At 42.7% G+C, this 144,179-nt stretch overlaps 3 protein-coding genes across 4 annotated transcripts in view; 1 reads left to right on the top strand and 2 right to left on the bottom strand.

Moving 5' to 3' along the window:
• Nucleotides 1–27,131: 27,131 nt before the first annotated feature.
• LOC133165344 (activated CDC42 kinase 1-like) lies at nucleotides 27,132–106,504 on the bottom strand. The gene is made up of 18 exons (XM_061294918.1): nucleotides 105,464–106,504; nucleotides 94,160–94,337; nucleotides 94,006–94,076; nucleotides 93,634–93,906; nucleotides 93,411–93,563; nucleotides 67,066–67,229; nucleotides 66,336–66,455; nucleotides 65,640–65,766; nucleotides 65,384–65,530; nucleotides 64,845–64,939; nucleotides 64,561–64,755; nucleotides 59,917–60,008; nucleotides 57,685–57,810; nucleotides 57,070–57,461; nucleotides 51,982–53,103; nucleotides 51,481–51,576; nucleotides 49,196–49,326; nucleotides 27,132–29,440 (listed from the first exon to the last, which is right to left on the bottom strand). The coding sequence occupies exons 1-18, from the start codon at nucleotides 105,542–105,544 to the stop codon at nucleotides 29,329–29,331; spliced, it is 3,675 nt and encodes a 1,224-aa protein (XP_061150902.1). The 5' UTR covers nucleotides 105,545–106,504; the 3' UTR covers nucleotides 27,132–29,328.
• A 23,510-nt stretch (nucleotides 106,505–130,014) lies between these two features.
• LOC133165345 (uncharacterized) lies at nucleotides 130,015–133,284 on the top strand. The gene is made up of 2 exons (XM_061294919.1): nucleotides 130,015–131,613; nucleotides 132,883–133,284. The coding sequence occupies exons 1-2, from the start codon at nucleotides 130,377–130,379 to the stop codon at nucleotides 133,197–133,199; spliced, it is 1,554 nt and encodes a 517-aa protein (XP_061150903.1). The 5' UTR covers nucleotides 130,015–130,376; the 3' UTR covers nucleotides 133,200–133,284.
• Nucleotides 133,285–143,768: 10,484 nt separating this feature from the next.
• Nucleotides 143,769–144,179, bottom strand: part of LOC133165696 (transferrin receptor protein 1-like) — a 12,271-nt gene continuing 11,860 nt past the window's right edge. For both annotated transcript variants that reach the window (XM_061295540.1, XM_061295539.1), the window contains one exon: nucleotides 143,769–144,179. This exon is cut by the window's right edge and continues 1,499 nt beyond it. The gene's annotated coding sequence lies outside the window, so the exon portion shown is untranslated.

Raw genomic sequence — 144,179 nt, 5'->3', positions numbered from 1 at the left:
TCAAATCATGCACATGGATTTTATTGAGCTCACACAAAGTGGACCTCACAAATACTGCTTTGTGATGATTGATGCATTTTCCAAATGGGTGGAAATAGTTCCATCTAAACGAGCAGATGCCTTAACAGTGGCAAAAGCCATCTGCAAAGCCATCATACCGACTCATGGCATCCCCCTTTTTTTTTTTTTTTTTTTTTCCGGTATGGCGCCGCAAGTGGCTGCCTCCCAGCAGTGTTCTCTCTTTTCCTCGTTATTTCTTTCTTTTCTCCTTTTTCTTTCTGTCTTTTTGTCCATTCGGCGATGCTGGTGCCTTCTACCGCACCTCGGTATCTCTTCGGATCGGATATTTTGTATTATTATTTTTTTCTTCCTGGAACCGGGATCATCGGCCGAGACCGGCGTAACTCTACGGCGGCTTCCTGCTTATCCGGCCAGTGATGACCGGGTCCCTCGCCTTGGCCTTGCAACCGCAACCCCTGTGGGGACTCCGCTCCCTCGTGCTCGTCGGAACCAACGACTTTCGCCATGCTAGCCCCGTGGTGACCATCTGCACGTGCACCCGACTGGGTGCCCAGGACGCTGCTCACACGTTTGCCTACTCTGTGATGTTTTCACCGATTCACGACCACGGTCCATTGGGCGCCGTTGAACTGGACTGCCGTTACACCTGTCTATGGACCCCGTGGAGGCTATTTTGTGTGTTTTGGGGTGTTCTCTTGTATTGAGGGGTGCTGGTTGGCCGCTGTTACTTTTTTTCCTTTGTCTTTTAGCTTTGTTTTGCTTTGATGGCTTTTATCTTGAGCACTTTCTGCCTTTCTTTGTGGCGCCGTTGTGTGGCAGCCTTATGAGAGCCTATTGAGTTGCGCTCATGCCATCTGTGTGTCTTTTGTATACCCACTCTGTGGTATGAATACGGCTGGGGCCTGAATTTCCCCACCCCTGGGGATCAATAAATATACAATCAATCAACAATCAATCAATCAATCAATTTACAGTGACAATGGTCCACACTTTGTGAACCAAGTTGTACAGAACATGGCTGTACACCTTGGGATAACATTAAAAAACCACTGCGCTTGGCATCCTGCGAGCGCTGGCCTGGTGGAACGAGCAAACTCCACTATCAAAAGCAGGTTGAAAAAATGCATGGAAACAACAGGCAGATCTTGGCCAGAGTGCCTAGACATAGTGAAGCTCTATATGAGAATTACTCCCACTTCAGAAGGGCTAACGCCTTTCGAAATCATCCATGGGAGACCATATAGACTACCTTTGTTCCCTGCAGATTTGCAAAAAGCAGATGAAGAGCAGTCCTTGGCAGATTATATGATGAGGACGCTCAAACTGAAAAATGTGTCAAATGCAAATTTACTGCCGCCTGATCTTTCCTCCTCACAGGTCGACAAACCCATCAATCCAGGAGACTGGGTCTACATCAAGGTCGTTAAAAGAAAGAACTGGCTCAGCCCACGGTGGGAGGGACCATTCCAAGTCTTGCTGACTACCCCCACCGCAGTGAAGATTGCTGAACGGCCCAGCTGGATTCACCTCAGCCACTGCAAGTTGCAGAGAGTGCTGGACCCCTAATTCGGAGTGGTGGGGAAGGCTAACTTCAAAGGGGTCCTATCGTTTAGGGTGGGACGTCTCAATGTTGGTGAAGAAAACAACGATCCCCACTCCGCTAGGCGAGGGGATGTCCCGGTGTCTCTGCCATCCTAGTAGCAACGGGGCTCCATGTGCCAGATGGATCCTCTGCTGCGTTGTGGTTGGAGCGTGCTATGGTCTATGGACTCATTTGAACAGACCAAGTGACAATGTTGACCGTGGAAAACGATGGTCACACGATGAGAACTTTGAGGACTGGTCATGGGACCCCAAAAACCCATACGAAACCAACACGTGGTACCGGTACGTTAAGTTCACTGTGAGAGCACACACACAGGAGGGATGTTATGTGTGTTCGAAACTCCCCCCTTCCTCCACGCAAGTTCACTTGGAGGCCAGAGCAATGAATGTCACTGAAGCAAAATGTATGGCATCCATGGGAGGAGTTGGATATCAACACCCTGCCGTCAAAGTGAGTGATGACGACCCTTTCCGCCCTGGACTTGTGGAAGGCACCTGTGATCAGCTTTTCTGGACAAATCTCAATGTGACTGTTAAAGGACGAACATTACCGCAGGTGGCCTACACAGAGCGGCGACCTGGAGTGAACTATACGTGTTACATCCAAGGAAGTAAGACCCACAAATGCATTGACAGTGACTGCTCTCCAGGAGGAAACTGGATGGGAGCTTTGGACATCGCCGCTGAGTGTCAAGATAGGAGAGCCATTTCAGTTGGGGAGGGCTCTCCGACTAACATGTCTGCACCATCGAACGGAACATACTTCATACAGAATGGCTGGTGGCTGTGTGGTCACAAGGTTTATCCAATGCTGCCCGCCAACTGGACAGGAGTGTGTGCACCAGTGTGGGTGACAGACCACACCTACAGGATACGACATCGACAGCTGACGACAGCACACAACTCTTCTGGACGTCAATGCAGAGCGGTTGCAACCTTTGACCCTCATGACCCCATCTGGGGTGCGAATGTTCCAGACGACCATAAAGTATGGTCCGTTCGAGACAAAGTTGTTCATGCGCTTTTTCCCTGGGTCGGAGTTGGAAAACATTCACTCTTTATTCGAGACACTGAACTATCATTTTCAATCCTTTGCGAATCTCTCACTACAAGTCAACGATGGACAAAATAGAGAGATTCAGGCTATTAGGCTGATGGTCTTGCAAAACAGGATGGTTCTGGACTTGTTGACAGCAGCACAAGGTGGTGTGTGCCACATCATTGGGACTTCCTGTTGCACATACATTCCTGGAGAAAATGACACACACATCTACGACGCCATGGCTTCACTGAAGAACTTACAGCAGGCCATGTCAAATGACAAAGTTCCACAACAGTGGGGTTTCTTTTCATGGCTATTCTCTGGCAACTGGTGGCAACTGCTGTTGAAACTAGTGTCTCCTGTGCTTGTTGTGCTGGTGTTGTTGTGCTTGTTTACGACCTGTGTTATCCCATGTTTGAAGTCTGCTGTGACGAGGGTCGTCTCTTCTACCGTAGCACACGTAAATATACAACTTCTTAGTCTGACGGATGTGATGACCATGATGAAACGCGGATTGCGTAGGTGCTATTATACTGAGCGTGTTTTACAGAAACTTGATGATTTGACCATCGAAAATGCTTCGCAAGTGATGGATACAATGATGTACTGTTTCTGTGTTTTTCTTTTTATTTTTTTTATTGATAGCATTCTGGTCGCCTAAGGCAGAGGGACCGTGTGAGACTTTTCCTGCATATTAACATCGGCCAGCAGGTTTTTAGATCACACAATAAGTTTGAATTGGAGTATTGAGGAAAAACCTCATCTTCACTGGAAGTTATTGCTATCATTGTTTGTTGTTTTTGTCATGTTTCGCCCTAAGCGTTCCCCAACCCGTCCGCTGTCATCTCAGTTTTTTTGTTGATCTTTTTTATTATTGTTTTTCTTATTTTTGATATTCTTCTTTATATTTTCTTGCTTATGTTTGATTGATCGGGTTCACATAATCATATGATAAAACAGGAGGGATATGTCAGGGTTTTCCAAACTATCTTGATCTATGATTATGTTGGAATGTATATAACCGGTAATAAATAACTTAGGTAGATTAGTTTTATGCTTACGTTGGTATGTAACCGGTAATAAACCACCTAGCTCTGTCCCATCCTAAACAATGTCGTAAAACATCCCCTGCTCTGTTTACCTAGAGGTCAAGAGCTTTAACTTGTTTATTCAGTCTACTGTCACCCCCACCCTTTTCCTCTTAATAAAGATGCTCTTGTGGGAAGGGAGAGTCAGACTTCATTCGACCATCGCTGTAAGCACAGCGACGAGTGAACTCTCCGCCTGCAGGTGCCCAAAACGACTAACTTGTCTCCGTGTGATTCTTGCAAAATAAGTTAGAGTGAGCACCACCCTAACACCACCCTCTTTTGAGAGTAGCATGTCAAGGGCCATTCGGTTCTGGAAAGCCATGAGGGAAGTCGCGGCCAGTTGGGTGTGGACCGCCCTGAAACCCGCCTCGGTCCAATTTCCAAGCCTCTGCACGTTGTAATAGATGTAGTTGATCCTGTCGACATTTCTGTTAAGAGTACACCACCAACACAGGGTGGATTCAAAACCAGCTGCTATCTGATTCACCAGCTTACACTTATCCGGTACTCCTCTGGGAACACCAATTGCATCAATTTCGGTCAGATCATCGTCGGCTCTCAAATTCAAAGATATTTAGTTTTTTTACCAGCCTTTTTTCTTTTTTCAGATCTTGGGATGTTGATACATATACAATTTAGCTTGACTACATTCTCTGAAAGCAATGGCTTCTTCTTTCTTTTTTTTCTTTCTTCAATGGATATTACTATATAGAATGCTCTGTCACACATTTCACAATCCAATAGACGTGATAGATTTCACACAATCTTTGATCAATGGTGACGGTACAACACAAAGCAATGGTCGCAAACCCACACATATGACATATTCAATTTTTGTTTGTCTTTACAGCTTGTTTTGCCATTAGCGATCAATTGTTTAGTTTTTCAGTTACTCTTATAGTTACCTGAAAGAAATTATCCACATTCATTTTAGATATGTTTATCCCATTCTTTAACATCTACAGCAGTTGTTGACAAAGTACACATATGAACATCATACTTTCATGGCAGTCCAGATCTGACACAGCAGACCATCTTGCAAAGGTCAAATTGATCTTTTAAATTGCTACAATGCAGCATAATTTTTTTTTGGAGTGATCAATTGTTCACTCATCTCTCCCCTACTCATTATGACTTAGTTCCCACAAATACCATATTGCTGAAGTTAACAAAGTGGCAACAAAGATAGCCACCTTACATGCAATAACGTCATTGTTCCATTTTCTTGTTCCCGGCATTTCTCTAAGAGGTAAGGCTCCCTTTGGGTCACTTTTTCCGATTGAACGTTACCTCAAAAAAAATTACCCTTTTGTAATTTGCTAGGACTACCTCAACTGACCTTTCTGCTATTTTAATGGCAGTTGACGTAATTATCAATATTCAATGTGGCCCTTCCCCCTTGGAAGAACACCAGTGTTTTGTTTTCAATGCTCTTAATGAGAACGTGCTTTGTTCTTTTTGCCTTTAAAATATTAATCATAAATATAAATTGTTAATGCCAAATTTAAATCTTCCTTAGTTTCCCACTTTATTTTAAAACATGGTAATCTATATTGTCGCCCAAACAATTTTTCATACAGGGTTAAACCCACAGTACTTGTCATACCGTAAATTCCGGACTATAAGCCGCGACTTTTTTCCAAAATTTTGAAGTCAGGTGCGGCTTATATAAGGATTTTTTTCTCGTGATTTTTGTGATGACCTGATCACTTTTATACACTGCGGTATCTTGAAGAAAAGAACAACAACAAAAATACTATTTTGAAACACTACTATGGCTGCTGCTTATTCTGGCTGTGTTGCTTGTGACGATTATGAGCTTTAGTAGGAATGCACGCTAGGTGACCTGCGTCAAAGGGCTCTAAACCCTTCGTCACAGGCAATGTTTAGAAAGACATGTTAAAGTACGTTATTAAAACTTTAAAAAGGCTTTCTGTGAACGGTCTTTCTTTGTAAAAAAGACGCGTGTGCACGTGCGGCTTATAGTCCGGTGCGGCTTATATATGAAAAAACTAAAATATCCCCCAATTTTAGCTGGTGCGGCTTATAGTCCGGTGCGGCTTATAGTCCGGAATTTACGGTATTTATGTACAGTTTGACCAGGTCTAAACATTTTGTCCATGATCTCCCATTTTTCCCATGCACATTTTCACACTTTATACCAGTTCTGTCACGAGAATTAATTTCCGAAATCCCATATCTCGGTATTATTTCTTCACATAACGTTTTTGCCACTGTTAAGGCATTCGGTGTTTTTGTTGAAGCCAATTCAAACCATTTTGAAAATGCATCTATTATGACCAGGCATTATAACCCTGTGGATTGTGTTTAGCACATGTTAAACAAGCTCTACAATTTTTTTTATTTATATTTCTTTTGTTTTGAAAATGTTTTGAATATGAATCAAATCCGTATGTTGTATAAAGCTGACTGACCTGCCCCACTATCCCTCCTCTTGAGCCATGTGACATACAACCATGGCTCAATAATGCCGCCCATTTGTATCGTTTTTTTGTAGGATAGGTCAGTCTTCTGGTCATTTATAGATACCATTCTTCACTCTTGCCCCTCTTTACGTCCATAATTGAATTTCAGTCTACGGACTTTGTCGCTGCACATCTTTAAAAAAGTTTCAGTAATTCAATCCGCTTCTTGTGTGTATAAAATTTGAAGCGTCTTTTGCACTGCAGCTATGCGGTTCCGTCTGCAAGTTTGTTACCTCTTGACACCTTATCAGTCTCGTGCGTGCCCTGCATACGTGCATATACCGTTTTTTTCCATGTATAATGCGCAAAATGTAACTAATTTATTGTCCTAAAATCTGGGGTGCGCATTATACATGGGTACACATTTTTTTTAATTTTTTAAGAAAATCATGGTACAACAAAACCAACAACAGGACTGACCGACAAAGTCGTGGAACAAAAAGACAGGGTGACATTACCAAAGAGGAACAGAAACCAAACAGACATCATGACAGTAACACATGCAATGATCCGACGGTGAGCGAGGGGCAGACAGGACTTAAATACAAAACACGTTACATTGATTGAGGTGACACAGGAAGGGAGGGGCGACGCGAACAGAAACTATGGCAACCTAGACACATAGCAAAACTGGGGACGAGACATGACAAATCTTCCTCGAAATAAAACTTGAAATCACCTTTCTTCTTGTTTGTTGTCAACCGCGCATCGCATTCAGCCATCCTGCCCAACACAGTCAGTAAAATTCATAATTGACGACACATCGTTTGATGCGATGGTGCAATCCTTGATGGTGTGTTATTGTCAAATATTGTTTGTTTTTTAATCTCCATCGCGGACCGGACGTCATACGGTGGCAGTATCACTGCGCATGCGCACTATGGATCCGATGCGCAGAACAGATGCGCAAGACACGTCAGCTATGTAAAGAGCGAGAGTTCAGTATGCTTCCTATTAGTTTCAATTCACAGTTTAATTAGCAGTTTCAATCAACAAATAACAAAATGCGTATTACAGGTAATATTTTATTTCACAACACTTTGCCTTCTACCTTTCGTCTCTGCTGTTCACTTCAAACACGCTCCATACGAACGCAATGCTCTCGTATCAGACGCTTGCTCGATCACCTGCTCGTTTGCTGTCACAATGTACCCGACACAAATCCGAAACATTTGTTGCGGCTCCGAGTCACGACGAGGGGCAAGTTTTGGTTTCCAAGGGTGTTTTTATTCCTCTTCAACGTCTCTCCCATACAGAGCCGCCTTTTTCACATGTCAGGGCTCGAAACTAACGATTGCCCGATTGCCCGGGGCAAGTAGCGATGGCAGACGGGCAAGTAGAATTTTTTCCTCACTTGCCCGAACTTGCCCTGCCATAATAACATGTTTTCAAGCTGTAAAAAGACGATTTTGTGCATAATTTCTCGCAACATCTGCCGCTTCTGGTCCGACATTTTGTTTTCTAGGGAGCGGTTAGTTTCTCGTGTAAGTCTGCAATACATTGATAACGGCAAAGCGCTTCGTAATTAAATGCATGCTCCCTTACCCGTCCCTGGCTCTCCTGCGCCTGCGCACCAGCAGAGCTTGTTTCCGGTTGGCGGATACGAAGGCATATGAAGGCAAAACTTATAGTGTTGTCTTTTTTATTGCAAAAATGTGTCGGGCAAGTAAAAATCCACTCCAAAAAAATTCGGGCAAGTAAAATTTTGTTTCGGGCAAGTAAAATTTTCTCTAACTTGCCCGAGGGCAACTTGGGCAAAAAATAAGCTTCGAGCCCTGCATGTCCGCACGCCTTTTTCACATGTCCGCACTGATCGCGGTGGTGCCTTTACGGGCAGTCGGAGAAATCAACGCCAACAAAGAAAAATACATGCAGCCTAGTGAAGACCATACCAAAGACTATAAAAATGGGACCCATTGCCTCCCTGCGTGTGTGACGATCATTGGGACTTAAAAAAAAATAAAATAAATAAATTGGGTGCGTATTTACATGGGTACAGGCTTTTTTCCAGCATCAACATGCTATTTTTAGGCTGCGTATTATACATGGGGGCGCATTATACACGGAAAAAAACGGTAGCTACCGTTTTTTTCCGTGTATAGTGCGCAAAATTTTACTAATTTATTGTCCTAAAATCCGGGGTGCGCATTATACATGGGTACAAAAAAAAAAAAAAAAAAAAAAATTTTTTTTTTTAATTTTTTTTTTTTTTTTTTTTTAAGTCCCAATGATCGTCACACACGCAGGGAGGCAATGGGTCCCATTTTTATAGTCTTTGGTATGGTCTTAACTAGGCTGGATGTAATTTTTTTTGTTGGCGTTGATTTCTCCGACTGCCCATAAACGCACCACCGCGCTTCGTGCGCGCACGGGACAGCAAACGAGCAGGTGATCGAGCAAGCGTCTGATACGAGAGCATTGCGGTCGCATGGAGCGTGTTTGAAGTGAACAGCAGAGAAGAAAGGCAAAGTGTTGTGAAATAAAATGCACAGAACGGATGCGCAAGACACGTCAGCTATATAAAGAGCGAGAGTTGTTTTCTTCCTATTAGTTTCAATTCACAGTTTAATTAGCAGTTTCAATCAGCAAATAACAAAATGCGTATTACAGGTAATATTTTATTTCACAACACTTTGCCTTGTTCCTTTGGTCTCTGCTGTTCATCCTAAAACACAAAGGCGCTCTTTAAGCAATGCGACAGTGAGCGCCCGGCGCGCTGCACCAAATTAAGCTCCCTGCGCAGTGCGCACTGAGGTCCACTTAAATTTTAGAAAGTACATCAGGACTTTAAAAATATCTTCTAAATTTCAGCGACGGCTCTGTCACAATAATCGACCAGCCCGGTGCAGTTGGGCGGTCGGCGGCGCGCTACGATTGAGCGTTCTCTCGCACGCTCTCTCTCTCGCTCTCTCTCGCTCTCGCACACACGCAAACCGGATATCATACGGAGGCCGCCATTACAGATGCGCAGAACGGATGAGCAAGACACGTCAGCTATATAAAGAGCGAGAGTTCAGTTCTCTACCTAAATCCGTATTACAGGTAATATTTTATTTCACAACACTTTGACTTGTTCCTTTCTTCTCTGCTGTTCACTTCAAACACGCTCCATGCGCACGGAGCGCGGTGGTGCGTTTATGGGCAGTCGGAGAAATCAACGCCAACAAAAAAAATTACATCCAGCCTAGTTAAGACCATACCAAAGACTATAAAAATGGGACCCATTGCCTCCCTGCGTGTGTGACGATCATTGGGACTTAAAAAAAAAAAAAAAAAAAAATTAAATTTTTTTTTAAAAAAAATTCATAAAAATTGGGTGCGTATTATACATGGGTACAAGCTTTTTTTCAGCATCAGCATGCCATTTTTAGGGGTGCGTACTATACATGGGGGCGCACTATACACGGAAAAAAACGGTATTTTTCGTGGCAATTGGACTGCTTCCACAACTAGCGTAGTTGTAGTTCTTTGTAGTTTCTTTTCAACCATTTTCTCATCGTTTACCACAAGAATCTTAGAAATTTGAATAAAACTTAAATTTAGGTCTTATTTTACTCAATTGTATGATTTAGAGAATCTATATGTAGTAAAGTGTTGCATTACTACATATGATTTCATCATCATTTAATTTGACACCCCTTTTAAAATGCTTTTCAGTGTCCCAGTGCACACACGTTTTGCGTGTGTAACTGGTTGTCTCAACCCGTGTTCCACATCCTAATCTTTCCTCCCACAAGGTGTCAAACCAATCAAGATCAAGATAAAAACCAACAAAGTAACCGGCAGTAAATTAATATAATAGTCAATTGTTGTTGTTTCTTAACTTTAACTAACTCAATCACTCTCTTATTCCCAAATGCAAAAACTTGTGTAGTCTTGACACAACCAATCGACTATTTCTTCTAAATTTAGCTTCGAAATGTTATTTAATAATTTTGCTTTATCCAATTCCAGAAAGCAAGTTCTTTCCATCTTTCAAATTCTGTTTCATCAGGGCTAGGCATTAATGCAGTGTGGACCAGTTTCTGCCCGCAAATCAAATAGACTACAGTCTAGCAAATTCTTTTGTGCACCTACATTAGCCAATTTTAACACATCGCACTGACAGCACACAGACAACATCTCAATTTCCCTATTATTACTCAACAGCCTCCAGAACATTCTCCATTACTGATTTCTTCCATAGGACACACATCTCACTCGCACTCATACACACACATGAGGATCCTCTGCGCGCACACGCACACACCAGCACAAAAGGATGACGCACAACATATAGAACACATTGAACGCAATAAGAACACCTTTTTGCTCGTATTACTTGTCAGATTTATTCTCTATTTTACTTTCAGAAGCTATTTGTAATTCCTTTCCATTTATTTTGCAAATTTTAACTTCAGTGTTTCTTTATATTACTTTATCCATTTAACACAAATATCTCCTGTATATTTAAGCTAATTTCTCCTTAATTTTGGCAGCCAGGTTCCCACTTCATTACATGGAAACCTGATTTGATTTCGGCCTAGTCATATCGAAATCTTTTTTTAAGTCGGTCGGGATCCTGCCTTTCAATTATTTTCCAATCTTTGCATTTTAGTTCATGTTGGGGTAGGGACTTTCGCTTACCATTTATGTTTCCCATGGTTTATTTTTCTAAATTTTGGAGTTGGTAGTTTGAATGGCACCTACAGTGTCCTAAAACCAACTTTATTCACAGGACAGTGGGTAAAAATTCGATGTGTGGTAAGTCTCCTTTCACCTCCCCGAAGGGAGCGGAGAGTTGTTTCCTCTGCACCCACACAAAGCCACTGTTTACAATCCTGTGTGTTTATATAGAGCGCTCAAATGAGATCACTCTCAGTCAAACCGTACACAAGCATACCACGCGCGTTTTTTAATAACAGAGGAGTCCGCTCCTCCTGCTGTGGAATTTAACTAGCTTGAAAGCTAGGGGGCTCCACACCGCCCCTGCGGAATTTAACTGTTTCTAATTGCACTTGATAGGGTCTAGAATTCTCAAGGTTTTAAGTGTTTAAGTGACCTCGTCACCGGTCATTCAATTTTTAAGTGACCCCTTGTCATTGCTTGTATTAAGTGACCTCTTGTCACAGCTCATTCATTCCTTTTTAGTAGAATTAATATTCCTACTCACGGTCTGCTGATTCTCTTCCTCGGAAGATCTCGTCAACCCTCCCGGTGTCCAGCCGGACTTATCGAGACAGTCCCGTCAAAGGGCTTTTGTTTACCTCGACTGAGGATTTTCGCCTGCGTCGAAGAGTCCGCTGGACCCGCCAGGTGTGTCGAGACCCCGGAACAAGCCCCCAATTTCTGTCAGGTTTAATTCAATGACTGAATAACTATTAAGAGAAGAGCAACAGCAAACAAACCACAAGTGAGACAGAATATTAAGTCTTTTCTCGCGAGGAGTGCAGTACAGATAGCTTACAACAATCTCTACACACGCACTAAATCTCTGTATGCACTCCCGCTCTTTTTATTTGGATTTGCCCTACCCACAATTTTTGAGACAAGCCCCTAAGGGAAGGAGGGAGAAAGCATGTGGGTTTTGCTTCGTAAGGAAAAATCACTAGGTGTTTACATTACACATTGTCAGCACTTAAGCTCCATACATTACCGTTAGTATCATTTTGGGGCCATATTGCCCACATCTAAACTGCTATCACGCTTGAGCCTTTTAATTCATCCTTTTTGAGTGGCACTTCAGACAAAATGAGACAAAATATCAATTCAACACAAAACCAAACTATAGTGGCGCTACTCTTTATTTGCCCTGCTACCAAAGGTTAAAGTTGTTTATCTATCCTTGGAAATATAACCACAAACATCTCACGCCTGCTTTTCACCTATAGGAGAAACTTGTAGAGTTGTTTCAGTAAGCTTAGCTTGCAGGCTTGAGGGCTTAGGGACCTTTTACAGCACATTACAAAATCCAAGGGTGAGTAAACAGCACTTCATAAAACATACTAAGGGACAAAGAAAATCTTTTCTCTTACACTTGTAGCATCATCCCCACTCTATTTGTGCATAGATGTGAGAAATTGTTTATAATCAAAACATTTGTGCTTCAGAGACAACCCGCCTCGTCCCCCCTGCCAGGTAAGGTCGGGGTGCAGCTCACAAATGCATCATTAATCAAGGATAACCATGACAAGCACATGGCCAAACGGCCCACATTACAGAAAGATTGATAAAGAAAGCGTACAGAGGCAAAAGGCAGATGATCACCTTCCTTTCACCTACTATATATGCTGCTGAGAGCCCAGCCAGGAGAGATTATTGCAATATTAATAATACAGGACATTCATCAGATAAATTTACAATGGCATGACTGTGTGCCAGCTGACAAGTGACACATCTGCGAGATTGGGTGGTGATGACATTCAGTGTGGGTGGGGGGAGCACTTCCTGTGTACACCTGCTGTCACTTTGAATGAGAGGCTGTTTTCTGCCACATCAACACTCTCCTCTCTCGTGCTATCGCCTCGGAAATGCAGCAACAAATATAGCTTGTGAAGTGCATTGACGTGTACGTGTTAGCGCAGTCGGCCGGCGATGCTCTGATGAACTTGACATGACTGCTTCTGATGAAACACACTTGTCTTTGATTGATTGCATGAATGCTTAATGCTTCCATCAAGTTGAAGTCTGTATTGGGCTTTATGAATAATTAAGTAGATTTTAGAGTGTGTTTTGAAATCTTGCCATCATTGTTGACATAAATCCAGCAATGGCTGAGATGGAAGAATTTCGAAAATCATCAAAAAAGCATCAAAGTTGAATTATAATGGAACCTAATCAAAATCATTGCCTTTCCAGTATTGTCTTGTTACATGACCTTATCACCTCAATTAGAGTTTATCTTGAGGGTCTTTTTGGCTCACAACAACCTCTATTGAACCAATGCCAAATTGACAACACTGAAACGTTTTGTTAAGGACTCTCAGAGCGTTAAATCAAGAGGCAGTTTCAAATATGAAAAGTCAGATTGGGTTCATATTTGAAGTGAATGTTAAGAATGAATAATTGTCTCAGAAAAGTAAATTAGGTTGATTCTTGTGATTTTGTGTTTATTGATTTCAGGTTATTAATTTATTATTTTAACTGCCTTTTTTTTTCTATATGTCAGATTTTTACTTTACGTACAGCACTTTGTATGCAGCTATGGCTGTTTTTAAAGTGCCCTATAAATAAAGTTGAGATGAGATTCATATAGTCAGTAAGCACCTACTGCCTTGGAAATATCTTAATTGTACGCAACTAAACTTTGACTGTGAATTTGGTCATTTTACTACTGCCCTAGGTATAAATAATGCAGCGTTTCTGTGGACGGGTGTATCAATGATTCCCTTATTTTATTGTACAAAATAAAATTTTGACTTGAACCGGTTTGCAAAATGAACTAGGCTCTGACCGGCAAATGCTATGCAGAAGTGAGTGGAGCTCATTACTCACTGTCACAGGGTGAATGACAGGGACATGAACTGTGAAAACACACACAGACGAATATTTATAAACAGTGTAAGGAGCAATCGGCTGACATCCCATTTCGTGTCTTTCCCACCTCCCGCAACAATTGAGCGCTTTTCCCTAAACAGCTGCTATGAATGCAGCCAAAAGATCCTAAGTGTGCACATAGATTACCTAATAGTTTTCTTGCATAAAAATAGAAGACACATTTATGGGACTAGGGTACTGTCAGGGCTGGCGAACGTGCTCCTCCCCGGGAGCTACCCATTTCAGATTTCTTTTAATTGGTTACAACTTCGTGAGTCGTCACCTTATCGTGGTGGAGGGGTTTGCGTGCCCCTATGATCGTAGGAGCCATGTTGTCTGGGGCTTCATGCCCCTGGTAGGGTCACCCATGGCAAACGGGTCCTAAGTGAGGGGCCAGACAAAGCACGGCTCAAAAAGCCCCTTATGATGAAAAAGATATATGGACACAGATTTCCCTCGTCCGGACGCGGGTCTCCGAGGCCCCCCTCTGGAGCCAGGCCTGGAGGCGGGGCTCGAAGGCGAGCGTCTGGTGGCCGGGCCTTCGCCCACGGGGCCCGGCCAGGCACATCCCGAAAAGGAAATGTGGGTCCCCCTTCCCATGGGCTCACCACCTGTGGGAGGGCCCAAAGGGGTCGGGTGCAGTGCAAGCTGGGCGGCGGCCAAAGGCAGGGACCTTGGCGGTCTGATCCCCGGCTGCAGAAGCTGGCTCTTGGGACATGGAATGTCACCTCTCTGGCTGGAAAGGAGCCCGAGCTGGTGTGCGAGGCAGAAAAGTTCCGACTAGATATAGTCGGACTTGCCTCCACGCACAGTTTGGGTTCCGGTTCAAGCCCTCTCGAGAGGGGCTGGACTCTCTTCCACTCTGGAGTTGCCCACGGTGAGAGGCGTCGAGCAGGTGTGGGTATACTTATTGCCCCCCGGCTGGGCCTGCACATTGGGGTTCACCTTCGGGTGGGGGGACGGGTCCTGACTGTTGTTTGTGTCTATGCACCAAACGGCAGCTCAGAGTACCCACCCTTCTTGGAGTCCCTGGAGGAAGTGCTGGAGAGCGCTCCTTCTGGGGACTCCATCGTTCTACTGGGTGACTTCAATGCTCACGTGGGCAATGACAGTGAGACCTGGAAGGGCGTGATTGGATCTGAACCCGAGCGGTGTTCTATTATTGGACTTCTGTGCTCGACACGGATTTTCTATTATGAACACCATGTTCAAACATAAGGGTGTCCATGTGTGCACTTGGCACCAGGACACCCTAGGCCGCAGTTCGATGATCGACTTTGTAGTTGTGTCATCGAAATTGCGGCCGCATGTTTTGGACACTCGGGCGAAGAGAGGGGCGGAGCTGTCAACTGATCACCACCTGGTGGTGTGTTGGCTCCGATGGTGGGGGAAGATGCCGGTCCGACCTGGCAGACCCAAACGCTCAGTGAGGGTCTGCTGGGAACGTCTGGCGGAATCCCCTGTCAGGAAGAGCCTACACAAAAGCTGTTTGGTCTCGCTTCAGTTCATTCAAATGTTGGAGTTAATTAATTCCCAACAAAGGTTATAATGATGCGGAGGACTAAAATACATAATTTATTTTTGACAAGGTTATAACTACGTTGTTTCATTGAAGCATCTGCGTCCTTGAATTTTCAAATCTGATTTGTTGGACCACATCTTGACAAACTAGTGATACATTTTGACTGTCGCTATACTCTATACCAGGGGTGGGCAATTCCGGTCCTCGAGGACTGGATGTTTTATAGGTCTCCCTGCAACACACCTGAATCAAATGATCAGCATTGTTATCCAGCTTCTGCAGACCTTGCTAATTATCTGACCATTTGAATCAGGTGTGTTGCAAAAGGGTGATATAGAAAACATGCAGGACACCGGCCCTCGAGGACCGGAATTGCCCACCCCTGCTCCACGCTATAATTTTATCAAATCAATTCCATCTTTTTTCTAACAATGTTGCAGCTTATGGTTCTATAATCAGTTAAATAAGTTCTAAACAATACGTGTTTGAAAAAGACATGCTTCGAAGAAGTGCGCAATATGTTGTACGTGTTTAAAATAAAAAATAATGATAAATAAATGTCAATAATTATATGTTGCACGTGTTTAAAATAAAAAAATAAAATAAAAAATAAAATATGTTGCACGTGTTTAAAATAAAAAGTAATAATAAATACCGTAATTTTCGGAATATAAGTCGCTCCGGAGTACAAGTCGCACCAGCCATAAAATGACCAAAAATGTGAAAAGAAAAACCATATATGAGTTGCTCCGGAGTATAAGTCGCATTTAGGGGGGCAATTTATTCGACAAAATCCAACACCAAGAACAGTCATGAACGAGCAACAACGGGCTAAACGATAGGTATGCTAACGTGACATAAACACAAACGAAGAGCTGAGAACGGCCCTGACGTAAAATTCCGAGTTATTCAAAAAACTATTACATAAATAACACGTTAATAAAACCATCTGTGTCACTCCAATTAATTAAATCCATCGATCGTCCTTTGTCAACAATGGGTGCGCGCCGCTGACGGCGCTTGCACTTCAAAATATTCCACAGGCCCATATAACGATCTATAAATTATATATCAAATAACTATTATAGAAGCAATAATGTTATCAAACCATCTGTGTCACTCCAAATCATTAATTCTATCGATCGTCCTTTGTCAAGAATGGGTGCGCGCAGCTGACGGCGCTTGCACTTCAAAATATTCCACAGGCCCATATAACGATATATAAATTAGATATCAAATAACTATTATATAAGCAATTGTATTAACAAACCATCTGTGCACTCTAAATCATTAAATCCATCGATCAAATTCTTCGTCCTTTGTCAACAACGCTGCGCGTGCGCCCTGACGTCAGCCTCGTCGTTATTCCACAGATCTACTATATAACTATATTGTAGTGTTAACAAAGTTCAAGGAAAGACGTGGGTTTGGTAAACTGCTCTTTACTTAACAAAACAAACTTCCAGGCGTGTGGCGGCGTGGACTTACATCCCCGGAGGTGGCACTTCCAGCCACGGAGGTGGAAGAGAGCTCCATAGAATAGGACCGGGCGTGCGTAAAAGCCATGAACGAGCCCCATCCACCGTCCCCGGACAGCCACCTGGCCGAGCGCCGGCCCTCGACTTCCATCCACGTAAGTGAAAGACAGCTCGGTAGAGTAGGACCGGGCGTGCGTAAAAGCATTGTCCGAGCCCCATCCACCGTCCCTGGACAGCCATCCTGCCGAGCGCCGGCCCTCGACTTCAATCCACAATCAATAGTTTTTCAAACCTTCTGTGTCACTCCAAATCCTTAAATCCTTCAAACTCTTCGTCCGCTGTGTCACTTAGAAACAAAGCCGCTAATGATGCCGGTAGTACGTGGGGCCCTTCGTCATCTTCGTCATCCCGTGGTCAATCTTTGTCCTTTATGTAAACAACCGCCGCGCCGCGTCGCGCTGCTGACGTCACTTGAAATTCAAATTACAGTAATCCCTTGCTACATCGCGGTTCCACTTTTTTTTTTGGAACATTTTTGAAAGTTTTTGAAAAGAAACACATATAAATTATTATAAGTCGCCCCCCCACCCAAACTATGAAAAAAAAACGCGATTTATAGTCCGAAAATTACGGTAAATGTAAATAATAATATGTTGCACGTGTTTAAAATAAAAATTAAAAGGCTTAAAAATAGATATGCGTATAAATGTAGTATATGCATAAATTACAAAGTGCCTTTTTTTTTTTCCAAACAATGGTGAATCATAAACTAAATGACACATTTGTTTCTGGCAGCAAAGCTAAGTAGGTCTGTAATCAATACTTGGAAATGTCACATATAAACCTGGGAATGTAACGTGGATAGAACTGCAAACAAATTCAAAAACTTGTCATCGTCATATTCCATTAACACCAAATATGAAGCACCTGGCAGAATCTATAGCCCAAGCCTTTTCTTTCCCACCCTTTTAAATAGAATAAATGTATCTGGTCTCATGTTGCTTTGGAGACAAACGAGTAAATAAATGATGGCTCGGCTGCTCTTCAAACTCGGTTTAATTATCCGGAGGCAGCTTAATGGGAGAGAGGGATGTTTTTCCTGAGAGGTGACAACTTGTGTGCCTTGAACCTTGCAGGCACACACACATCCAAATACACACACACACGCACACGTGCACACACACGCGCGCACACACCAACAAGCACAGCGGGAGTCATTCATCATGATGTCAGTGTGGTGCTGGCTAAGAGGGGAAGGAAAAAAAAAAAAACTAAAATCCCCAGGTTATTTGTTTGTGCAAGCAAGCGTGTGTGCTGGTGGGTAACATGTTTAGGATTTGTGCTGAAACAATTAAACCAGTGCTTGTGTTGGCACTACAATCTGAATCATTTTTAGTATTTAAAATCACACAATCATCTCAGGTCACTGGACATACCAATGGAACTAAATATATACTTTGAAGATGGAGGACATAAATGATGCAGATTGGTCAATCTAAAACAGTGAGTGCTAAAGGCACGACAGAAATGTCCCAAACTAGCAATGGGTCACTTTGACATTACGAGTCAACTGTTAAAGATTTTCATTTTGGAGCAACTGCTTGTTTGACTGCACCTTGCAAATAAAAATCTGTTCTCAACTGCCTTACCTGGATAATCAAATGTTATACAGGGAGATAAATAAATAAAATACTTTCATAGCACCGACCAGAGGGGAAGGAGCTGGAAGATGTGATGTCGGTAGCATAAACCCAAAATAATTTTGCCTGCCCTTGACTTAGTTTGTGTAGCTTTTAAGTGGGTCGTGGAGTGATTTTGTCTGTCTTTACAGCAGCGCCAAACCAAACTGTAAACACAGAACAAATTCAATGATGGCTGGCTTAAAAAAATAATCACATATTAAATTGCAATCACAATACTGAGGTGGAATAAAGATGCAATTAGATTATATTTCAAATTTCATTCTTCCTGAGCAGTTATTGATCTTTCCTTAAAGCTTGTCAAATGACCTATTGAAAATACGGTAAATCAATTAGGTCATAAATCACTGCAATGCAGCCATCCTGTCATAGACGTCCATATATGTTACACTTTAGACCAGTGGTCCTCAACCACCGGGCCGCGGACCGGTACCGGTCCGTGGGTCACTTGGTACCGGGCCGCGGAGTCGCACAGGAAAACAAAATAAAAAAACAAACAGACATGACAAGAGTGGCACTTTCGCTGCAGGGGGGCTGCTCATATCGTGCTCTATTAGGTCAGCCATGGAAAGGCTAATTGTTTGATCATATTTTTTAGAGGTTGAAGTGACCCTAGGTAGAGAGTTTAGTTGATTACCGTTATTTTAATATTATTAGCGCTGGATTTTGAATGGACAAATTCTGATCGATGCCTCCTCCAAGACGTGAAGGTGGGGGGCGTGGCTATATTCCTCATTAAAATTAGGCCTTTTTTAAAGGCATTACATTTATTTATTTCTCCAAATTAGATGGATAAAATAGAAAATAATTGTTTCCATTCTGATAAAGTTGACGATCAGTTCATTCATGTTAAGACGCTCGTCCCGGTCACGAGACATGTTTCCCCAGTCGAGCCCGCAAAGCTAGCAAACTAGCTAACTAACACTGCTTTAGACTAGGGGTGTAAATCGCGGGTTTTGTCACGATACGATATCATATCGATACAAAGAACTACGATACGATATTTGCCAATATCTTAAAGCCTGCTGCAATTCATTCACGATATATCGCGATATATTGCTCTACGATCGATTTTTTTTTTTTTTCAATAAAAAATATAGAACAATATCCTGATTTATAACAATTCATACGCAAAATCAACAAGGTACTGCAAACTCTTTATTTAGGAAATTACAAGAGTATTGTAGTATACAAAGGGCTTATTTTAACACTGAACTTTGATATCGTGTTTTTTCTTTAAATGTGCGGCGAGATTTGTGGTCCCTGAATATTTGATCACCGCATGGCAGGATTTACAAACTGCACGTGTCTTGTCCGTTGAGCCATCTTTTCTTTGCAATCCAAAGTGCTTCCAAACGAATGACTTGAAGCCTAAAAGGGAGCAAATTTCCTCGTCTTTTTGGACACTAGCCATAGCACCAGCCCAGGAGCCGCGTACTAGTTGTCGACTCCCCTTTCATGTGCCTGCTCTGCTCACAACACAACACGCCGCCGCGCCACTGCTCCCGGAAAGAGGAAGCGAGCAACAATGAACTGGATTTCAAAATAAAGTCGCGTCTAATGTCCGAGGTCAAACACAGCGATATAAATCGATGTTTACGTTTAACATCGATGCCAATAAATCGTAGAGCATTATATCGATTAATCGATGTGTATCGATGAATCGTTACACCCCTAATAAGTATGGAGAGAAGAATTTAATCATAACAATATCGTTTAACAGATTCCTGCCATTGCTGGAACAGCTCAAGCAGGATTTCTGAGAGTATTGGAGTTTCTAGTAGTGGTATTACTTTAGGTTAAAAATAAGTTTGTAGTATTATCTCAATACTCAAGTCCCTTTTACTGCAGCAAAGATGTACATTGAGTTCATCTTTGTAGAAGCTGTTGGCGACACGCCACGGATGAAACAAGGACCGCAATGGCTTTAAAATCAAAACGGGCTCCAGCGCTGAGTCGCAAAGGGGGCTATCAAAAGCCCACAAGAGAGTGATGTTTATATTGTTGTGTTTCGCCGAGCTGGTTGTTTTGTTTGATATGTCCTACATAAAATATGTATATATTTCTATTGTAACGTAGTAGTTTTGTTCTATTAAATAGACCCCATTTTTTAATACTGTATGTATAGTTTTACATTTCTAAACATATGATTTAAAAACATTGCACATTTATATTTGTGATGGTTGGATAATGTTTTAAAACTTTTATTTATTTAGGTTCAATTATCATTTTGGTTAATTTTAACATCAAAAGGTGTATTTATATCTGCAGGTAATATAAATATGACTGTTACTGAAACCTATTCCTGTATTACTAGAAATGCATTTATATAAATAAATAATACATTTATATAAATAAATAATACATTTTTAATAAATATACATATAAATACGCTGAAATAAAATGATACGACTGACATAAAAACAAGTACAAATGACAAAAATAAAACTCACCATTACGTTGAATTAGTGGGAGCACTGAGTTTGTTTCTCAGAAACGAGCCGGTCCCATCGAGACGTAATCGGAGACAATGACACCCGAAGTGATTAAGGTTTGTCTTTTATTGCAGGATGCTTGGTCTCCATGTGTTGAAGCAGTTTTGAATGCTTCATTGCCTGGTTAGTTAGCCTGTCGCCACATATTAGCTTTGCGGGCACGACTGGGGAAACATGTCACGTGACCGGGACGAGTGTCTTGACCTGAATTAATTGATCGTCGATAATTATTTTTTTTCTGTGCGGCTTGGCGGCCCGGTACCAATTGACCCACGGACCGGTACCGGTCCGCGGCCCGGTGGTTGGGGACCACTGTCTACAGTAATTCTATCAGGGATGACATGGTGTCATAATTGTTGCTGTTTGTCTCTGACTCACAATAGAATAAAAAAAACACTATTGGTCGAGTTAAAAAGTAGAACTAAAGCAAACGTTAAACACTTGCATCTCTGGGGAATATATCCACCAGGAGAAGATATTTGACTTCGCTTTTTTAACTTTACCTGCTCGCTCTGCGCTTGCTTTTTATAGTTTCCTGTCTTCCCCACAGACCCGATTGCTTCGGCATCATCCAACCTTTCTGTCACAAGGACAAATGCACTGGAAATCCCTGTGTGGTTTCGTACATGCATGGCTTCATAATGTGTCTCACGGGACACCACTCAAAACAAGCTCTATATGCACATATGGGAGGTATGTGATTAACTATTATTAACTAAGATCTATTGATTAATTTCTCCGCTGTACAGAAATGACCAAGTGAAATGACAGTAATTTGAAAATGTGTCTTAATACTGCTACGAAAGTGTGACTTGAACACTTACACGATGTGAACCAGTTTGGGTTATTTTCCACCGAAAAACTTGAGTGTGTATTCACACCCAAAGGTCAGTTTCCCTGAAAGAACGATTGCTACGGTGACATATCAAAGTTTCCCAATGGAGCAATCGGCGTTCATTAGGACCAGCCAAGCAAAGTCCAGAATAAAAAAGTTGTGTAGGGAGAACGGATTAGTGTATCTGTGGGCCAGGCAATAAGAGGACTATATCGGGCATTTTGGAGAGCTGTGGAAGTACAGTGGCACATCCAGAGAAGGTGATCAATATGATTGACCCATACCCACACCCAAGAATGGAAAAATTTACTGCACATTCTTAGCTAACAGTATTTAAACAGTAGGCCAGCTAATGAAGTCGTTGAGCCTTAACTTAGACCTGCTTTTAGCTGTTCTAAATTGTAGTGTACGTTCTGTCTTCAAGTTGTGAAGTATGCTCCGGTTATTTCCATAACCATTTAATTATGATTAAGTCATTAAATGAAAGATATAATATATCATTAGTCTTCCGTGTTCTGCAATGGATGAACAGTAAGTTTCGACTTTTTGGTTCGACATCAAAGCCTGTGCCTTCAGAGTTCAGGCTGCTCTTATGAGTCAACTCATTACTTCCTAGATTATTGTCAAAGGTGCTTCCTACACTCCCCTTTGATAGGAAAGGTTAGCTGCCTGCACTGCATATTGACAGTGGAATTGCATATGGAAAATAAGAAAGCTATCGCCATCAAATAGCTGATATTTCGTGGGTGAAATGAAAGTCTTTCATGTAGCAAAGATGCAAAACACCCAACAAGGACCTTAGACCTGTCAGACTTGATTCCCAGACAAGCTTTTTTTTTTTTTTTTTTTTTTAAATGATTTTCAATTTTCCCTCTCTTTATCCTAAATTAAATGTCAGTGAGACATAAAAGCGACATTTGCATTTAAATCAAAATCAGTTAACAACAAACAAAAAAATGTCAAAAGTGCAGAAATTGGACTCGGTAGTCCACACATCAAACATTAACATATGTACAAACAGGGAGGTATTAATAACATGCTGGGAGTTCTTTCTAACCACAGGAAAATTTCATCATGCATGGCAGCAAAAAAGTTTGCCTCACAGTCAAGAGGTCCTGAGTCTCATGCTCAGGTCACTTTTCTCTGTATTCCACCCACAGCAAATTTGTGCAGTTCAAAGCCAACCTGAACTGCACACTACCGGTGAAGTATTCTCCTCTTGACAACTTCAACTTGTATAATTGAACTTGTTTTGCTTTTAGGTCCCTTTTGGGACCTGTTTAGGCAAATCTGTACCTTCAATAGCCAAAACCTTTATCACAATATGTCAGGCATATACAAACAGTACAAGCAGCAGCAAATACATCTGTTCAAGCATGGTTACATCATGCGACTTACCAGACGGAACATTAGGTACACCCTCCTATGAGAGACCATGTTAGAGCGGAGTCAATTGTGCCTGGGAAGAGAATATGCACTATTGAAAGAAGTAGGAAGTTCACACTGTGAGTTTTCATACTTTGCTTATACAGGTCAAACACATTAAAAAAAAAAAAAAAAAAGTTATTACCTCTCATCAACTGAATTAGTGTACTTTGTTGATCTTAAATTTGTGTATTCGATTTCATTAAATGATCCATGTTTACTGGGAAAAAGTAGAGCCTGCAAATACACTGCATGTAAAAATTAAAAAAGCAGTATTGAACAATCACATTAAATTAGACAGATGCATTCATCCTGAGCACCACATGGAGTGGTGAAATCGCCACAAACAGCTGTTTGAATCACACATATCGGATAGGATTTAACTCATCTGTATTGACAGATTCAGTGGGGAAGCTCTATGATTGGCCTGGCTCCATTATAAACCATGTTCCAAAATAAATCTCATCAAAATGAGTTTGCCAAGTAATACTTGCATGCCGAGTGACGTTCTGCTTTGGGAAACATTGTATTCTTAAACTTTTTTTTTTTTTTTTTTAAACTAATTTAATTATTTTTGCTTTATGCAACCAAAATATTTCAAAGGTTACATGTCAACTTAATCCCAATCTGCCCCTGAGCACTTTGGTGCCTTCAACAGTGTAATCAAGTTAGCAAATAATTCCAGATGCAAAACCAAAAAAAAATAAAGATATTCCAGTTTGGAATTATGCATGTTTTTTTCTCCAGGCAATGTAATATAAGCAGAGTAGGCAATGCACTGAGAACTCTCAGTAAGACCATGAGACATTTTTTTATGTTATAAAATTTTTGTTTAAGCAGTAATTCAGCACACCTTCTACTTATTTTCTTTTTTAGAGGCACATTATCATTCCCAGGTTATTGTCAGAATTGGATCCTGTCAAGAGAACAATAATTGAATGAAGATCCAGGATGCTACAAATGTGTTGCTATGTGCACTGGCCCATAAATGCCTTGATTATGAGTGAGGTGAAGCACATGTTCAAATCATGCTGCATTTGTCACTCATGGCTCTCTCCATTGGTGAGTTAGTATTTATTCTTGTGTGTTTTGCTTCATACATTTTACATGAATTCATCTTAAGTGGGAGAGGTGTGAAGGGAGGAGAGCAATTCACAGTTTTGACATAATGCTGATGTGTATTGCAGTAAAGGACCTCTAAATAAAAACTACAAAAAGGGTATGTCCTTTGCACGAGCTTCTGTTGTGAAATGTGGAAAACTTGTCAAACAGCAAAATTTGCTTCAAACAGAGAAGGGCAGACTCGGGTTTTGAAGTTCTCAACCCGAGCTATGCTTTGTACTCTTTTTGTTTTTGTTTTAAACACACAGTCACCATCCCTCCTCTCTTACGCCTCAGAAGCCATGGAATTCAATTTCAACTGCCCATTCTGTTTTTGGCACTTTTCACGCAGGATGACATTTGGTCTGACTAAGTAAGATGGGATCGACTCCCAAATGTATAAAATAAATGGATGGGAAGAAACTGAAAAACAAAACAAATGAAAAACATTTTGTTTTCTCTAATGCAATTCTATAATGGTCAGCAAAAAAAATCATCCTACAATTCCTTACATTATATATTTTATCTGTTGGTTTGATTTCCCGCCAATATAACAAGATGACTGCTGCATAGCGTTACTTGTCATCACAAATAAAATAAAACATAAAATGATGTGGCGGACCGCATCTGGCCCCCGGGCCTTGAGTTTGGGCTTGCTTTTTTTTCCATGTATAATGCGCAAAATTTAACTACCGTTTTTTTTCGTGTATAGTGCGCCCCCATGTATAGTACGCCCCCATGTATAGTACGCAAGAATGGCATGCTGATGCTGGAAAAAAGCTTGTACCCATGTATAATACGCACCCAATTTTTATGAATTTTTAAAAAAAAAAATTAAATTTGTTTTTTTTTTTTTTAAGTCCCAATGATCGTCACACACGCAGGGAGGCAATGGGTCCCATTTTTATAGTCTTTGGTATGGTCTTAACTAGGCTGGATGTAATTTTTTTTGTTGGCGTTGATTTCTCCGACTGCCCGTAAACGCACCACCGCGCTCCATGCGCGCACGGGAAAGAGGCGGCTCTGTATGGGAGAGACGTTGAAGAGGAATAAAAACACCCTTGGAAACCAAAACTTGCCCCTCGTCGTGACTCGGAGCCGCAACAAATGTTTCGGATTTGTGTAGGGTACATTGTGACAGACAGCAAACTAGCAGGTGATCGAGCGAGCGTCTGATACAAGAGCATTGCGGTCGTATGGAGCGTGTTTGAAATGAACAGCAGAGACGAAAGGAACAAAGCAAAGTGTTGTGAAATAAAATATTACCTGTAATACGCATTTTGTTATTTGCTGATTGAAACTGCTAATTAAACTGTGAATTGAAACTAATAGGAAGAAAACATATCTCGCTCTTAATATAGCTGACGTGTCTTGCGCATACGTTCTGCGCATCTGTAATGGCGGCCTCCGTATGACGTCCGGTCCGCGATGGAGATTAAAAACAAACAATATTTGACAATAACACACCATCAAGGATTGCACCATCGCATCAAACGATGTGTCGTCAATTATGGATTTTTTTGACTAAGTGTGTTGGGCACGATGGCTGAATGCGATGCGCGATTGACAACAAACAAGAAGAAAGGTGAGTTTTATTTCGGGGGAGATTTGTCATGTCTCGTCCCCAGTTTTGCTATGTGTCTAGGTTGCCATAGTTTCTGTTCGCGTCGCCTCTCTCTTCCTGTGTCACCTCAATCGATGTAACGTGTTTTGTATTTAAGTCCTGTCTGCCCCTCGCTCACCGTTGGATCATTGCATGTGTTACTGTCATTCTGTTCCTGTCTTTGGTACTGTCACCATGTCTTTTTGTTCCACGACTTTGTCGGTCAGTCCTGTTGTTGGTTTTGTTGTACCATGACTTTCTTTAAAAAAAAAAAAAAAAAAAAATTAAAAAAAAAAAATTACAATTTTTTTTTTGTACCCATGTATAATACGCACCCCAGATTTTAGGACAATAAATTAGTTAAATTTTGCGCACTATACACGGAAAAAAACGGTAATTTATTGTCCTAAAATCTGGGGTGCGCATTATACATGGGTACAAAAATATAAATATATATTTTAATCCGGATATGATACGGAGGCCGCCATTACAGATGCGCTTTCTTCTCTGCTGTTCACTTCAAACATACGAACACAATGCTCTCGTATCAGACGCTTGCTCGATCACCTGCTCGTTTGCTGTCACAATGTACCCTACACAAATCCGAAGCATTTCTTCGCTATCGAGTTTGCTAGCGCATGCGCAGTGATACTGACCGGCAGAATAACATCCGGTTGTTCCCAAAGATGATCTTTTTTCTGAAATAATTTTACGTTTACGGACTTAAGTAGGAGTCAAAATTTGGGTGCGTATTATACATGGGTACAGGCTTTTTTCCAGCATCGACATGCCATTTTTAGGGTGCGTGTTATACATGGGGCCGCATTATACATGGAAAAAAATGGTATACATTTGACACCTACATATGTTCTGTTCAGTCCATCAAAACTGTGGACAGACAAGAAGTCATTCGCACCTATGGCCAGTTAGGAGTTGAATTAATCTAACGTGCATGTTTTAGATATGGAATAACAGAAAATAAAACACACAAGTACGTGAAAAACATGGGACCTTAACACATGCGTAAAGGTCAAGGTTCAACTCTATTGTAGAGTCGGTAAATTACAGTACCGTAGAATCCGGATTATTAGCCGCACCGGATTATAAAGCGCACCAGCTAAAATTGGGGGATATTTCAGTTTTTTTCTTATATAAACCGCACCGGACTATAAACCGCACGTGCACACGCGTTTTTTACAAAGAAAGACTGTTCACAGAAAGCCTTTTTAAAGTTTTAATAACATACTTTAACATGTCTTTCTAAACATTGCCTGTGACGCAGCAGTAGTACCGCAGCAACAAGGAAGTGTGCACGCGAGTTATTAACAAAGAAAGACTGGACACAGAAAGCTTTTTTAAAGTTTTAATAACACACCTTAACATTTCTTTCCAACGCGAGTTATTAACAAAGAAAGACTGGACACAGAAAGCTTTTTTAAAGTTTTAATAACATACCTTAACATTTCTTTCCAAACAGTAATACCGCAGCAACACGGAAGTAACACAAGACTACTGGGCTGGATTAAAAAAAACATACCCGGTAAAAGTCACTGAGACGCGGCGATAACACGGCAGCAACACGGTAGTACAACACCAACAGGGCTCGTTAAAAAACATACCAGTAAAAGTAAGAAAAGAGCTTCATCGTCTTCATCTTCCTCCTGTGCACTGAAACCATCGAAGTCTTCCTCCTCAGCGTCCGATTGGAATAGCGTTAAATATCCTTCGCCTCACACTTTCTCAGTCTCTCTTCATCGCTTTTATCCATTTCTTCGAGTGTGATGAGGGTCTGTTCATGCTAATTTTATTCATGCACGAAGCGCTAAATTACATTACAAAACTAGCGAGCGACACGTATAGATCCAGAGTAGACGGGCCACGAAATAAAGAAAAGAGTGATGCAACCGTCTTGACAAACTAGCACGTCTTCTTCGGCGCATTATCTCTTCTTCGTCTGTCTCGCTCTTGCTTCCTGCTAGAGCGCCCCGGAGGCCGTAAAAAACTCTTTTCCCTTTACGATCCTAACACACCCTACTCTAAACAGGAAAGTCCCACACGTGTAAACTGTCCCACCGGAACTCTGTAACGTGAACTTAGGTTCCGGGTGAATTATGTCAACCCACTACAACGGCGCCATTTAAGCCTCGGGTTCAAAGTAACCTTCTGAATAAAATGCATTAAAAGTTCACGTTCATTACAACTTGTTTTTGGTGAGCAAAATGTCAGAAGAATTGAATTTAAATGCTGATTGATTGGGTTTTAATACTATGCAGATGGTCCAAACAGCGCCACTGCTTTGTGTAATCTCTGAGTCACATGGCAGAGTAAGAGAAAGGGTTTAGAGGCCTAGCGTGCATTCCTACTAATAGTCACAAGCAACACAGCCAGAATAAGCAGCAGCCATAGTAGTGTTTCAAAATAGTATTTTTGTTGTCGTTTTTTTTTTCAAGATACCGCAGTGTATAAAAGTGAAAAGCTTTTTTTTTTTTTTGCCATTTTTCACATGTCCTGAGTGTTGTTAGTCACCTAAATGTTGAACAGAGGGTGTGTTTTATCGAAGTCAAATAACTTGTTTGGCACGCTCAAACATCCATCCATCCATTTTCTGAACCGCTTAGTCCCCACGGGGGTCGCGGGCGTGCTGTAGCCTATCACAGCCGTCATCGGGCAGTAGGCGGGGGACACCCTGAACCGGTTGCCAGCCAATCGCAGGGCACACAGAGACAAACAACCATTTGCACTCGCACTCATACCTAGGGACAATTTGGAGTCTTCAATCGGCCTACCAAGCATGTTTTTGGGATGTGGGAGGAAACCGGAGTGCCCGGAGAAAACCCACGCGGGCCCGGGGAGAACATACAAACTCCACACAGGGACGTGCTACCCAGTGCGCCACCGAGCCGCCACGCTCAAACATGGTGAATAAAAAACTCTTGAATCTTTAAGTGATCAAGTCATCACAAAAATCACGAAAAAATCCTTATATAAGCCGCACCTGAGTATAAGCCGCAGGGTTCAAAATTTTGGAAAAAAGTCGCGGCTTATAGTCCGGAATTTACGGTAAATTGAATCCTGAAGAAAAAAACACTCTTTTATGAACAGGGTATCAATTTCGCCCACCCGCCCATGTTCTTTTGTGGTCGCCCTCATTAGGGGAACAGATGGGTGGCTTGATGCCTATCCCAGCTGACGTTGGGCACAAAAGCGGGCAAACCCTGGATTGGCTCCAAGTCATCATATCAAATCACAGAGTAAATTGTCCGAGAACATTTAAAGGGCCAAGTTGACAGCTTCCCTGGAAACTGTTTACGTTACCAATGCAGCCTGCTTGTGTTTGTCCTGATTTATTCTTCCGAAGCTTCAAACGCTTCTCATGGAAAGAGTAGTGGCCCAGACTTCTCTCGTGCTGCTACATTTGTGCTCCTGCTCTCCACTGCCAGACCTGTTCAGCCCCAGGCATCCCTGACAACCAAACTGATGGGGCTGGATCGATAGCAGACGCCCATGGGTAATGCTGCATGCTAGGCACACAGGTGGTATGAGTTAAAACTTCTTCCTGAGAGCATGTCAAGCTCTTGATTGACCCGCTTGTTCCAGTAGCATTGGGAAAGATTGCATTCAAACATTTCATTTCACACATTGAGAGAGTCGGAAAGAAGATACCCGACTCAGGTGGTAGTGGTTTTTATATGTCTGTGCTTCCAATTACTGTTAAAACTCTTCATCAGTGTCTTATCATCACAATGTACTTACCTATAATCTGATTGTGTTGTTACTGGCCAAAAAATACGCTTAATAGGCCAACAAATTAGCCTCAGTTCCCTGCAATAAAAGCTCAACAAAGTGTGTTGCCATATACTAGAACAAACAGTATTTCCAAACTCTTCACATAAAGGCAAGACCTGAGGGGGTACTACAACGTATTAGACAAGGGTCACGTGTTCCCTGAATGTGTGAGATTCTTCAGCCAAATAGAGCCATTTGGGACAAACCAATGATCAGCATTCTGTGCCTGCATGGTTCACTTTGGCAGTCATTGGGAGAGCCTGGCCATAACGAACGGATCATTAAACTTATGTGAGTGTGGTCGGATGACAGTTGTGCTCAACCGACATGATTATTTTTTTTCTTACTCTTATCAATTTAGCCTTACATTGCCTTTGGCACAATGACAGCTTTCAGAGTGAAGCAGAATTACACTGTTGTCATAACAGCACATTCAATACTGTGATTTCCCATGCATAATGCGCAAAATATAACTAATTTATGCATGGGTACAACAATTTATGAAGAAAATCTGCCTCGAAATAAAACTTGAAATCACCTTTCTTCTTGTTTGTTGTCAATCGCGCATCGCATTCAGCCATCCTGCCCAACACACTTAGTCAGTAAAATTCATAATTTACGACATCGTTTGATGCGATGGTGCAATTGTTGAGGGTGTTATTGTCAAATATTGTTTGTTTTTTAATCTCCATCGCAGACCGGATATCATACGGAGGCCGCCATGACAGTATGCGCAGAACGGATGCGCAAGACACGTCAATCGCACATCGCATTCAGCCATCCTGCCCAATACACTTAGTCAGTAAAATTCATAATTTACGACATCGTTTGATGCGATGGTGCAATTGTTGATGGTGTTATTGTCAAATATTGTTTGTTTTTTAATCTCCATCGCAGACCGGATATCATACGGAGGCCGCCATGACAGTATGCGCAGAACGGATGCGCAAGACACGTCAATCGCACATCGCATTCAGCCATCCTGCCCAACACACTTAGTCAGTAAAATCCATAATTGACGACACATCGTTTGATGCGATGGTGCAATCCTTGATTGTGTGTTATTGTCAAATATTGTTGGTTTTTTAATCTCCATCGCAGACCGGATATCATACGGAGGCAGTGTCACTGCGCATGCGCACTATGGATCCGATGCGCAGAACGGATGCGCAAGACACGTTAGCTATTTAAAGAGTGAGAGTTCAGTTTAATTACCGTTTTTTTCCGTGTATAGTGCGCAATATTTTACTAATTTATTGTCCTAAAATCTGGGGTGCGTATTATACATGGGTACAAAGAAAAAAAATTTTAATTTTTTTTTTTTTTTTTTTTTAAAATAAAGTCATGGTACAACAAAACCAACAACAGGACTGACCGACAAAGTCGTGGAACAAAAAGACAGGGTGACATTACCAAAGACAGGAACAGAATGACAGTAACACATGCAATGATCCAACGGTGAGCGAGGGGCAGACAGGACTTAAATACAAAACACGTTACATCGATTGAGGTGACACAGGAAGAGCGGGGTGACACGAACAGAAACTATGGCAACCTAGACACATAGCAAAACTGGGGACGAGACATGACAAATCTCCCCCGAAATAAAACTCACCTTTCTTCTTGTTTGTTGTCAATCGCGCATCGCATTCAGCCATCCTGCCCAACACACTTAGTAAAATTCATAATTGACGATTGACGACCAAACGATGCGATGGTGCAATCGATGGTGTGTTATTGTCAAATATTGTTTGTTTTTTAATCTCCATCGCGGACCGGACGTCATACGGAGGCCGCCATTACAGATGCGCAGAACGGTTGCGCAAGACACGTCAGCTATATAAAGAGCGAGAGTTCAGTTCTCCACCTATTAGTTTCAATTCACAGTTTAATTAGCAGTTTCAATCAGCAAATAACAAAATGCGTATTACAGGTAGTATTTTATTTCACAACACTTTGCCTTGTTCCTTTCGTCTCTGCTGCTCATTTCAAACACGCTCCATACGACCGCAATGCTCTTGTATCAGACGCTCGCTCGATCACCTGCTAGTTTGCCGTCTGTCACAATGTACCCTACACAAATCCGAAACATTTGTTGCGGCTCCGAGTCACGACGAGGGGCAAGTTTTGGTTTCCAAGGGTGTTTTTATTCCTCTTCAACGTCTCTCCCATACAGAGCCGCCGTGTGCGCACGGAGCGCGGTGGTGCGTTTAGGGGCAGTCGGAGAAATCAACGCCAACAAAAAAATGACATCCAGCCTAGTTAAGACCATACCAAAGACTTTAAAAATGGGACCCATTGCCTCCCTGCGTGTGTGACGATCTTTGGGACTTAAAAAAAAAAAAAAAAAAATTAAAAAAGAAATTAAAAAAAATTCATAAAAATTGGGTGCGTATTATACATGGGTACAAGCTTTTTTCCAGCATCAGCATGCCATTGTTAGGGGTGCGTACTATACATGGGGGCGCACTATACATGGAAAAAAACGGTAGCAGTTTCATCAAAATGGTTAAAGAGAGCAAGTTATAGTAAGGCATTTCAAAAGAAAGTCATTGAAGTGGCAGAAGAATTAGGCAATAGGGCAGCTGCGCAAAAAGATGATATTTTTTCTGAAATAATTTTACGTTTACGGACTTAAGTAAGAGTCAAAATTTGGGTGCGTATTATACATGGGTACAAGCTTTTTTCCAGCATCGACATGCCATTTTTAGGGTGCGTATCATGCATGGGGGCGTATTATACATGAAAAGTTACGGTAATACTTTCATTCAATAAAATGCAAAAGAAACAATGCCCTGTAATTATACTATTTTTTCCCCTTACAATTCCAGATGGAACAACAGATCAGAGATGAAATGTCATTAATTAGCTTTGGGGTTGTGTTGGGGTTTTCAAAGGTCCCAAACTTTTGATACCTTGCAGTGAGAAATAGTTTAACCCACTTATCTTTGATATATTTTAGAGTCTGCTTTTTATTTTTATCATATTTTTATGATTAATGGTAAATGGTAGAACTTGATCTTTTTGCAAATTATTAAATGCAATACTGCACACACAAAAAACACTGCACACTTCAAGAAAATTATTCGACTCTTAATTTGTGTGCGACTCACCCACGACTTGTCAGCTAGCTTATTTTGTAGTTATTGTCAGCAGATTTTAAAATAGACTTTAAGCTAAACTTCGTCAATGAAACCTTTTATTAAAATGTTGCCCTTACAGAGCAAATGAGAGACGTGGAAGCGTTGAAGGTTGGCACTGTTGTAATTCCATTTTAGTGGAGTGAAGTAAAGTTGGTAGCAACAGATCTCAAAGTAACTTTTACCATTTTAGCATTGAATGCGGTTTAAAGTGGCAGCTCCAGCTGTTGTTCACAGGATGCACTTTCATTAGTGAAGGATCAGCTTTAATTACAGAACCTAGCGGTAGTTTGAGGGCTCTTAAACCTCCTGAAGCCATTCAAATGCAACGAGTAGGTGAGGAAATAAATAATTTCCTTCTCTACCATATCAATAAAACGGTAGGGTTTAAAGTAGGTTTTGCTTATTACCAAGTATAATTACGAAGCAGTGAGTTTAGCAGCACAGAGGCTGGAAATTGGAGGGGAGGGGGGCGGGGTTGTCTCTTGGCTGTGCTAGCACACTCTGGCTATCAGCAACTGTCCAGAACTCCTGGAAGTCACAGATCCCATCCAAGTCTACTTGCTGCACAGAACCTTCCTTTAAACCGCAACACGGCACCCTCATGGGTATAAAAAAAGGAATGTGTGTGTGTGTGTGTGTGTGCGTGAGTGCGCGTGTGTGCATGCATGCGTGCGTGTTTGTGTGCGCATGCGTGCGTGTGTGTGCGCGTGTTGTGGGAGTCACACACATACAATGGGTGTCGATGGCATGCAATTTATAGATCTCATTATACAGCCTAAAATGTTCAACAAAAACATTTTTTGTAATTTAGTTAACAAAAGTCTGCTTAAGGAAAACATAACGTGAAATGCAATAGCGGAAGCGCCAGCAGTGAACAAAGTCTGTTCTGTTGCACGGGTTGTTCTAATTTCCCAAAAATATTTCCAACAAAACCCATGCAAAATAGTTGTGCAACAACTCAGTCAAGCCAGAATATTAGATAGAAGGTAATTACGATATCTATAAATCAGTATTGATAATTGTTTTTAATCTGCTGAAGCCGATACATTAAATAAAGAGTTCCTTTAATTGCGTGTGTGTGTATATATATATATATACTGTAATTTTCCATGTATAATACGCCCCCATGTATAATACGTACCCTAAAAATGTCATGTCGATGCTGGAAAAAAGCCTGTACCCATGTATAATACAAAAAAAGAATTTGACTCTTACTTAAGTCCGTAAACGTAAAATTATTTCAGAAAAAAGATCATCTTTGGGAACAACCGGATGTTATTCTGCCGGTCAGTATCACTGCGCATGCGCTAGCAAACTCGATAGCAAAGAAATGTTTCGGATTTGTGTAGGGTACAATGTGACAGCAAACGAGCAGGTGATCGAGCAAGCGTCTGATACGAGAGCATTGTGTTCGTATGGAGCGTGTTTGAAGTGAACAGCAGAGAAGAAAGGAACAAGGCAAAGTGTTGTGAAATAAAATATTACCTGTAATACGCATTTAGGTAGAGAACTGAACTCTCGCTCTTTATATAGCTGACGTGTCTTGCGCATCCGTTCTGCGCATCTGTAATGGCGGCCTCCGTATAATATCCGGTTTGCGATGGAGATTAAAAAACAAACAATATTTGACAATAACACACCCTCAAGGATTGCACCATCGCATCAAACGATGTGTCGTCAATTACGGGTTTTACTGACTGTGTTGGGCAGGATGGCTGAATGCGATGCGCGATTGACAACAAACATAGGTAGAGAACTGAACTCCCGCTCTTTATATAGCTGACGTATCTTTCGCATCCGTTCTGCGCATACTGTCATGGCGGCCTCCGTATAATATCTGGTCTGCGATGGAGATTAAAAAACAAACAATATTTGACAATAACACACCATCAAGGATTGCACCATCGCGTAAAACGATGTGTCGTCAATTATGAATTTTACTGACTGTGTTGGGCAGGATGGCTGAATGCGTCAATTATGAATTTTACTGACTAAGTATTTTGTGCATTATACATGGAAAATCACAATATTTGTCGTTTTTCTTCAAATTGCTGTCAAGCAATTACCTCTATTTCTTTCTGTGGCTGCTTTATACTGTGCTGAAGATGTAGCTCCGAAATGTGCTATAAAAAATATTTGTTATGGATTAACATGCTGACATCTGACAGCGGGATGAAAATGTTTTTTCTTACCCCAGGTTGTAATTCTCTGTTTACAAAGGGAAAAAAACAGATAGAGACTCATATTTAGTAAATTTGCATTTGTTTACATTAATTGCAGAAGCCTAATCTGTTCTGTTCTAATGGGTAAGCCTTTAAAACCTTAGTAATTGAAAAAGCCAAAAGCAATCTTATTGCTATGTTTGGAAGGCTTAAAAGTTGAAGGTGGTGAAATCAACACAAGTTAAGTTTGTCATCATATCATGAGCAAAATAAATCAATTAAGAAAATTAACGATCAAATTAAATAAAAAAATGTAATTCAAATCCTAACATAAGCCTCCTGTTGTTTTGAATGAAGCCTTCTGTGTGTGTCTTGCATATTCTCAGTAAAGAAAACTTTATTGCTTTAGATTTGAATATCATGCAAAGTATTAATTTTTCATATTATTACATAAATGTTAGCGTTGTGGTTTTAAATGTAATTCTGAACTCACTATAGAGCTGTGAGCCAAATGTCATGTATTTTTTAAGGCTTCCCAATTCTTTAGATTTTACTTGTGACTTAGATGTCAGACTGACTGATGGAGTGTTCTTTTATTTCGTAAATGTAGCCTTTAAAATTGCCTGACACCATCACACATTTCATTTATCTTTCTATACCCCCCCCCCTTTCTCCAGCTGGCTGGTCCAAATGGAACTCAGTGTGTGTAATCATATATAATAGTGTCTTGTGGAGGAGCTATTTTCACAGTGGCGGAATTTGTGAAGTGGGAGCAACATGAATATCCAAATGTGACTCAAAATGTGCACGCATTCATTCCAAGTCTGCACAATTAGATAAAAAAAATGCAGCCCTGAGAAGACTTGGTAACAACAAAAAGTCTGTAGCTCACTGTATGTGGCTGCACTTTGCATCCATGAAAGTTAGGATAGTGGTTTCACAAGACAAATACGAGCTTATAGCAGGAGATTTAGTTGTGTGTAGCCACAGCGCAATGGTTAATTGATCTTTTCAGCTTGGAGGGTTAATTTGTGTTTCAGCCTTCTTAATAGCAAAATTCACACGGGCACACTCCTGTCTCACTCAGCAACGCAAGTGGTCTTGCCCTAATGGCGATACATCCTTCTCTTACTCATCATTGATCTATTGATCGCTAGTGCTGATGCGGAAGCACAACGCTGTAATGGCCTCAAGTGTTTGAACGTTTCCAATATTTCATGGAAGTGAGTAGAAATATTTGTCCTAATTAGGGTCACTTGGGTCCCATTCCATATAGACAAGCATTCACACTCACACATTATTTATAATATATATACCGTAAATTTCGGACTATAAGCCGCAACTTTTTTCTCAAATTTTGAACCCTGCGGCTTATAGTCCGGTGCGGCTTATATATGATTTTTTCCGTGACTTTTGTGACGACTTGATCACTTTTATACACTCGTAAAAAGGCTGTGGACTGTTGTTGTGCGGCACCGCTTTGCTGGGCGGAGGGATGTATGGACACGGTCACTGGGGAGAAAAGTGGTGTGTTGATCGCATGTCCATCCGCCAGGCAAATAATGCCGTAAAATTTACACAAAGATGAGACAGAACGAGATCAAGACCGACATTACTGAAAGGAAGCTTTTATACACAAACCGTCATTATGGGGGACAAAAGAAATGCATGTGATGCCGCTTTTAAGCTAAAGGCAGTCGATGTTGATGACATTGTGTTGCGTCACCCTTTTCTTTATTTCGTGGTCCCGTCTACTCTGGAGCTATACGTGTCGCAACCGACGACGAAAGAGATACTGAGAAAGTGTATGGCAAAGGATAACTAACGCTATTCCAATCGGAAGACTTCGATGGTTTCAATGCACAGGAGGAAGACGAAGACGATGAAGCTCTTTTTTTTACTTTTACTTGTATGCTTTTTTTAATCAGCGCTGTGCGTTACCTTAGTGTATGCTGGCGAGACATCAATGACTTGTTTTCTGTACTTTCTGGGGGTACCGAGATGGTCAGTCTTCCTTTCGCCATCCATCGTGATGATTAATAACGGGGGCACGATTTTTGGTGTGATGCTGATGACAACCGCAATTAAGAATGGATGAATATTAGGGCAGAATCAATTTGGAACGAATTTAGGCGACTCTCTTTATTGTTTTGCTGCATATTTATGCACATAAAATCTAGTCTTTTATAGCACGCTTGTTTTACTACCTTCATTGTCTCTTTGTTTTTATGTATTTTTCCACTCGTGTTTTGTTCCCCCTCCGTGAGTCGTCACCTTATCGTGGTGGAGGGGTTTGCGTGCCCCTATGATCCTAGGAGCCATGTTGTCTGGGGCTTCATGCCCCTGGTAGGGTCACCCATGGCAAACGGGTCCTAGGTGAGGGGCCAGACAAAGCACGGCTCACACAAGCCTCTTATGAAGAAAAACATCAATGGATTTCTTTTTCCCTCGCCCGGACACGGGTCACCCGGGCCCCCCTCTGGAGCCAGGCCTGGAGGCGGGGCTCGAAGGTGAGCGTCTGGTGGCCGAGCCTTCGCCCATGGGGCCCGGCCGAGCACAGCCCCAAAAGGAAACGTGGGTCCCCCTTCCCATGGGCTCACCACCTGTGGGAGGGGCCAAAGGGGTCGGGTGCAGTGTAGGCTGGGCGGCGGCCAAAGGCAGGGAACTTGGCGGTCTGATTCCCGCCTGCAGAAGCTGGCTCTTGGCACATGGAATGTCACCTTTCTGGCTGTAAAGGAGTCCGAGCTGGTGTGCGAGGCAGAAAAGTTCCGACTAGGCATAGTCAGACTTGCCTCCACACACAGTTTGGGTTCCGGTACAAGCCCTCTCGAAAGGGGCTGGACTCTCTTCCACTCTGGAGTTGCCCACGGTGAGAGGCCTCGAGCAGGTGTAGGTAAACTTGTGGGCGCCTGCACATTGGGGTTCACCCCGGTGAACGAGAGAGTAGCCTCCCTCCACCTTCGGGTGGGGGGACGGGTCCTGACTGTTTGTGTCTATGCACCAAACGGCAGCTCAGAGCACCCACCCTTTTTGGAGTCCCTGGAGGAAGTGCTGGAGAGCGCTCCTTCCGGGGACTCCATCGTTCTACTGGGTGACTTCAATGCTCACGTGGGCGATGACAGTGAGACCTGGAAGGGCGTGATTGGGAGGAACGGCCTCCCGATCTGAACCCGAGGGGTGTTCTATTATTGGACTTCTGTGCTTGACACGGATTTTCTATAATGAACGCCATGTGTGCACTTGGCACCAGGACACCCGAGGCCACAGTTCGATGATCGACTTTGTAGTCGTGTCATCGGATTTGCGGCCGCATGTTTTGGACACTCGGGCGAAGAAAGGGGCGGAGCTGTAAACTGATCACCACCTGGTGGTGGGTTGGCTCCGATGGTGGGGGAAGATGCCGGTCCGACCTGGCAGACCCAAACGCTATGTGAGGGTCTGCTGGGAACGTCTGCCAGAATCCCCTGTCAGGAAGAGCTTCAACTCCCACCTCCGGCAGAGCTTTTCCCACGTCACGGGGGAGGCGGGGGACATCGAGTCCGAGTGGACCATGTTCCGCGCCTCCATTGTTGAGGCGGCCGACCAGAGCTGTGGCCGTAAGGTCGTTGGTGCCTGTCGTGGCGGCAATCCCTAAACCCGCTGGTGGACACCGGCGGTAATGGATGCCGTCAAGCTGAAGAAGGAGTCCTATCGGGCCGTTTTGGCCGGAGGCAGCTGACAGGTACCGGATGGCCAAGCGGAACGCGGCTTCGGCGGTTGCTGAGGCAAAAACCTGGGCGTGGGAGGAGTTTGGCGAGGCCATGGAGAATGACTTCCGGACGGCTTCGAGGAAATTCTGGTCCACCATCCGGCGTCTCAGGAGGGGGAAGCAGTGCAACGTCAACACTGTTTACAGTGGAGATGGCGTGCTGCTGACCTCGACTCGGGGACGTCGTGGGTCGGTGGGGAGAATAGTTCGAAGACCTCCTCAATTCCACCTACACACCTTCCATTGTGGAAGCAGGGCCTGGAGACTCAGAGGTGGACTTTCCAATCTCTGGGGTTGAAGTCACTGAGGTAGTTAAAAAACTCCTCGGTGGCAAGGAAAAAAACTGGGAAGCAAATACATAGAGGTACAAATGAGGCAGAAATGTCAAGTGTAAAAGAAGAGGAGGGGGGAAAAAAACAGCACAACAATATAAAAGACATTAAAAATCTGCATAAGATTTACATAACAAATTTGTTAAACATACATAAGTATGACTTGATGGTCACACCACAAGGTTCAGTCCTTCAAACACGTCTACAGCAGCTCCGTTTCAAGACAAACACCCCAAACGTCAGGAAGGTGAGAAAGCTGTGTGCAAAAAGGACAACTTCCTCCTTTTCAAAAAAGCGAAACTTGTCATTCCAAACGCTTGACACCAAACACGGTTCAACAATTTTGGTTTTTCTTCCTCCAAAAGCTACGTACGTCATGATAAGCACACTCTATTCAAAATATTTGGAACGCTTCTTGACATTGCAAAGTCTTTGTGACTCCAGTTTGAAGACGGTCAGCATTCAGACACGTTTGTCAGAAGCAATCATGACCTGAATATGGTATATGTGAACATACATATTTTTGAATGATTATTTTGAGGCGCTCCGATCGCGATGGGTCAATTTCCATGGGCAAGTATGTGATCGGCAAATCGGCAAACGTCCATTGTCTATCACAAAAACGATCGTACTTTGAAGCCAACGAGAAACTCACTCTTTGTGTTTTTTTTTTTTATCTGATTCATCCATTAATTAAAAAAAGACAGATTAAAAAATTATTAAAATAATCAATAGCAAGCCGCTCTAAAATTTAAAAATAATCTCGTATAAGAATCAGTATCAGTGGCATGAAACACTGATCGTAACACCCCTACCAAAAGGCGGATGCAGGCATATTGTTTGTGTTTTTTGTTGACCGCATGAAAGTGAATTTTATAAGCACCAAGTATTCTACAATCTCTTTTATTTCCCTTTCTCTTTGAATAAAAGACCCACATGTTTACTATATGCATTGAGTTAATATATTAATAACTGGTTGTTGAGGGATTTGATTGAAAAATGAATCTGAGGTTTCACTATGTAAATTGAAGCCCCTCACCCGCCCAAGAGTGGCTATGCAGGAAAAACTAAAAATAAAAAATATCGACACTACCCTATTCAAATTCCATGAGGCCAAGATAAATCCTTTCAAAAAGAAAATTTGGGGGGGGGACCAGAGACAAAACAGTCTCTCTACTAATTGCAGCATTAATAGCAGAATTTGACAATTCTATTCTAATAAGTGGAGCAATTTCTGACCAGTCCAAATATGACAGACTTTTTTTTCAGGAGCTAGAATTTTGCAATACAATAAAATCCACTGAAGTTAAGACGTGTAAAAATGTAAACAAAACAGAATACAATGATTTGCAAATCCTTTTCAACTTCTATTTAAAATGTTACAAGATCATCATCATCATCGGCGGTGTAAGGAAAGGATGGCTTCCTATGATAAATTATACTGGATCGTTGAGTAGAGCTCGCATTGGGTGACCGGTCAGAATCACACAGATGTCTTCCCTCAATTCCTTTATTGCTTCACAGCTGATTTATTGCAACATAGGTTTGCAGGTATGTAGGGGTTTGTGTACGTGTGGTTCTTAGAGAAACAGAAATAAACACCATAATGAGTACAACTATGATTCCAATACAATATACATTAATAACATGAACGAGTTTGCATTCTACTTTACTATCTAATCATTTCCAACGTGGAATAAACATGTCCAAATAGGCCTGCTGAAATGACTATTTGGCTGTTCAACTGACTCCATACATGAAACAGGGAAAGTGTATGCCATCTGCAGAGCAATAGCTCTCTCTATTGGTCACAAGAACGCATTACAGTATGTGGCACCCAAAAGTTTGGGTCACGTGACCGCTACTGCAAGTGAACGGGAGTATGGCCCGAACCAATTAACCATAATAAACCATGTGTAGAACAGTACTTTAGCCTTTATGCTACGCATAGGAGACGAACTAATGCTACAAGTAATGGCAACTGAAAGACTGTTTATATAATCGCGGAAACATGCACTTCGTAAACATAGCAAATCGAGGCGTACAAGGCAAGGCAAAGCCTAAGCTACACGTTAGCATAGCCGCACACAGGAATCTACACTAAACAGTATACACGTTCACAATGATTATTGTTGAACATAATACAGTCTCTTACTTGCCAAAGACGCACATAAAACGGACAGCTGTGAGTACAAGGTTAGATTACTAAATCGGGGCTGTTAGAGCGGGGTCTTCAGTAGAATTACTACAGCGTAATATCGCAAACCCGAACTGTACGCTGATTGGCTGAACGTTAGTTGAAGCGATGCGTCATCAGCAGGGAGCGAGAAAGTCACAGTGACAGGTGTCATACTTGGCGTCCACAAGGGGGCCTTTTTTACAGGCGGTCACTCGTAGTCGAGTATGACAGTCCTCCTTCTTGGTCTTTGTGGGTCTTCAGGTGGTTGAAGAGGCCGATCCTGGACCCGATAACTCTGGTGCAGTGTGGACAGGGGAATGTAATGGTGGTGGGTTTGGGTTGGGCCTGCTTGGTGGGGGCTCTCTCCTTTCTGCGTCTGCGTTTGTCTTGAGCGGCATGGTGGAGGTCAACGTTATATTGCGCGGCGCCGTCACGGACAAGGATTCTCCACGTCGTCCTGTCTGCGGCCTTGTCTTCCCAAGTTTTAAGGTTTATGTGACACTTCTTCAGGTTTGCTTTTATGTTGTCCTTGAACCTCTTCTTCTGACCTCCCGGGGCCCGCTTTCCTTCAGCGAGCTGGGAATAAAGAACTTGTTTTGGGAGGCGAGAGTCAGGCATGCGGATTACATGGCCAATCCATCTCAGTTGGTTTTGGGCAATGGTGGCAGTGATGGTAGGCAAGCCAGCCTCCTTCAGGACGCTGGTGTTGGTGCGTCGGTCCTTCCAGCTGATCCTGAGGATTTTCCGTAGGCATCTCTGATGGTAGGTCTCCAGTGCCCTTAAGTGCCTGCTGTATGTGGTCCAGGCTTCTGACCCATACAGAAGGGTGGGGAGGACCACAGCTTTGTAGACCAGGATTTTGGTCTTTGCTTGGAGGTCACGATTCTCGAAGACTCGCTTCCGTAGCCTTGAGAAAGCCCCACTGGCACAGCTGAGGCGATGGTCAATTTCATCATCAATGGTGGCTTTAGATGACAGGAGGCTGCCAAGATAGGGGAAGTGGTCAACCTTTTCCAGTCGGATGTTATCAATAGAGATGTTTGGGGGGCGGACAAGCAAACTGCAGTTTGGTAGTGGTTGGTGGAGGATTTGGGTCTTTTTTATATTAATGGCCAGACCAAGCTGTTTGTATGCCTTCGCGAAGGCAGACAGAATACTCTGTAGGTCTACTTCTGACAGGGCCACAAGGGCATTGTCGTCCGCATACTGCAGCTCCATGATGGATATGGTGGTGGTTTGACCTTTAGCCCTGAGTCGGTTGATGTTGAGGAGTTGGCCGTCAGTTCTGTACATGATTTTGACTCCGTGGGGCAGATGCTTGCTTGTATGGCGGAGGATAGCAGCAATAAAAATGGAAAATAGTGTTGGAGCAATGACGCATCCCTGTTTGACACCTGTGTCAACCCTGAAGCGTTCCGTCTCGTCTCCACTGCCGCTGAGCACTGTGGCTGACATGACCTGCGTGAACTTGGCCCCCCACCAGCCGCAAAACTTAAGCAAAATAGTCTGTTTCGTTTGTGCTTCGTTTGTGCTGGTTTGTGCAGCAAAAATGTTCGTTTGTGCTGCTATGGTTTTTTAGTTATGAACGATTCTTTTATAGGTCATCCAGAGTTCACCCAGCCCCCCATCTGCTCAGAATGGACCCAAAATGGTACCGTTCGTTTGTGCTTCGTTAGTGCTGGTTTGTGCAGCAAAAATTTTCGTTTGTGCTACTTCCGTTTCGGAGATATTAGACATTTATTTTATAGCGATGACGTCACCCAGCCCCCCACCTGTCTCCAAATGGACCCAAAATGGTACCGTTCGTTTGTGCTTCGTTTGTGCAGGTTTGTGCAGCAAAAATTTTCGTTTGTGCTACTTCCGTTTCGGAGATATTAGACATTTATTTTATAGCGATGACGTCACCCAGCCCCCCACCTGTCTCCAAATGGACCCAAAATGGTACCGTTCGTTTGTGCTTCGTTTGTGCAGGTTTGTGCAGCAAAAATTTTCGTTTGTGCTGCGATGGTTTTTTAGTTATGAACGATTCTTTTATAGGTCATCCAGAGTTCACCCAGCCCCCCATCTGCTCAGAATGGACCCAAAATGGTACCGTTCGTTTGTGCTTCGTTAGTGCTGGTTTGTGCAGCAAAAATTTTCGTTTGTGCTGCTTCCGTTTCGGAGATATTAGACATTTATTTTATAGCGATGACGTCACCCAGCCCCCCACCTGTCTCCAAATGGACCCAAAATGGTACCGTTCGTTTGTGCTTCGTTTGTGCAGGTTTGTGCAGCAAAATTTTTCGTTTGTGCTGCTTCCGTTTCGGAGATATTACACATTTATTTTATAGCGATGACGTCTGGTAGCCCCGCCCCCTTGTTTACTTCCAAACGACCCAAAATAGTGCCGTTCGTTCGTTTGTGTTTCGTTTGTGCTGGTTTGTGGTGCAAAAATTGTACCGATTGTGCCGGCTGCTACGGTTTTGCAGATATTACATATTTAATTCATAGCGAAGACGTCACCCAGCCCCACATCACTGTATTTTGTCGCGAATTTCAAGCTCCTGGAATGCTCCTGATGCAGGACGAATACAAGGTAAATATGTTCTTAGCCTTTTTTTCTTTTCTTTTTATCTTACAGAAAACTTTCACTGCGGGGAATGGCTTTTAGTACGAGGATATTTCTGTCATTATGTTTGTATCGTGCTCATTGATTAATTTCCTTGTTTTCAATAAGCCTATGTGATCATTTTTTTTCAATTACATCTGACGTGCAAAAGGTTCACCGCAACCTAAATACCCTGATGAGTCTGTCTGCTCCCTCCAAAACATCAATTAATGCAACAATTAATACATGTATGTGAAGTTGATGACAGCCATAAAAAGAAACTTGAAAACGTGAAAAAATAACTTTCTTTGTCAAAGGGAACATTATCAACATTTTTTCCCAACAATTCAAACAATGCATCACTGCACTGTGTAGAACACAGCATGTGGGAAGATCTTAGTATTTACTGATGCTGCTTTCACTCCACTTCCCAGGTCATTATAGATCTCCCAGGCATATGCAGTCCTCCTGCAGTATGCCACACAATGCCCGAGAGAATCCTGGGTCAGTCCTGGTTCAAAGCCAATGACTGCTCTCAAAGTAAAGGTCTTCTCTTTTAGCTCCAGACTGGAGGGAAATTCAAGCAAGGCAACTTCCTTGCAACTGCTACCAAGGTCAGTGTCAATCCACACAAACTCTCCCAGATTGTAGCTGTGAGTAACATTACCTGAACACAGAGCCTTGCCTGTATTGTTGTCCAGAGTTTTGAATGAAGACGGACACCGGGAAGGATTTTTGGCGTTCAGTGAATCATTCAATTTGTCATTTATTTAATACTAATTTATTTTTTAGAGATGTCATATCCTTACTCCATGGATCGTTAATTAACCATTTGTTTGTGCCATTGCAATTTTTCATTATTAAAATCATGCATCTTCATTAACCCCCTGTCATGTATTTTATTCTTTTTCACTTGACATCATGATAACTCCTTAATTCTTACACATGTATTATCCAACTAATTACCATGCCAAGTGACCTCTGCAGGTCGGTAAGACATATCGCAACAGGGTGGCAAAAAACAAAGACGTGCAACTTTTTCAAGCGACAAATGCACAACTATCTCCGAAGATTTAACAGAAAGCGTCTTTTTCTGGGAAGTGACCATCGACAGCCACATGTATGGCGAACATCACAGGAAAATAAATCGAATGACTTCGGAGACCCTGAGCCAAGCCACCTGCCAAATTTGGCCACCCTGCGCAAGGCAAAGCAAGAGAAAAATGATTTGGCATTAGGTGACAAAAATCCAATTTTATCATTGTAGATGTTGAAAAATACAGTGCACCTCACAGTGACAGCATCAAAGACATTGGACTTGACAAGTTCTTCTGTCACTATTGGAGTCAAACACAAATGCACGTGTACAAGAGCTTAAAGAAATCCCACCCAATATTATGTGTTGATGCAACTGGCTCAATAGTTAAAAAACTGATGAGGCCGAATGGCATGTCTGGCCATATCTTCCTGTATCAGGGCGTTATGACAGGGCATACCAGCTCCAGTGTCCCAGTCGTGCAGATGCTGTCAGAGAAGCATGATGCTATCACACAGTGGCTGAAGGAATGGATCCATGCAGGTGCATCTGTTCCTAAAGAAGCAGTGAGTGACTTTTCTCTGGCGATTCTTGGAGCTCTAGTCAAAGCTTTTACCCCTCATCCTGATCTGAAGAGCTACATCAATGAGTGCTTTATGGGTGACAGAAATATGTGAGGAGAGCAGGTCACTTGCCATGGCTGATGGGGATAGAGACAACATCCACTTCCTCCCTGAGATTATTCCCCAAATAACAAGACTTGGAAGTTACTTGCCACTCTGGACAGCAATAATAGTCCCTCTCTTCAAAAGCGCCAGCATCACTGCAAGTTCCGCAGCTGTTGAAGCAGAATTCAAAAACATAAAAAAAGGCCTTTTCAAGCACGAAAGCCTACCCATTCGTGTGGACCGGTTTGTTGCTCGTCATCTTTCCTTCATTGAGGGAAACATGCGGATTTGCTCTGCAAAACAAAAAAGTGATGTGTGTGATGCCACGACCGTCAGAGAGCCTGACAATGTCTGCAGTACTTCTCAAACTGAAGTAGTAAACAAAAGGGGAGAAAAATCTCATCCTGGAGCGGAGCCAGATGCATCTACTGACAGTGTAGTTGAAAACTGGAGAGGTTTAGCGGTCCCACCGAAAAAAAGAAAGATAACTTCATATCTCTCTCCTTGTCCTGAATGGCTGCATATTGACACACAAGTGGGCTGGAAAAAAGTCAAGGTACCATTGTTGAAAAACGGGAACCATCAACAGCCTGTTAAACTTCGCACATCAAAAGTGTTTGTGCTCAATACTTGTGCATTTGATTCTGTCTTGCAATGCTTATGCTGTTCTTTCTGTGAAAGTTTCTCATTTGAAAAGACTGTTCTGAACTATGAATGTGGGAACCAATTCCTCCACCTGGTGAAAACCATCACAACACAGAGTGTGAACCCACAGGTATACTCACAGAGGGCAGAACTGCTGGGGGAAATATTCTAACCTGTCCTCCTGACCTCTGGTGCTCTCCAAATTGATGCACAATGCCACATCTCCACTGTAATTGAGAGCGCAATGAGGAATATCCCAAGTGTTTATTTGATAAAACAATGCTCCTCACAGTACTGCAGTTTAAGCCAACAAGTAACAAGGCAAGTTTCACTTGTTTGTCCAAACGTTGCTGTCCTGCAGACCTGTGGCATGGCTTCTCTTCAGACTGCTGCTGAAGAGGGACTCAGCCTTCCTGACTCTCTCTGCCTCAGGCCAATTGAAAATCCTTCCCAGTGTCCGTCTTCATTCAAAACTCTGGACAACAATACAGGCAAGGCTCTGTGTTCAGGTAATGTTACTCACAGCTACAATCTGGGAGAGTTTGTGTGGATTGACACTGACCTTGGTAGCAGTTGCAAGGAAGTTGCCTTGCTTGAATTTCCCTCCAGTCTGGAGCTAAAAGAGAAGACCTTTACTTTGAGAGCAGTCATTGGCTTTGAACCAGGACTGACCCAGGATTCTCTCGGGCATTATGTGGCATACTGCAGGAGGACTGCATATGCCTGGGAGATCTACAATGACCTGGGAAGTGGAGTGAAAGCAGCATCAGTAAATACTAAGATCTTCCCACATGCTGTGTTCTACACAGTGCAGTGATGCATTGTTTGAATTGTTGGAAAAAAATGTTGATAATGTTCCCTTTGACAAAGAAAGTTATTTTTTCACGTTTTCAAGTTTCTTTTTCTGGCTGTCATCAACTTCACATACATGTATTAATTGTTGCATTAATTAATTAATGTTTTGGAGCAGACATAGACTCATCAGGGTATTTAGGTTGCGGTGAACCTTTTGCATGTCAGATGTAATTGAAAAAAATGATCACATGGGCTTATTGAAAACAAGGAAATTAGTCAATGAGCACGATACAAACATAATTACAGAAATATCCTCGTACTAAAAGCCATTCCCCGCAGTGAAAGTTTTCTGTAAGATAAAAAGAAAAGAAAAAAAGGCTAAGAACATATTTACCTTGTATTCGTCCTGCATCAGGAGCATTCCAGGAGCTTGAAATTCGCGACAAAATACAGTGACGTGGGGCTGGGTGACGTCTTCGCTATGAATTAAATGTGTAATATCTGCAAAACCGTAGCAGCCGGCACAATCGGTACAATTTTTGCAGCACAAACCAGCACAAACGAAACACAAACGAACGAACGGCACTATTTTGGGTCGTTTGGAAGTAAACAAGGGGGCGGGGCTACCTGACGTCATCGCTATAAAATAAATGTTTAATATCTCCGAAACGGAAGCAGCACAAACGAAAAATTTTGCTGCACAAACCTGCACAAACGAAGCACAAACGAACGGTACCATTTTGGGTCCATTTGGAGACAGGTGGGGGGCTGGGTGACGTCATCGCTATAAAATAAATGTCTAATATCTCCGAAACGGAAGCAGCACAAACGAAAATTTTTGCTGCACAAACCAGCACTAACGAAGCACAAACGAACGGTACCATTTTGGGTCCATTCTGAGCAGATGGGGGGCTGGGTGAACTCTGGATGACCTATAAAAGAATCGTTCATGACTAAAAAACCATCGCAGCACAAACGAAAATTTTTGCTGCACAAACCTGCACAAACGAAGCACAAACGAACGGTACCATTTTGGGTCCATTTGGAGACAGGTGGGGGGCTGGGTGACGTCATCGCTATAAAATAAATGTGTAATATCTCCGAAACGGAAGTAGCACAAACGAAAATTTTTGCTGCACAAACCTGCACAAACGAACGGTACCATTTTGGGTCCATTTGGAGACAGGTGGGGGGCTGGGTGACGTCATCGCTATAAAATAAATGTCTAATATCTCCGAAACGGAAGTAGCACAAACGAGAATTTTTGCTGCACAAACCAGCACTAACGAAGCACAAACGAACGGTACCATTTTGGGTCCATTTTGAGCAGATGGGGGGCTGGGTGAACTCTGGATGACCTATAAAAGAATCGTTCATAACTAAAAAACCATAGCAGCACAAACGAACATTTTTGCTGCACAAACCAGCACAAACGAAGCACAAACGAAACAGACTATTTTGCTTAAATTTTGCGGGGGGTGGGGGGCAGTCTGAAGGGTCAGAAGATGGTCCAGAGACGTTTTATTGAGGAGGAAGTTCCAATCAGAGCTCTGAAGCCTGAGATGTTCCCTCACAGCCTAGAAACCTGAGGAAGCTTTGAATTAGATTGGTGGAGGGGGTATATTTGTGTTTGTAAATAAATGGAGAATACCGTTTTTTTCCATGTATAATGCGCCCCCATGTATAATACGCACCCTAAAAATGGCATGTTGATGCTGGAAAAAAGCCTGTACCCATGTATAATACGCACCCAAATTTTGACTCCTACCTAAGTCCGTGAACGTAAAATTATTTCAGAAAAAAGATCATCTTTGGGAACAACCGGATGTTATTCTGCCGGTCAGTATCATTACGCATGCGCTAACATACTCAATAGCGAAGGATTTGTGTAGGGTACATTGTGACAGCAAAGGAGCAGGTGATCTAGTAAGCGTCTGATACGAGAGCATTGTGTTCGTATGGAGCGTGTTTGAAGTGAACAGCAGAGAAGAAAGCGCATCTGTAATGGCGGCCTCTGTATGATATCCGGATTTAAAAAAAATATATATATATTTTTTTTTTTGTACCTATGTATAATGCGCACCCCAGATTTTAGGACAATAAATTAGTTAAATTTTGCGCATTATACATGGGAAAAAACAGTATACTGTTTTTTCATAGTTAGCTAAAGTTCCTATGAGCAAAGTGAATGGTACCTTTGTTGTGTTGTAGATTCATAGTTATCCAACATTTGGGTGCTGGCAACCTCCAGGTTCCAGTCACACATCTCCAGCAACTTCAAACACTCAGACCTGCTCCTTAGTCCCAAACAAAACAACTGCTCCACCTACGAGCAAACAAACCAGCCATTGAAAATCTGAGCAGAATTTTTTAATAGTAGCATAGGACAATGGAAGCCTGCAAGCACGTTCTCAAATTGCTTAGTCCAAATACACAACCATTGTTTAGATTGAAACCAGAACATCTTGATGGCCATTTTCTTTATCTTCTAAACTTCTTGATGGTTGTTATCAAACATTTCATTGCTCCCTTGCCAGCCACTCGTGGCTTTTATTTACAGAAAGTACGCTGCACAGCGGTCGCAGACACAACAAAAGAGGAGGGAGCAGATGAAATAGTGCATTTACAACTTGTTCATCACAGTCGCAATGGTGTAATTTTCCCAGAAGGCTCAACAAAGCCCCGAAGCGGATCCACTTTTAAAAAAAATGGCCAACATCAGCTTTCAATGACGACCTGATTGGAAGTTACAGTTACTGTACATAAAAATGTTATTACTGGAAATGCCAAAGGTTGACCTGGATGCACCAAAGGGGGAGCTGCAAAGCACTTGACCAGCGAGGGCTGCAATTCCCTTACTGCACCAAAAATATTACCTCCATTACAAAAGGTCGATATTTTAATGGATTGTAATCGCTGGACAATACACTCGTGGATGAGGCTGTTAAAAAGTTTTGCTTTTTATGTGGGAACTTTGACTCCATAGTTCTGAGCAATAATTTATGTCTGAAATGTAATTGCTATTTCCTTATTAAAAAGTTTAGCTTTTTATGTGGGAACTTTGACTCCATAGTTTTGAGCAATAATTTATGTCTGAAATGGTAATGATATTTCCCTAGGTTTTCTGGAACAGTCAATCTGGAAAATATTAAATAGACTGAATGATGGTAGTTTTAAGAAACAGATATATTGAAGCATGAATCATTCACTGTCAAGGCCATATTGGCAGGATCCACCCCTCACGTTATCACCCCAAATTATGACGGTGATTGCTGATGAATGTAGAAGGCAGGTAGTGATTGGAAAAGAGCAATTTAGTTTAAAAAAAAAGTGATAGCCGTTTTTCTATTATCTTGTATACCTTTCTGATATAGCATAAGGAAACTTCAGCAAAAAAAAATATATATATATATATATATATATACAGTATATATATACCGTAATTTTCGGACTATAAGTCGCGTTGTTTTTCATAGTTTGGGTGGGTGGGCGACTTATACTCAGGAGCGACTTATAGATGTTTTTTTCACAAATCTTTACTTGATCATTAACACATCACTTACTTACAAGTATAGTTGACCACTTCACATGTTATTTTTAGTATAGTTGATCACTTCACATGCTTTGATATCTTTATCTTGAACATATTCAAAACATGAAAAATAGAGAGAAAAAATCAAATAAAGTAATTAACACTTTAAAGCGCCATATCCTCTGGACATGTCCTCTGTCACCAGGATGACATAAAGGACGAGAAATTTGATCGATGGATTTAATGATTTGATAATATTGTTGTTTTGATTGTGATAGTTATTTAAAATATAGTTTATATATCGTTGTATGGACCTGTGAAATAATTTGAACTGCGGCGCGGCACACGGCATTGTTGACAAAGGACGATCGATAAAAGACGAGAAATTTTATCGATGGATTTAATGATTTGGAGTGACACAAATGGTTTGATAATATTGTTGTTTATGTGATAGTTATTTAATATATAGTTTATATATCGTTGTATGGGCCTGTGGAATAATTTGAACAGCGGCGCGGCACACGGCATTGTTGACAAAGGACGATCGATGGATTTAATGAATTGCAGTGACACAGATGGGTTTATAAACGTGTTATTTATGTAATAGTTTTTTTAAAATAACTGAATGTTACGTCAGGCCCGTTCTCAGCTCCTCGTTTGTGTTTGTCACGTTAGCATACCGTATCGTTTACCCTGTTGTTGCTCGTTCATGTCTGTTCTTAAGACAGTGGGTGCTTAAATTGCCCCCCAAAATGCGACTTATACTCCGGAGCGACTTATATATGTTTTTTTTTTCACATTTCTGAGCATTTTATGGCTGGTGCGACTTATACTCCAAAGCGACTTATAGTCCGAATATTACGGTATATATATATATATATATTTTTTTTTTCCATGTATAAATATTAAATGAAAATTCTGTATTGCATTAGTAAAACATGTTCTTACCTTCAGGTAATGCACAGCTTTCTCAATGTTCCCATTGTGGTTCTGGAGGGCAGTTTGACACTCTTCGATCGTCACACCATGAACTGCCTCTTGCACCTGCAATCAAGAATGATAATATACAATTGATCAATAACAACAATTATCTGATTGCAATATCTTTAGTGTTATTGTGATTAGTGTTGCGGCAAGAACCAGTACCGTATTGTGCAATTTAGTGAGCAATTAATGACAATACCATAATTCCACATAGCGGCAGCCAAAACACACACAAATTACCTGAAGTGTTAAATATTATGTTTTTTTATTTATTAGTTCTGTAGTATAATGCATTGAACATTAACAACATGACTACTATGACAGTAGCAACACGGTATCATATTGTATGATTTACTTTTCCAAAGATAACAAGCAGGTTTGATAGTCAGACAGTTATTCAATACAAATAAGTTTGTTATTGACTTTGACATTTCATAAAGTCAAGCAAATAAAAGTTAGGATTACCGCTTTGACTCTGTCAGCTGAATTTTCCAATCCGTCTGTCCTGGGACAGTAAGCGATGCCCGCTGGTGTTGTCAAAGCCTCAGTACAAATACCAGAGAGGGTAACTGATGTCTTCATTCCTGTCCGTGCTCCAAGATGGCTGGAGAAATTAGTCTTCAGCTCACCCAGCGGGGCAATCCCCTGTCCCTGACCCTGCGCCTGCAAAGTGCTGAGCAGCATCGGTCGCACCATAGCGGTGTTAGCTTGCCGTACGCGTCTGTCCTCGGCGGTGCTGCCGGTCAGGCTCTCGGCCTCCCTGAAGAAGCGGTCGTATTTGTCAAGGTAGGGCGGCCTCTCCGGCAGAAGGTAATAGTGAGTGTTACTAACTTTCCGTCCATCACGGACAATGGGGAGGATGCAGGGGGCCTTGTTTACAAAGTCCTTCCCCTGTGCCTGGATCACTTTGGGTGCAGTGTATTTGGGATCCGAAGCAAAGCTATGCGTAGTAGGCATGAATTTACCTGGAGAGGTGGAGAGGTAGGAGCTGTAGGTGTGTGTGGGGGGGCAGGCGGTTAGGGCAACTGGTATGCTGATGGGGCTGACAGAGTAGACTCTCTGCTGCGGTGAGCCCACCTCCAGGCTTTTGGGGCTGGGAGTCCTGGAGCCAGGCTGCGACAAAGGTTCCCTGGGAGGAATTTGCGGTGGCCGATCCTGCTCTGAGCTTGAAATGTCATTGGTGAGGTCGGCCGGGGTCGGGGACAGAGAGAGGTCCCAGGACCAACGAGCAGAGGAGTAGTCACCCTTTTTAATTGGCCGAGGGAGAATAGGGACACGAGGGGGAATCTGGGATTTATTCTCAGCGTGTGCCTGCAGGCTTGAGGCTGAACTCGGGACGTTGAGCCTCCTCATGCACTCTTGCATGGGTTCCTGGAATATTTCTTCAGACTGGGAGAATGAGGTAGTTGGGCCCTGGCTGTGCTTGCTGAGGGGAAAGAGGTTATCCTCCAGGCATGGTTTCTTCGTAACTCTGAAGACACGGGCCACGCCCCCCGCTTCCTGTCCACAGGGAAGCTCCTCCTCTGGGATGCGAACATTCTTCTGCTCCTTACTGTGCTGTTGCTCCATGCCGTTGATGGAACTCACCTAACATGAAAACGAAATATAATGAAAACTGCATGAATATAGTTACTATTATTATTCCACGAGTAAAAATCCAAATGATGTGATGTTCATAACTTTTTTTATTTTATTCTTTAACAAGAAGCCCAACAGCAACATTTTCAACAGCTGTTTGCTCCGTAAATCGATAAATATAGTATATCCGAGAATGTCAACTTCTATACTTCTGTGACCCTTCTGATCTCTCTGAGAACATCCTGCAATTAAAGTCTTGTTGAAGAGTAATTAGAAGTCATCTTGGTCACAAAAGTGTCAACAACATGATGAATTTCTAGTTTTCATTTCGAGTTGAAGCAGCAAATTTTATTTACCTATTTTCTCCATGTATAATACGCAAAATGTAACTAATTTATTGTCCTAAAATCTGGGGTGCGCATTATACATGGGTACAATTATTTTTTCTTTTTCTTTTTTTTTTTTTATCCGGATATCATACGGAGGCCGCCATTACGGATGCGCTTTCTTCTCTGCTGTTCACTTCAAACACGCTCCATACGAACACAATGCTCTCGTATCAGACGCTTGCTCGATCACCTGCTCGTTTGCTGTCACAATGTACCCTACACAAATCTGAAACATTTCTTCGCTATTGAGTTTGCTAGCGCATGCGCAGTGATACTGACCGGCAGAATAACATCCGGTTGTTCCCAAAGATGATCTTTTTTCTGTAATAATTTTACGTTTACGGACTTAAGTAGGAGTAAATATTTGGGTGCGTATTATACACGGGTACAGGCTTTTTTCTAGCATCAACATGCCATTTTTAGGGTGCGCATGATACATGGGGGCGCATTCCCTGCAGCAGGCCATCGTCCCGTCATGTTTCAAAGCTGCCACCATCGTACCTGTGCCAAAGAAACCCGCTCCGCCCTGCTTCAATGACTACCGCCCCGTGGCACTTACGCCCATCATCATGAAGTGCTTTGAGCGGCTTGTCATGGAGCACATCCGATCCGTTCTCCCCCCCACCATTGACCCCTTCCAGTTTGCGTACCGAGCCAAACGGTCCTCTGAGGATGCCATCTGCTCTGCCCTCCACTCGGCCCTCACCCACCTGGAGAGAAGGGACTCGTATGTGAGATTGCTGTTTGTGGACTTCAGTTCTGCCTTCAACACCATTGTGCCACAACGCCTCATCAGCAAACTTGACACGCTGGGCCTCAGTACCTACCTCTGCAACTGGCTACTGGACTTCCTCTGTCAGAGGCCACAGGTAGTACGTGTTGGCGACAAAATCTCCGCCAGCATCACGCTGAGCACGGGGGCCCCCCAAGGCTGTGTGCTCAGTCCGCTGCTCTTCACCCTCCTGACGCATGATTGCACTGCAACCTACAGCGACAACCGTATAGTGAAGTTTGCTGACGACACGACTCTGGTGGGTCTCATCACCAAGGGAGACGAGACTCAATAAAGGCTGGAGCTTGACCTTCTGACCACGTGGTGCAGGGACAACGACCTCCTGCTGAACGTCGACAAGACCAAGGAGATTGTTGTGGACTTCCGGAAGGGTCACACCCAACACCTGCCGCTGACCATCGACGGTGCTGTGGTGGAGAGAGTGAGCAGCGCCAAGTTCCTGGGGGTGCACATCAGTGAGGATCTCCCCTGGTCCACCAACACCGCATCACTGACAAAGAAAGCCCAGCGCCGCCTGTACTTCCTGCGGAAACTCAGGCGAGCGAGCGCCCCTCCGGCCGTCATGACTACATTTTACCGCGGCACCATTGAGAGCGTCCTCTCCAGCTGTATTGCTGTTTGGGGTGGCGGCTGCACTGACTACAACTTGAAGGCCCTGCAGCGCATAGTGAACACGGCTGGTAAGATTATTGGTGCTTCGCTCCCCTCCTTGAAGGACATTTACGCCTCCCATCTCACCTGCAAGGCGACCACGATTGTGAGTGATGTGAGTCACCCCGCTCACTCTTTGTTTGAGCTTCTGCTCTCTGGGAAGAGGTACAGAAGCCTGCGCTCCCGCACCACCAGACTCTCAAACAGCTTCATACTCCAGGCTGTCAGGATCCTGAACTCGCTTCCCCGTTCTGCGTAGCGTCCTGTACTTTTACTGTCTGTATGCACACTGGCTTTTATTCGTTGTGTTATCTATTTATTTATTATTTATTGTTACTCTTATTATTTATTGTTTGTGCCTACTTGTTTTTTATATTGCGTCGTTTACTTGTATGTCTATCGTGTAGTATGTCTTGTCACCGTGGGATAGGGAAAACGTAATTTCGATCTCTTTGTGTGTCTCGGCATGTGAAGATGTTGACAATAAAGCAGACTTTGACTTTGATTATACATGAAAAAAAACGGTACATATCAGAAACGTTTTTTTTAGGGGGTTGTTTTTGGCCATTCAGCTCCTTTGCAGAGGACCGGAAGTTGTGCAAAAATGTAAAGAAAATACCGTAATTTTCGGACTATAAGTCGCGTTTTCTTTCATAGTTTGGGTGGGGGGGGGGGCGACTTATAATAACGATAAGAGACTTGTGTTTTTTTTCAAAAATTTCCCCCCCCCAAAAAAAAGGTGAAACCGCGATGTAGCAAGGCATTACTGTAATTTGAATTTCAAGTGACGCCAGCAGCGCGGCGTGGCGCGGCGGTTGTTTACATAAAGGACAAATATTGATCACGGGATGACGAAGATGACAAAGGACCCCACGTACTACCGGCATCATTAGCGGCTTTGTTTCTAAGTGACACGGTGGACGAAGAGTTTGAAGGATTTAAGGAGTTGGAGTGACACAGAAGGTTTGAAAAACTATTATGGCTTTTACGCACGCCCGGTCCTATTCTATGGAGCTCTCTTTCACCTCCGTGGATGGAAGTCTGGGGCCGGCGCTCGGCCGGGCGGCTGTCCGGGGACGGTGGATAGGGCTCGGTCATGGCTTTTACGCACGCCCGGTCCTATTCTACGTATGGAGCTCTCTTCCACTTCCGTGGCTGGAAGTCCACGCCGCCACACGCCTGGAAGTTTGTTTCGTTAAGTAAAGAGCCGTTTACCAAACCCACGTCTTTCCTTGAACTTTGTTAACGCTACAATATAGTTATATAGTAGATCTGTGGAATAACGACGAGGCTGACGTCAGGGCGCGCGCGCGGCGTTGTTGACAAAGGACGAGGAATTTGATCGATGGATTTAATGATTTAGAATGCACAGATGGTTTGATAATACTATTGCTTATATAATAGTTATTTGATACTTAATTTATATATCGTTATGTGGGCCTGTGGAATATTTTGAAGTCCAAGCGCCGTCAGCTGCGCGCACCCATTGTTGACAAAGGACGATCGATGGATTGAATGATTTGGAGTGACACAGATGGTTTGATAACATTTTTGCTTATATAATAGTTATTTGATATATAATTTATAGATCGTTATATGGGCCTGTGGAATATTTTGAAGTGCAAGCGCTGTCAGCGGCGCGCACGCATTGTTGACAAAGGACGATCGATGGATTTAATGAATTGGAGTGACACAGATGGTTTTATTAACGTGTTATTTATGTACGTAATAGTTTTTTGAATACCTCTGAATGTTACGTCAGGGCCGTTCTCAGCTCTTCGTTTGTGTTTGTCACGTTAGCATACCTATCGTTTAGCTTGTTGTTGCTCGTTCATGACTGTTCTTGGTGTTGGATTTTGTCGAATAAATTGACCCCCAAAATGCGACTTATACTCCGGAGCGACTTATATGGGTTTTTTTCACTTTTTTGGGCATTTTATGGCTGATGCGACTTGTACTCCGGAGCGACTTATAGTCCGAAAATTACAGTATCCAAAAATTGTTCAAAATATTAATGAGGGGTAAAAGTAAGGCTTTGATGGGTAAAAAGACAAGGCGTCTTAATTTTGGATTACGACTGAATTTAAAGAGGCCGTTATTATTTACATCCGACATGGATTGTAGTAACAGGTCCTACTGCACCTCCATATCATCTTCATCTTGGGCTACGTCGTCATACGCCGGGGGCGGGGGTAAAGGCCGTGCATCCCAGTGTACTATCGGCGTGGAGTGAAGTAGGCGGGGCAACGACTTGGAGGGACTCTGAGAAGGTGTTCTGTCCAAGAGATTCTCAGCTTTCAAAAACAGCTTTACAACACTTTCAACCGCAGGTGTCGGGGAGGGTGCGGGCGAGGGAAAGTCTTCCCCAAAGTCAATGAGGGACGCTTCTCTCCCAGTCTTGTCAGTGCCCCGTTTGGAAGACGAGACCCGGGCCGTCGGTCGAAGTTTGACAGAGCTAATTTTCCCAAGTGACAGTCTCTTCAATTCGGCAGATGTCAAGTCCTCATCCTGATACACTGCATCATAACAAGGCTCTGAGGAGGAACGTGAAAAATAATTCATTACTTTTGTGGGACTGAAAGATGAGTTCACACCACCATAAAAAAAAAAGCATGGTACATAGCTGGGGGACTTGAAGGCGAGGTTCGGTGAAGGGAAGGAGACAAACAATGAATGACGTTATGGAATTGGAAATAAAAGTAATGGGAGAGTCACTGCGCAAGAAGAAAACAAGAGAAAAAATACATGAGCTGTTACCTTTGAAGAGTGGAGCTAGAAGGGAACAGAGAGGGCAGGAGCAATGGGTGAAGAAGAGCTGCTGAGAGAAAGCAGACTTACTCTTGATTACCACGCTTGGTTGAGGAGGGCGAGGAGGAGGCTCCTCTGGTAACAAAATACAGCCACCGCAGTGCAAGGAACAAGGGGGGGCACAGCAAGTACGTCAGAAAAGAAGTCACGAAATAAAAGGATTTTTCAGAATTTCAAACACAAAGTATATACAGTGCCTCGCGAAAGTATTCGTCAACTTGAACCTGTCAACATTTCACCACATTTCAGGCTTCAAACAAAGATATAAATTTTTTATTTTTTTCAAGAATCAACAACAAGTGGGACTTAATCGTAAAGTGGAACGAAATTTATTGGATAATCTAAACTTTTTTAACAAATAAAAAACTGAAAAGTGGGGCGTGCAATATTATTCGGCCCCTTTACTTTCAGTGCAGCAAACTCACTCCAGAAGTTCAGTGAGGATCTTTGAATGACCCAATGTTGTCCTACATGACTGATGATGATAAATAGAATGCACCTGTGTGTAATCAAGTCTCCGTATAAATGAACCTGCTCTTTGATAGTCTCAGGGTTCTGTTTAAAGCGCAGAGGGAACCATGAAGACAAATGAACCCACCAGGCAGGTCCGAGATACTGTTGTGGAGAAATTTAAAGCGGGATTTGGATACAAAAAGATTTCCCAAGCTTTAAAAATCTCAAGGAGCACTGTGCAAGCAATTATATTGAAATAAGGAGTATCAGACCACTGCAAATCTACCAAGACCCGGCCGTCCCTCCAAACCTTCATCTCAAACAAGGAGAAGACTGATCAGAGATGCAGCCAAGAGGCCCATGATCACTCTGGATGAACTGCAGATAACATACAGCTGAGGTGGGAGAGTCTTTCCATAGGACAACAATCAGTCGTGCACTGCACACATCTGGCCTTTATGGAAGAGTGGCAAGAAGAAAGCCATTTCTCAAAGATATCCATAAAAAGTCTTGTTTAAAGTTTGCCACAAGCCATCTGGGAGACACACCAAACATGTGGAAGAAGGTGCTCTGGTCAGATAAAACCAAAATCGAACTTTTTGGCCACAATGCAAAACGATATGTTTGGCGTAAAAGCAACACAGCTCATCACCCTGAACACACCATCCCCACTGTCAAATATGGTGGTGGCAGCATCATGGTTTGGGCCTGCTTTTCTTCAGCAGGGACAGGGAAGATGGCTAAAATTGATGGGAAGATGGATGGAGCCAAATACAGGACCATTCTGGAAGAAAACCTGTTGGAGTCTGCAAAAGACCTGAGACTGGGACGGAGATTTATCTTCCAACAGGACAATGAGCCAAAACATAAAGCCAAATCTACAATGGAATGGTTCACAAATAGACGTATCCAGGTGTTAGAATGGCCAAGTCAAAGTCCAGACCTGAATCCAATCGAGAATCTGTGGAACGAGCTGAAGACTGCTGTTCACAAACGCTCTCCATCCAACCTCACTGAGCTCGAGCTGTTTTGCAAGTAAGAATGAGTGGCAATGTGCAAAACTGATAGAGACATACCCCAAGCGACTTGCAGCTCTAATTGCACCAAAAGGTGGCGCTACAAAGTATTAGCGCAAGGGGGCCGAATAATATTGCACGCCCCACTTTTCAGTTTTTTATTTGTTAAAAAAGTTTAAATTATCCAATAAATTTTGTTCCACTTCACAATTGTGTCCCACTTGGTGATTCTTGAAAAAAATTAAAATTTTATATCTTTGTTTGAAGCCTGAAATGTGGCGAAATGTTGAAAGGTTCAAGGGGGCCGAATACTTTTGCAAGGCACTGTATACTAAGATAGTCACAAAATCAAATTAAATGTGATAATTTTACAGGACGTCTGGACAGGAACATCAACTTATGAATATGATGGTAGTAACAGACCAAAAACTAAATAAAATTAAAGAATAAACGTTGCAGTTTTCTTTGGGATCCCATTCACACCTTCAGACAATTTAATATGTCCAATTAATCTACCATGCATGTTTTTGTAACGTGTCAGATTAAAGCCAGCGGTAAAGCCACACATGACTCAACTGCTAAAATAAAACATTCTGAGTATTAAAATTATTGCTATATACTGTAGAAGTAGCAACAAAGTAAAAAAAACATTGATAAAGAGACCAAAATGATCATCAGAAAATAAGTGATGGTCATGTTATCATTGACTCACTTTTTGCTCGCCCGTGTAGCTGAGTGGGCCGAGCTGCACTGAGGTCCAAACCGAGAACATCGGGAGGATCCATCGGATTCCCAAGATACAAACTGTGAGGAAGGGGGGGGCATAATTAGTTGAGCTAGGCAGTCATGGTCAGAAACTATAATGAAATACTACCATCAACTGGTAAAAGCCTCACAGTGGATCTTTTGTGGTCAATTTCCTGCTAATAAAAAGTGCACCTACCGTAATTTTCGGACTATAAGTCGCTCCGGAGTATAAGTCGCATTTTGGGGGGATATTTATCATAAAATCCAACACCAAGAACAGTCATGAACGAGCAACAACAGGCTAAACGATTGGTATGCTAACGTGACATAAACACAAACTAAGAGCTGAGAACGGCCCTGACGTAAAATTCAGTTATTCAAAAAACTATTACCGTTTTTTTCCATGTATAGTGCGCCCCCATGTATAGTACGCACCCCTAACAATGGCATGCTGATGCTGGAAAAAAGCTTGTACTCATGTATAATACGCACCCAATTTTTATGAATTTTTTTTAATTTTTTTTTTTTTTTTTTTTTTTTTTTTTAAGTCCCAAAGATCGTCACACACGCAGGGAGGCAATGGGTCCCATTTTTAAAGTCTTTGGTATGGTCTTAACTAGGCTGGATGTCATTTTTTTTGTTGGCGTTGATTTCTCCGACTGCCCCTAAACGCACCACCGCGCTCCGTGCGCACACGGCGGCTCTGTATGGGAGAGACGTTGAAGAGGAATAAAAACACCCTTGGAAACCAAAACTTGCCCCTCGTCGTGACTCGGAGCCGCAACAAATGTTTCGGATTTGTGTAGGGTACATTGTGACAGACGGCAAACTAGCAGGTGATCGAGCGAGCGTCTGATACAAGAGCATTGCGGTCGTATGGAGCGTGTTTGAAATGAACAGCAGAGACGAAAGGAACAAGGCAAAGTGTTGTGAAATAAAATATTACCTGTAATACGCATTTTGTTATTTGCTGATTGAAACTGCTAATTAAACTGTGAATTGAAACTAATAGGTGGAGAACTGAACTCTCGCTCTTTATATAGCTGACGTGTCTTGCGCAACCGTTCTGCGCATCTGTAATGGCGGCCTCCGTATGACGTCCGGTCCGCGATGGAGATTAAAAAACAAACAATATTTGACAATAACACACCATCGAGGATTGCACCATCGCATCAAACGATGTGTCGTCAATTATGAATTTTACTAAGTGTGTTGGGCAGGATGGCTGAATGCGATGCGCGATTGACAACAAACAAGAAGAAAGGTGAGTTTTATTTCGGGGGAGATTTGTCATGTCTCGTCCCCAGTTTTGCTATGTGTCTAGGTTGCCATAGTTTCTGTTCGTGTCACCCCGCTCTTCCTGTGTCACCTCAATCGATGTAACGTGTTTTGTATTTAAGTCCTGTCTGCCCCTCGCTCACCGTTGGATCATTGCATGTGTTACTGTCATTCTGTTCCTGTCTTTGGTAATGTCACCCTGTCTTTTTGTTCCACGACTTTGTCGGTCAGTCCTGCTGTTGGTTTTGTTGTACCATGACTTTATTTAAAAAAAAAAAAAAAAAAAAAAATTAAAAAAAAAAAAAAAAATTTTTTTTCTTTGTACCCATGTATAATACGCACCCCAGATTTTAGGACAATAAATTAGTAAAATAATGCGCACTATACACGGAAAAAAACGGTACATAAATAACACGTTAATAAAACCATCTGTGTCACTCCAATTCATTAAATCCATCAATCGTCCTTTGTCAACAATGCGTGCGCGCCGCTGACGGCTCTTGCACTTCAAAATATTCCACAGGCCCATATAATGATATATAAATTATATATCAAATAACTATAGGGTGTTTCATAAAGTACGCAGTTTTTAAAAATGCAATAAATCAGCCAAAATCGATGCAAAATTCAAAATTTTTATTTAATTTCATTCAACATATACTTCAATTTAATAATGAAAAATGATATCGAGCATATGTCCACCTCCACTTTCTCTGCAGGCAGTCATCCGATCGTTGAAATTAACGATAACTCTTTTGCAGACGTCCCTGTCGATTTCGCCGATTACCCATTGAATTTCCATCTTCAGTTCGGTAATCGTTTGAGGTTTGTGCACGTAAACTTGTGACTTCAAATATCCCCATAAAAAGAAGTCACAAGGTGTGAGGTCACATGACTTTACTGTTTTGTTGCGTTCGAACATTGCGGTTTCAACCGGGCGATTTTCTGGTTGCAACTGACCCAGATTCTTCAAATTTCTGTACCAACCTTGAAACTGTTGTTGCGGTCGGGGCATTGTCACGTTCAAAGATCGCGCGAAGTTTACGGACAGTCTCTGCGTAGCACTCCCCGTTTTTGTAATGAGTTTTCACAATAAGAATGCGTTGCTCGATACTGAACCGCTCCATGGCTACAAAATGGAAAAACGACAAATGGTCTTCTAATCGGAGTGATAATAGATAACGAAAATGATAGGAACAGTGCTGACAATCTTCAAACAAAAAAATCCCACGCAATTAAAAAACTGCGTACTTTATGAAACACCCTATATTATATAAGCAATAATATTATCAAACCATCTGTGCACTCTAAATCATTAAATCCATCAATCAGATTCCTCGTCCTTTGTCAACAACGCCGCGCGTGCGCCTTGACATCAGCCTCGTCATTATTCCACAGATCTACTATATAACTACCGTTTTTTCCATGTATAATGCGCAAAATTTAACTAATTTATTGTCCTAAAATCTGGGGTGCGCATTATACATGGGTATAATTTTTTTTTTATTATTTATTTATTTATTTATTTTTTGAAGAAAATCATGGTACAACAATTTTTGAAGAAAATCTTGGCACGGATGGAGTGTGGAAAGGAGCAGGGCGACCAAGTGCAGCTTGGACCAGGGTTCATTGGAGGAACTCAAAACACAGACTTGGTAAACTAACATAACTCTCTAACAAAACCAACAACAGGACTGACCGACAAAGACGTGGAACAAAAAGACAGGGTGACATTACCAAAGACAGGAACAGAAACCTGTGTTATTGTCAAATACTGTTTGTTTTTTAATCTCCATCGCGGACTGGACGTCATACGGAGGCAGTATCACTGCGCATGCGCACTATGGATCCGATGCGAATAGTCCTCTTCTCTTCTTGACTGACAATGAATGTGATCGTTTAATACAATCAGCAAATAACAAAATGCGTATTACAGGTAATATTTTATTTCACAACACTTTGCCTTGTTCCTTTCGTCTCTGCTGTTCACTTCAAACACGCTCCATACGAACACAATGCTCTCGTATCAGACGCTTGCTCGATCACCTGCTCGTTTGCTGTCACAATGTACCCTACACAAATCTGAAACATTTGTTGCGGCTCCGAGTCACAACGAGGGGAAAGTTTTGGTTTCCAAGGGTGTTTTTATTCCTCTTCAACGTCTCTCCCATACAGAGCCGCCTTTTTCACATGTCCGCACGCCTTTTTCACATGTCCGCACTTTTCATTTTAACCTAACTGATCGCAGTGGTGCCTTTACGGGCAGTCGGAGAAATCAACGGCAACAAAAAAAAATACATCCAGCCTAGTTAAGACCATACCAAAGACTATAAAAATGGGACCCATTGCCTCCCTACTTGGCACTCAGCATTTAGGGTTGGAATTGGGGGGTTAGATCACCAAATGATTCCCGAGCGCTGCTTACTGCTGCTTACTGCTCCCCTCTCCCCCAGGGGATGGATCAAAATCACACGGGGATGGGTCAAAAGCAGAGGACAAATTTCACCACACCCATATGCGTGTGTGACGATCATTGGGACTTAAAAAAATAAAAATAAAAAAGATTTGGGTGCGTATTATACATGGGTACAGGCTTTTTTCCAGCATTGACATGCCATATTTAGGGTTCGTATTATACATGGGGGCGCATTATACATAGGAAAAAAACGGTATATTGCAGCGTTAACAAAGTTCAAGGAAAGACGTGGGTTTGGTAAACGGCTCTTTATTTAACAAAACAAACTTCCAGGCGTGTGGCGACATGGACTTCCAGCCACGGAAGTGGAAGAGAGCTCCATAGAATAGGACCGGGCGTGCGTAAAAGCCATGACCGAGCCCCATCCACCGTCCCCGGACAGCCACCCGGCCGAGCGCCGGCCCTCGACTTCCATCCACAAAGGTGAAAGACAGCTCGGTAGAGTAGGACCGGGCGTGCGTAAAAGCATTGTCCGAGCCCTATCCACCGTCCCTGGACAGCCACCCGGCCGAGCGCCGGCCCCCGACTTCAATCCACGGAAGTGAAAGAGAATGTCCGTCGAGTCAATCTTTGTCCTTTATGTAAACAACCCCCGCGCCACGCCGCGACATCGGACTGCTGACGTCACTTGAAATTCAAATTACAGTAATCCCTTGCTACATTGCGGTTCCACTTTTTTTGGGGGGGAAAAGTTTTGAAAAAAAACCACATATAAGTCGCTCCTTATTATAAGTCCACCCCCCACCCACCCAAACTATGAAAAGAAACGCGACTTATAGTCCGAAAATTACGATAATAAAAAGTATCTAGACCTAATTCAAGTGACTTGTTAGCCATAAAACAATAAGTCTTTACTCATCGATCTTGTCAGGGAAGCCCCAGCAGTGATGAGGGTTGGCATCCCCGTGGCCGGTGTGGATGAAGCTGTTCTTGAGTGGTCGGCTGATGTCATGAGTTGACAAACCTGCCACTGAAGTCACCACGTGCCGGGGAAACTGTCCCACTTTGAGGGTGCGTTGGTTTTGACCTCGCCACCAATAGTTTTCGGCTCTGAAATATTTAACAAGGAAATTATCAGGGAATTGAAAAGACAAATGATTTTTTGTATTCAACACCTGAAACAAAAAAAAGGCTCCCACCTCCCCTCAATGATTGTGATGACATCATCGGTCTGAATCTGGAGCTTATCTTGCTCATCAAAGTCGTGCAGGGCACACATTTCCGTAGGCATGGTCTGAAACACATCCGTGCACTTCAGACACAAATGCAAACAAGCACCACGGCATATTGTGGCGTCACCTAATGAGAGCATCAAAATGTTATCAAAAATAATTGCCACTAAAGAGAAGTTTTATTTGTGTGGGTTTATCTGTTCATTATATTGCATATTTATAATCTTCAGAAAGAAAAAAACGTCATTTATTGCTTTAGTTGTGTCTATTTAACTTGGTGACTAAATGGAAATTCATATTTTATTTTATTTCCTGCAAAAATCTTGCTGGCACAGGTGAATGTTTTTTATGCAAACATTTTAACAGGTATTGCAGGGATTGTCCGCTAGGTGTCGTTAGAGATAAATTTCAGTAAAGAGAATCCTCAAGCTTGACATTCACGTTACTTTTCTCTGGTATTGTTGAGCGTATCAAAAGCAGTCGGTTCCGAAAAGCTGCCAATTTACCTCAAGTAGGAACTCCCGTAGGGATACAAAAGTAGGTCTGTCATCTGATTTCTGTGCCCAGCACTGCAACATGACGTTGTAAATATCCTGCGGACAGTCCTCTGGCTTAGGAAGGCGTTCATTTTCTTTATCAATTTTATGCAGAATCTGGAAGAGAAAAAAAACTTTATAAATATGCAAATATATTGCAGCATTTAGGATTTTTTTTTCTTTTATATTAGAAAAGAAATGTTCCTAAATACACGTATCTATCTACCTGGCTCCCATTGAGGCCTAACCAAGGCTCCTGGCCTTGTGTGAGCATTTCCCATAGAGTCACACCAAACATCCAAGTGTCAGTAGCATGAGAAAAGGTTCTGGTCTTCAGACTCTCAGGGGCGCACCTGTGTTACAGAAAACATATATTTCTTAATTTTAATATAATATCATATCATATTGTTTATTTGCAAGAACCACACGGGAAACAGTATGCCCTTTGAGCACTTGCAAGTGGAGAAAACGTTAGTCACTGTGCATATAGCGATGTTCGAACGAAGTCTGACTTGATTCTTGCAAGAGAGTATTTATTGAGAGAAAACAGGGTGGGGGTGAGAGTGGACAGGTTTGGTGAACCCCTGGTCTCTGGTCAAATCAGAGCAGGGAGTGTTTTATGACGTTAGGGGAAACCGAACAACTTTGATTGCTTCCTCTGCAGCTGGTCAATCAAGCAGAGGATGCAACCACTTTATTTTACTGCTTTGTGAGAGCAGGACAAGTTTGGTTAATCATCATAGTCTACCTTCCAACATAATCATACGATCAGAATAATCTATCAACCCTAACAAATATAACAATACGATATGATATGTGATATATTATAATATATAATAAAAATAAAATAATATTTGAGTTTATTAAATCTGATCCTTTGCAATCTGAAAGCTCATGAGCTCTGATTATTGCTTTCACTCACCATGCAAAGGGAACCTTGTGGTGTTCCTGCATGATATAATGCTCATGATTGTTGGGTAGTGCCCTCATCAGGCCAAAATCGCCAATCTTCACTCTGTGAGCTGATGCCAGTAAGATGTTTCTAAACAGACGAGTCACATATTAACTCCATAGCTCTGCATCTTGAATGACAACAACGTTCTACAGTGCTGAGAACATTTCTCTACTCATTAGTATGCAATTATACTAATTATGTATTCTGAAAGTTGTATGCTGCATTAAGTAACAATATTTCAGTAGCTACTAGTAGTGTTTTTTTTTTCTTTATTGTAATTTAGAATGTATTGTCCATCGAAAGAAAATGAAAAGTTTTAACCATGGCATGCCTGTCTGCGATGAGATATACAACTAACTCTGACATGATACTAAAGTATGCAAAAACAAAAAATAACTTTGAAAATTAGTGGTGCCTATAGAGGTTTTTCAATTGATCCAATCTGGCCAAGAGCACCCAATATACCAGCCAGCAAGTGACTCAGTCTGTGGGCCAAGTCGCCCTGTAATAGTCTACAAATATCTGGGTGGAGAATTGAGAAGCAAAGTCTATAGCCATAAAATAACATCAGATGCCATAAAAACAATATGGAAGGGAATATACGAGCAATTAAGTCCAGAGTAGATGAATACCAGCTAAAAAAGATTTTAAGCCGCACAGCTCGCCCTGCCTGTTAGAATCAAAATGTTGACTGTACCTGGCTGCCAGATCCCTGTGTATAAAACGCCTCTGCTCCAGATAGGCCATGCCGCAGGCCACCTGCACCGCATACTGACACAGAGTGTGGATCAACACGGGGCCTTGCGGATGGACGGAGCGCAAGCAATCCAGCAGAGAACCGAGCGGCGCCAGCTCAGTCACCTGGCACATGGAGACAGAGAAGAAGAGAAACTCAGTTGAAAAATTAAAGAACTACTAAAGCACACATGCCTCTCAAAATCCAACCTTAACGTTCCCGTCGTGAGAGGTGGGAACTAGGGTTGCAACGATTCATCGATACACATCGATTAATCGATATAATGCTCTACGATCTATTGGCATCTATGCTAAACGTAAACATCGATTTATATCGCCGTGTTTGACCTCGGGCATTAGACGCGACTTTATTTTGAAATCCAGTTCATTGTTGCTTGCTTCCTCTTTCCGGGAGCAGTGAGCGGCGTGTTATGTTGTGAGCAGAGCAGGCACATGAAAGGGGAGTCGACAACTAGTGTGCGGCTCATGGGCTGGTGCTATGGCTAGTGTCCAAAAAGACGAGGAAATCTGCTCCCCTTTAGGCTTCAAGTCATTCGTTTGGAAGCACTTTGGATTCCAAAGAAAAGATGGCTCAACGGGCAAGACACGTGTAGATTGTAAATCCTGCCATGCGGTGATCAAATATTCAGGGACCACAAATCTCTATATTTATATTTAAAGAAAAAACACAACATCAAAGTTCAGTGTTAAAATAAGCACTTTGTATACTACAATACTCTTGTAATTTCCTAAATAAAGAGTTTGCAGTACCTTGTTGATTTTGCGTATGAATTGTTATAAATCAGGATATTGTTCTATATTTTTTATTTTTAAAAAAATATTGATCGTAGAGCACTATATCGCGATGAATCGTGAATGAATCACAGCAGGCTTTAAGATATCGGCAAATATCGTATCGCGGTTCTTTGTATCGATATGATATCGTATCGTGACAAAACCCGCGATTTACACCCCTAGTGGTAACAGGTCAAGCTGGCAAATAGGGCAATGCTTAAGCTCATGGGCCAATCACCCGTGTAGTGGATTTAAAAACGATTACAGAAACATTGATGAAGAAAAAGAAACCCCGCAACCTAGGAGATGTAGACTCTTCAAGCATACAAGCTGAAGAGGAAATAAAGCCGCATGCTGAAAACCATTTGGAGACGGTGCGGTGGAATCTGCTATCCCCTAGGAAACCGACCAACATAGCAACCTGGAACATCAGGACCATGTTCGCAGCAGGGAAAACAACAGACATTGCGGGAGAGATGAGAAGATACAAGGTTTCCATTCTTGGCCTGTGCGAAACCAGATGGACCCAGACAGGTGAAGTCAAACTAGCCAGTGGCGAGTACATTCTCTACTCTGGACATGCAGAGGAAGCAGCACCACACACAGAAGGAGTGGCACTCATGTTCTCCAAAGAAGCACAACAGGCCCTCATCAGTTGGGAGCCCATCAGCTCAAGAATTATCACTGCAAGATTCCAAACCACCCATAAAAGAATTGTCAAGTCAAGTCAAGTTTATTTGTATAGCCCTAAATCACAAGCAGTCTCAAAGGTCTTCACATAGACAGAAATTGACAATTATTCTCAAAGCATCCCCTGATATTAAGCTCCCAAAAGGGCAAGGAAAAACTTAAAAACCCCTACCGGGGGAAAATGAGAAACCTTGAGAAGGGACCACAGATGGAAGGATCCCCCTTTCAGGATCACCAGGTTGAAATGGATGCAGAGAGGGCACAAATGATACAACATGAAAATCAATGAAATAAAAAGTGGATGTCCATGTCAGAGCAGAGGGCTGCCGAAGGAGCCCTCAATTGTCCTGGCAGTGTCTTCGAGGAGGTTGAGCTGCAGTTCCCCCATCCTGAATTGGCCCACGAGAATCCAGATAGCCGCTGTCAGCATGGGTGCCACCTAACCACCTCCCCGGCCGGGGAGGGGGGTGGGAGGGGGCGGAGAGGGAGAGAAAACAAACTCCAGCCGAATCGGCCACTACAGGTTAGTTAAAGGCCATGTCATAGAAATGTGTCTTTAAACGTGTCTTAAATGTTTCTACTGAGGTAGCAGTCCTAATATCCATTGGTAGGGCATTCCAAAGCTCTGGAGTCCGAATAGAAAATGCTCTAGAGCCTGCAGACATTTTCTTGGCCCTCGGTGTCGCTAAAAGGGTAGCGTTTTGCGAACGAAGGTTACGAGACAGAACATAAGGAACAACTAGGTCGACGAGATATGAAGGCGCTAAGCCATGCAGTGATTTATAGGTTAATAGAAGAACCTTGAAGTCACATCTTAAATGGACCGGGAGCCAATGTAAGTTGGCAAGTATTGGGGTAATGTGATCAAATTCTCTTTTCCCGAGAGAGCAGCCTTGCAGCAGCATTTTGTACTAACTGTAGACTTTTGATGCGGGACTTAGGAAGACCCGAAAATAGTACATTACAGTAGTCCAGGCGCGACGTGACGAACGCATGTATAATAGTTTCCGCATCACCGGTCGAGAGGATCGGACGAATCTTTGCAATATTACGAAGGTGAAAAAACGCAATTCTGTTTATATTCTTAATGTGCTTTTGAAAGGAGAGAGTTTGGTCAAATATTACCACGAGATTAGTTACAGTATCGCTCTGAGTGATAGTACGGTTATCTATAGTTATAGCGGTTTCCTTGAATAAGTGTTGATAACGAGTTGGACCAATTATCAACATCTCAGTTTTATCTGGGTTAAGACGAAGGAAGTTGAGAGACATCCATTGCTTGATCTCCGCAAGGCACGCCTCAAGATTACAACAATCCCGCGGATCTGTCATCGATAACGGCATATATAATTGGGTGTCATCCGCATAGCATTGAAAACTAATATTATATTTACTAGGGGTGTAACGATACATCGATACACATCAATTAATCGATATAATGCTCTACGATTTATTGGCATCGATGCTAAAGGTAAACATCGATTTATATCGCCGTGTTTGACCTCGGACATTAGACGCGACTTTATTTTGAAATCCAGTTCATTGTTGCTTGCTTCCTCTTTCCGGGAGCTGTGCGCCCGGCGTTGTTGTGTTGTGAGCAGAGCACGCACGTGAAAGTGGAGGCGACAACTAGTACGCGGCTCCTGGGCTGGTGCTATGGCTAGTGTCCAAAAAGACGAGGAAATTTGCTCCCCTTTAGGCTTCAAGTCATTCGTTTGGAAGCACTTTGGATTCCAAAGAAAAGATGGCTCAACGGACAAGACACGTGCAGTTTGTAAATCCTGCCATGCGGTGATCAAATATTCAGGGAGCACAAATCTCGCCGCACATTTAAAGAAAAAACACGACATCAAAGTTCAGTGTTAAAGTAAGCAATTTGTATACTACAATACTCTTGTAATTTCCTAAATAAAGAGTTTGCAGTACCTTGTTGACTTTGCGTATGAATTGTTATAAATCAGGATATTGTTCTATATTTTTTATTAAAAAAAAAATAAATAAAAATCGATCGTAGAGCACTATATCGCGATTAGAGATGCACCGATCCGATATCTGGATCGGATATCGGCCCCGATATCAACAAAATAGATGGATCGGGTAACGGAAAATGCAGCCGATCTGTGAGCCGATACTTTCCTTAATCTATTAGGACGCGGGCTACGTCATACGTCAGCAGCACGTGTGCCGCATGCCACGAGAGTTTTCTAAACAAACGCAAACATGGAGCGAACGTTCGCTTCTCTTCCCCGGGTTGCTAAGCGGACGTCAAACCCTGCGCGTTCGCTTCTTTTCGGGTTGCTAATGGGACGTCAAAGGCTGTGCGTTCGCTTCTCTCCCGAATGGGGGGGGGGGGGGAGGCTAATCGGATGTTAAACGCTGCGTGTTCGCTTCTCTTCCGGGGGGGTGTTAATGGGACGTTAAACGCTTTGTGTGGCGGGCTCCATCTAGTGTGGAAACTGAGAAGCTGAGCTCAAGCTTCTTGTGCAGGCCATATTCAATTATGTTTTCAGAATTTGCTGCGGGCCAATAAAAACTGGACCGTTAGTTTGGACACCCCTAATTTAGAGCAAAGAACTGTGTAGTCTGCCTGATGCCATTGCCTTTGGTCTTTTCTGTTCCACATGTAGAGTTATGTAGCTTGTTAAGTCAACCATAATATCGGATCGGTATCGGGTATCGACCGATACGCAAAGTCACGGCATCGGTATCGGTATCGAAACTGAAAAAGTCGGATCGGTGCATCTCTAATCGCGATATATCGTGAATGAATCGCAGCAGGCTTTAAGATATCGGCAAATATCGTATCGTAGTTCTTTATATCGATATTATATCGTATCGTAACAAAACCCACGATTTACACCCCTAATATTTACGTATTATGTCCCCAAGCGGAATCATATAAATGTTAAAAAGAATTGGTCCGAGAACCGATTCCTGTGGGACACCACACGTAACATTATAGCGCTCCGAGGACGCGTTGCCATGGACCACTCGGTGCGTCCTGTTTGATAGATAGGAATGGAACCAGCCTAGTGCTGACCCTGAAATACCAACACAACTTTTAAGACGCCCTAATAATATATCGAAGTCTACAGTGTCGAAGGCAGCACTAAGATCGAGTAGTAACAGTACAGACAAAGTGTTTGAATCCATAGCTATGAGGAGATCGTTAGTCACTTTAGCAAGTGCTGTCTCAGTGGAATGATTAGCTCTAAAACCAGAGTGAAAAGTGTCATATCGATTATTGGCGACCATGTAATCAATAAGCTGCTGCGCTACTACTTTTTCAAGAAGTTTTGCTATGAATGGGAGGTTTGAAACTGGCCTATAATTACTGAGACAGTCCGGGTCAAGATTTGGTCGCTTAAGTAACGGTTTAATGATAGCGGTTTTAAAGGCTGTTGGCACTATCCCAGAGGAGACAGACAGATTGATTATATTTAAGACGGACGGTCTTAAAATTTGAAATAATTCTTTAAGTAGTTTGGCTGGAAGAGGGTCGAGTAAACATGTTGTTTGTTTAGCCGCACTAACCAATTGTGTAAGCCTTTCAAGAGACACGTTTTTAAAAGTTGAGAGGGTTGTTGCATGATCATCAGCGTTGGTAAACGGCGGGCTCGACCGAGCAGTTGGAATGGTTGCCACTGTATCAAATAGGTGTTTCGGATTGTTGTGTGAAGGCGAAGGCCTTCACACATATGTTATTCTACACCATTCTCTATTATTATTGTGTGAAGGCGAAGGCCTTCACACATATGTTATTCTACTCCTTTCACTTTATTGTGTGAAGGCGAAGGCCTTCACACATATGTTATTCTACTCCATTCACTTTATTATTATTATTGTGTGAAGGCGAAGGCCTTCACACATATGTTATTCTACACCATTCTCTATTATTGTGTGAAGGCGAAGGCCTTCACACATATGTTATTCTACTCCATTAACTTTATTGTGTGAAGGCGAAGGCCTTCACACATATGTTATTCTACACCATTCTCTATTATTATTATTGTGTGAAGGCGAAGGCCTTCACACATATGTTATTCTACTCCTTTCACTTTATTATTATTGTGTGAAGGCGAAGGCCTTCACACATATGTTATTCTACACCATTCTCTATTATTATTATTAGTGTGAAGGTGAAGACCTTCACACTATTGTTATTCCTGTCCTTTATTATTAGTGTGAAGGTGAAGACCTTCACACTATTGTTATTCCTGTCCTTTATTATTATTAGTGTGAAGGTGAAGACCTTCACACTATTGTTATTCCTATACTTTATTAGTGTGAAGGTGAAGACCTTCACACTATTGTTATTCCTGTCCTTTATTATTGTGTGAAGGCAAAGGCCTTCACACATTGTTATTCTACTTTATTGTGTGAAGGCGAAGGCCTTCACACATTGTTATTGTGTGAAGGCGAAGGCCTTCACACATTGTTATTCTACTTTATTATTGTGTGAAGGCGAAGGCCTTCACACATTGATATTCTACTTTATTGTGTGAAGGCGAAGGCCTTCACTCATTGTTATTGTGTGAAGGCGAAGGCCTTCACACATTGTTATTCTACTTTATTGTGTGAAGGCGAAGGCCTTCACACATTGATATTCTACTTTATTGTGTGAAGGCGAAGGCCTTCACACATTGATATTCTACTTTATTGTGTGAAGGCGAAGGCCTTCACACATTGATATTGTACTTTATTATTAAACAACTTATTCCTCCCACTTTTTTGACATCTAACTACTCCCACATGCTTCAACCGATTCACCTCGTTCAACCTTTCACACGTTCCAAAAATTCATGGCACGCTTGCCAGTATTTGTCGCGTTCATAACATTTACCGTTTTTAAGTAATTAGCAAATTTGTGCCTTTTATTTCCCCATTCATTGTTAATGGCAATGTCAACCCGAGCCAGTTTCCTGTAGTGGGTTCGATTCCCACATTGGGCGTCATTAATTATTTTACTCTTTATTCTTCCCGCTTATCATTTTCAACGCTTATCATTTGTAACTAACATTCGCATTCAACATTCATTACATTAAGCAATTTCCACCACTTTGATTACGTATTCGCATTCAACAAACACATTCATTACATTAACCAATTGCAACCACGACATAGTAAGGGACTCAATTAGCTCGTGGGAAACACAAGTGATTCCAGTACACGAGCATCATTCCCGAGTGGTATCAAAACCCGCGTCAGTTCGATTCCCACATTGGGCGTCATTATTTATTTTACTCTTTATCCTTCCCGGTTATCATTTTCAACGGTTATCATTTGTAACTTTTGTCATTCGCATTCAACATTCATTACATTAAGCAATTTCCACCACTTTGATTACGCATTCGCATTCAACAAACACATTCATTACATTAACCAAATTCAACAGGTACTGAGGTAGGAACCTGATTAGCTCAGTTGGAAACACAATGGCAATGTCAACCTGCGCCAGTTTCCTGTAGTGGGTTCGATTCCCACTTTGGGCGTCATAAATTATTTTACTCTTTATTCTTCCCCCTTATCATTTGTACCTTTTTTGTAACATTTGTAACGTTTCATTTTTAACGCTTATCATTTGTACCTTTTTGTAACATGTATTTGTAACATTTTCCCATTTATTTCACAATTATCTATTTTCCCTTTGTATTCTTCCCGCTCATCATTTTTAACGCTTAACGTTTGTAACTTAACATCTGCCTTCGCCTTCACACGCAATTTCTTCCGAAATTGCAATTCTAGTTATTATTAAACAACTTATTCCTCCCACTTTTTTGACATCCAACTACTCCCACATGCTTCAACCAATTCACCTCGTTCAAACTTTCACACGTTCCAAAAATTCATGGCAAGCTTGCCACCTTTTTTCCCCTTCATAACATTTACCGTTTTTAAGTAATTAGCAAATTTGTGCCTTTTATTTCCCCATTCATTCTTAATGGCAATGTCAACCCGAGCCAGTTTCCTGTAGTGGGTTCGATTCCCACATTGGGCGTCATTAATTATTTTACTCTTTATTCTTCCCGCTTATCATTTTCAACGCTTATCTTTGTAACTAACATTCGCATTCAACATTCATTACATTAAGCAATTTCCACCACTTTGATTACGTATTCGCATTCAACAAACACATACATTACATTAACCAATTTCAACCACTACATAGTAAGGGACTCAATTAGCTCGTGGGAAACACAAGTGATTCCAGTACACGAGCATCATTCCCGAGTGGTATCAAAACCCGCGTCAGTTCGATTCCCACATTGGGCGTCATTATTTATTTTACTCTTTATCCTTCCCGGTTATCATTTTCAACGGTTATCATTTGTAACTTTTGTCATTCGCATTCAACATTCATTACATTAAGCAATTTCCACCACTTTGATTACGCATTCGCATTCAACAAACACATTCATTACATTAACCAAATTCAACCGTCACTGAGGTAGGAACCTGATTAGCTCAGTTGGAAACACAATGGCAATGTCAACCTGCGCCAGTTTCCCGTAGTGGGTTCGATTCCCACTTTGGGCGTCATAAATTATTTTACTCTTTATTCTTCCCCCTTGTCATTTGTACCTTTTTTGTAACATTTGTAACATTTCATTTTTAACGTTTATCATTTGTACCTTTTTGTAACATGTATTTGTAACATTTTCCCATTTATTTCACAATAATTTATTTTCCCTTTTCATTCTTCCCGCTTATCATTTTTAACGCTTAACGTTTGTAACTTAACATCTGCCTTCGCCTTCACACGCAATTTCTTCCGAAATTGCAATTCTAGTTGTGTGAAGGCGAAGGCCTTCACACATTGATATTGTACTTTATTATTAAACAACTTATTCCTCCCACTTTTTTGACATCTAACTACTCCCACATGCTTCAACCGATTCACCTCGTTCAACCTTTCACACGTTCCAAAAATTCATGGCACGCTTGCCAGTATTTTTCGCGTTCATAACATTTACCGTTTTTAAGTAATTAGCAAATTTGTGCCTTTTATTTCCCCATTCATTCTTAATGGCAATGTCAACCCGAGCCAGTTTCCTGTAGTGGGTTCGATTCCCACATTGGGCGTCATTAATTATTTTACTCTTTATTCTTCCCGCTTATCATTTTCAACGCTTATCATTTGTAACTAACATTCGCATTCAACATTCATTACATTAAGCAATTTCCACCACTTTGATTACGTATTCGCATTCAACAAACACATTCATTACATTAACCAATTGCAACCACGACATAGTAAGGGACTCAATTAGCTCGTGGGAAACACAAGTGATTCCAGTACACGAGCATCATTCCCGAGTGGTATCAAAACCCGCGTCAGTTCGATTCCCACATTGGGCGTCATTATTTATTTTACTCTTTATCCTTCCCGGTTATCATTTTCAACGGTTATCATTTGTAACTTTTGTCATTCGCATTCAACATTCATTACATTAAGCAATTTCCACCACTTTGATTACGCATTCGCATTCAACAAACACATTCATTACATTAACCAAATTCAACCAGCAAGAAGGAAGGATCCTCGTTAGCTCAGTCGGAAACACAATGGAAATGTCAACCCGAGCCAGTTTCCTGTAGTGGGTTCGATTCCCACATTGGGAGTCATAAATTATTTTACTCTTTATTCTTCCCCCTTATCATTTTCAACGCTTATCATTTGTACCTTTTTTGTAACATTTGTAACGTTTCATTTTTAACGCTTATCATTTGTACCTTTTTGTAACATGTATTTGTAACATTTTCCCATTTATTTCACAATTATCTATTTTCTCTTTGTATTCTTCCCGCTCATCATTTTTAACGCTTAACGTTTGTAACTTAACATCTGCCTTCGCCTTCACACGCAATTTCTCCCGAAATTGCAATTCTAGTTGTGTGAAGGCGAAGGCCTTCACACATTGATATTGTACTTTATTATTAAACAACTTATTCCTCCCACTTTTTTGACATCTAACTACTCCCACATGCTTCAACCGATTCACCTCGTTCAACCTTTCACACGTTCCAAAAATTCATGGCACGCTTGCCAGTATTTGTCGCGTTCATAACATTTACCGTTTTTAAGTAATTAGCAAATTTGTGCCTTTTATTTCCCCATTCATTGTTAATGGCAATGTCAACCCGAGCCAGTTTCCTGTAGTGGGTTCGATTCCCACATTGGGCGTCATTAATTATTTTACTCTTTATTCTTCCCGCTTATCATTTTCAACGCTTATCATTTGTAACTAACATTCGCATTCAACATTCATTACATTAAGCAATTTCCACCACTTTGATTACGTATTCGCATTCAACAAACACATTCATTACATTAACCAATTGCAACCACGACATAGTAAGGGACTCAATTAGCTCGTGGGAAACACAAGTGATTCCAGTACACGAGCATCATTCCCGAGTGGTATCAAAACCCGCGTCAGTTCGATTCCCACATTGGGCGTCATTATTTATTTTACTCTTTATCCTTCCCGGTTATCATTTTCAACGGTTATCATTTGTAACTTTTGTCATTCGCATTCAACATTCATTACATTAAGCAATTTCCACCACTTTGATTACGCATTCGCATTCAACAAACACATTCATTACATTAACCAAATTCAACAGGTACTGAGGTAGGAACCTGATTAGCTCAGTTGGAAACACAATGGCAATGTCAACCTGCGCCAGTTTCCTGTAGTGGGTTCGATTCCCACTTTGGGCGTCATAAATTATTTTACTCTTTATTCTTCCCCCTTATCATTTGTACCTTTTTTGTAACATTTGTAACGTTTCATTTTTAACGCTTATCATTTGTACCTTTTTGTAACATGTATTTGTAACATTTTCCCATTTATTTCACAATTATCTATTTTCCCTTTGTATTCTTCCCGCTCATCATTTTTAACGCTTAACGTTTGTAACTTAACATCTGCCTTCGCCTTCACACGCAATTTCTTCCGAAATTGCAATTCTAGTTGTGTGAAGGCGAAGGCCTTCACACATTGATATTGTACTTTATTATTAAACAACTTATTCCTCCCACTTTTTTGACACCTAACTACTCCCACATGCTTCAACCGATTCACCTCGTTCAACCTTTCACACGTTCCAAAAATTCATGGCACGCTTGCCAGTATTTTTCGCGTTCATAACATTTACCGTTTTTAAGTAATTAGCAAATTTGTGCCTTTTATTTCCCCATTCATTCTTAATGGCAATGTCAACCCGAGCCAGTTTCCTGTAGTGGGTTCGATTCCCACATTGGGCGTCATTAATTATTTTACTCTTTATTCTTCCCGCTTATCATTTTCAACGCTTATCATTTGTAACTAACATTCGCATTCAACATTCATTACATTAAGCAATTTCCACCACTTTGATTACGCATTCGCATTCAACAAACACATTCATTACATTAACCAATTGCAACCACGACATAGTAAGGGACTCAATTAGCTCGTGGGAAACACAAGTGATTCCACTACACGAGCATCATTCCCGAGTGGTATCAAAACCCGCGTCAGTTCGATTCCCACATTGGGCGTCATTATTTATTTTACTCTTTATCCTTCCCGGTTATCATTTTCAACGGTTATCATTTGTAACTTTTGTCATTCGCATTCAACATTCATTACATTAAGCAATTTCCACCACTTTGATTACGCATTCGCATTCAACAAACACATTCATTACATTAACCAAATTCAACCAGCAAGAAGGAAGGGTCCTCATTAGCTCAGTCGGAAACACAATGGAAATGTCAACCCAAGCCAGTTTCCTGTAGTGGGTTCGATTCCCACATTGGGAGTCATAAATTATTTTACTCTTTATTCTTCCCCCTTATCATTTTCAACGCTTATCATTTGTACCTTTTTTGTAACATTTGTAACGTTTCATTTTTAACGCTTATCATTTGTACCTTTTTGTAACATGTATTTGTAACATTTTCCCATTTATTTCACAATTATCTATTTTCCCTTTGTATTCTTCCCGCTCATCATTTTTAACGCTTAACGTTTGTAACTTAACATCTGCCTTCGCCTTCACACGCAATTTCTTCCGAAATTGCAATTCTAGTTATTATTAAACAACTTATTCCTCCCACTTTTTTGACATCCAACTACTCCCACATGCTTCAACCGATTCACCTCGTTCAAACTTTCACACGTTCCAAAAATTCATGGCACGCTTGCAAGTATTTTTCGCGTTCATAACATTTACCGTTTTTAAGTAATTAGCAAATTTGTGCCTTTTATTTCCCCATTCATTCTTAATGGCAATGTCAACCCGAGCCAGTTTCCTGTAGTGGGTTCGATTCCCACATTGGGCGTCATTAATTATTTTACTCTGTATGCTTCCCGCTTATCATTTTCAACGCTTATCATTTGTAACTAACATTCGCATTCAACATTCATTACATTAAGCAATTTCCACCACTTTGATTACGTATTCGCATTCAACAAACACATTCATTACATTAACCAATTTCAACCAGTATGTAGACAGGGACACAATTAGCTCGTGGGAAACACAAGTGATTCCAGTACACGAGCATCTTTCCCGAGTGGTATCAAAACCCGCGTCAGTTCGATTCCCACATTGGGCGTCATTATTTATTTTACTCTTTATCCTTCCCGGTTATCATTTTCAATGGTTATCATTTGTAACTTTTGTCATTCGCATTCAACATTCATTACATTAAGCAATTTCCACCACTTTGATTACGCATTCGCATTCAACAAACACATTCATTACATTAACCAGATTCAACCAGCATGAAGGAAGAAGCCTCATTAGCTCAATCGGAAACACCATGGCAATGTCAACCCGAGCCAGTGTCCTGTAGTGGGTTCAAATCCCACATTGGGCGTCATAAATTATTTTACTCTTTATCCTTCCCGGTTATCATTTTCAACGCTTATCATTTGTACCTTTTTTGTAACATTTGTAACATTTCATTTTTAACGCTTATCATTTGTACCTTTTTGTAACATGTATTTGTAACATTTTCCCATTTATTTCACAACTATTTCTTTCCCTTTTCATTCTTCCCGCTCATCATTTTTAACGCTTAACGTTTCTAAATTAACATCTGCCTTCGCCTTCACACGCAATTTCTTCCGAAATTGCAATTCTAGTTATTGTGTGAAGGCGAAGGCCTTCACACATTGATATTGTACTTTATTATTAAACAACTTATTCCTCCCACTTTTTTGACATCTAACTACTCCCACATGCTTCAACCGATTCACCTCGTTCAAACTTTCACACGTTCCAAAAATTCATGGCACGCTTGCCAGTATTTTTCGCGTTCATAACATTTACCGTTTTTAAGTAATTAGCAAATTTGTGCCTTTTATTTCCCCATTCATTCTTAATGGCAATGTCAACCCGAGCCAGTTTCCTGTAGTGGGTTCGATTCCCACATTGGGCGTCATTAATTATTTTACTCTTTATTCTTCCCGCTTATCATTTTCAACGCTTATCATTTGTAACTAACATTCGCATTCAACATTCATTACATTAAGCAATTTCCACCACTTTGATTACGTATTCGCATTCAACAAACACATTCATTACATTAACCAAATTCAACCAGTATGTAGACAGGGACACAATTAGCTCGTGGGAAACACAAGTGATTCCAGTACACGAGCATCTTTCCCGAGTGGTATCAAAACCCGCGTCAGTTCGATTCCCACATTGGGCGTCATTATTTATTTTACTCTTTATCCTTCCCCTTATCATTTTCAACGCTTATCATTTGTACCTTTTTTGTAACATTTGTAACATTTCATTTTTAACGCTTATCATTTGTACCTTTTTGTAACATGTATTTGTAACATTTTCCCATTTATTTCACAATAATTTATTTTCCCTTTCTATTCTTCCCGCTCATCATTTTTAACGCTTAACGTTTGTAAATCAACATCTGCCTTCGCCTTCACACGCAATTTCTTCCGAAATTGCAATTCTAGTTATTATTGTGTGAAGGCGAAGGCCTTCACACATTGATATTGTACTTTATTATTAAACAACTTATTCCTCCCACTTTTTTGACATCTAACTACTCCCACATGCTTCAACCGATTCACCTCGTTCAACCTTTCACACGTTCCAAAAATTCATGGCACGCTTGCCAGTATTTTTCGCGTTCATAACATTTACCGTTTTTAAGTAATTAGCAAATTTGTGCCTTTTATTTCCCCATTCATTCTTAATGGCAATGTCAACCCGAGCCAGTTTCCTGTAGTGGGTTCGATTCCCACATTGGGCGTCATTAATTATTTTACTCTTTATTCTTCCCGCTTATCATTTTCAACGCTTATCATTTGTAACTAACATTCGCATTCAACATTCATTACATTAAGCAATTTCCACCACTTTGATTACGTATTCGCATTCAACAAACACATTCATTACATTAACCAATTGCAACCACGACATAGTAAGGGACTCAATTAGCTCGTGGGAAACACAAGTGATTCCAGTACACGAGCATCATTCCCGAGTGGTATCAAAACCCGCGTCAGTTCGATTCCCACATTGGGCGTCATTATTTATTTTACTCTTTATCCTTCACGGTTATCATTTTCAACGGTTATCATTTGTAACTTTTGTCATTCGCATTCAACATTCATTACATTAAGCAATTTCCACCACTTTGATTACGCATTCGCATTCAACAAACACATTCATTACATTAACCAAATTCAACAGGTACTGAGGTAGGAACCTGATTAGCTCAGTTGGAAACACAATGGCAATGTCAACCTGCGCCAGTTTCCTGTAGTGGGTTCGATTCCCACTTTGGGCGTCATAAATTATTTTACTCTTTATTCTTCCCCCTTATCATTTGTACCTTTTTTGTAACATTTGTAACGTTTCATTTTTAACGCTTATCATTTGTACCTTTTTGTAACATGTATTTGTAACATTTTCCCATTTATTTCACAATTATCTATTTTCCCTTTGTATTCTTCCCGCTCATCATTTTTAACGCTTAACGTTTGTAACTTAACATCTGCCTTCGCCTTCACACGCAATTTCTTCCGAAATTGCAATTCTAGTTATTTTTATTAAACAACTTATTCCTCCCACTTTTTTAACATCTAACTACTCCCACATGCTTCAACCGATTCACCTCGTTCAAACTTTCACACGTTCCAAAAATTCATGGCACGCTTGCCAGTATTTTTCGCGTTCATAACATTTACCGTTTTTAAGTAATTAGCAAATTTGTGCCTTTTATTTCCCCATTCATTCTTAATGGCAATGTCAACCCGAGCCAGTTTCCTGTAGTGGGTTCGATTCCCACATTGGGCGTCATTAATTATTTTACTCTTTATTCTTCCCGCTTATCATTTTCAACGCTTATCATTTGTAACTAACATTCGCATTCAACATTCATTACATTAAGCAATTTCCACCACTTTGATTACGTATTCGCATTCAACAAACACATTCATTACATTAACCAATTGCAACCACGACATAGTAAGGGACTCAATTAGCTCGTGGGAAACACAAGTGATTCCAGTACACGAGCATCATTCCCGAGTGGTATCAAAACCCGCGTCAGTTCGATTCCCACATTGGGCGTCATTATTTATTTTACTCTTTATCCTTCCCGGTTATCATTTTCAACGGTTATCATTTGTAACTTTTGTCATTCGCATTCAACATTCATTACATTAAGCAATTTCCACCACTTTGATTACGCATTCGCATTCAACAAACACATTCATTACATTAACCAAATTCAACCAGCAAGAAGGAAGGATCCTCATTAGCTCAGTCGGAAACACAATGGAAATGTCAACCCGAGCCAGTTTCCTGTAGTGGGTTCGATTCCCACATTGGGAGTCATAAATTATTTTACTCTTTATTCTTCCCCCTTATCATTTTCAACGCTTATCATTTGTACCTTTTTTGTAACATTTGTAACGTTTCATTTTTAACGCTTAGCATTTGTACCTTTTTGTAACATGTATTTGTAACATTTTCCCATTTATTTCACAATTATCTATTTTCCCTTTGTATTCTTCCCGCTCATAATTTTTAACGCTTAACGTTTGTAACTTAACATCTGCCTTCGCCTTCACACGCAATTTCTTCCGAAATTGCAATTCTAGTTGTGTGAAGGCGAAGGCCTTCACACATTGATATTGTACTTTATTATTAAACAACTTATTCCTCCCACTTTTTTGACATCTAACTACTCCCACATGCTTCAACCGATTCACCTCGTTCAACCTTTCACACGTTCCAAAAATTCATGGCACGCTTGCCAGTATTTGTCGCGTTCATAACATTTACCGTTTTTAAGTAATTAGCAAATTTGTGCCTTTTATTTCCCCATTCATTGTTAATGGCAATGTCAACCCGAGCCAGTTTCCTGTAGTGGGTTCGATTCCCACATTGGGCGTCATTAATTATTTTACTCTTTATTCTTCCCGCTTATCATTTTCAACGCTTATCATTTGTAACTAACATTCGCATTCAACATTCATTACATTAAGCAATTTCCACCACTTTGATTACGTATTCGCATTCAACAAACACATTCATTACATTAACCAATTGCAACCACGACATAGTAAGGGACTCAATTAGCTCGTGGGAAACACAAGTGATTCCAGTACACGAGCATCATTCCCGAGTGGTATCAAAACCCGCGTCAGTTCGATTCCCACATTGGGCGTCATTATTTATTTTACTCTTTATCCTTCCCGGTTATCATTTTCAACGGTTATCATTTGTAACTTTTGTCATTCGCATCCAACATTCATTACATTAAGCAATTTCCACCACTTTGATTACGCATTCGCATTCAACAAACACATTCATTACATTAACCAAATTCAACCAGCAAGAAGGAAGGATCCTCATTAGCTCAGTCGGAAACACAATGGAAATGTCAACCCGAGCCAGTTTCCTGTAGTGGGTTCGATTCCCACATTGGGAGTCATAAATTATTTTACTCTTTATTCTTCCCCCTTATCATTTTCAACGCTTATCATTTGTACCTTTTTTGTAACATTTGTAACGTTCCATTTTTAAAGCTTATCATTTGTACCTTTTTGTAACATGTATTTGTAACATTTTCCCATTTATTTCACAATTATCTATTTTCCCTTTGTATTCTTCCCGCTCATCATTTTTAACGCTTAACGTTTGTAACTTAACATCTGCCTTCGCCTTCACACGCAATTTCTTCCGAAATTGCAATTCTAGTTCTTATTATTAAACAACTTATTCCTCCCACTTTTTTGACATCTAACTACTCCCACATGCTTCAACCGATTCACCTCGTTCAAACTTTCACACGTTCCAAAAATTCATGGCAAGCTTGCCACCTTTTTTCCCCTTCATAACATTTACCGTTTTTAAGTAATTAGCAAATTTGTGCCTTTTATTTCCCCATTCATTCTTAATGGCAATGTCAACCCGAGCCAGTTTCCTGTAGTGGGTTCGATTCCCACATTGGGCGTCATTAATTATTCTACTCTTTATTCTTCCCGCTTATCATTTTCAACGCTTATCATTTGTAACTAACATTCGCATTCAACATTCATTACATTAAGCAATTTCCACCACTTTGATTACGTATTCGCATTCAACGAACACATTCATTACATTAACCAAATTCAACCACTAAAAGAAAGGGACTCAATTAGCTCGTGGGAAACACAAGTGATTCCAGTACACGAGCATCTTTCCCGAGTGGTATCAAAACCCGCGTCAGTTCGATTCCCACGTTGGGCGTCATTATTTATTTTACTCTTTATCCTTCCCGGTTATCATTTTCAACGGTTATCATTTGTAACTTTTGTCATTCGCATTCAACATTCATTACATTAAGCAATTTCCACCACTTTGATTACGCATTCGCATTCAACAAACACATTCATTACATTAACCAAATTCAACCGTCACTGACGTAGGAACCTGATTAGCTCAGTTGGAAACACAATGGCAATGTCAACCCGCGCCAGTTTCCTGTAGTGGGTTCGATTCCCACTTTGGGCGTCATAAATTATTTTACTCTTTATTCTTCCCCCTTATCATTTGTACCTTTTTGTAACATTTGTAACATTTCATTTTTAACCCTTATCATTTGTACCTTTTTGTAACATGTATTTGTAACATTTTACCATTCATTTTACAATAATTTATTTTCCCTTTCTATTCTTCCCGCTCATCATTTTTAACGCTTAACGTTTGTAAATTAACATCTGCCTTCGCCTTCACACGCAATTTCTTCCGAAATTGCAATTCTAGTTGTGTGAAGGCGAAGGCCTTCACACATTGATATTGTACTTTATTATTAAACAACTTATTCCTCCCATTTTTTTGACATCTAACTACTCCCACATGCTTCAACCGATTCACCTCGTTCAACCTTTCACACGTTCCAAAAATTCATGGCACGCTTGCCAGTATTTTTCGCGTTCATAACATTTACCGTTTTTAAGTAATTAGCAAATTTGTGCCTTTTATTTCCCCATTCATTCTTAATGGCAATGTCAACCCGAGCCAGTTTCCTGTAGTGGGTTCGATTCCCACATTGGGCGTCATTAATTATTTTACTCTTTATTCTTCCCGCTTATCATTTTCAACGCTTATCATTTGTAACTAACATTCGCATTCAACATTCATTACATTAAGCAATTTCCACCACTTTGATTACGTATTCGCATTCAACAAACACATTCATTACATTAACCAATTGCAACCACGACATAGTAAGGGACTCAATTAGCTCGTGGGAAACACAAGTGATTCCAGTACACGAGCATCATTCCCGAGTGGTATCAAAACCCGCGTCAGTTCGATTCCCACATTGGGCGTCATTATTTATTTTACTCTTTATCCTTCCCGGTTATCATTTTCAACGGTTATCATTTGTAACTTTTGTCATTCGCATTCAACATTCATTACATTAAGCAATTTCCACCACTTTGATTACGCATTCGCATTCAACAAACACATTCATTACATTAACCAAATTCAACCAGCAAGAAGGAAGGATCCTCATTAGCTCAGTCGGAAACACAATTGAAATGTCAACCCGAGCCAGTTTCCTGTAGTGGGTTCGATTCCCACATTGGGAGTCATAAATTATTTTACTCTTTATTCTTCCCCCTTATCATTTTCAACGCTTATCATTTGTACCTTTTTTGTAACATTTGTAACGTTTCATTTTTAACGCTTATCATTTGTACCTTTTTGTAACATGTATTTGTAACATTTTCCCATTTATTTCACAATTATCTATTTTCCCTTTGTATTCTTCCCGCTCATCATTTTTAACGCTTAACGTTTGTAACTTAACATCTGCCTTCGCCTTCACACGCAATTTCTTCCGAAATTGCAATTCTAGTTATTATTAAACAACTTATTCCTCCCACTTTTTTGACATCCAACTACTCCCACATGCTTCAACCAATTCACCTCGTTCAAACTTTCACACGTTCCAGAAATTCATGGCAACCTTGCCACCTTTTTTCCCCTTCATAACATTTACCGTTTTTAAGTAATTAGCAAATTTGTGCCTTTTATTTCCCCATTCATTCTTAATGGCATCGTCAACCCGAGCCAGTTTCCTGTAGTGGGTTCGATTCCCACATTGGGCGTCATTAATTATTTTACTCTTTATTCTTCCCGCTTATCATTTTCAACGCTTATCATTTGTAACTAACATTCGCATTCAACATTCATTACATTAAGCAATTTCCACCACTTTGATTACGTATTCGCATTCAACAAACACATTCATTACATTAACCAATTGCAACCACGACATAGTAAGGGGCTCAATTAGCTCGTGGGAAACACAAGTGATTCCAGTACACGAGCATCATTCCCGAGTGGTATCAAAACCCGCGTCAGTTCGATTCCCACATTGGGCGTCATTATTTATTTTACTCTTTATCCTTCCCGGTTATCATTTTCAACGGTTATCATTTGTAACTTTTGTCATTCGCATTCAACATTCATTACATTAAGCAATTTCCACCACTTTGATTACGCATTCGCATTCAACAAACACATTCATTACATTACCCAAATTCAACCATCACTGACGTAGGAACCTGATTAGCTCAGTTGGAAACACAATGGCTATGTCAACCTGCGTCAGTTTCCTGTAGTGGCTTCGATTCCCACATTGGGCGTCATAAATTATTTTACTCTTTATTCTTCCCCCTTATCATTTGTACCTTTTTTGTAACATTTGTAACATTTCATTTTTAACGCTTATCATTTGTACCTTTTTGTAGCATGTATTTGTAACATTTTCCCATTTATTTCACAATTATTTATTTTCCCTTTATATTCTTCCCGCTCATCATTTTTAACGCTTAACGTTTGTAAATTAACATCTGCCTTCGCCTTCACACGCAATTTCTTCCGAAATTGCAATTCTAGTTATTATTCAACTTATTCCGCTCACTTTTTCGGCGCTTAACTACTTCCACATACTTCAACCGATTCACTCCATTCCACTTTTCACTTATTCCAAATATTCATGGCAACACTGCTTAGATTTTTTTCCTTCCAAAAATTTTCCGTTTTCCCAAAATTCACACATTTATGGCGAATTTTGCCCCATTCATTCTTAATGGCAGATTCAACATTTCACATTTACGTTGTTCCAGTTTGAAATTCACATAATTCAACACATTCAAATCACATTGGGGACATTCCCAAACTTGCCAAATTCAACATTTTCACGTTTTCATCTTTTATTTTGAAATTCACACCCAATTCCTTTTTCCCTTTTCCCTTCTCATTTCTACATTTTTCAACCGATTCAACCCATTCCAACTTTCAACTGTTCATCTTTTCTCTACCTATTCCACAACTTCCCACTTACCAAAAACTTCATATCTTTTATTTTGAAATTCAACCAAAATTCTCTAAAATTTCCTTTTTTCTACTCTAATTTCTACATTTTTCAACCGATTCAACCCATTCCAACTTTCAACTGTTCATGATTTTTCTACCTATTCAACAACTTCCCACTTACCAAAAACTTCACTTCTTTTATTTTGAAATTCACACCCAATTCCTTTTTCCCTTCTCATTTCTACATTTTTCAACCGATTCAACCCATTCCAACTTTCAACTGTTCATCATTTTTATACCTATTCCACAAACTTCCCACTTCCCAAAAACTTCACATCTTTTATTTTGAAATTCACACCCAATTCCTTTTTCCCTTCTCATTTCTACATTTTTCAACCGATTCAACCCATTCCAACTTTCAACTGTTCATCACTTTTTCTACCTATTCCACAACTTCCCACTTCCCAAAAACTTCACATCTTTTATTTTGAAATTCACACCCAATTCCTTTTTCCCTTCTCATTTCTACATTTTTCAACCGATTCAACCCATTCCAACTTTCAACTGTTCATCATTCTTCTACCTATTCCACAACTTCCCACTTACCAAAAACTTCACATCTTTTATTTTGAAATTCACACCCAATTCCTTTTTCCCTTCTCATTTCTACATTTTTCAACCGATTCAACCCATTCCAACTTTCAACTGTTCATCATTTTTCTACGTATTCCACAACTTCCCACTTACCAAAAACTTCACATCTTTTATTTTGAAATTCACACCCAATTCCTTTTTCCCTTCTCATTTCTACATTTTTCAACCCATTCAACCCATTCCAACTGTCAACTGTTCATCATTTTTCTACCTATTCCACAACTTCCCACTTACCAAAAACTTCACATCTTTTATTTTGAAATTCACCACAAATTCTCCAAATATTCTACATTTCTCTAGTAATTCAACACGTTTCCACATCGTTCGGCAGCATTCCCCGAAGAAGTTATTCATACATTTCAAGTTTGGTTAGACGCCATCTGCGCTCATGCTTTCTACATAAGTCAAAGTCAAAGTCTGCTTTATTGTCAACTTCTTCACATGCCGAGACACACAAAGAGATCGAAATTACGTTTTCTCTATCCCACGGCGACAAGACATATTACACGATAGACATACAAGTAAACGACACAATATAAAAACAAGAAGGCACAAACAATAAATAATAAGAGTGATAATAAATAATAAATAAACAGATGACACAACAAATAAGAGGAGAAAAACGGAGCCAGTGTGCACACAGCAGACAGTAAGCATAGCGCAAAAGTACAGGACGCTACGCAGAACGGGGAAGCGAGTTCAGGATCCTAACAGCCTGGAGTATGAAGCTGTTTGAGAGTCTGGTGGTGCGGGAGCGCAGGCTCCTGTACCTCTTCCCAGAGGGCAGAAGCTCAAACAAAGAGTGAGCGGGGTGACTCATATCACTCACAATCGTGGTCGCCTTGCGGGTGAGATAGGAGGTGTAAATGTCCTTCAAGGAGGGGAGCGAAGCACCAATAATCTTACCAGCCATGTTCACTATGCGCTGCAGGGCCTTCAAATTGTAGTCAGTGCAGCCGCCACCCCAAACAGCAATACAGCTGGAGAGGACGCTCTCAATGGTGCCGCGGTAAAATGTAGTCATGACGGCCGGAGGAGCGCTAGCTCGCCTGAGTTTCCGCAGGAAGTACAGGCGGCGCTGGGCTTTCTTTGCCAGTGATGCGGTGTTGGTGGACCAGGAGAGATCCTCACTGATGTGCACCCCCAGGAACTTGGGGTAATTGCTTAAGCGTACGCGTTTCATCTGTTAACCACGGAGTAGGCACTCTACGGCGAGTTTTCAGACGTAACGGCGCCACAGAGTCAATGGCATTTAACAATGTCGCATTGAATTAATTTGTAAGATTATCAATAGAGCCGGCGTATGTGGGAAATATAGCGGTTGCCGGCGACAGTATCTCAGATAACGCAGTTGCAGTCATGGAGTTGAAATGACGGCTCCTATAATGCTGATTGCTCTCTTGTCTTTGACAAGGAACTAGAATCTCAAACTTTATTAAGTAATGATCAGACAAAACAGTAGTGTATGGCAGTACTGCTAAATTTGAGGTTGCAAGTCCTCGGGATAATACCAGATCATGGTATTTCCATTCTTATGCGTTGCTGCCTGTACGGCTTGCGTAAAACCAAACGTATCAGTTAAAGTCTGAAACGCCAAAGTAAGTGGCTCTGACGGTAAATTCATGTGGATGTTGAAATCGCCCATGATAATTATATTATCCGCATTGGTTACTAGATCAGCCACAAATTCTGAAAATTCATCCAGGAAGCCAGAGTAAGCCCCGGGTGGACGGTAAATAACAGCAAGAGAAAATAACGGTAAAGCGGTGGATCGGACAGTGAGAACCTCAAATGTTTTAAATACGGTGATCAAACGAGGCCTAAAACTAAGCTCGAAATTCGAGATGAGGGCGACACCCCCACCCTTTTTTCGAGGACGCGCCACATGCGAGCTCACAAAATTTGGAGGCGAGGCCTCATTAAGCGGCATCAGTTCATTAGGTTTTAACGAGGTCTCGCAGAGACCAAAAACGTTTAGATTATGTTCTGTGATGAGATCATTAACGAGAATGGCTTTTGTATGAAGCGATCTAATATTCATAAAACCAAGTTTAAGTGTAATTGGTCGATCCGGGTGCGTATCTATCGAAGGATATTTATACGAGATGCGAGTAAGATTGTGTTCTCTAGGCCTGACATCACCTCTCAAATGTTTGTTAGCGCGGTGGGATGATACGACCGTGGGAATCTGATACTAAATATTTGTTACACGTGTAGAATTATCTGAAACAGGCACCGTTTCATCAGCAAAACCGGTCGGGGTGGAGTGTTTGGATTTGTCTACTACCCCAGTAGAAAGTGTGTTTATGTGTACTGTAGCACTATTCAAACTATCACGCTCTAGTCTAGACAAGGAGCTATGTGCATGCTGGGAGTCTAGCCTAGCGCTAGTTAACTTTATCTTAACAGACTCCAAACCCATCCTGACAGGTGGTCTAATCACCTGTGACCCGGCCTGCTCTAAAGTGACCTGTCATGTGTGGCTCAAACAGTAATCTATATTCCAAGAAAGAGTGAAGGCGCCTTCACGGTTAGGGTGAAGGCCGTCCTTCCTCAGCAGGTCGGGGCGGCCCCAGAAGGAAGGCCAGTTATCTATAAAATACAGTCCCTGCTTCTTACAGAACCCAGCCATCCATCGATTAAGGGAGACTAATCTATTAAACCTCTCATCAGTGCCTCTCCCAGGCAGGGGGCCAGAGACAAATACTGAATCAACCTTCAAATCATACAGTGCTATGCACCTACCAACAATGCAGAGGAGGAAATGAAGGATAATTTCTATAACCAACTACAACATCTACTCCAGTCCAGGAAGGAAAAAGACCTAACCTTACTCATGGGCGACATGATTGCCGAGGTGGGAAACAACAATGGATACGAACTGTCCATGGGAAGACATGGACTTGGTACCATGAACGAAAATGGGGAAAGATTTGCAGACATGTGTGCTGACACCAACCTGGTCATAGGAGGCACTATATTCTCCCATAAACACATTCATAAAGCCACCTGGATATCTCCCGACCACCCTACCGAAAACCAGATTGACCACATATGCATCAACCGGAAGTTCAGACGGTCTCTCCTGGATCTGAGAGTAAAGAGGGGGGCAGACGCTGGATCAGACCAGCACCTACTGGCTGCAAAACTCCAACTCAAGCTAAAGCGCCGCAATACCCCTTCTGGGAACAGAACAAAGTACAACATCCAGCTCTTCCAGGACATTAGAACAACTGAGCTGTATAGATCCACCCTCCAAAACAGGTTTCAAGCTCTGCAAGAAGCTGAAGGAGTACTGGAACACCCTGAAAAGTGTATGGAAGGAGACTTGTCTGGAAGTTTTAGGGAAAAGGACAACAAACCATAAACTTTGGCTGTCAACAGAAACCTGGGAAAAAATAGAAGTAAGGAGGGCCAAAAAAGACACACTAAACAAATGCAAGACACGAGCGAGAAAGGCCGCAGCCCACAAGGACTAGTAGGAAGCAAACAAGGAAGTAAGGAAAAGTGCCAAACGGGACAAGAAAAAACTACATTGAGGCACTGGCTAAAGAAGCACAGGAAGCAGCAGCACAAAATAATCTCAAGGAACTCTACATGATCACCAGGAAACTAGCTGGGAAGTTCAGACAGAACACCACACAAATCCGGAATAAAGAGGGACGACTCCTCACCACCAAGGAGGACTACGGAAAGACTACGGAAAGGGGTTGACGAGGAGCTCAGAGAAAATCAAGCTGTTTTCAGAAGTGGAAGATCATGTATTGACCAAATTGCTACTCTTAGGATCATTATAGAACAATCGAGAGAATGGAACACCCCGGATTACGTAAATTTCATAGATTTCGAAAAGGCGTTTGACAGCGTAGACCGGAAGCTATTATGGAGCTTAATGGCACATTACGGAATACCCTATAAGTTCATCAACATCATCAGAAGCTCATATCAGGACATGCAGTGCCAAGTGCTGCACCAGGGACCAACACAGAAAACATTCACCGTGCTTACTGGAGTGACACAGGGATGTCTACTTTCCCCCTTTCTATTCCTCCTATGCATTGACTGGATCATGAAACAAACTACCCACAATAAAAAGACAGGCATCCAATGGACTTTGACAGAACAACTAGAAGACCTGGACTTTGCTGACAATATTGCTCTACTCTCACACAGCCACCAAACGATAGAGGCGAGAACTCAACTACTCGAAAAAACAGCAGCAGGACTGGGACTAAAAATAAACGGAGCAAAAACCAAAGTAATGCGAGTAAACAACAAAAACACAAACCCCTTTAACCTCAGGGGCTGCCCACTGGAAGAGGTAGACAAATTCACATACCTAGGAAGAGTAATTGCAGTGGACGGTGGAACGGAGGAAGATGTGAAATCAAAAATAGGGAAAGCAAGAACAGCATTCAACATATTAGATAAGATCTGGAAAACCAAAAACATTTCACTCAATACTAAACTCAAAATCTTCAACTCCAACGTCAAAACAGTCCTGCTATATGGATCAGAAACATGGAGGACCACCAAACACATCACCGCTAAACTGCAAACCTTCACAAACCACTGCCTAAGACGCATCCTCAGGATCTTCTGGCCCAACCGCATCAGCCTATGGGACCGCACCAAACAAGAAACAATAGAGATACAGGTTTTGAGGAGGAAGTGGAGCTGGATAGGACATACCCTGAGAAAAAACACGGCTATAACCAAACAGGCGTTAACATGGAACCCACAAGGCAAAAGAAGCAGAGGGAGACCCAAAAACAACTGGAGAAGGAGCACAGAGCTGGATGTCGAGAAGATGGGACTGTCGTGGAAACAGCTGGAGAAAATGGCACAAGACAGACGAGGGTGGAAACTCTTCATCGAATGCCTATGTTCCAAAAGTAATGAAAAGGCCGAACTAACTAACTAACTAAAGCACATTGGGCTATAAGAGAAGGAGCATGGGAGCTTATGTTGACAAAGTGGCATGACAAAAACAGGAAGGCTATAAGTAATGACATAGCTCGTAAACTATTTGGCAGTGGAAAGTAGCCCCGTGTTGAAAAGGCAGAAATGTTTAGAAAGACATGTTAAAGTATGTTATTAAAACTTTAAAAAGGCTTTCTGTGTACTGTCTTTCTTTGTAAAAAAACTCGTGTGCACGTGCGGCTTATAGCCCGGTGCGGCTTATATAAGAAAAAAACTAAAATATCCCCGGATTTTAGCTGGTGCGGCTTATAGTCCGGAAATTACGGTATACGTGTCGATGTATGTTTGCATGGTCCTATCTCTGCGAGTGTGATTCTGTGTGTGCACTACCATCTTCATTGGGTGTGTGAGCACCACACCGTAGAGGCGAATGAGGTTCTGGTGATCTAGCGAGTGCATGGCGTTGACCTCGCAGATGAAATCCTCCAGAGCGTCGGGCTGGCTGAGCACATCAGTCTTTAAGCACTTCACAGCTACATTCATCTGCAAAGGAGGACACCAACATAGTTTCCCCCTACGCAAACATTTTGGTGCATGCACAAAGGCTCCTCACCAGCTTTCCTGCAGGAGTCAGCCACTCTCCTCTCTTCACAACGCCAAAAGATCCATCCCCTAGCTTTTCCAGAAGAGTCAGGTCCTTCTCTGAGATGAGGCAGGTCAGAGCCTGTTGCTGTTGGCCATCAAGAGGAACATCTCCAGCGGGATATGTGGCCAGGACCCCCTCCACTAAGCCCAGCGGAGGTGTGGAAGACAGTTTACGGAACAAAGAGGTGGGCTGGCCCTGCTGGGGAAAGTCTCCGCCATCTGGACGCTTACCACTGAACACCTAGCGAGGCATTCAGAGAACAACACACTTAATCCAAAATCTGCTCAATATAACACTGGCATTGAAACTGTGTGCGTTGCGTGTGTGAGGTGTGTCCACCTTGCTCATCCAGGACTTGCGCTTGCACATTGCTTTCCGCCTCTTCACAGCCTCCCACAGTCTTCTCTGCCCTTTTAAATCAAGAAAAAAATATATATCACACCAATGGAGAAAGACACAAAAACACAATTGAAAGAATTTTGCAGTTTCTCACCAGGTCGACCCATGCCAATCTTCTCCAGGTCTTCATTCTTGACGTAGTCGAAATGGGAGAGCCGTGTGAGATTGAGGTCGTCCCTGATTCGCAAGAAGTACTGCTGCAGCTGGACTTCTATCAGCAGCTCCAGCAGCCAGTCTGTGCCTTCCTCACATTCCATATTGTTGCCCAGTTTCTGAATGAGGAAAGTACGCCATATAAAGTTGTATCTGCAGATACTGTCCATAATCTACATAATATATCAGCCCAAAAAGCATTTCTCATGAGTTATAGGACTTCACGTCATCCCACGCAGTCAACACGTATGTGTTGCTTCACCGCACAGGGAAGAAGATGCAACTGCGTTTCCTGCCTGGCCTCTTTGCACACCCGTGTCAAAACCAAGGGCTTGGACAAAAACAACCGTCTACTACTGGCTGGAATATTGTGATGCAACAAGGGCTACAATTTGTGCTTATTTTATTTTATCTGTTGATTAATGGGTGAATTGGATTTTAAAACATGTTTGAATCATTTCCATTATTTTATTCAAAACAAGACATGATTGCAAATTGTCAGTCCAGAAAAGGCACAGACATTAATTTATTATGACTCAGTTTCCTGGTTTGGTCCCTCACATGTCGTTAAATTGAGAACAAAACGTTGATCACTGTTTTCCACAGTCACAGCAGATGTTTGCAAATGTGTGTTGTGGGAAAACACAAAGCTAATCGGTCTGCTTTCGTGGGAGACTACTGAAATCTGTTGAGGTGAAATTCTGAGGATTTTAACCCTTTTGAATGATCAAAAATAGGGGTGTAACGATACATCGATACACATAGATTAATCGATATAATGCTCTACGATTTATTGGCATTGTAAAAAAGGCCCCCCTTGTGGACGCCAAGTATGACACCTTTTACTGTGACTTTCTCTCTCCCTGCTGATGACGCATCGCTTCAACTAACGTTCAGCCAATCAGCGTACAGTTTGGGCTTGCGATATTACGCTGTAGTAATTCTACCGAAGACCCCACTCGTAACAGCGCCGATTTAGTAATCCAACCTCGTACTCACAGCTGTCCGTTTTATGTGCGTCTTTGGCAAGTAAGAGACTGTATTATATTCAATAATAACCATTGTGAACGTGTATATTGTTAGTGTAGATTCCTGTATGCGGCCATGCTAACGTGTAGCTTAGGCTTTGCCTTGCCTTATAGGCCTCGATTTGCTATGTTTACGAAGCGCATGTTTCCGCGATTATATAAACAGTCTTTCAGTTGCCATTACTTGTAGCATTAGTTCGTCTCCTATGTGTAGCATAAGGGCTAAAGTACTGTTCTACACATGGTTTATTATGGTTAATTGGTTCGGGCCATACTCCCGTTCACTTGCAGTAGCGGTCACGTGACCCAAACTTTGGGTGCCACATACTGTAATTGCGTTCTTGTGACCAATAGAGGGAGCTATTGCTCTGCAGATGGCATACACTTTCCCTGTTTCATGTATCGAGTCAGTTGAACAGCCAAATGGTCATTCCAGCAGGCCTAATGCCTATTTGGACATGTTTATTCCACGTTGGAAATGATTAGATAGTAAAGTAGAATGCAAACTCGTTCATGTTATTAATGTATATTGTATTGGAACCATAGTTGTACTCATTATGGTGTTTATTTCTGTTTCTCTAAGAACCACACATACACAAACCCTACATACCTGCAAACCTATGTTGCAATAAACCAGCTGTGAAGCAATAAAGAAATTGAGGGAAGACATCTGTGTGATTCTGACCGGTCACCCGATGCGAGCTCTACTCAACGATCCAGTATAATATATCATAGGAAGCCATCCCTTCCGTACAAAGTGGTCCTTCGAGCCGGATCCAGAGCCCGCAGCGGAATAAGATGTTAACCTCACCACAGAATGATCCCAATGCGCGGAATCAGAGGCAACGATCCCTCCCCACGTACTTGCAGGATTACGATCTATCTGATCTCCCAACCAGCTCACAAACTCAGAAGCCTTATTCACTACAGTCTAGACACCATCTAGAGGAAGAGGAGCACAGTGAACCTGATTCACACTCTACAACCCCGAATGGTCAGCTGTCCCACAGCCCAGTGCGACGGTCAGTCACTGACACAAGGGATTCTTCCGCAGATGAGTGGAGACGGGAGCGCCAGATGCTTCAGCGTGAAAGGGATTATCTCCTAGTATCCTTAGAGAAATTAAAAGTACAGAACGAACAGCTCAGAGACAAAATGGAGTCCAGCAGTTCCTGTCCAGAGCCACGTCCTGTAACTAGAGATAGACTGTACAGAGAAGGGCTGGATAATGGGGGTGTCTCATCAAGGTACCAGACGTTAGTCCACTTTCGGGACAGAGACAGGAGATCTAGAAGAGAGACACCACCAAGACCACCCTCTGGAAGGCAGTATGACCCCCGCAGGGATACAAAGGGCTATTGGGAATCATACAGGTACGACTCCTCGTCTCCTGAACACTATCCTGAGCCAGTACTCTACAAGCATCAGCCCCCGCGACGCAGTTATGAGTCCAGTAAAGTGCGCTACAGCTATGAGCAAACAAGCCGTCACCGCTCACCCGAGCACCATCATCGCTACAGAGGCTCTCGTTATTCTCCAGACCAGCGTGAGAGACGCAGCCCATCTCCACCTTGGCACAATTACAAACATCGCCGCCCAGTAACTCCCCCTGGGGGACAGGAAAGAACCTACAAGGGTCCTACTCCAACAATTGCAAATTTAGCCTCCCTAACCCAAGAGAGTTTGCGAGACTCCGCATTACCCTTGACAATCTTCTTCCCAGAGATGCCACTGAACGTTTTAAGTTCCAGATTCTAGTGGACCATCTGAAGCTGGAAGAAGCCTTGCTGGTTGCAGATTCCTACAGCAATTCCGACTATCCCTTTTCTGACACCATGGCAGCTTTCAACCAGCAGTATGGCCAGCCACACCAACTCGCCCTTCAGCGTATTGCTGAACTGATGGACGGCCCCAACATCCAGAGTGGTGATGTCAAATCATTCAGGTTATTTGCCCTGAATATCCGATCCCTGGTAATCATGTTGGAGCAGCTTGGTTTAAAGCAGTGCTTCTCAAATAGTGGGGCGCGCCCCCCAAGGGGGGCGCGGTGCTATTCCTGGGGGGGCGCGTGTGACCCTGGGGAACAGGCTTTTTTTTTGGCAGTACTAGAATAAAGTGTAATTGCGCGTTTACTACAGCAGGGGGCAGTGGCGCTCTCATTGTTACTTCTGTCACGTTTGCGACAGTGCAACATTTTACGACTTACAAGACAAGTTAGGATAGTCACGGTGGGGAGGGGGGGCGCGAATAGATTTCTTCTTGCTAGGGGGGGGCGTAACAGAAAATAATTGAGAAGCACTGGTTTAAAGGGACAAGTTGAGCTGGACTGTGGTTCTCATGTCACCCGTCTACTAGGCAAGCTACCGCACGACTTGAGATCCAGTTTCAGACGTTATATTCATCCGCTCCGCATTCCAATCCCCACTCTCCTGGATTTAGCAGATTGGTTGGAGTATGAGCTTCAGATCCAGGAGGACATCGCACAATATCGCAACAGGAAGGACACTGGCCCCAAAAGGAAAGACAAAGACTGTAGGAGTAACTGGAAGCCGTCACCAAAGACCTCAGTCCTCATGTTGGGTGCGGAACCCAAACCCGAGGAAGAGACTGCCAAATCTGCTCCAATCAGCCAGGTACCAAAGAGGTTCTGTGCATTCTGTGACAACGATAAGCACACCTTGAATAACTGCACAAACTTCAAGATCCTATCTGCCACCCAGAAGAGTAACTGGGTTCAAGACAACAATCGATGTTGGCGGTGAGGCAGAGAACACAGATCAGCTGAATGTGATCTAAAAATGGGCTGTAAAACATGCAACCGCAGACACCTCCTCGTCCTCCATGAGCAGCACAACACCTTGGTATCGAGGGTCAACCTGAAGTCCTGCCGCTGCGCACAGTCAGGCAGGAGCTGCAAATGCTTCATGGGGCGGCTGTTTCCTTCACCATCTCTCCAGCCAGTTCCCCAGCTATGGTGTTCAACATTCAGAGAGCCTTCACTGCACCCGTTCTGGGACTTGGCCAGCACACGTACCCAGTCAAAGCACTGCAGAGTAAATACAGGCATTTGAAGCAACTGCCTATCCCATCGTTCACAGACATCGTCCCACTGCTGCTTATTGGCTCAGACCACCCCCACTTGGTGACTCCAGTTGAACCAGTCATCTTCGGTCCTCCTGGTGCACCAGTTGCTGTCCGTACCAGGCTTGGATGGACCCTGCAAGGTCCGACCCACAACTTGAAACAATACCTCGCTGAACAGCGCTGCCTTTTCACCTCCTTTGGAGCCCCACCAGCAGACATCTATCAGCACGTTGAGAGATTATGGCAACTGGACGTCCTTCCGTGGCGCAATGAAAAGGCCAGCACGAGGTCTCGGCAGGACAAAGAAGCCCTTGAATGCTTGGATAAACACACTGTGCGCATAGACGTTGATGGTGTTCACCGTTACGCCACTCCCCTCCTCCGTGTGAGAAACTTTCCCAACCTGTGTGCACCAAAGGAGGCAGTGCTTCCCCTGCTCAGGAACACTGAACGAAGACTGGCAAAGACACTTGACATAGCTCAAGTCTACAACGCTGAAATCCACAGGCTCGAACAAGCTGGCTTTGTGAAAAAACTACCACAAGGCACAGAGAACACCTCGAGCAGCTGGTATATTCCCCACCATCTGGTCGAGCACAACGGCAAACACAGAGTGGTTTTTAATTGTTCTTTCCAGTACGATGGGGTTGACCTCAACAAACTCCGAGTTCCCGGTCCAACCCTTGGCCCACCTCTCCTCTCAGTTCTCCTGCGATTCAGAGAACATTGTGTGGCATTCAGCAGTGACATAAGAGGGATTTTCCACCAGGTCAGGCTTCTTCCGCAAGACCAGCCTCTCCTCTGCTTCTTATGGCGAGACCTCAAGCGTGACGAGCAGCCCGCCATCTACCAGTGGAAAGTGCTCCCCTTCGGGACAACCTGTAGCCCCTGCTGCGCTACATATGCCCTGCAGAGACATGTCACCGACCACACTCAACCCACCGATGCAGTCCAAGAATCCGTACTGAGGCACTTCTATGTGGACAACTGTCTTCAAAGTGTGTCTTCAGCTGAAGAAGCCAAGTCCATCATCGACAAGTTGCAGACTCTGCTTGCTGAAGGGGGCTTTGAGCTACGTCAATGGGCCAGCACTCACCCCGAAACCATCCATCAACTTCCTGCCGAGATCAGATCAGTCAGTGCCGAGAAGTGGATCACCCAAGGTCACCCAGGATCAGAAGAGTCAGCACTGGGCCTGCAGTGGGACTGTCAGAAGGACACGCTGTCGTTCAAATGTCGAGCCACCGTAACTACAGGAAATCCCGTCACTATGCGTTCCATTTACAAGGTACTGGCAAGCCAGTATGACCCTCTCGGCTTCCTTGTACCTTACACCACAAGAGCCAAGGTCGTCATCCAACACTTGTGGGATAAAAGGCGTGACTGGGATGACCCTTCTCTCCCTGATCATCTGCTTGCCGCATGGAGAGAGTGGGAGGAGGAGTTACAGCACCTACAAAGTATAGCCCTTCCAAGATGTTACACTAGCACAGAGTTGGACTCTTCTACCTGCAAGCGTGAAGTGCATGTGTTCTGCGATGCCTCAGAGCAAGCCTATGGCTCCGTGGCATACCTCAGAACTGAGAACCCTTGTGGCGTAGTTCAGGTGGCCTTCATCACTGCAAGATCCAGAATTGCTCCAAAGAAGCAGCAGTCAATTCCACGCTTGGAGTTGTGCGCCGCCCTGACTGGAGCGCAGATGGCACAACTCCTCAAATCTGAACTCACACTTCCCATTCAGCGTGTGGTGCTCTGGGCTGATTCTACCACCGTGCTCACATGGCTCCAGTCAGAGTCATGTAGATTCAAAGTGTTTGTCGGCACACGGGTGGCAGAGATTCAAGATCTCACAAAGGGTGATACATGGCGCTATGTAGAGTCCGCAGAGAACCCTGCAGATGACATCACGCGTGGCAAGCCTCTCCACACCTTAACTACGGATAGCCGCTGGGGCCAAGGTCCAACGTTCCTGTGGTGCAACGCAGACAAATGGCCACAAGCCCCTCAGCTCCAAACTGGGCCAGAGCAGAGTGAAGAACTTAAGAAATCTCCATTCTGTGGCCTCACTACTGCTACACCTAGTCAGGTACCTGACGCAACACAGTTCTCATCTTTCAGAAATCTCCTGGCGTCTACAAGTCAGACTCTGCACGGGGCGGCTTCAGGCGATGCCACCGCTGATGACTACCACCAAGCCCAGCTGTCTCTGCTACAACAGGTGGTGTACCCAGCTTCCGAGACCCTGAGCAGCAAGCGTTGGCGCCATTGCCAACAGTTGGCCGACCACTTCTGGGAGCGGTTCATCCGATTCTACCTGCCCAGTCTCCAGGTCCGGCAAAAGTGGAACGCAGAAAACCCAGACCTGCAAATCGGCCAGACAGTTCTCATCCTTGACCCTCAACTTCCTCGCTCACTGTGGCCAGTGGGCAAAGTGACCAACATCATCCCAAGCCTTGATGGTAAGGTGCGAGCTGCCGAAGTGAAGGTCAGAGGGAGAACATACACCCGTCCTGTGGCTCGACTCATCCCTCTTCCAGAGCTGCTGGACAACTAACTACAGGACTTGAGATGGAGCCTTTTCTTCTTATGCAGATTTCCTACTGAAATCTGGGGGCGGCTGTAAAAAAGGCCCCCCTTGTGGGCGCCAAGTATGACACCCTTTACTGTGACTTTCTCTCTCCCTGCTGATGACGCATCGCTTCAACTAACGTTCAGCCAATCAGCGTACAGTTTGGGCTTGCGATATTACGCTGTAGTAATTCTACCGAAGACCCCGCTCTAACAGCGCCGATTTAGTAATCCAACCTCGTACTCACAGCTGTCCGTTTTATGTGCGTCTTTGGCAAGTAAGAGACTGTATTATGTTCAATAATAACCATTGTGAACGTGTATATTGTTAGTGTAGATTCCTCTATGCAGCCATGCTAACGTGTAGCTTAGGCTTTGCCTTGCCTTGTAGGCCTCGATTTGCTATGTTTACGAAGCGCATGTTTCCGCGATTATATAAACAGTCTTTCAGTTGCCATTACTTGTAGCATTAGTTCGTCTCCTATGTGTAGCATAAGGGCTAAAGTACTGTTCTACACATGGTTTATTATGGTTAATTGGTTCGGGCCATACTCCCGTTCACTTGCAGTAGCGGTCACGTGACCCAAACTTTGGGTGCCACATACTGTAATTGCGTTCTTGTGACCAATAGAGGGAGCTATTGCTCTGCAGATGGCATACACTTTCCCTGTTTCATGTATCGAGTCAGTTGAACAGCCAAATGGTCATTCCAGCAGGCCTAATGCCTATTTGGACATGTTTATTCCACGTTGGAAATGATTAGATAGTAAAGTAGAATGCAAACTCGTTCATGTTATTAATGTATATTGTATTGGAACCATAGTTGTACTCATTATGGTGTTTATTTCTGTTTCTCTAAGAACCACACATACACAAACCCTACATACCTGCAAACCTATGTTGCAATAAACCAGCTGTGAAGCAATAAAGAGATTGAGGGAAGACATCTGTGTGATTCTGACCGGTCACCCGATGCGAGCTCTACTCAACGATCCAGTATAATATATCATAGGAAGCCATTCCTTCCGTACAGGCATCGATGCTAAACGTAAACATCGATTTATATCGCCGTGTTTGACCTCGGACATTAGACGCGACTTTATTTTGAAATCCAGTTCATTGTTGCTTGCTTCCTCTTTCCGGGAGCAGTGCGCGGCGTTGCTGCACGTGAAAGGGGAGTCGACAACTAGTACGCGGCTCCTGGGCTGGTGCTATGGCTAGTGTCCAAAAAGACGAGGAAATTTGCTCCTCTTTAGACTTCAGGTCATTCGTTTGGAAGCACTTTGGATTCCAAAAAAAAGATAACTCAACGGACAAGACACGTGCAGTTTGTAAATCCTGCCATGCGGTGATCAAATATTCAGAGAGCACAAATCTCGCCGCACATTTAAAGAAAAAACACATCAAAGTTCAGTGTTAAGATAAGCACTTTGTATACTACAATACTCTTGTAATCTCCTAAATAAAGAGTTTGCAGTACCTTGTTGATTTTGCGTATAAATTGTTATAAATCAGGTTATTGTTCTATATTCTTTATTAAAAAAAAAAAAAATCGATCGTAGAGCACTATATCGCGATATATCGTGAATGAATCGCAGCAGGCTTTAAGATATCGGCAAATATCGTATCGTAGTTCTTTGTATCGATATTATATCGTATCGTGACAAAACCCGCGATTTACACCCCTAATCAAAAACGTTCAATCAATTTGATAATTTTGTATTACCGTTTTTTTCCATGTATAATGCGCCCCCGTGTATCATACGCACCCTAGAAATGGCATGTTGATGCTGGAAAAAAGCCTGTACCCATGTATAATACGCACCCAAATTTTGACTCCAACTTAAGTCCGTAAACGTAAAATTATTTCAGAAAAAAAGATCATCTTTTGGAACAACCGGATGTTATTCTGCCGGTCAGTATCACTGCGCATGCGCTAGCAAACTCAATAGCAAAGAAATGTTTCGGATTTGTGTATGGTACATTGTGACAGCAAACGAGCAGGTGATCGAGCAAGCGTCTGATACGAGAGCATTGTATTCGTATGGAGCGTGTTTGAAGTGAACAGCAGAGAAGAAACCGCATCTGTACTGGCGGCCTCCGTATCATATCCGGATTAAAAAAAATATATATATATATATATATATATATATATATATATATATATATATATATATATATATATATATATATATATATATATATTTTTTTTTTTTTTTTGTGCGCATTATACGTGGGTACAAAAAAATAAATACATTTTAGGACAATAAATTAGTTAAATTTTGCGCATTATACATGGAAAAAAACGGTAATCACATCTCACACAACAATGTGTGGGGACAAAGAAAATAAAGCACCAGCACATCACCATCAAAACCAACTGTGACTAACGGCGGAAGGAGTTCCGTAGTTTGGGGCTGCTTCGACGCTTCAGGGCCTGGACACACTGTTGTGATCGACAAGAAAATTAATTCATATGCTTACCAAGACATGAAAGAGTATGCCAATTGGAATTGCTTGCCAATTGGAATTGCTTGCCAATTGAAACTTGTCAGAGTGTGATGCAACATCACAACAGCCCAAAGCACACAAATAAATTAACAACTGTGTAGTTTTCATCTTCAGTGACACTTCAAAGAACCTAAATCAGGCAAATGATTTGGAGTGAGTACTTGGATGCCGTGTGTCCGCAGATTAAATATAAATCTAGAAAAGCACATTTTAATGACTTCCTAAGGATGTAGACTTCCAGAGGTAGCACACATGACAGAATAGCAGTTCTCCTTCCTCATGGTGGTGGAGAAATGTACACACTGACACAAACACAGAAATACAAAAGACCAAAGTCATGACCCGTATCAGCTAGATTCTGCAAAAACAAGTCTCCTAAAGGACAGGGAGGTCCAGCTGCATCAATCTTTCCGACTACACGAGCCAAACAAACTTACTCGATATACATGAAAGTGTGCCAGGAACGGCAATGACTTTCTCAGCTTGTCAAAGCGTCGCATCCTAAATTCCGCAGTCCGTAGAAGTCGAGGAGGCAAAAAAATGTGCTTTGTGGTATCGGCGTGTCCTCCAAAGCATCAGAAGAACCGCTCTGCTCCCATTCCGAACTTCCCGCCGTCTGAAAGAATGCGTGGACCGACTCCCCGGATCCAGATTGAGAGCTTTGAGGCCCACGGCGTCTCTCAGAACTGTGTCTAAATCCACAACATTCCATGGTAGGCCAAACCCTCGGACAGTCCGTTCCACTCACTCATAGAGGCAAGAGAGACGCTTCAGTGTGCAAAATAAAACGTGGACTGAGCCAGTGAACCAAAATTTGTAGAAGTTCACAAATGAATCCCTCCTCCCTGTGCCCTCCCTCCCTTTAGGTCTGCGAAAGTCTCTCTCCTTCTCTCTGGCTCGCTCGCAGTCTGACTCTGCATGCTACTGTCTGCTTTTTCATTCCGCCATCCAGCGTGGGGCTAAAAATAGGCATTTCTTCTCCCTCGGTCAATCACCCTCCAGTAAGCCAGACAGACTGGAGGTATGCAGCCAGTTTGATCTTTTTTTTTTTCTTTTGTGCAACGTATCTCAGAGAAAAAAACAACCTCTTGAGAGATCTCTTCTTAGATGCAATATTTCCTGCTTCTAATCCTCGAAAAATATTATCTCTCTCTCTCCAATTTGGCTGACCATAAACAAACGCTTAGCAGCTACGTCCTAACTGACGCAAAGCTTCTTTCAATCCAATCAATCGATTCAATCCAATCATATAAAGTGGTTAGATTGAGAAAAAATTATAAATAAATAAATAAAAATGTGTTAATTACACAGAATGAGAATATGTGTCAATTTTCGCACATGTCCTGAGTGTTGTTAGTCACCTAAATGTTGAACAGAGGCTGAGATGTACCCAAGTCAAATTCCTTGTTTGGCATGCTCAAACATGGCCAATAAAAATTCCTGAGAATGTGACAGGAAAACAACAAAATAGCACCCAAAAAAAAAACCTCACAGTAAGTTGGTTCATCAGGACAAACGCAAAGACAGTAGTACTAAAACGATTTCTCAGATTTGGTGATACAAGTGTATAAATTGCCATGACAACACAGCAATCCGCCCATTTTGCAGTAACAAAGCAACATGGATGTTGTGTTGTGTGGCTCATGGCTGTGATTTACATCCACGGCTTGAATATCAGTGCAAGGAATACATCACAATGGTGCCAGCTGCCTCATCACTAAGGCGATTGGACCAGTGAGGATTACTTTAATGGTTAGTGTGTCAATCTGCTGCTGCAAACTAGTGCCACTAGGTGGCATGAAATCTAACGCCAAAACTACCAACAACAAAAAAAGCCAAAACTTGAATGACAAAGAAATATGCGTCTTATTCCTCGTTAGCTGCGGGTAGTAAACTCAGAGCTAAAAGTCAGGGTTTTTTATTAACCCATTTGAATCTTCCATCGACTTACCCTCTGCTCTCTCATCTTTACATGATCAAGTGTCATGGAAAAGGACAATAAAATACAACTTTATTTATACGGCGCCTTTTACAACAGCTGCATAATGATGTACCTCTTCATCATCATCTCTTGCGGAGTGGCAGTCAGATTTTAAAGTCTCCTGCAGCCGCTTGTATTCTGCTGTCTCCCCCATGGCAGCACCTTCACATCGGATTGATATTTGCTTCCACGTCCAGCCAGGCCAGCTCAAGTTAAGTAGTCCGTCAAAGCCGCCTCAGTCCGCTAACGTCTTCCTTCTGCTTGTCATCCAGTGACCAACATTGACTGCTTTTGCATAGCTTGGAGTTTATTTATATACTGCGCTGCGATAGTCCCACCTTCATTGTGGTCCTTGTTTTTGGTTGAGACAGCTTAGACAAAGAGTTCACGGTTCAGTGGTAACGGCTGCGCTCACTGCCCAGGTGCTGGTCTTTGCAATCGCTGATCTGATGGAGCATTCTGGTGAGCTTGGGAAAGGGAAACATCTACAAATGCGAAATTTAGCCACAAATTTGGGTTTGGCCGAGCTACAGAATATCTGAAGATGAATAGAAGGTATGCTCCCGGCGCAATTTGCCGTCGGTGATATGAACTTCCTGGATGGTTCAAAGCTGATCACATTCATCTGGTGGTCATTGTTCAGCCCACACATAGAAATCACTCACTTGGGTCGGTCCTCTTGGCTGGGTTGGAGAGCTGGAGTCAGGAGGCCATGTGTGGCACTGAAAGTTGGAGATCTTAAAGGGTCCATTTCCATGGTTCCGTCAAACTCATCTTTGACACCATCCTTCTGGCTTGTCCATTGAAATGTTTAAGTGCTGACGTATGGTCTTCTTTCATATCCAGCGATGCTCCGCTCTCCATTTTTGTCTCTGTGCTCTTGTCATGAGTAACGAGTAATTTTCTGCTTGCCTGATGTACGAGGGTCCAGAAAGACGCAAATGCAGCCTAGTGCTATTAAATGCCGCTTTGACTTAAACCGTCTTCCTGATTGCTCGGCTGATGTCTAATCCCATGTTGTTGTTGTCGTCGTCCTCTCTTCCCTCCTCTGGATCGGGATCGCTTTAACCTGATTTCCACACCCCCCGTTGATTTGGTGGGTGGCAGCTTCCTACATTAACATAGAAAAATTCACCCGCCAGGTCAGCATCGATCCATTTCATGTATGGTCATACTGATAGAGGGAGCCAATGGCGGCAATGCACGTCACGCGGGAGGGAGAAGTAGGCGGGACAAGAGTAACAGGATAGGGAGCACAGAGTTACCGTAATTTTCCATGTATAGTACGCCCCCATGTATAATACGCACCCTAAAAATGGCATGTCGATGCTGGAAAAAAGCCTGTACCCATGTATACCGTTTTTTTCCATGTATAGTGCGCCCCCATGTATAGTACGCACCCCTAACAATGGCATGCTGATGCTGGAAAAAAGCTTGTACCCATGTATAATACGCACCCAATTTTTATGAATTTTTTAAAAAAAAAATTTTAATTTTTTTTTTTTTTTTTTTTTAAGTCCCAAAGATCGTCACACACGCAGGGAGGCAATGGGTCCCATTTTTAAAGTCTTTGGTATGGTCTTAACTAGGCTGGATGTCATTTTTTTTGTTGGCGTTGATTTCTCCGACTGCCCCTAAACGCACCACCGCGCTCCGTGCGCACACGGCGGCTCTGTATGGGAGAGACGTTGAAGAGGAATAAAAACACCCTTGGAAACCAAAACTTGCCCCTCGTCGTGACTCGGAGCCGCAACAAATGTTTCGGATTTGTGTAGGGTACATTGTGACAGCAAACGAGCAGGTGATCGAGCAAGCGTCTGATACGAGAGCATTGTGTTTGAAGTGAACAGCAGAGAAGAAAGGAACAAGGCAAAGTGTTGTGAAATAAAATATTACCTGTAATACGCATTTTGTTATTTGCTGATTGAAACTGCTAATTAAACTGTGATGATACAGCCAAAAATGACTTTATAAACACATTACACTCTTCATCCTTCTTTCCCACAATAGATGCTTATACCAGAGTCACTCACTCAACTAAATCAGTTATTGATAATTTCATCACAAATCTTACAAACGCCACACTTACTTCTGGGACTGTACTCTCTGAGATTTCTGATCATTTCCCTATTGTATTATTCATTGACCTCCCTGCTAAGCCCTCACCTACTCGTCATTCAATAAGATTAAAAATACTTAATGAAGAAACCATACGACGTCTAGGTGAGGACCTGCAGACCAAGACATGGTCGGGAATATATGACTGTAGTGATGTTGATACTGCATTTGAAACTCTAACCAAAGAAATATCCGACTCTATTCAAAGAACCATTCCTGAGAAAGTAATCATATGTAAAAAAACTACTCAAAATCCATGGATCACTAAGGGCATATTAAAGTCTATTAAGCATAAAAATAAATTATATAAAAGATACATAAATGAACCTAACCATAAAAATAAAAATGCATATATTAATTATAGAAATAAACTTACACATATTATCAGAAAGCGGAAGAGTAAGCATTTTGCCGACTTGATAAATGAATCACAGGGTGATTCCAAGAAATCTTGGAATGTACTGAACGGGGTCTTGAACAGAAGCCAAAAAACTCCTGTATTCCCTGACCACGATCATAATATGGGCAACATCATCAGAAATAATGGTCTTGCCAACGATTTCAATAACTACTTTGTCTCTATCGGTAGAAACATATCCAGTAAAATCAGTCAGCCTCAGGATGCCTCGTTTAAAGACTATCTATCAGGTAATTACCTGGGCTCTTTCTTTCTGAAACCAACTAACTGCAATGAAGTGTATGAAATAATCATGAATATGAAGAATTCAAACTCAGCTGGAATAGATGGCATCTCAAGTAAAATTCTGAAAAGCATCTCCAATATAATAACTGCACCTCTTACATATTGCATCAATCTGTCTATACTCTCTGGAGTAGTGCCACAAATAGCAAAAATAGCACGTATCACACCGGTCTTTAAATCAGGAGATAAAAACAATCTTAGCAACTACAGACCAATATCAATCTTGCCTACTCTTTCCAAGGTTTTGGAAAGAGTAGTTTACAATAAACTTAACAACTATCTAAACAAACTAAACATCATTGCCCCATCCCAGTATGGTTTCAGAAAGGAAAACACTACATATATGGCAGTACTTGACTTGACTGATAAAATCTACGGGGCAATCGATAGAGGCGAATATGGTATTGGGATTTTTCTGGACTTGTCTAAAGCTTTTGACACCATTACGATTGATATTCTTATAAATAAATTACAACACTATGGTATTAGAGGCCTGGCGTTAGACTGGTTCCGCAGCTATCTGTTTGGAAGACATCAATATGTCTCCATTAACAACCATAAATCTTCATACAAGCCCATCAATTATGGAGTTCCTCAAGGGTCCATCTTAGGGCCGCTCCTGTTCATCCTGTACATAAATGACATTGTTAATACTTCACCCATACTACATAAAGTATTATTTGCTGACGATACAAACTTGTTTCTTTCCCACAAAAATCCAAATACACTTGAACAAATTATAAATAGTGAGTTAGCGAAAATAAATACATGGTTTAAATGCAATAAACTCTCCCTAAATGTCAATAAAACATACTACATTGTATTCCGGTCCCATAAAAAAAAGGACATTGACCAAATTTGCATAGAAATTAACGGACAAAACATTGAAAGAGTCAGCTCTACTAAATTCCTGGGGATCCACATTGACGAATTCTTGAACTTTAAAACACATATTGATGATCTCACAAGCAAACTGTCTAAATATGTGGGTTTATTCTTCAAATTGAGACATTATCTCCCACTCACTGCACTTCTTATTCTATACAAATCCTTATTTGAACCTCATTTAAAATACTGCAATATTATATGGTGTAACACATTTCCAACCCATCTAAAAAAGCTGGAGATACTTCAGAAAAAGGTCATACGCGCCATAACATGGTCTGAGTTTAACGCCCCCACTAAAACAATCTTTCACCAACACAATCTTCTGAGGCTTGTTGAATATAACTATTTCCAGAATGCTTGCGTCATGTATCAGACTGTCCATAAACGAAACCACAAACTCTGTCAACTCATCCCAATCTGTACTCCCAGCCACACCCACACCACTAGGAATAGAAATCTAATCATTGGGAAAAAACGGAAACTAAAATCTACAAGCTTTAGTATTGTGTGCAGAGGGCCACAGATTTGGAATGAGCTTGATGAAACACTAAAAATGTTGCAATCCATATCCATCTTTAAGGCAAATCTAAAAAATCAACTCCTATCAATGTATATTTAATGTGCTGGTTATAAACTGCATGAACACCTGTGTCCTGTTGTTAATATATTAGTTGTTAATTTATAAATTGCAAATGTACTTTACATCAAATCCAGAGTAACCAGAATACTGAGGTTGTCTATTGCTTGTCGTATGGTTGTTGTGTGCTGTACTTTGTTGTGTGTTTATTATTGTTGTCTATTATATATCTGTATGTTGTCCAAAATGTAAGGATATCTGGCCAATATCTGATACTTATGGGAAACCAGGCCCCCTATTAAAAGCTTTAAATAGCTTGCTTGGGGTGACCTTTAAAAAAAAAAAAAAAAAAAAAAAAAAAAAAAAACTAATAGGAAGAAAACAACTCTCGCTCTTTATATAGCTGACGTGTCTTGCGCATCCGTTCTGTGCATTTTATTTCACAACACTTTGCCTTTCTTCTTTGCTGTTCACTTCAAACACGCTCCATGCGACCGCAATGCTCTCGTATCAGACGCTTGCTTGATCACCTGCTCGTTTGCTGTCCCGTGCGCGGACGGAGCGCGGTGGTGCGTTTACGGGCAGTCGGAGAAATCAACGCCAATAAAAAAAATTACATCCAGCCTAGTTAAGACCATACCAAAGACTATAAAAATGGGACCCATTGCCTCCCTACGTGTGTGACGATCATTGGGACTTAAAAAAAAAAAAAAAATTAAAAAAAAAAATTAAAAAAAAAAAAATTAAAAAATTTTTTGTACCCATGTATAATGCGCACCCCAGATTTTAGGACAATAAATTAGTTAAACTTTGCGCACTATACACGGAAAAAAACGGTAAACGCCTTCTCTTTCCATATGATGGCGCATTGTGAAAAAACCTTTTGAAGCAAAGGTGTCAAGCAATTGCAAAATGGACCGTTGAATGATTGAAGTTCAACACCCTAATGACTTCATTTACAATGAAGAGCACAGTACGAGTTGCTGGCAGAGATTCCCACTTCAGCTCTATGTGCCTGCGTATGATACATGCGACACAATTCTCCGCTCTCACACTATCTTTCTAGGAAAGGTTGAGCGTGGGAGGTGTTGGCTTTCCCGTGTCCCTTCAGGCTCAACAGGTGGGATTTAAGAGGCGATCTGAAGCCTGGTAGCCAGCGGAGGGCAGGATTAGGGGGACAAGTGTATGACCGGAGAGCCCCAAAGCCTCAACTATGTGTGTTTATGCCAAGGTCGCAGGTGATGAGCTTTGCAAATCATCAGGAGATGAAGCTCTCTGCGTTTCACTGCCATCCGGGTGCCTGCATGTTCATCTATGTCATGCAGAGGGTATAAATAATAATAATAATAATAATAATAAACTCACATGAGAAAAAATTCCCAGTTCAAAAAAATAACAATGATAATAATAAACAACTAATTTACATAATTAAAAAAATGCTGCCTGGTCCAAAAGCTTTCTTGTTGTGTGTCAAACACTATACAGTGGGTGCGTCGTGTGTGTGCAGTGATATGGTGTCATTCACGTCACTACATCATCACGCTACTGTCCGTGTGTGCGTGTACACGTTCATGTGGTCAATATGCAATCTGCAATTCCGGGCCCCACTCCCATGAAGTGAGTGACTGAGCATAGTAGAAGATACGAAAGACGACAACACATTGTGGTCTTAAGATTGCACTTTTCAATGAACATACTGGGGCTGTGAAAAAAGCAGAACAACAATGGAAACTAGTTGATGGGGTTTTTTTTAATAAAAAAAAAAAAAAATGGTTCACACATTTAGTACAGGAAGAAATTAGTACAGCAGTGGGTGATATTGTGTGACAGCCGGATCTATGTTCAGGGTTAAAATAACACTGTCCTGCTTCTTACATGACCCTGCCCAACACACGCACGCGCGCGCACACACACGCGCACGCACGCAAGCACACACGCGCACACACACACACTCAGGGAAGCTCCCTTTCCTCTTCTGTCTACTCTGTCAGTCTGAGCCCCCAAGGCCCTCCAAGCATTCAGAGACACTCAATGGTACTGCTATTTTAGGAGCTTTCAGTCTACTCGATGATGTCCACATCCGTCCATATTCATCTTTTCCCCATTAGCATGACACTGCTGTGTTTAACTGGAACTTTGTGAAAAGTGAGCTGATTCACACATTTAAAAGAAGGCATTCAGACATGGTGACACAAATAATGTACAATACAGTGCAAAGCGTTTTCTTGCCCCAGATGGGCCCACTTAACCGTCTTTGAACAAAGGTCTTGTAGACACAAGTATTGTGTGAGCATGACCCACAAAGATTGTGATAAAGAAAAGAGTCTTACCTGTAATATTAAGACAAACTTAGTCAAGGCCCCCAATCCATTTGCCCAGCTACAAGGCCGCAAGGTGATTTCATATTCATTCAGTGGCGTAGCCAGGAATTTTTCCAGTAGGGGCGCACGCCCACAGGAAAAAAAAAACGAACATCACCCACGCCGTTCGCTGATCGCTAAAACAACATCCGGGTCCGGGAGGCAAACGGTGAATGGATAACATCGCGCAAATAGAATAGCGCAAGCACATTCGCGCAAGACCGAAAGAAAAAAACGGCATGAAAATGAAGAATCGAAAAAGCTAGATTTTTTTCAACCGGGGCGCAGGGAGTCCTAACCGGGACGCCGCCCCGGCTCGCTCCGGCTTGGCTACGCCACTGTATTTATTCATTGGTTAAAAGGAATTCAGGCGCATATTTCCTGAAAATAAAAATAAGTCTAATATAAACTAAATTATATCACTAATTTTTGACAGATTTTTACTAGAGTTGAACATCTTACTAATATAGAAAAAGAAAACAGTAAATTGCATTTAACCTAACTATTTAACCCCTGCTACATTAGCGAGTATACAAGACTTTATAACAAGCAAGCACAAACTGACATCATACACGGCTCAGCAAATGCACACTGGATTAAATAAATACAACTAAATTCTATAACTCAATAAATGTACCTTTTGGCATTTACTCACACTAATAAATGTAAGGGAAATTAGGTTTATTCAAGAACAGACAACAAATCCGAACATTTCAAAAGCGGCTGACAATACCACCTAAATTCCACAAGGTAGTGCCAAAGTAAAACCTTTACCCCTTTTTCACTGTATTCCATAACGTACTATAAAAGTCCAGTCTGTACATTGAGTCATATGTTTTTGTTGGAAATTTTTGAAAATTTCCGAGTGAGCGTGTGCATACAGAAAGCAAAGCGTCACTCCAACACACACACACACATGCGCGCGCACACACGCACACACATGCACGCACACACACTTAAATACTCTAAGCACATGGTGACAGAGTGTTGACAAGAGCAGTTATTTGCTCTCCATGACTACCTCATAGCTGATAACGCAATTTCCAGTGCGGGATATGAATTGTGTTGACATTGTTCCAATCTAAGTCTGTGGGCCGGGGGAAGAAATGATTGATGAGTGATTGTGAGTGAATGAATGAATCCATTCGATTCACACAAACAAACCGGGACCAATACCAAATAAAGTAGATAAGTCAAAAATCTCACGAGCTGTTGAAATACCAAGTTTACTTCTTCACTATGCTTGCTCCACAAATGAAGTCTTTCTGTGAGGGAAAACACACACTGAATTGTGTATGCAGAGTGCAGAATTCTACACATTTCATTATCCACATGGACCTTTTACTAACACGAGTGAGTCAAAAGCAGTCAGCTGCAATAATGTCACATAATAGAGCTCTTTTATCCAACCAAGTCAGTGGGCTGAACAGGAAGAAGGTAGTTTATGATTTTAGACCCTTCCCTGACACATGAAAACACAAATAGTTCCAAAACCAAAAGACCAAAAACAAGTCAACAGACAAACCAAAACAAGCACACAAAACACAAATGTAACAGAGTGAATACTGTGCTGATTTGAGTTACAATAGTAAAACATTTTAAATGTCAAAATTCAAAGTTCAGAGTGGAAAAATTCACACTGGTGTCACCAATGACGTTAGAACACGACAAATCCTGCTGTATAACATTACATACCAGTTAAGACATTTTACACCAAGAGTGCCACTGTATCAAGTTTGTAATCCAAACCTTAAAAATTGAAACGACTCACTTGCCAACAATAGGAAAATGTGATACAGGCAAACAATTTGCCTTTGAAAGTGGATTTAAATGAGATCAAGAATAATGTGCCCACCTCTCATGTTCTCTTTTATTCTTTCATTGCAGTCACTGCTCCAATTTTTCCAAATAACCATGACACCTCTCAGCACAAAGGCTCTCATAAAAAAAAAAATCTAACGAACACAACTGATTGACATCTCAGCCTACTTACAAACTGTTTAATCTCAAGAGCTAAGAAATGCTGGCATTGATAGCTCAGTTCATATAGAAAAATGATGGGGGAAAAAAAAAGACTGGTGGTCAAAGATGATACACTGTGGGAGACGTGAACATTATCCGGTTTCTGAAAGTCTCGACTGCAGGGAGTCCTGTCGTCTCTATTACTGTTATTTACACCGCCGAGGCAAGCATGTTATCATATAGCAGAAGCACTATAACGGATGACAATTTAATATCCTCATGAGAATGAGCTTTTTCGGAATGCCATTAAAATGACTATGAAAAGTAATACGGCAGAGCCTTTTTGGAATTAATGTTTATTGTCGCATTTTGTTTTTACAGAATACAGCATTTTCATCTTGGCATTTCCGAGTCACATCGGTGGCTTGTCAGGCATGTTTTATTATTATTAAGTTTCACTACAGGAATGTTTTCAAGTCAGTTTGAAATACAGTAAAATGTTTGCTTCATGCAGGAAGGAAGTGCAACTCTGTGGTCTTTTCTTTTTTTTTTTACCTCAATTAAGAAGTTGCATGAGTTGACCCAACTACACAGCTGATTAGGAACAAAACATGAAACAATATTTTATCCTTTCCAATCAGAAAAGTCTGTGAAAATAGATGGTAGGTCGCTGCTGTTGAAATTTTGCTAATAAAACTGCTTGACTTACGTAACATCACAATATAACCGGGACTTTTGTGACTAATGGTTATTCAGTAGATGGTTGCTGATAAGAGACACGATGACAAGCAGATTAGTGTTTCCTAACACTTGGCCCATATGAACTACTGAAAATGTTTCTTAATTTAAAAAAAAAAGAATTAATGTAAAAAAAAATTGTGTATTTTGGATTGTATGACAATCGCTCTCAACCAGTGTCAAACAGTCTTCATACTCTTCAGAATTTGAAACAAGGCACGGGTGAATTTACTGAAGCCATCCCGTGACAAGCAAATGAATGCTGACGCTGTCCATCTCTAATCAAATCAAGCCTCAGTGAGATAATTGAGAAAAATGACTGACTTGGTGCCAGTGATTGTGCTTACCGTTTTTTCCCATGTATAATGCGCAAAATTTAACAAATTTATTGTCCTAAAATCTGGGGTGCGCATTATACATGGGTACAAAAAAATATATATATATTATTAGATATATATATAGTTTTAATCCGGATATGATACGGAGGCCGCCATTACAGATGCGCTTTCTTCTCTGCTGTTCACTTCAAACACGCTCCATACGAACACAATGCTCTCGTATCAGACGCTTGCTCAATCACCTGCTCGTTTGCTGTCACAATGTACCCTACACAAATCCGAAAAATTTCTTCACTATCGAGTTTGCTAGCGCATGCGCAGTAATACTCACCGGCAGAATAACATCCGGTTGTTCCCAAAGATGATCTTTTTTCTGAAATAATTTTACGTTTACGGACTTAAGTAGGAGTCAAAATTTGGGTGCGTATTATACATGGGTACAGGCTTTTTTCCAGCATCAACATGCAATTTCTTGGGTGCGTATTATACATGGGGGCGCATTATACATGGAAAAAAACGGTAACTACCTTTATGTCCCATGATGGTCAGTATTGGCTGTCTCATTTCAGTAACTAATGGGATGTCCTATAAATGACAAAAATTGGAATGGTGGAAACAGCTAAATAGGTTTGCACCATTTTGCTACAGTTCCCTCAAAACTGAGCCAAAAATCAATTCCACAACATTGGGGTGTCATCAATTTGTTGTTCATCAAACGGATACCGTTTTTTTCCGTGTATAGTGCGCAATATTTTACTAATTTATTGTCCTAAAATCTGGGGTGCGTATTATACATGGGTACAAAGAAAAAAATTTTTTTTTTTTTTTTTTTTTAAAATAAAGTCATGGTACAACAAAACCAACAACAGGACTGACCGACAAAGTCGTGGAACAAAAAGACAGGGTGACATTACCAAAGACAGGAACAGAATGACAGTAACACATGCAATGATCCAACGGTGAGCGAGGGGCAGACAGGACTTAAATACAAAACACGTTACATCGATTGAGGTGACACAGGAAGAGCGGGGTGACACGAACAGAAACTATGGCAACCTAGACACATAGCAAAACTGGGGACGAGACATGACAAATCTCCCTCGAAATAAAACTCACCTTTCTTCTTGTTTGTTGTCAATCGCGCATCGCATTCAGCCATCCTGCCCAACACACTTAGTAAAATTCATAATTGACGACACATCGTTTGATGCGATGGTGCAATCCTCGATGGTGTGTTATTGTCAAATATTGTTTGTTTTTTAATCTCCATCGCGGACCGGACGTCATACGGAGGCCGCCATTACAGATGCGCAGAACGGTTGCGCAAGACACGTCAGCTATATAAAGAGCGAGAGTTCAGTTCTCCACCTATTAGTTTCAATTCACAGTTTAATTAGCAGTTTCAATCAGCAAATAACAAAATGCGTATTACAGGTAATATTTTATTTCACAACACTTTGCCTTGTTCCTTTCTTCTCTGCTGTTCACTTCAAACACAATGCTCTCGTATCAGACGCTTGCTCGATCACCTGCTCGTTTGCTGTCACAATGTACCCTACACAAATCCGAAACATTTGTTGCGGCTCCGAGTCACGACGAGGGGCAAGTTTTGGTTTCCAAGGGTGTTTTTATTCCTCTTCAAAGTCTCTCCCATACAGAGCCGCCGTGTGCGCACGGAGCGCGGTGGTGCGTTTAGGGGCAGTCGGAGAAATCAACGCCAACAAAAAAAATGACATCCAGCCTAGTTAAGACCATACCAAAGACTTTAAAAATGGGACCCATTGCCTCCCTGCGTGTGTGACGATCTTTGGGACTTAAAAAAAAAAAAAAAAAAAAAAAAAAAAAAATTTAAAAAAAAATTTAAAAAAATTCATAAAAATTGGGTGCGTATTATACATGGGTACAAGCTTTTTTCCAGCATCAGCATGCCATTGTTAGGGGTGCGTACTATACATGGGGGCGCACTATACATGGAAAAAAACGGTACACCAACAGACGAAGATATGAGAATAAACTGGAATTTGGCCTGTCAGAAGACAGTGAGGCAATTGGATTTTACAGTTTAACCATACCAATAAAAATGACCATTACGTGCAAATGGATTATAGAATGCAAGGAAACAATGATAAAAGCATCGTTATTACCTTGATAACGAGGGACATTACGTCAACTTGGTTGTAAGCTTGAAGACGTGAAAATGATGTGTGTGATTTACAATAGCAAGGCTGAGCTGAGGTGAGGGAAAGGAAGGAAGTAGAGAGCTTTGTTCTATTGCCCTCAGGCATTGTATTTGATAGGGTCACATCAGGAAGTCATAGTTAATGGATTTAGTTACAACAAGCAGGAACAAGAAAATATCCCAAAGGCCAAACTGCATGTCCTCTTTCTAGGTAAAAAGTGGTGTAACAGAATTAAACAGTTTATTTTTGTATTTTCAGACATAACAAGAGCAACATGATATGTAAATATTAGGGGTGTAACGATTCATCGATACACATCGATTAATCTATATAATGTTCTACGATTTATTGGCATCGATGCTAAACGTAAACATCGATTTATATCGCCGTGTTTGACATCGGATATTCATCGCGACTTTATTTTGAAATCCAGTTCATTGTTGCTTGCTTCCTCTTTCCGGGAGCAGTGCGCGGCGTTGTTGTGTTGTGAGCAGAGCAGGCACCTGAAAGGGGAGTCGACAACTAATACGCGGCTCCTGGGCTGGTGCTATGGCTAGTGTCCAAAAAGACGAGGAAATTTGCTCCCCTTTAGGCTTCAAGTCATTCGTTTGGAAGCACTTTGGATTCCAAAGAAAAGATGACTCAACGGGCAAGACACGTGCAGTTTGTAAATCCTGCCATGCGGTGATCAAATATTCAGGGGCCACAAATCTCGCTGCACATTTAAAGAAAAAACACGACATCAAAGTTCAGTGTTAAAATAAGCACTTTGTATACTACAATACTCTTGTAATTTCCTAAATAAAGAGTTTGCAGTACCTTGTTGATTTTGCGTATGAATTGTTATAAATCAGGATATTGTTTTTTATTTAAAAAAATATATATATATCGATCGTAGAGCACTATATCGTGAATGAATCGCAGCAGGCTTTAAGATATCGGCAAATATCGTATCGTAGTTCTTTGTATCGATATGATATCGTATCGTGACAAAACCTGCGATTTACACCCCTAGTAAATATATACCATATTTGAACACCAGACTAGATCCTTGCTTAAATGTGCAAGATCACTCCTGTCACAAAGCCTACTTGGATTTTTTACTTGGAACGACCCAGGCTGATTTTTTTTATGGGATTTCGGAAACTCAAGTTTTGCATTAATCTGAAACTGAGTATTTGAATGTTAGATTAATCTAGCTATTATTTTATTGATTGTTAATCATATTTAAATACATGTTTTAATTTTTACACCTTTAATTAGAAACAACACCTAATTTAAAATTGACAGTGTCAAAAGCAAATTAATTACGACTCAGTTACTGGTTTGTTCTATAACGAGCAAAAAAAAAATGGTGATCATAGTTTTGTTGTTCTAAGAAATTGGTGAAATTCTAATGAAAAATATTTCAACGACGAATTCATTGTTAAACATACTTAACAATGAATGCGACAATCCGCCAGTTAGTATTATTTGTTGCATCTTGTAGTGGGTTGACATAATTCACCCGGAACCTAAGTTCACGTTGCCGAGTTCCGGTGGGATGGTTTACAGGTGTGGGAGTTTCCTGTTTAGTTTTAGTGTGTGTTAGGATCTCGAGGGGAAAAGAGTCGGCCCGTGGTTGAGTGAAGATAATTATAAATGTCATTAAAACAACTGTCGTTGGCACCGTTATTTGTCACTCCGCCTCCGACTCCAGTCCTTGCACACCACACTGGTGACCCCGACGTCAGTCCCGCTGAGGATTCCGGGACTGAACAGAATACCGAGCGAGACGGCATGGCGCATTCCGCCGTCCTCAGACTGCCTGAGTTTTGGGAGACTTCTGCGGCAACGTGGTTCGCACAGGCGGAGGCTCAGTTCGCCCTCCGGGGAATTACGGATGACGCCACACGCTACTACCACGTTGTCTCAGCACTCGGAAGCTCCACCGCAGCCAGAGCCGTGAGTTTCATCACTTCCCCTCCGGCCCAGGATAAATATGCAGTGCTCAAGGCTTATCTCCTCAGGATTTTTGAACTGTCACGATCCGAACGAGCCCGGCGCCTGCTTGCTAATCAAGGCATGGGGGACAGCAAACCCTCTGAACACATGGAGATGATGTTAAACCTGCTGGGTGGGGAAGAGCCGAATTTTCTTTTCATTGAACTGTTTCTGCGACATATGCCGCCGCACGTCCAAACGGCCCTCGCAAATACGACTATTACGGAGCCGCGTGCTCTGGCGGAGGAAGCGGACCGTTTCTACTTGGCCACCCAGCGTTTCGCCCCTGGTGTGCTGGCCCCAACACGCAGCTACACGTCCCCAAGCGCTGGCGTTTCCCCTGGCAGAGGACACGCTGCAACTGACGGCCGCGCCAGCACAGGTTTGTGCTACTTCCATGCACGTTTTGGCGCCAAGGCTAAAAGGTGCCGCTCCCCTTGCAACTTCAACACGACGGGAAACGCCAAAGCCTGCGCTCAGTAGTGGCCGTGACCGCAGGCAAAAAGAACCGGCTGCTGTTCATTGAGGACTCCCTCTCTGGTCGCAGATTCCTCTGTGACACCGGTGCCCAGAGGAGCGTCCTGCCGGCTACAGTGGACGACGCCGCTGGAGGGTTGCACGGCCCGCCCTTAACATCCGCCAACGACACCCCCATCAGGACGTATGGCACAAAGACTGTGGACGTATGTTTCGGGGGTCAGCGTTTCACATGGGACTTTGTCACTGCCGACATCTCCTACCCCCTGCTCGACGCAGATTTTTTGTGCGCCCACGGACTGCTCGTGGATGTTAAGAACGGTCGCCTGGTGGACGCGTTAACCTTCTCCTCTTTCGCATGTGTCCGCGATGAGGGGAATTATGTGAGTCTCTCCAGTTCGCTCTCCGAGGGCGACGTGTACCAGAAACTCCTCGGAGAGTTCCCCAGCCTTACACAGCCCACTTTTGCCGCCACCACAGCTAAACATGGGGTCGAGCACCACATCGAGACCAAAGGCCCCCCCATCTACGCTAGGGCCCGACGGCTCAACCCGGAGAGACTGACGATTGCTCGGGCCGAGTTCGCCAACATGGAACGCCTTGGCATTATTCGCCGCTCTGACAGCCCGTGGGCCTCCCCACTCCACATGGTGCCTAAGCCAGACGGTGGTTGGCGCCCGTGTGGCGACTACCGCCGCCTCAATGATGCCACCACGCCCGACCGCTACCCGGTCCCCCATGTTCAGGACTTTTCGGTACATCTAGCAGGGAAGCACCTGTTCTCCAAGGTGGACCTGGTGCGGGGTTATCACCAAGTCCCAGTGCACCCTGCTGACATCCCTAAAACGGCAGTGGTGACTCCTTTCGGGCTTTTCGAGTTTCTTAGGATGCCCTTCGGCCTGAAAAATGCGGCCCAGTCCTTCCAGCGGTTGATGGACTCTGCGCTTAGGGACATGCCTTTCATCTTCGTCTACTTGGACGATGTCCTCGTCGCCAGCTCCTCGGAGGAGGAGCATGCGGCACACCTGCGGGCCCTTTTCACAAGGCTCGACCAGCATGGCCTGATCATTAACCCGGCGAAGTGCGTCTTCGGAGTGCCGTCGATCCAGTTTCTTGGGCATCTCATCGGCAGTAATGGGGCCACCCCCCTCCCGACAAAGGTGGAAGCGGTCTCCGCTTTTCCCCGCCCACGTTCGGCGCGGGGGCTCCGGGAGTTCCTTGGGATGGTTACATTCTACCACCGATTCATACGCCGGGCGGCCCACATTATGCACCCACTGTATGAGGCCCTTAAGGGTAAAACCCTCAACCAGGACATTGACTGGACCCCCGAGGGGATCAAGGCTTTCGAGGATACTAAGGCTGCGCTGTGCCAGGCCACCATGTTGGTCCACCCGTCGCCTGGAGCCCCGGTCGCCCTCACAACCGACGCATCTGACTACGCAGTTGGTGCTGTATTTGAGCAGTGGGTTGGTGGCGCCTGGCAACCGCTCGCCTTTTTCAGCCGCCAGCTGGTCCCTAGGGAGCGCAAATACAGCACATTCGACAGGGAGCTACTCGGCGTCTGGTTGGCGATCCGCCATTTCCGCTCCATCCTGGAGGGCCGTGAGTTTACGGTTTTCGTCGACCACAAGCCCCTCACGTTCTCTATGTCCAAGGTGGCTGAGCCGTGGTCCGCCCGCCAGCAGCGTCAGCTGTCATTTATCTCTGAGTACACCACAGATATCCGACACATCGCCGGCAAGGCCATCGTGGTCGCCGATTGCCTCTCTAGAGCGGTCGTCCACACGGTTCAGCTGGGGCTCGACTACTCAAGTATGAGTGCTGACCAAGCCTCAGATCCTGGGATCCAGTCGCTCAAAGACTCTGACACTGGGCTGCGCCTGGAGGTGGTCGCGGTTGGCGACTCAGGAATCAGGCTGTGGTGCGACCTCTCCACCGGCCAACCTAGACCACTTGTCCCTGCCGGCTGGCAGCGGGCTGTCTTTGAGGCGATACACGGCCTGTCCCATCCTGGCAGAAAAGCGTCCGTGAGGCTGGTGGCTCAGAAGTTCGTCTGGAAAGGGCTGAAGAGGGACGTGCGGGCCTGGGTCGACTCGTGTGTGGCTTGTCAGCGTGCGAAGGTGCACCGCCATACCAAGGCCCCGTTGGAGCCGTTCACTGTCCCCGAGAGGAGGTTCGACCACGTCAACATCGACCTTGTGGGCCCGCTCCCCCCTTCCCATGGTTTCACCTACCTCCTCACCATGGTGGACAGGACGACCCGTTGGCCTGAGGCCGTCCCCCTCTCCTCAACCTCGGCTGCTGACGTGGCCCGGGCGTTTATTGGCACATGGGTCGCGCGCTTTGGAACACCTTCAGACCTCTCCTCGGACCGGGGTGCACAGTTTACTTCCGAGATCTGGAATGTGGTTGCTGGAGGCTTGGGCGTCAAGCTGCACCGCACCACCGCTTATCACCCCCAGGCTAACGGGCTGTGCGAGCGGTTCCACCGCTCCATGAAGGCTGCTCTACGCGCCAGTCTGGTGGATGGCAACTGGGTGGACAGACTTCCCTGGGTCATGCTGGGCCTCAGGACAGCCCCTAAGGAGGACTTGCAGTCCTCGTCTGCTGAGCTCGTCTACGGCCAGGTACTACGAGTTCCTGGGGACTTCATTCCGGACACTACAACGCCTTGGTCGGCGGCCGGGCAGCGGTCCTCCCTGCTGGAGGTCGCCAGGACGTTCGCACCTGTCCCCACGTCACAGCACTGCACCCCTGTTTCCCGGGTGCCCACCAACCTACGCTCGGCGGGTTTTGTGTTCATCCGCCACGACGCCCACCGCGGACCGTTGCGTCCGCCTTACGACGGGCCTTTTAAGGTCTTGCAGCACGGGGGTAAGAGCATGGTCGTGGACATCGGCGGTAGGCCTGAGACTATCTCGGTTGATAGGATTAAGCCTGCCCACGTGGATGTTTCCCGGACATTGGAATTGGCGCAGGCCCCACGCCGCGGACGCCCCCCAGCGCCTCGCCCCTCCGACCGGACCGAGCTCCCGCCTGCCCGACCGACAACGCGACCGTCCAGCCCAGCGGTCTTGCCGGCGGCGCCCCCTGCCCCTGACCCCCTGCCAGCCCCTGCCTCCTACACCCGCTGTGGTCGGGCTGTCGTTCCTTTCCGGCGTGGGGATTTTGACTATGGGTGAATTCTGGGGGGGCTTGTGTAGTGGGTTGACATAATTCACCCGGAAGCTAAGTTCACGTTGCCGAGTTCCGGTGGGATGGTTTACAGGTGTGGGAGTTTCCTGTTTAGTTTTAGTGTGTGTTAGGATCTCGAGGGGAAAAGAGTCGGCCCGTGGTTGAGTGAAGATAATTATAAATGTCATTAAAACAACTGCCGTTGGCACCGTTATTTGTCACTCCGCCTCCGACTCCAGTCCTTGCACACCACAATCTCAAGTTTACCTGTTAAAACATATACATGCGTACACCTCGGCTCGATTCATTTGTTTCGGCATGCACATCACCCAAAGTAGATGTAATGCTCCGGTTGATTCCGCTCTTGCAACTCTGAATTGCTTTCTTAAAACTCATTTTAAAAGTTACTTCAATATACAAGTGTGACAGATTGTAAAAGTGTGCCAAAGTGCTGTCGTCGATTTATTTCACAACTCAGTATACTGACAGCACCGCTCACTCACCTGTTGGCGATTCGCGCCTTGAAGTCCCCTAAACTTCAGGTGGGGTTCTTACAAAGTAAAGCTGTAGCGCGTTGCGGGACCAATCAATTGCCAATTATGTAAACATGTTTAATGTCAGTTGATTATTTAGACGCGTGCACGTACCTGTCAATCTCGGTTTGTGTCACTTGTCAGACCCTGTTCCGGCGTGCCTGACAGCCCAGCACGCCTGCTGCATACAAACTGACGACGACTGAGACATTGGAAGGGTTTCAGCGGTCAGACAATGCTCAAATATATTCGCTGCTCAATATGTAGAATTGTTCTGCTGTTCGTAATGAGAGTCGTGTTCCAAAAAGACAGCGTTGCAGCCGCGAGCGTCTCTTCTGAGGCGTCTTTGTGCCGTTCAAAGATCGTCCTTAAACGGTGAGAAATTTCACACCGTCAGAAATTTATGAACCTGAATTCAGTGCCTAATATGACATTTCAACATGTCTTTTCAACGTACGCATCATGTCTACATTTCATAGCGAATACAAATCATACCGATCTCTTATTGTTTTATCTTATATTATTTAAGCGTTGTGTGGTGAATGGTCTTTGTTGTTTCGCTGGTCTCCAAAAAAACACTCAGTGGACGATGGCTGGTCCGGGTAAGGAAGCACTTCGGTGACACACGGCTGATTGGGAAAAGATTTATTCAACCGATGTCAAAGTGATGTCTCTCCAAAAGTTAGAGTGGCCCCAAGAGCAAAGATGTTTCAGCTCTCGACAGCACAGATGTTCGCCCCAAAAAGGCCCCCGCGCTTCTTGCTCTTGCCCCTTGCGCCCTTGCGCGCCTGCTCTTGTCCTTCGCGCCTTCCGCGCTCCTTGCCCTTCGCGCTCTTCCCCCCTTTCTATCTGTTCTCCCCCATCATTTGTACCTCGTAAGACAACAGCTGCGGTCCGAGTCTCACTCTACTGGTTACTTCCGATGCCCTTAAAAGGGCATGGACAAAGGTCTTCCTGGTCATGGACGAATGGCCCTTCCATATTCTAAGTACCTACACATTGCTGAAACTAGATATTCTCTGTACCGCAAAAATAGCTTAGGGTCTTCTCACTGCTGCAAGGTCGCCATTTAAGGTGACATACAGTGATGCATAGAATCCAAAATTTACCTCATTCCCCCCTCCGGGACTTTATAAATGTCCCGAAAACGGTCCAAAAAGAGATGACATCGGTAAACATCCAAAAATATTCACCCAACCAAATTTTCTGATCACGTCTACAATTTGGCCTATACCTGCACAGCCTATATCACGCTCAAGGCATGCTACGTAAGGTTATTTTAACTAGGAAAGCTCAAACTACTTTGGTATTCAATTGCTCCCTGACAGCAATCTGAGGCCTCTCAGGAACCACAAATAAAGAAAATTGAAGTCCACATTATTCAAATGACGATAACCACCCCCCTTAGGTAATATCTCAACACCGTCGATAATTAACGAAGCAATGAATTTGGTGTGGTCCGTTAGAAACCTCAAAAAGTTGCCGGCCCTCCCTCGAGAAAAAACCCTGCCAGTCTAATGACACGGAAAAAGAGGGAGGCCCTTTCTAACATCCTCAGTGATTCCTTCCACCTGGCGTCAGCCAGGTACAAGGAGTCTTGGCACAAATCACAATCCACAAAACAGTATGAGCTCACAAAACAGAAGGAAAATAAATGACAAGTTCACCGACCGCTAAACAGTCAAACTGCATTGTCAATGTTAACATGTGAAAAGTTAAATGAATAAGATAAAGTAATTGCAGCATGTCGTTATCAGATAAAGTACTGATTGATAAAATATTGACGCAATATCACAGCATACTGAAACGTTGACGCGCCCTCAGTGTTGCCCCCCTTGCATATGTAAGTGCCTGTCGATGCAAAGTCCAGTCCACTGAATGCTCAGTAGTGAATTTGCCCCGGGATCACTGCTCAGGGCCCGCCGTCCATCCAAAATCTTTATGTCCACTCCACCGTCCTCAGAGTCTCTTTCCAGGCCCCGGTCAGCGTCCACGGGGTCTGCAATAATCGGGAGCCACTGCCAGTATTTAACGATGACAACAGCACAAAACCTTGAGTTGCAATGAAAAAAAGCAGCAATGCCCAGCGTAGGCCGGAAGTCCTCCCGGCCCCCTTCGGTCACCCCCAGTAGACGACATCTCCATGACCAGTCGTCTGCAAACTAAATCTTCTCTTTTGGGGTTGATTGGGGCACAGGGACGACTGGTGGTGATCGTCTCATTGAAGTGCTCAGTAAAACCTCCGAGCGTTCTCGGCATCTACTCCTATGATCCAGAGGCCCACGTGATTCCTGAAACAAACAAACAAACAAACAAAGGAGTTATGAATAATCCCCCTTATTGTGCGAGAGCGAGAGAGAGCGAGAGAGAGAGCGCGAGAGAGAACGCTCAACCGTAGCACCGCCCAACTGCACCGCGCTGGTAGGATTATTGTGACAGAGCCGTCGCTGAAATTTAGAAGATATTTTTAAAGTCCTGATGTACTTTCTAAAATTTAAGTGGACCTCAGTGCGCACTGCGCAGGGAGCTTAATTTGGTGCGGTCGCGCAACCGCAGCGCGCCGGGCGCTCACTGTCGCATTGCTTAAAGAGCGCCTTTGTGTTTTAGGATGAACAGCAGAGACCAAAGGAACAAGGCAAAGTGTTGTGAAATAAAATTTTACCTGTAATACGCATTTTGTTATTTGCTGATTGAAACTGCTAATTAAACTGTGAATTGAAACTAATAGGAAGAAAACATATATTGCTCTTAATATAGCTGACGTGTCTTGCGCATACGTTCTGCGCATCTGTAATGGCGGCCTCCGTATGACGTCCGGTCCGCAATGGAGATTAAAAACAAACAATATTTGACAATAACACACCATCAAGGATTGCACCATCGCATCAAACGATGTGTCGTCAATTATGGATTTTTTTGACTAAGTGTGTTGGGCACGATGGCTGAATGCGATGCGCGATTGACAACAAACAAGAAGAAAGGTGAGTTTTATTTCGGGGGAGATTTGTCATGTCTCGTCCCCAGTTTTGCTATGTGTCTAGGTTGCCATAGTTTCTGTTCGCGTCGCCCCTCTCTTCCTGTGTCACCTCAATCGATGTAACGTGTTTTGTATTTAAGTCCTGTCTGCCCCTCGCTCACCGTTGGATCATTGCATGTGTTACTGTCATTCTGTTCCTGTCTTTGGTGATGTCACCCTGTCTTTTTGTTCCACGACTTTGTCGGTCAGTCCTGTTGTTGGTTTTGTTGTACCATGACTTTCTTTAAAAAAAAAATTAAAAAAAATAAAAATTAAAAAAACCCATGTACCCATGTTTGTACCCATGTATAATACGCACCCCAGATTTTAGGACAATAAATTAGGTAAATTTTGCGCACTATACACGGAAAAAAACGGTAGTCTTTCCTGCTGCAGCTGTCCCTGTCTGAAGTCCTGTCAATCAGTCTTTGCAATTGCTTTTCCCAGTTCAAATCGTAATTTTTACTCCAAATTTTCCTCTTTGATTCCAATTTTTCTCAGTATTCTCAAATGGGCATCAGTCCTGTCAGTTTTGTTCACCTAATTTGTTTATGTACATTATCTTTGTCTTCCCTTCAAGTCATCTTACTGTTAATATCAGTCGCCCTTTTGAATGAACCTGTAATCCTCCCAAAATGATTTAACTATTCAACTCTTTTCAACATTTGTTATGCAAATTAACCCTCTTAAAATGTGTTCTTAAATACTTTCCCTTCATTAGCAGCTTTAATGCATTCATATGTTAAGAAATTATCCCTATTGCTTGTTTCTGGTCCAGTTTCCTATTTTATTTAATTACCTTTGAAACATTTGTTGTCTATTGCGCTGCAGTCTAATCCCTATTAGCTGTATGATTTGTCATCATTCGTGCTTTTCCGTTGAAACACTTTAACCGTTACTGTCGCTAGATTGTTACCACGCTTTGCATCCATTCCAGGCTGTTGTCTCCCATTAACTCCTTTCCTTTCGAGATGCTTCTTCTGCTCCTTCCATCACTGCCTGTTGAATTCTGGCACGTCCTGTTAAAGCCTAAAAAATAATTGAATCCGAAAAAACATTGAATGTCACAAATAGCTTTTATATCTACTTACTCAGTGGCCTAGTGGTAGAGTGTCCGCCCTGAGACTGGAAGGTTGTGGGTTCAAACCCCGGCCGGGTCATACCAAAGACTATAAAAATGGGACCCATTGCCTCCCTGCTTGGCACTCAGCATTAAGGGTTGGAATTGGGGGGTTAGATGCCAACTGATTCCCGAGCGCGGCACCGCTGCTGCTCACTGCTCCCCTCTCCCCCAGGGGATGGATTAAAATCACACGGGGATGGGTTAAATGCAGAGGACAAATTTCACCACACCCAGGTGTGTGTGACGATCATTGGGACTTTAATCTTTAATCTTTAATCTCATTTAAATGCAACTCCCCCCTCTGACACATTCACTCAATGTGTCATCAGGCATTCAAAAAGGAACCGGCAAAACGTCCTACCGCATCATCATAAGTCCTGCAGCCAGCTTGTCGAACCTTTCACTCATCCAGAACCGTCATCCCCAAGTTCCTGAAAATTCAGTTCACCCCACACTCGGCAACAAAACAACAATCATCGCACTCCTGCCAGTGAGCATACAGCCCTGCTGACAGCGGACCCTTGTGCTCACAAAAAGTACACAGGCATCGAGTATCAAAATAAAACATAGACACACAACGAATCACGGCGCCCGGGGATTCTGTCCTGAAAATCCTCAATCATCGCAAAAATCAAAAGGGTTAGGGTTAACATTTTTACGTGCATTCAATATAAACTCTCCAAGACTGCAATCGCCAACCTGCAAAATTATTACAAGTTATAAAACAGCCAGCAAACTGCTCCTTGGCTGGTGGTTGATGCTGCAATAAGTCAAGTGACGCACAGAAACAAAGCAAAGCTTGCACTTGCCACAAGCAAGCTTAAGTTTCAAATGTTTGGTTGTCATCCACATAGTCAGTCATCCCGTCGGGTGAGTCCAAGTCTGTCATGTCATATCGTCCATTGTCCTAGTGTTTGATATTAGTCCTGTCTTGTCCATTCGTGTTGCTGAAATGAGCCTTCTCCATGAACTATTTTGTTGTTCATGGTGCCTCTGATTAACCATCAGCTGTTGGTTAAGGTTACAACTCATCACTCATCAAACTTGGGTGTTCCAGTCTCATGTGAGAGGAATCTTACCCTCAACTGTGACCCTTTTACCACAACTCCAAAATACTTTGGCCTTTCACCCTGTCCCAGACACACATACACATTCTTAACCACACAAGTGCCAATTCAGTCACCTTCATCGCTCAGCTCTCATTCCACACCAAACAAATCTAGTATGTGTAAGTGAGTAGGCAATGAGTGAATATTGAAGGTAACACTTCATTTCTGGATGTTCTTCTCAATTAAATATTTCATACAATCGTACCTCACTTTTACCGTAAAACTGTCAATTAAATGCCTAACAAATTCAGTTATTTCTACTGCTGAGCCTGTTCAAGGGTGAGCATGGGGAAAGAAGCAGCCTCAGATAGTCCTTAAATAATTTTATCCTAATCAATCATTCTGATCGAACCGCTGGGTAAAGATAAGGGTCCCTCCGACAGTCGACTCCACTATGGTGTTCTCACTTTGTCATATCAATACATTTGTTATTCAAGTCCTATCGCATTTGTCATCTCCTTAACTGTCATTTTGTGTGACGCTTATGCCGCATTATTCTTAACCGTCAAAAGTTTCCATGGCTGTTATTCCTTGAACTTATCGGACTTTCTGACACCAGAATTCCCCGTGAGGTGTAATTAACTTCTAATTTTATTAATTAATAATAATCAGGTCCATTGTACAATCGAGCCACCTCTTGACTGCATCCTATTGGGTCCTAATGTCCTATTTTCATCTCCAATTTGTCAATGACTCTGTCTAATTGTTAAGCTGGATGGACTAAATGTGATCCTACTCTTTATTTCGTACAATTTAGCCTATCTGTTTTATCCAAATTTATCCTCTGATTATGATGCTTCTACTTTTTCTGTAACACTACACCTTTTGTTCCTGATTTATTTATTTATCTTTTATCAAGACTCCTCAGTTGTGTCAAGTTCAGTGCCCAAGCAAGCTTCCATTCACTTTGACCCAAGCCCACCAAATTTGGTTACGCCTCAGCAAGGAGTCCAGTTTGCTTGTTGCACATTTCAGGTCTCATGGTTCTTTCGCCGCACCTCATTGTCAAGTTGTTGTCTTTAGTTGTAGCCTCAGAGCCAACTCATTCCTCACTCTCGGATGAGTCCATTTTCAACTAAGTCCATTCACATCTTGTAAGTTTCTTCACTCTCGCCTCAGAGGATGTCGTTTTCCTCCGGAGCGTTGTGCTCCCCCCAAGCACAAATATAGTCCTTCTTTGCTCTTGCAAAAGGTCAAAGGTGCCTCAGAGCCATGCACCGTTTTCTTGTTGTTCTCAGCTGTCGGTGGAGTCTCGGGATCGAGTTTCAGGGTCACTGCTGGATACTGGAAAAGACAGACTGGGAAACCTGTTGAGAGATGCTCTCAATTATACATTTTTCTATTGTATGTTTTGTCATATGTTTAAATAGTGTTATTTTCTTATGATAGTATCTTGATTATTGTATGATTGAAACCACCTGTGATGACCCGTTAAGTGGGCGTGTTTAATAAAAAGCCTTCCTGCATGCTGCACAGTTGGGTCCCTACAAGCCAACGCCGCAGTAGTCGCAGTGAATGGTGTCCAACGGAGTTGATCGGCCTCCTCGTCTTTCTTTATTTTATTCCACCGAGTTTGCTGTGATTGGATTCCTCGCATGTACCTGCTGCTGTATGGCTACTCTGCCAACAGGTTATGGGCCCAGGTAAATCCAACACCGCATGTTCCCACCGACGTACTGGTGATGATAGCACGCTGTGAGCACCATGAGCGGACGGGCTGCAGAGAGGAACAGTTTTTCTAGCCGCTGGTCGCGGTTAATGTTCGACGGTGATGAAAAGAATTACGAATTATGGGAGGCAAAGTTTTTGGGCCACCTGCGATTGCAGGATTTGAAAGACGTTATCTTAAACGAGCCCACAACCGAGGAAGAAGACGAACTACAGCAAGACGCTGGAAAGAATGAGGAAGCGTATGCAGAACTCATTCAGTTTTTGGATGACAAAAGTTTGTCGCTGGTGATGCGCGATGCTGCAGATGACGGGCGAGGGGCCCTACAGATCCTAAGAAACTACTATCAAGGCAAAGGCAAGCCACGCATCATAAGTCTCTACACAGAACTGACATCACTACAGAAGTCTGAGAGTGAAAGTGTGACCGAGTATGTGATCCGGGCAGAGACCGCAATCACAGCGCTGAGAAATGCCGGTGAGACATTAAGTGATGGACTATTGGTAGCAATGGTGTTAAAAGGTCTGCCGGAGTCCTTTAAACCATTTGCAATCCATGTCACACAACGTGATGAAACGATGCAGTTCTCTGAATTCAAAACAAAGATGCGCAGTTACGAGGACACAGAGAAGATGCGGGCTGAAGCAGATGATAACGTGATGAACGTACGGCAGAGGAGAGCGAGACCTGACAGACCAACTGACAGAGGAGCCGAGAGGAGCGCCGCGGAGGTGGTGTGCTTCAAGTGCGGCCTGAAGGGCCACATGGCCAGAGCCTGCCGGCGTAAACTGTGGTGCAGTCATTGCAAGAGCAGCACACACCGGGACGCGACCTGCAGGCGGAAGCAGCGCGTCAACCGGGACGACGCACGGAGGGTCCACGGGGAGACTGAAGACCACGACCGAGACGAGTACCACTTTGTGAGCGAGGGGGCAGCAAGAGTCGACGTGAGAGGCCTGATGGTTGACTGCGGGGCTACCTCGCACATCATCACAGACCTGGCAAAATTCAAGCGGTTTGATGACGGGTTCCAGGCCGAGACACACTGCGTGGAGCTGGCGGACGGCACGCGGTGCAAGGGCGTCGCGGAGCGCCGAGGTGATGCAGAAGTCTGCCTGATCGACAGCACAGGTAGACACCTGAACGCAACGCTGAGGCAGGCGCTGTACATCCCATCCTACCCACAAGACATCCTATCCGTGAAAGCAGCTACGGCCAGGGGAGCCACTGTGGTCTTCAAGGAGGAGAAGAACGTCCTCATCTACCAAGACGGTACGAAATTCCCCATCCACGTACGTGATAGACTATATTATTTGCATACAGTACATGATGATGATGATTGTGATCATGATCAGTGTAAAGGATGTCATGATATTCAGACGTGGCATGAGATACTGGGACACTGCAACTATAAAGACATTCAGAAATTACAAAATGTTGTTGATGGCATGAAAATTAAGGGGTCAATAAGCAAACCTCAACATTGTGAAGTGTGTACTAAAGGAAAGTTTTTCCAAACCAGGAACAAAGATCCTGATGTGAGGGCTAAGACCCCTCTAGAACTAGTTCACACAGATTTGGCAGGGCCAATCCATCCAGAATCTAAAGAGGGTTACAGATATGCAGTTTCATTTACTGATGATTTTTCCAGCACTGTTTTTGTGTATTTCTTAAAGAACAAAAGTGACACTGTTCAAGCTACAGAAAGGTTTCTGGCTGATGTAGCCCCATATGGCAAAGTAAAATGTATCCGATCTGATAATGGTACTGAATTTACAAGTAAATATTACCAGACTTTGCTCACTAAAAACGTGATTAAACATCAGACATCAGCACCGTACTCTCCTCATCAAAATGGTACTGCTGAGCGCAATTGGCGAACACTTTTTGACATGGCAAGGTGTATGCTCATTGATAGTGGTTTGCCAAAACAACTATGGACCTATGCAGTCCAAACTGCTGCTGTGATCCGGAACAGGTGTTTTAACAAAAGAACAGGGCAGACAGCCATTCAGATGTTGACAGGAAGAAGACCAAATTTGTCTAGGATGCAGAGGTTTGGTTCAGAGTGTTATGCCTATAAACAAGACAAGAGAAAGCTTGATCCAAGGTGTGAAAAATGTGTTTTTATTGGGTATGATAAAAACAGTCCTGCATACATTGTGTATTCCCCTGTCAGTAAGAAAGTGCAAAAGCACAGATTGGTAAAGTTTGTGGCAAAATCAGGTGTAGAACAACAAACACAGACTAATGTCACAGATGAGGATGATGACTTTGTAAAAACCAAACCAAGAAGTCCAAATCTTGTGTTCGGAGAACAAAAACCCGAAGTCAGCCACCACCAACCACAACAAGAAAGAGCTGAGATCAAACGTGAGCCTGATGGTAGCCGTTACCCTACCAGAGAGAGAAGGCAGCCAGACAGATACACAGATTGTAATGTGTCCAAATATGTGTCTGATGATGAAGAGACTGATCAAGTCCAGAGTAACATTGATTACTGTTATCGTGTAATGTTTAACATACCTGTGTCATTTTCAGGAGCTGTAGCCTCAGATAAGGCCAAAGAGTGGGTTAAAGCCATGGATGAGGAAATGCATTCACTTAAAGAAAACAACACATTTACCCTGACCAATTTGCCAGAGGGCAAGAAAGCAGTGGGGGGTAGATGGGTGTATGCCATTAAAACAGATGTTGATGGTTCTGAGAAGTACAAGGCCCGATATGTTGCTAAGGGATATAGCCAGAAGATGGGTGTGGATTATGGGGAGACATTTTCTCCTACAGCTAATATGACCAAGCCTGCAACAAAATTTAAGTTGGCAAAATTTGCTGGATTTATGTTTGGGTCTAACTAAAGGAAAATGGACTTGTTTTCTGACTAAAATGTCAAGGTACTCTTTTCTTTAGGTTTATAATGTGAGAGCAAGTGGGGGTGTTGAGAGATGCTCTCAATTATACATTTTTCTATTGTATGTTTTGTCATATGTTTAAATAGTGTTATTTTCTTATGATAGTATCTTGATTATTGTATGATTGAAACCACCTGTGATGACCCGTTAAGTGGGCGTGTTTAATAAAAAGCCTTCCTGCATGCTGCACAGTTGGGTCCCTACAAGCCAACGCCGCAGTAGTCGCAGTGAATGGTGTCCAACGGAGTTGATCGGCCTCCTCGTCTTTCTTTATTTTATTCCACCGAGTTTGCTGTGATTGGATTCCTCGCATGTACCTGCTGCTGTATGGCTACTCTGCCAACAAAACCAAACTTAAATATCATCTTCCAATTAGCCATTAATTACCTAGTACCTTTTGTTAATCAAACTTCCAATTCTCCTATTAACAACAATTTAATATATTTGAGAAAAACGTTGCCTTTCCTTCATGAGCTCTCGGCTGTATTGTGATGGACCTTATTTGAACAATTTTAAAGTGGCAGATTACACCAAACTTAAATTTCAAGTCTTAACTGTGATTTCTCTCAATTATACTGTGATTTTATAGAAGCTCATCCTAATTTCAGGCTACATTCTATTGTTTGTTTTCCTGCCTTTGATTTTATGCAATCCTCTCTATCATCTTTTCACCTTTGCTGATTTGAGCCTTCAATTTCAGATAAAGTTTCCCAATTTTGCGTACAGAATGTACATTATTCATAATTAAGTCCTGTTCCAAACATAGCATCATCTCTGGTTTGACCTCAGTATTATTGGTGTTATGCTCACTTACCGATATTACTGGACTATTGAATTTTTAATTCTCCGCCACTACATCGAAGGCCATTTCTCAGCTGTTCACTTTTCCCATGCTCCAGTTAGGCTCCATTACTCGAATCTAGAATGTGATTTTCATTTGAGTTTCTTGCTTTTGGACTTCTAAAATGCTCCTATCGCTAATTTATTTGTACCGAGCATACTTTTACAAGAGTATTAAAAGAACCAACCGATTACTACCAAATCCAATCTCTCCTCGTTGGCATCTCCTCCTCTATTTTGAACTTGCTGCTTTTGACCTGTATGTCTTGTTACAGTGGGCACTGGTCAGCCTTGTCGGGCCAACGCAATTTACGAGCAGGCTCTCCATGCATACAATTCAGTCCTATGTCTAAATCCAGAAAATTCCTTTAATTCCAGCTGCTGCTGTGCAAGTGAGGACTTGATACCGCTCTTGCTCTCATAAATTAGTGTTGACCGGTTGAGTTTTCTTTAGACACTCAATTCACCTATATTTGTGTTGTAGTGGTTAGCCCTCGCATGCTCCTACTCCACCTGTTAGACGGCTGTTAAACATTAATTCTAAATTCATGCTGTGTCTCTATGTCCTCCTGGAGACAACGGATGTATCCGCCGTCTCAGGTTTTTTATGTAACAGAAAATCTGAAGTATTGAGGAGAGCCCCAAAGAAACGAGTATCAATAATTTGTTTTCAATTTTGTCATCCTTTCAGCAATATAAATTAATAAGTTGAGCTTTCTTCAGATCCAATTTCCTATTCCTCTCAGAATGCCAAAAGGAGCATCAGCTGGCCTTAGAGGGGTCCCCCATTATTTACGAGGGAGCCACACTCTTCTGCCACCGCTTGCTGTCGTCCCAGCATGTTTTTCTTTAGATACATCTATATTGGTGTCGTATTGGTTAACACACGCATGCTCCTATTTCTCCAGTTGGTCATGCATTCTTTTGCTCCTTCAGCATTCCGTCTTCCATCATTTTGTCATAGTTCCTTTCGCTGCTGGCCACGCAGGCCCCTAAAATGGGCACAACTCCAGCCGTTCGCACCACCCCGACGTCACCCGCGCGGGGAGGGGCCAGCCTGAAACACAGTGGGCAGGGACAGGTTGGCCACCCTGCCGCCCAGGGGGCCGGATCCCCCTCCCCGCGCGTGCAGCGCAGGCGGGCACGCGCCCCAAAGCAACGAGAGCACACCATCCTATCCGTTCCTTTTGCTGCTTCTACAAGCACGCGCTCACACCCATGCGCGCTAATGAGCATAACCACACACATGCACGCACAAGCACACACACCCATTTACGCACGCACGCACGCACACACTTACTTACGGGGCCCCCACATACACTTCAAGCGTCCCATCGCGCGCAAGCTCAAACAGACAACATTAAGCTGACAGAGTTCACAAAGATTACACACGGACACAGACGACATACAACGGGATTCGAATCCATTCCACATTTTGCTTCTTTCCAACTGCTGCTTAGCAGTTTGGTCATTTTAACTGTCATCAGAGCAGATGCACTGACAAATACGCACGTCTTACTTAACTTTTGTGTCGTTTCGTTTCTAATAGCGCTGTATATTTCCCCTTTATTCTGCAGAATTTAACTTAAGTGTGCACACAAATTACTTTTCTCCCAATTATATCAATATTAAACCCCCCAGAGGCCTTGTAAAGTGAAAAAGGGGGGTGTTCCTTTTTCTTCACCAAATAAATGGTGTGCAGCGGTGACTTTTTCCGGTCTCTGCGTGGTGGAGAAAAGTAGGACGATGCGTGGTTCCTTTGTCTGCTGAAAACACAGCCTATTTATTTTACAAGCACACTGGCGCTAAACGCAACAACTTCTCCGTCAGTCAATCTCATACAACAATCCACATGTCCGTTGTCACAGGACTTTCTTCCCCGGTAGCATCAATGTAGTGACGTCATTACCGTATATAACAAACAAAAAGGTAAACAGAATTGGTACCTTAATACACACAGTGAGTCTAAGGGCGGACTTAAACAATAATACTTAACACACCCACTCGTACTTAACTCAATGTGTTATCTAGAAAAACAAAACAATAACACAGTTTGCCTCTTTGGGCCAAATAAAACAATAACACAAATACACTCTGCACATTTAAGTACCAAACATGTCCTGAGCAAACCTTCTTAGTTTAAGTTTAGTAGCTGGTTTAGTTAACACGTCAGCAACCATTTGCTCAGTAGGACAGTACTCTAAGATTATCTTCCCACTTTTTACATGTTCTCTGATGAAGTGGTACTTTATATCTATATGTTTGCATCTTTGCCTGCTTACTGGGTTTCTGGCTAGTGCAATAGTACCTTGATTGTCTTCGTACACTTTAGTTTGTGCATACTCGTATTTGTCTATGCCTCTCAGCAGCTGTTCTAAGTAGATACATTCCTGTATAGCTGATGCTAAGGACATATACTCTGCTTCGCATGTAGACAAAGCCACAGTTGATTGTTTTCTTGTTTTCCAAGAGATGAGAGCGCTCCTCTCACTCATGTTGACACAAAATCCTGTTGTACTATGCCTGTCTGTTACATCTGATGCCCAATCCGCATCACAGTACACTCTTAGACCTAGTGTCTCACTTCTTTTAAAACGTAACTCCTGTTCTGTGGTGTTTTTGAGATATCTGAACACATGTTTAACTGTGCTCCAGTGTTCCTCTGTTGGATCAGCAAAGTGCTGGGATAGTTTACTGACCACATAACTTAGATCTGGTCGAGTGCATGTGGACAGGTAAATTAAACTTCCCAAAGCTTCCCTATATTTCCTTGGGCCTTTCATTTTCTGAGCATGCTCTGAATACTCAAGCTTTGGCTCACAAGGAGTCTCTCTGGGCCTGCAATTATGCATTTCGAATCTGTCCAGTATCTTGTTCACATATCTCTTCTGTGACATTTTTACCTGGCCCTCTGTCTGGTTAAAATCTATCCCTAAAAAATGGTTTAACTTACCAAGGTCTTTCATTTTAAACCTGTCTGCAAGCATCCCTTTTACACTGTTTAGTACATTCTCGCTACTAGCTGCTATTATGAGATCATCCACCCATACTAGCAAAATAACCTTCTCATTATCTTTTTCTCTCGTGTACACACAGTGGTCTGCTGGGTTCTGTTCAAAACCATTTTCACTCAGATATGTATGTAACATCACATTCCAGTTCCTGCCTGACTGTTTTAAACCATAAAGAGACTTGTGCAATTTACATACCATTTTTTCACCATTTTCAGACTCTTTTTCATAACCTTGTGGCTGCTCCAGATATATCTCACAGTCAATTGGTGCATGCAAATAAGCTGTCTTAACGTCCATCTGGTGTAGAATAAGATCTTCTTGCGCCGCTTTTTGCATCATTATTCGCACACTTGTCATGTCGGCTGTAGGTGAGAATGTTTCCTCATAGTCAGTCCCTTGTCTCTGACTGTAGCCTTTTGCCACAAATCTTGCCTTGTACTTGTCTGATCCATCAATGTCACTCTTGAGTGCATAGACCCACCTACCACCCACTGCCTGTTTACCCGGTGGCAACTGGGTGAGGGTGAAGGTCTTGTTTTCCTCCAGTGATCTCATCTCCTCGTCCATTGCATTTTTGCACTGCTTTGACTTGGATGACACTATGGCGTCCTGGTAGGTTTGAGGAATGTCGCATACGGCTTTGTAACAAAAGTCCACGCATGTTATCAGTTTGTCAACCGTGTCCTCGGTCTCAAACTCCTGTAGGTGGCTTGGAAGTCTCCTGTTTCTCGGTGGGTTCCTTCTAATCTCAGTCTCAGCAGCTCTACCCCGTGGTGTACGTTCAGTCATGTCAGGTAGAGCTTTGGAAACATCACTTTGGGTACAATCGTCTGGCACATACACACATTCATCATCAACATTTTCATCCTTGTTGACCCTGGGATGTACCTCTATGTCATTACATCCTGTATGTGACTCAGGTGTTTGTGTTTCCTTCTCTTTGGCTGCTTGGGTGAATTTCACCAATCTATGCTTCTGAACCTTCTCTGTATCTGGATAATACACCAGGTAAGCTGGGCTGTTTTTGCCATAACCTACGAACACACCCTGCTCGCACCTTGACTCTAGTTTGCCTTTCTCTTGTTTGTAAGCAAAACATACAGATCCAAATTTTTATAGTTTGGATACATTTGGTTCCCTGCCGTTTAACAGTTTGTATGGCGTTTTCTTTGTACGTCTATTGTAACATCTATTTCTCACGTAAGCTGCTGTTTGGATAGCGTAGTTCCACAGCGTATCTGGTTGCTTACTCTCTATGAGAAAACACCTGCCCATATCATACAGTGTTGTCCACCCTCTTTCTGCTGTACCGTTTTGGTGGGGAGAATATGGTGCAGACGTCTCATGTTTAATCCTATTTATCCTCAACAATGTCTGGAAGTCTCGACTTGAAAACTCAGTCCCGTTATCTGAACGGATACATTTTACTTCCCCATAAGGTGCTATGTCTGCTAAGAACCGCTCTGTAGCCTGTACTGTATCTGCTTTAGACATAAGAAAATACACCAATATGGTCCCTGAGTAGTCATCGGTGAAAGACTGTGCATATCTGTGCCCTTCTATGCTTGGTGTCCGCATGGGACCCGCTATGTCAGTGTGCACTAGTTCTAAAGGCTTTTTAGCTTTACTATCTGGCTCTCTGTCCCTTGTCTGGGTGAATTTTCCCTGTGTGCATACCTCACAGAATGCGGGTTTTACTGCACTGCCTTTTATCTCCATACCTTTCACTACACCTTGTAATCTTTGTACATCATCGTAGTTACAATGTCCAAAAATCTCGTGCCAAGTTTGCACATCATGACTCACACATTGTTTACATTTATCAATAACATTCTTTTCAATGGTTGGCAGATAAAACAAGTTACCACTCTCATGGATGTCAAACCTGCTGCCGTCTTTGGTAACTATGTGACTGTCTCCTTTCTTGAAGGTGATAGTCGCTCCTCCATTTGTTGCTCTTGCCACCGAAAAGATGTTGTGAAGATATGAGGGCATGTACAACGCCTCTCTCAGCTGCGCTCTCTGCTGGCGCCCGGCATCGTCACGTAGGTAGATCACCGCTGTTCCTCTGCGTTGTGCTATTCCACTGCACTTGGTCCCGTCGGCTAGTTCCACTGAATGAGACTCAGGCTTGAATGACTCATCGAAGCTGGTGAACGTCTGGATGTCATTCACAATGTGAGATGTAGCTCCCCCGTCCACCATGATGCCTTTCATCTTCACGTTATCTGACAGTCTCTTCTTTTTCATGTGCTCGGCTTTGAAAAGTTGATCTTGGTTACCAGTCTCTCCTGCGATTTGTCTCGCTCCATCTTGAGTCCTCCTTTTCCTGCATATGGACTCTTGATGCGTGTTGCTGTTGCAGTAACTGCACCAAACTTTTCTGGTACATCCTCTTGACTTGTGCCCTTTTGTTCCACATGTGTAGCATGTCAGGTCAGCAGAATCTTCACCGTTTCTGTTGCTGATGTGCTTTTTAGTGGAGCCTCGGCTTGGCTTCACACAAGTTTTCATCACATTGTCTGCAGACTCTATTAGTTTCATCCTCTCGGTTTCTTCATAAATCCGTAGCCTTCTCTTGAAATCGGAAAATGTAACTGTATCTTCATTTTGTGTTACATGTACGGCTAGTGGCTTGAAGGAATCAGGTAGGCCATTTAACACCATTGCTATGGTCAATCCATCACTCATAGTCTCACCTGCATCTCTCAGAGCAGTAATCAGGTTTTCTGCCCTTATCATATATATCATATATCACTCTCGTTACCTGTCATGTTCAGTCTGGTCAACGAGGTATACAAGTTTATGATTCTTAGCTTGCTTTTTCCTGAATAATGTTCTCTGAGCATTTTCAAGGCTTTCCTGCCATCATCAGCTGCATCATGTCTGATAAGTGATAAGCTTTTGTCGTCTAACAGCCTTATCAGCTCTGCATAACAGTCAGCATTTTTAGCTACATCTTGGGCTAATTCCTCTTCACTGGTGTCGGTTGCGGGCTCATTCAAAATTGTCCTTTTTAACTTACGGATGTGCAAGTGTCCCAGGAATCTTGTTTCCCATAGTTCATATTCATCTTCTGAACCGTCGAATAGCATCTGTGCTGCAATGATTCCTGCTGTTGTGCTTGCCATTTTTCTTCTTCTTGTTGTTGACGCGCCACGTTCACTCTAGCTTGCTAAAATACTTTTCACTTGCTAAGGTTGGTTGCTTCTTTAGCATTTACAACATGCAAATATCGCCACTCACGTTTCACTTCTTCCGGGAATCTAAACATGTCCACTTATTTCCAGGTGGTTGGTACATGGATAGCTTTCTTGTTAGCTTGACACAAGTTTCACGTGTATACTTCGCGGTAACTTTTTCCGGTCTTCTTACCGATGCTAACGTTAGCTCATGTCCAAACCTTCTCTGGGCCCATAACCTGTAAAGTGAAAAAGGGGGGTGTTCCTTTTTCTTCACCAAATAAATGGTGTGCAGCGGTGACTTTTTCCGGTCTCTGCGTGGTGGAGAAAAGTAGGACGATGCGTGGTTCCTTTGTCTGCTGAAAACACAGCGTATTTATTTTACAAGCACACTGGCGCTAAACGCAACAACTTCTCCGTCAGTCAATCTCATACAACAATCCACATGTCCGTTGTCACAGGACTTTCTTCCCTGGTAGCATCAATGTAGTGACGTCATTACCGTATATAACAAACAAAAAGGTAAACAGAATTGGTACCTTAATACACACAGTGAGTCTAAGGGCGGACTTAAACAATAATACTTAACAGGCCTCTTTTCCACGTTTTCCATTTTCACACAGCAGCCGCACAAAACCTTCGTCCAATAGCGGTTTTGTCGCAGGCTCAAATTTATCAAACTTTGACAGACGTGCATGCTATTACAGTACGCCTCGACAAATCGGGATCGGACCGTTGCCGCGAAAACGCACCAGCTGCCTCGGTATTCAAAAATGAGTTTACTCTGCCATTTTCTTGCACCAGTGTTTAAATCGAGGAGCCTTGTAACCCACAAACACTTCTAATTCGATCAGTTTCCAAACGACGTGGCTTACGCGCGCTTTATTTTCCTCGGTACCCTTAAAATCTGACCGGATCTCGGCACCCATAACTGGGTCTGACCGGACCACTTCGGCACTCTTTAAAAAAGGGTCTGACCGGGTCACTTCCACATTCGTGCTCACAGTTACGGATGCCAAGGCTGCGCACTTTTCCTATTTGCCAAACGCGGTCAGCGCAAGCCTCCCTTTTTTGTTCGACTTTTGACGGAGACTAACCCGGCCACCGAAAATCTCAACAGGTGCGCACTTGGCCCGTACGGCCACTGAGTGCGACTGCAGTGTCTCGGCTTTTCCAGGAACTACTTCTGGGGCGGGTCATTTCCTGTCGCAACAGTGTTCAATCGTATCTGTGTTTTCGCCTCATTCACACAGCTAAAATTTCTATCCTCCATCGGATCTGTCGCCAAACTCAAGTCCACGTTTTATGGGACTTTCTACTATTCTTTTATTGTGACGGTCAACAGCGATGTCCCTGACAACCTGTCCCGTCACGAGCCACACTACTTCGGGCTTCTTTCTTTTTCATCATTCATGATTCTCACCAGACATGTCACTCACTCCGCTGTGCACATTCCCCATTAAGTTTTAAGTTACTGTTCACTTTTTATTTTTTATTTTCTATTTATTTTTCTATTTTTATTTTCCTTTTCCTTTGCTTTTTCTATTTGGGGGCCACTCCCCCTTCAAAAGTCGAATTATGATGACTTTTGACTCGGAGAGACAACTTACTCCCGGGACAGCTCATGACCACATCAGATTCGGTTGTAACTGCCCCCCTCAAGGGGCCGACCCCCCACCTTTCCAAGAATCCAGCATATCGCGGCGACTGTGGGCGAAGCATCTCACCTTAATGACAGCCGCTGGCCGACCGCTGGATTCTCGCTCAGGAAGCGGGCAGGAATTCCCGGGGGAACACGAATCCTGTTCGTGACGCCAAAAATGTGGTGAATGGTCTTTGTTGTTTCGCTGGTCTCCAAAAAAACACTCAGTGGACGATGGCTGGTCCGGGTAAGGAAGCACTTCGGTGACACACGGCTGATTGGGAAAAGATTTATTCAACCGATGTCAAAGTGATGTCTCTCCAAAAGTTAGTGGCCCCAAGAGCAAAGATGTTTCAGCTCTCGACAGCACAGATGTTCGCCCCAAAAAGGCCCCCGCGCTTCTTGCTCTTGCCCCTTGCGCGCCTGCACTTGTCCTTCGCGCCTTCCGCGCTCCTTGCCCTTCACGCTCTTCCTCCCTTTCTATCTGTTCTCCCCCATCATTTGTACCTCGTAAGACAACAGCTGCGGTCCGAGTCTCACTCTACTGGTTACTTCCGATGCCCTTAAAAGGGCATGGACAAAGGTCTTCCTGGTCACGGACGAATGGCCCTTCCATATTCTAAGTACCTACACATTGCTGAAACTAGATCTTCTCTGTACCGCAAAAATAGCTTAGGGTCTTCTCACTGCTGCAAGGTCGCCATTTAAGGTGACATAGAGTGGCGCATAGAATCCAAAATTTACCTCAGTTGTTTGTAACCAGGCTCGGTGGGGCACTGGGTAGCACGTCCGCCTCACAGTTAGGAGGGTGCGGGTTCGATTCCACCTCCGGCCCTCCCTGTGTGGAGTTTGCATGTTCTCCCCGCGTGGGTTTTCTCCGGGCACATCCCAGGTATCTGTGTACCTTACTTCTGATCTGTATTCACGCTTTGGTCCTACTCTTAAAGGAACACGCCAGTTTCCAGAGGCGTAGCTGAGCCGGGGCGGGCCCCGGTTAGGACTCCCTGCGCCCCGGTTGAAAAAAACTGAGCTCTTTCGATTCTTCATTTTCATGGCGTTTTTTTCTTCCGGTCTTGCGCGTATGTGCTTGCGCTATTCTATGTGCGCGATGTTATCCATTCACCGTTTGCCTCCCGGACCCGGATGTTGTTTTAGCGATCAGCGAACGGCGTGGGTAATGTTCGATTTTTTTTCCTGTGGCGTGCGCCCCTACTGGAAAAATACCTGGCTACGCCTCCGCCAGTTTCCCTTTCGGGTTATACCGAATGCAGCTCATTTAGTCATCCTCTGATCGTACCTTAACTTTTGATATTTAATTTGCATTCATTATTGTGCTTTTATTTAATGAGAAACGTGCGTGTTGTGAAAGTGGAGTTTGACTAAATTTGTCAACAAAAAATGAGTGGCTGTCCAAGAATCTAGAATAACCCTCGTTTTTTTCTCTTTTGCTATAATTTCTGTGAATAGGGATAATAATGCTAAAACTGGGCTTCCTTTCCTTCCACGTTCAAAAACATGGACGACTGGCTGGCTCCAGTTCACTTAACGATTACACTACATTTTCCCCATCCATTTTCAATGCCGATTATCCTTGCGAGGTCGCGCGTCAATAATTTTCCAGAACCAATATCGTTAACTTTGTCTCCATAATTTGGCGAAATACGAAATTTCTTTCACTACCTTGCAACTACAAAAATTAATATGACTCGTTGACATCTCAGCTTGCATTGACTACAAATGATGAGGCCTCCAAATAAAAACAGTTATTTAACGGATAAAAAGGAGAATATGTTTGAGATTCATACATTTATCCACATAGATTCAACCATATTCCAAGTTCAAATAGGAACATTTGTGAGTTTTTTATTGCGAAAAAGAAATGGAAAATGAGACGCAAACTGCATACATATGGAAAATGTATTTTTAAAACACATTCTTTTCTTTTACAATTGATCACTTTATCAGTTTACTTGGCGCATTAGCTATCGGTCAACTTATGAGTACTGAACACCAGATCATTTTAAGGTTAGTAAGCTAAAATAATGTAAATTCAGCTTTACTTTTCTGTGTATAAATCATTATCATTTCAGTTTTTCTCTTGTGAGACTACTAACAGCATTACCAACTGTAAAATTGCGATGACGTTTTGCATCAATAACTTTGGTTTGAGCAGAACAGGTCTTTGAATGGGGGTCAAAGACACAATAATTAAAATGAACATTCTAGAACCTTGGAAAATCGAAGTTAA

Source organism: Syngnathus typhle, linkage group LG13 (genome assembly GCF_033458585.1).
Source record: "Syngnathus typhle isolate RoL2023-S1 ecotype Sweden linkage group LG13, RoL_Styp_1.0, whole genome shotgun sequence".
Lineage (NCBI taxonomy): Eukaryota > Metazoa > Chordata > Actinopteri > Syngnathiformes > Syngnathidae > Syngnathus > Syngnathus typhle.
Note: the sequence above shows the minus strand (reverse complement) of the source record. Positions and strands in the feature narration are given on the sequence as shown.

Coding starts and splice junctions, on each gene's coding strand:
- LOC133165344 (XM_061294918.1), bottom strand. CDS start 105,544: ATGGGGGAGACAGCAGAATACAAGCGGCTGCAGGAGACTTTAAAATCT. Junction 57,462..57,684: donor TCTAGCTCCACTCTTCAAAG/GTAACAGCTCAT, acceptor GTTCCTCCTCAG/AGCCTTGTTATGATGCAGTG. Junction 51,577..51,981: donor CAGCTGACAGAGTCAAAGCG/GTAATCCTAACT, acceptor TCTTGATTGCAG/GTGCAAGAGGCAGTTCATGG.
- LOC133165345 (XM_061294919.1), top strand. CDS start 130,377: ATGAGCGGACGGGCTGCAGAGAGGAACAGTTTTTCTAGCCGCTGGTCG. Junction 131,614..132,882: donor CGTCCTCATCTACCAAGACG/GTACGAAATTCC, acceptor TGTCATTTTCAG/GAGCTGTAGCCTCAGATAAG.